Here is a 141391-nt window from a genome sequence, read left to right as displayed (position 1 = left end):
AATTCTCTGTTCACAGTCGATGTTGCCTCTGCACCAGACACAGTACTTGTCCCAGGACTCCCCTTTATTTGACATGGATGCTGTCATCATCTCCTCTTGATCTCCCCGTAGGTTGGTCAGATGAGGATGAGAAAGAACCAATTTCTTGTAGGATTGTGGATATATCTGATTAAAGAAAGCCCTCAGGCAGAGAAGATAAGTGTGACCTTTAACGCCACATAAGTTACAGAAAATGCCTTTGCCACACGAAATGTACAGATGACCCCTCTTCCTCATAGTTTGAACATAGAGGAGATGTACAGGCTTGCCTGTCATGGCCATAAGCCCCACATTGAAAACAGGCCTGAGGCTGAAAACAGGCCTGAGGCTGACCACTGTATCTAGTAACCCCACGGTCTGCTCCCATAAAGAAATATTTAGGCAGGTGCGGAAGTCTACTACGGTCATCCCTCTGTAGGGCTATAATGGCTTTAAACTCAACCCCCCCCCCCAGCTTCTTAGTTGGAGACATTAAAGCTTTACATCAATTGCTTAACCATAATTCTATATCCTCAGTCAGGATGGTAGTCGTTCTGAAGGCAATCCTAAGTACTCTAGCCTCTCCCCTGAACAAGGAAATTATATCAAAGTCTTTCAAAGGGCCCATGGATACCTTAGTCACCTGCCTGACCCTACTCCAAAACTTCTGAAAGGCCAATTCAGGTACTACACATACCTCAGTCTCTGTTATCCCAGGAGGGTGATAACAGTCAAAATATACTCTTTGGGTATTTGCAAGAAGCCAAAAAGAACTTCCCTTATCATATATTCTGGTGTCGCACCCCGGGCACCCCTCCTGGTCTCCCGGTGCTGCCGTCACCCCTCCTGGGCATTCTGGGGCGTTCCCTGGAGGTCTCAGAAATAGGGGTGGGAGCCAGGTTACTTCACCGCAGGCCCCCGTTCCCCTCCTGGCTGTGCCGCGGCTCCTGTCACTCTCTCTCATGAGGCAGCCTCAATAAGCACCGGCCAGCTTCCTCCCTGACCTCCTGCCGTCCTTCCTTTTATACTCCCATCCCAGTCCTCCCCTCTTCTGTATTCTGCCCCTCTCTGGCTCCCCCCCCTTCAAAGCCCCAGACGCCCAGGAGAGGCATGCCGGGGCTGGGCTGCCTGGGCGTGCCTCGGGCGTCCTGGACCTCTGCAGCATGCTGGGGTGCAGCGTCAGGCGGCTCTCCTCCTCTCTGCCCAGTGCTGGGCTTAGCTTCTCCCTCCTGCTCCCCGACGTCTCGCTCCAGCCAGGCTCCTCGGACCCGGAGACGGGCTCGTTGGCTGTGAGGCGTTGCTCGGGTGGTTGTCGGCGGCCCGTCAGCCCAGGTGAGGGGTGGGGCCGCCGCAGGGGCTTGGGAAGGTGTGGGAGGCTCTCAGGGTGGCGACGGGGGGCGGGAACGGCTGGCAGGCGCCAGGGGGTCCCCCTCGCGCAGTCCTCGCCCGGGCTGGGCGGGACATCTGGTCTTAATTTATCTCGGTCCTTACCACAGTATCTAAGCCTGGTGACAAATCTCTGCCTGGATCAAAATCAAAACTTTCCCCATGTTCTTCAAAAAACTCTTCCAGTATATGGTCATCCAATCTTTTATCAAATTCATAGTCCTCCACAGTACCTCCCCCATCCCTTCCCTCCCTGTCTTAAGTTTTGTAGCACTGGCAAAACCCTCTTGATTCCCATCCTCCCGAAAGTTTCCCTTGACCATGTTTGCATAGGATAAAGGAGAAGGTCGAGAATGAGCTATATTCTTTTGGATATTAACACCAGCTATAGTATTGGGAGCATCTCTGTCATAATCCTTCAAGTACTCCAAAGGGGAACCCTATGCATTTCTCCACTTATAGATTGAGATCTCTGAGATACCTCTGAAGCAGGACCCTTTATAGATTTTTCTATGGGATCTAAAAAAGCATGTAACATAAAGGCATACTCTTTCTCAATACCTTTCTTCCCTTTTTTATCCTCTCCGTGTACTACTGCTGCACTCTTTATCTTTCCATCAGTGTCTATAAAACACTGTATAGTAGTAGCAGGTGGTTCTATCTGATTATCTGTAAGCACCACAGTTTCTGTCATACTAATCCATAGAGATTCATTTCTTGTTTCTTCTGTCTCTAGGAGATCAGTCGCATGGTGGCAGAGCCGCTCCCACCTTAGGGTGGTCAGGAAGTGTTGGGAAAACAGGCAAAAGTTCCAAGTCCGTGTCCATAGTCTTTTTCAGTCTGCTGAGAAGAGTCCTGTCCAATCGCTCCTTCTTCCCAGTCCCCGTTAATGTCACAGCATGAAGATGGAATGTTTCCCCTCAAAATGTAGGAGTATCACAAAGAACTTTCAGACAGTGAGGTGTTCCAGAAGTTTCTAACAAACCCACGCCTGCAAACCCTCCCCCATGCCCCTCCCTCCCCTTCTCTTGACCCTGACTACTATCCACACCCTTGCCACCCTCCTCTCCCTTTCCCTCCTCCTCCAAATCTAAACTTTCAGCTCCAGAGATATCTCCTCCACTATTTTCCTCAGTCATTAATTCCAATTCTCCCCCTCCAAACTCACTGCCCTTGTTCCCTCCTTTTCAAAATGTGGAGGAGGCTTAAAGTCCTGAGAAAGTTCACAAGTTTTAACCTCTAATGTTTCACTAACACTCAATGATCTAGTATTCGAATCCTGAGCATTAAACTTCTCAATTAGGGCCTGTTGACAATTCCCAGAACTTGCAAAGTCTGTAACACCTTCAGTTACTTTAACTGCCCTCAAAGAAATATTAATAGGATTAGTATTGGGATCCTCACCGGTTTTGGGGGGGGGAACATGAGAGACAGGCTCCCCCTGCCGCTGTGGTTCAAAGGCCCATCTCAATCCCATGACAGCGTCTCCATCACCTGAAGCCGCCATCGCCTCCACCATCATATTTTGAATTCTGGTCTTCATGGCGTGCACTGCGCCTTGGCACACCATCAGATCCACTCAGTTTTTGAAACAGGTGTCTTAGGAGAATCTACAGTAGCTTGGTCCCATGAAAAGTATTCTCCTGCAGTATCCTTCTCAGCTGCCACATAAGTTGCTTTTAAAAGACTCAGAAAACGAGTGTTAGTCAGCCATAAAGGATACATCTCTGATGACATACGAGGTTTCCTACCGATAAGTCTTATCAATATTCTTTAAAGACAGGGACCTCGCATAAAGCACCCTATCCATATAATCTTCAGTAAAAAATTCAGAGAGTGTCCCTTTAGAGCAGGGGTGGGGAACAGTGGCTCTCCAGATGTTTTTTGCCTACAACTCCCATCAGCCCCAGCCATTGGCCATGCTGGCTGAGGCTAATGGGAGTCACAGGCAAAAAAACATCTGGAGAACCACTGTTCCCCACCCCTGCTTTAGAGTTATTCAACATTTCAATAATGGCATCCTGACTCCTTTTGTCCAGTGCAACCGTATGCACATCAGGTGAACTAGGATGGAACAGTAAAAAGCTCTAGAATTTTGGCAAGTCCAGTTTATGAAAAACAGAAAGGTTCAATATTTGCAAACCATCTTTCAATGAAGCATTCTTAAGAACATCCAATTCCTCTAATACTCTGACTTCTTCCCTCCCCGAGAACCTTCTTGGGGTACCCAACATGGAAGGACCTGGTTCCACGAAAGAAGGTATTATGAATCTATGGACTTAAATGGAACAACTTCCATTTCCTGCTTATTACTAGAACAAGCTGAATCAGGACGTTTAATAGGAGCCCCCCCCTCTCTCAGAACATGTCGGCGGATCAGGAGCCCCCCCCTCAGAACATGGCGGCGGATCAGGAGCCCCCCCTCAGAACATGGCGGCAGATTAGGAGCCCCCCCTCTCAGAACATGGCGGCGGATCAGGAGCCCCCCCTCTCTCAGAACATGGCGGCGGATCAGGAGCCCCCCATCTCTCAGAACATGGCGGCGGATCAGGAACCCCCCATCTCTCAGAACATGGTGGCGGATCAGGAGCCCCCCCTCTCAGAACATGGTGGCGGATCAGGAGACTCCTCTCTCAGCACTAAAGCATCCATAACAAATTGCCTCTGTGCAGTAACAGCATCTATATCTGACTTATCAGGTGCTAACATTTGCATTTGTTGGCCAGTGTCCTGTGTTGAAGAATTGTCATCACTCACCTTCACTAACTGGCCTTGATTAGTCACAGCTCCAGCCATAGAATCATAGAGTTGGAAGGGACCCCCAGGGTCATCTAGTCCAACCCCCTGCATAATGCAGGGAAATCACAAATACCTCACCCTAAATACACAGGAACCTCATTGCTGTCAGATGGCTATCTAGCTTCTGTTCAAAAACCTCCAAGGAAGGAGAGCCCACCACCTCCCGAGGAGGAAGCCTGTTCCACTGGGGAACCGCTCTAACAGTCAGGAAGTTCTTCCTCATGTTGAGCCAGAAACTCTTTTGATTTAATTTCAACCCACTGGTTCTGATCCTACCTTCTTGGGCCAGAGAACAGAAATGTCAATAGGTCCCTCCTGCATGGTCTTCCTAGTCAGGGCTTTTTGAATGTGGTCTAACATATGAATCCTCTCCTGCACTTATATACTGCACTTATATTCTCCAATATCTTTTTTTGGTTCATTAAGGAATCATGAATACACCTGTGCTGTTTAACAGTAAACTTTGTATTTCTACCAACTTTTGCTGTACTTGTAAACTTTCCTTCAACTCCTTATCAAACTGTTATGTGTAAAAAAATTACATCAGACTAAGAGAAACTCTCCTTTTGCAGCCCGGTAAAGGCTTGAGAAGAAAACGTCTGACAAGCCACTCCTGTGGAAAACAATTCACTTTGGATTTCTTTCTGTGACACCAAGTCCAACTGCTTTTTCCAAACTTCCATTGGCAAGAACTGGAGGAGCCCCATCCATTTCTTGAAGAACCTCTCACCCTTCTCTTCCTTTATGTGATGCACCTAAACCCTGAGCACCATTATTTAAACCAGCAATCTGAAAATGCTGACTTTCATCAGTTGCTTTTAAAGAACATGAAGTCTCAAACTGTAATGACATGGATTGAGAAGGCAGAGTTTGCAAAGGTCCAAGTTGTGGAGGATCAGGCTGTCCCAACACAGGTTGCAAGGAAATTGGTTTCTCTAGCATGGTCTGTAAAGAAGACAATGATGATATTGGATTTATATCCCGCCCTCCACTTGCACCTGCTAGCATGGCCTTGGGTCAGCCATAGCTCTGGCAGAGGTTGTCCTTGAAAGGGCAGCTGCTGTGAGAGCCCTCTCAGCCCCACCCACCTCACAGGGTGTCTGTTGTGGGGGAGGAAGGGAAAGGAGATTGTGAGCCGCTCTGAGACTCTTCGGAGTGGGGGGCGGGATATAAATCCAACATCTTCATCTACCCTCACAAAGTGTCTGTTGTGGGGGCGGAAGGGAAAGGGGATTGGGAGCCACACTGAGACTCTTTGGAGTGGAAGGCGGGACATAAATCCAATATCTTCTTCATCTTCATCTTCTTCAGAGGCTGTGCCCTCCTCCTCCCAAAGGCTAGTAATGGGAAGCTTTGCCCCTGTGCCTGTATTTCCAGGAAGTTCACAGCCACAGAAAGGCAATGGTCCATGTGGGACAGAGGTTTTGCCCTGGAAACTTGGAGGCATTGGTCGGAAGGGACCCGGTACCCTTCGAGAGCTGGACTGATCATAAGAATTTGGAAGCCCTGCACGCCTGCAGAAAATTGTCTCCCAAACAAGTGCGCTGGGCTGGCTTCTTTTCCCAGTTTGCTTTCACTCTAAAAAACATCGGGGGGGGGGGGGAGAACTTCTTAGCTGACACGTTCTCCCAACTCCCCCAGCACAATAGTAACCGGGAAACTCTAATAAACACTATGTTCACCACCACCCCCGCCCAGTTGGGGGAGGGGGCAGTCCAAGCACGAAGTCAAACCAAGCAGAGTAAAATGCACACTGACCTCCAGGGGAGAATTAAACAGGCAACCACTGATGAGGAAACAACCAACAGACCTCCGCAAGTCATAATCAGCCCGGAAAGGTTGGGATTTAATAATAACAAACTGTACATTCCATGGGGTTTGCGCAAAGAGATCCTACAATGGTGCCACTTTAGATTTATAAAAACGATACACTTAATGCAAAGACAGTTTTGGTGGCCGGGGATGAAAAAAGACTTGTCGGACTATGTCTCCTCATGCCCCACATGCATTATGGCAAAAAAGAGGAGTGGGAAACCCCCGGGGTTATTGCAGCCGCTAGAGGCAGCTATTGTCTCAATGGATTTTATAACCGATCTCCCAGAAAGCAAGGAGAAAACTATAATCTTTGTGGACTTTTTCCAAACAGGCTCATTTCATACCGTGCTTCAAACTTCTGTCTGCCAAGACATTGGCAAAAATATTCTTTAACCATATTGTCAGACTCCATAGTTTTCTAAACAAGGTGATATTGGAGGGGGGGGGGAACAATTCTGTGCCAAATTCTGGTGAGAATTTTGTCAGTTAACAAAAATGGAACAGGGCTTAAGTTCCAGCTACCACCTCCAAACCGATGGGCAGATGGAACGCACCTATGTGGTTCTGGAACAGTATTTACATTGCTTTGTAAATTTCCAACCGTCTAACTGGTGCGAGCTACTCCCTTCCGCAGAATATGCTTACAATAACTCTGTCCACAGCTCAACCAGTTGCTCTCCATTTCAGATTGTACAGGGATTTGAGGGAAAGCCACTTCCCAGCCTCCCCGGTGGGGAAGACTGGTGGGCCAAAGTGGAAGTGATTTGGTAGACTGCCCAAAAGCAAGTAGAGAAAGCAAAAAAAGATTGATAAACAGGCGTATGATAAGAAAAGATAACCTTTCTGGGAACCTAAATCTGGTGAATGGCTATACCTTTCAACCAAAAACTTGCCAACCTCTCAATAGTCTCAGAAACTTGGCCAAAAATATATTGGTCCTTTCCAGGTTAAGAGACTTATTAACAAAGTGACTGTTGAACTAGATTTACCAAAAATATACCGTAATTTACATCCCGTCTTCCATTGCAGCTGGTTGACACGTGCTCCCAGGGACAATACCTGGCACCCCCAGACTCAAGCTCCAACGCCAATGATGACCCAGAATCAACCACATCATGAACTTGAATGCATACTGGACTCTAAGCTTAAGTGCGGGATCTTACATTACTTAATCAAATGACTTTATTTTCCTATCTCACAAAATGAATGGGTGAGAGCTGAACATGTCCAGACCCATAAATTAATTTTTTAAAGTTCCATCGCCAATATCCTGACAAACCAGGGCCCAGAGGGGGGTCTTAAGGGGGGCAGGATGTCAAGGGTCTTGCCACGAAAGGGTTACTATTCTGTTCTACTTCTCTTTACTCATGCTACTCAAATCAAAGGTTTGCTCAGTTTGTTAATTTCACTATTCTGCCATTGTACCATTTTACATTCTAAACCACTGCCTACCAGATAATTTTACTTCACTGTTATTGGCTCTTAAATCTGACCCATGTTGCATTCTGGGTCACCGCCTACCAGCTCTGTATGGCTTTGCTCACTGTGCTGGATTCCTCGTCTGATGAAGTGTGCTTAAGAGCACACGAAAGCTGACCTTCTAAATAAAACTGGGCTGGTCTTAAAGGTGCACTTGACTCCTGCTTTGTTCAAATTCTCTCTGCCTGCGGATTTCCCAGCTGCTGTTATCTGCTGCTTCCCCCCTGCTAGCTGCTTTTGCCCTCCACTTCCTGTGTCCAACCTCCTGGCCTGCCTGTCCTCAATGCCCTGGGAGAGTTCATCTCTCCAGAGACTGAACTGGTTGGCCTGCCCAGCGATCCTGCCCTTTATGCGTCAGTCACCCACGCTCACCAACATGTAGGGCTTGGTGAGAGGCTGAAGGCGGGCCTCAAGGCCATCTTGTAGCCTTCTCACAAGCACACGCACTGCTGGAATAGTGTCTGCATGACCTGCAGCTGACCCCAGAAATGAGGCCAACCCCTCACGAGCACAGTAGATCCCACGATCCCCATGGATTCCAGAACCAGACTCACCGTGTCAGACAAGAGCATCTCTGTGTAGCCGTTAAAGGGCTTAAGGACTTCCACAGTCTGAGGCAGGAGCCTGCTTTCAGCATGAATGACCCTGGTCCCAGAGACTCCTGCTCCAACAAGCGCTCAATTCTGGCACAGGGGGAGTTCCAGCAAGGGCTCACATCGCTCTTCAGGCCTGCCAGCACCTCTTGCTTTCTTTTTTTTTAAAGGTAACTTTTATTGGAATGTTATCATAGATACAAAGAAAGAAAAACTAAATAATTAGATAAATAAATAAAAACCCTAAGCAGAAGTTGCCTTACATTCGAGGTAAACTGTATACAACGTAGGCTGTTATCCAATATACCTTTCCACAGTACATTGATATAATTCAAAATCAGCATATTTGAGTGGTATTTTACAGTCTTCTGGACAAATAGGATTAACATATTCAAAGAATACAAAGTGTTTCTCAACAAAATTATTATCCATTTCAGGATTTTCCATCAGTAATATCTGAGTAGCCAGCTTCTTTTATCACTAAGTCCCATACCTTGGAGTTGTTGTTGTTCAGTCGCACAGTCGAGTCCAACTCTTTGCGATCCCATGGACAAAGTCACTCCAGGTCCTCCTATCTTCCACCATCCTCCGAAGTCTGCTCAAATTTGTGTTTGTTACATTAGTAATGCTGTCCAGCCATCTTCTCCAGTGAGTGCTCCCTTCTCATTTGGTGGCCGAAATATTTGAGCTTCAGCTCAGCATCTGACTTTCCAGGGAACAGTCTGGGTTGATTTCCCAGACTGACTGATTTGATCTTCTTGCAGTCCAAGGGGGTCTCAAGATTCTTCTCCAGCACCACAGCTCAAAAGCATCTATGCTTCTGTGCTCGGCCTTCCTTATGGTCCAGCTCTCTCAGTCATACATTACATTACTACTGGGAATACCATCACTTTGAGTACCAAGTTTTAATACTAGGTGTTTTATTAGAATTCCAAACCTGAGACAGCACCATTTTCCCAGCAAGCAACACTAAAGAAATAAGTTCAGTTTGAAGAGGACGAATTGAATGACCTGGCATATGATTCAATAAAATTGAAGCAGGAGTAAAAGGAATAATAATTCTCTGTAATTTTAGCAACAAGTAATGACCAAAAGATCAGGTCTTTAGGGCATTCCCACCAAAGATTAATAAAGGTTCCAATGTGTCCACAACCCTTCCAACAATCTGGTTTTTGGAGCATTTTACTTTTTAATAGTTGAACAATGGAATAACAAACTCCATAAAATTTGCTTTGATTCCATTAAAAGGCCAAATACCAAAGGAGGACTAGCACTTCCTGACCTCCACCTCTATTATAAAACTTCTGTACTTGCATCTATGGTCAAACTGCTTTATCTTCATCCAAGCCCAACCTGGGTACACATAGAAGAGGCACATATTACTCCACTAAAGTATTATGAATGTATTTGGCTAAAGAAGAAAGACAGGCCATGTTGGCAAATTGTAAACTCATTTATGCAGGCCATACTTATGGTATGGGATCAAGCCCGTTTAGTACTGGCTCCGGATCTGTCTCCCCTTTCTTCTTTTACAGAACAGCCATGGTTCCCTCTGGCTCAACAGTCCCCGTCATTCTCGAATTGGAAGAAGACCTCGTTGGTCTATATTTTTCAACTCTTTTCTAAAAATAAACTCCTAACTAAGGCTCAATTAGAAGAAAAAACAGTCTCAAAAAATACCTTGGTTTGAATATCTACAGATAAGCCTTTTTTGAACTGTTCCCAAAATCGTAAGTCCTTATCTTGTCCTCTAAAAGATTTTGAGCATCTTTTTTCCAAATCTTGTCCCGAGTCTAAAGGTCTTATTTCTAGAATTTACAATATATTGATAGCTAAAGTCTGCAACACTCTTGCCTCTTACTGCACTATGGGAAGCTATTTGGGAAACGGAGGCCTTTCGCACTAATTCTATTAATACTTTCCAACAAAATTACAAGGTGGTACCGTAGTCCTCAACACTTTGCCCACATAGATCCGCTCTGCTCCCCCCTCTGCTCGCGGCAATGTGGTGTTGTCACTTCCCCCATCCATTGCTGGTGGGATTGCCCAGTAATTCAAAGGTTCTGGAGCAAGATTCTGCCCCAAATTGAGCAAATTTCTGGGATATCAATATCCAGGCAAATTGACATAATTCTTCTAAATAACTGGCAAAGAGTTGATTGCTTCACCATCCAAACTCTCGCTACTTATCTCCCTCATAACAGCGGCGAAAACTACTATTGCACACCACTGGAAATCGCCTCAGGTTCTGAGTATGGAATGTTGGCTGCTCAAAGTATGGGAGTACATTGCACTGGAGAAAATTACTGCAGATTTAGATTCTCATGATCCTGTAAAGGCAGCGCAAAAGTTTTACGCAAAATGGCACTCAGTTTTAGAAAGAATTGATGTGGACACTCTGTACCATGAGGCAATAAACAAACATGTAATACATAAGACAATTATACTTTCCTGATCTGTATGGAACAGCGTCTTCATATTATATGCCCAATGGTTATATCATCTGTACTAGAGAATATGTTGCCTACTCTGGTAATAATGTGTAATTATTGTTCTTTTGTTTTTATATGTTTTAAAATAAATAATTTTTTAAAAAGGAATATAGTATAGTCCTTTGGCCAACTACTGAGGACTGATGAAGATTGTGACCAAGTTTTGTGTTCTAGAAGACAATAAATTTCTGAAATCATCCCTCTGGAGATTTTATTTTTAGTCATAGTTTTTCAAAATGATTTAACTGATCAATTTTGAGCAATAAAGGAATAATTTTCTGGAAAGCACTGTGAATTTGATAATATTGCAGCCAAGGGATTTCAGTTTTGTGTTTTCTCTGAAGTTGTTCTCTTGTACCCAACTTCCCTTTAATAATGTCATTAAGTTGGTATAAATGATTTTCTCTCCAAATCCTATAGCTTGAGAGCAATCTTCCTGGGGAAAACCAAGATTGCCCCAGAAATGGCATTACAAGGGAAGTCACAGCCAATGAGGAGTTCACCTCTCTGGACTCCTCTATATTTATCCCATGTTGAAGGTATGTTCTAGGAAAGGACTTTTAACATTGTTCCATTGCCGTCTTTTTTATCATTCCAGAAAGCTTCGTGTATATTTGAATTTTTCAAGGAGGCTTGTTAAACCGTCAGGCAAGAATAGCATAATATGTATTTTAGCTGTGCTGTGATATAATAAGAATACAAATTAGGAAAACCCAATCTGCCTTTATCAACAGGTTTTGATAAGAGGTGTGAGGATATTCCGGCCCTCTTCCCCGCCCCCCCACCTCCTAAAAGAGATGTGCTTAGAATGCCTAGCAATCATAATAGGCAAGTTCTGGAATAGAAACAAACATTTTGGATATAGAAAAGATTTAATTAAGTCGATTTTCTCAATTTTTTTTTTAAAGGAATGCTTTGACCAGTCCCTTAAGAGAATATTCATCTCAAACCAATAAGTCTTTAGGAGATGAACTGACTTTTTCTCATGAGTCTCTTGTAAGCATGCAATGTTGGGTCGTTCTTTGATTATTAGGTTTTAAATTCTTCTATGTTTAATGGGATTTTTAAAACCTCTACAATTCCATGAGAGTACTGTATATCTTTGGGACATGGTTCAAAGATCTTCAAGTAGTTATAAAAAGGAAGAACAAGCAGAATGTATCAGATTATGACACGCTACCAAATAACCAAAAAACACTAATATAACCTTAATATGCAAAATAAAAACAAAAAAATCCCTACAACAACTATAACTTTATAGAACCAAACACTGGGATGAACCCCAGAATAAGCTTCTGAACCTCTGACACTGCAGAGAGAAATAGGGACCCACCCTTTCACTCCAAGTCCCTATGCAGAAACTACTAACAAAAAACAAGAGGCGACTGACTGTATTATACTGAACAGATTAGAAAATTCGTATCTTCTCCCCCCCCACCCCCCATGCATTAAAATCTCTATTTTTAATTTATTTTCCCTAAAAAGAATCAGGCCTTAATACATGAATTAAACAAATATAATAATACACTAAAGGGATTTAAAGGGATTAATATCATCAGGAAGGAATGCCGTCCATCCTATTAAAGGAAAAAAATAAAACCCTTTACTATATTCCTCACAAGCCTTACAACCAATTGACAAACAATAAAAGCTAGTTATTACCCAAAAAGAATTCATACTTTCTTATATGAGTTCAAGTAATTAAAGGAAGGAGATGATCTTGCCACTGTGAATAAGACCATGTCTTCACTGAGGAATGGGAGGCAAAGCTTTAAAAATATACCATCAGACTGTTATCGACCATAAGGAAATGAGACCTAAGTGCTCACCTACTTACAAATATATATATATATATAAACACTCATCCACCCATTCAAACTTCCCTGTGCATATACACACACTTGCATACCTCCGTAACTACTTACAACACTGCCTTTGTAAATCATCCTGCTCTCCTAAAAACCTTTCATACCTATATTCATATATTTACTCCCATACAGACCCACACCTCTACATCACTAACAGTCTACTCATGCACCCTCACACCTGTTAAAACATAAAATGAATTAACCTAAGGCCTCCATATGTTACCATTCTTATTTAAGACTAATTATTCTTATTAATTCAGTTTTATCAAAAAGAGAATTTAAGAGCTATTCCATTGTAGAAAATCATTAAACTGATCAATTGGCACATACTCTATAAAAAATTCATTAACAGTAATAATACTAATATAAAGGCAAAGGAAAGGTCCCATGTGCAAAGCACCAGTCGTTTCTGACTCTGGGGTGACGTTGCTTTCACAGTGTTTTCATGGCAGACTTTTTACAGGGTGGTTTGCTAATATACCAAAGTTTATATAATATAGGACCCACTCCCAATGGAAGTGAACAGAACTCTAAAAAGCTCTATGCATTTATGATGGGAAGACTCCCTCTATCTGAAGAAAATGTATCAAACAGTCAACTTTAACTCTAGTAAAATATAACCTATATGCCTAAAGAAATGAATCTAAATGAAATCTCTTAAGCATTAGTGGTGTGAGGGGGCCCTCTACTGGACAAAAAATATACATAACATATCAACATAGCCCTTACAAAACTTGGCTAAATTTTAAAATAACTATATCTGAGTAAATTTTCTTAACTCTGTTATCTGTAAAGACTTCTGCTTGAAGGAAACAGAAATAATACAAGAACAATCCTCCCAGAAGCTCCAAGCAAAAAGAGTCATTGGTGAGAGATTAACAATAAGAAATGCAGTCTTAAGCCTGTTAGGCTGATTGTGAGGAATACTTGAGAACACTGAAATTAAAACGAAACTCTTAAGTCTCTGTAGGAGATGGCAGATTATCAATACCCATTTGTGCCAGACGCTTCAAAGACTCTTCTTCTTCAGCAGATAACTGAATGTTTAGCTGAGCAAGCAGGGCCTTGCCAGTGGTGATGTCATCTGCTTTAAGCATGGCTCCCTTACAGTAGATCACAATGTCAGAATTATTACTCCATTTAAAATGTATGTTCGTGTTGAAAAGTTTAGTTGCAAATAGTTTTAGTCTCCCTTTTATCCAGGTCTTCTGCAGAAAGGTCTAATAAAAATAGGACTTTGCAGCTTTGGTAGATGCCCTTTATTCCTGGCTTCTTTTAAAATTTTGTCCCTAGTTCTGGGATACACAAATTGTACTAGAATGTCCCGCAGTATACCAGAGCGCACTCTTATTAATGGACCCAGCCTCACAGCTTTTGCAATGGCTGGTGTTGTGCCTTCTTCCAGAGAGAGAGCTTTGGCCAATCAGGAGGACATAAAATTGGCTAGATCAGTGTGCTCCTCCACCCCCTCCTCAATGCCACGAAATTTCAAATTCAGAGACCTCCATCTCTGCTCTAGCACAATTCTGGGCTCCATTTGTTTATCACAGGTTTGAATCTGCTTAACGTCCTTTTGGAGGGACCAACTAAGTTCCGCGGTCTGTTCCACCATTTTAGACGTTATAGCTAAGTCCTCCATGACTTCGTTACGCTTATCATTTATAGGATTTATGTATTTATTCATAGAAGCAAGGAAATCAGCATTAATGTCTTGCCTGAGTTGGAGGAGGTCATTCTTGCAGATCGGAGTTGTCGTCTTGAGGGGGAAGATCAGTCGGTTGGCACTCCCGACTCCGTTGTTTTGATCGCCTGCAGGGGTGGAGGCATCTGAGGCAGGGGTGCTGGAGGAAAACAGTCTTTAACAGTCGATGACTCACTCCTGTTTCACTGCTGTTTTCTTTTCGAGGGATTTCCCATCTAGTAGAATTGATCTAGTGCGTGGCAGTTGTGCCTTCACATAATCCATGCCAGCCCTGTACAAACAGCACCACACTCCTGCTCAGCTGGGTGCGAGCAGGAGGTGTGTATCAGGGTATGATATACTGGAGCAACCTGCAGAAGGAAGCCAGCTCCTTTGAAAGGGGGAGGCTGTCTGTGGCGATCATCTCAGCAATGAGCAGAGAGACCACCTTGCTAGCCTGCTGTCCCCTCCCCCCCCCCCCGGCACCCTAGTGCCACCCACATGAAATCTCTGGCAGAGATGCTTGGCGTTACTTCACCGCCATGGAATGCTGTGGGAGAGCACTGGAGGTGGGCAGAGGACAACTCAGCCCCTGGCTGGCTGGCAGTGTCCCCTTGGGCATCCCGGCGGCAGCCTCTCTCCGCCCCTGAAGAAGCACCATGTGGTGGTGCTTCTTTCAAGCGGTTCCACATCCTCACAGGTGTGAAATGATTCACACCTCTCCCACGGCTGACATGGTCCCTGCGCAGCTGGCAGTGGGCATAACAGGGATCCTCTCTCACCTGGAAGAGCTTCCAGAGGTGAAGGAGCACCCACGCTTCCTTGGGACTGGAGCGGCCTCCTGTGAGGCCCTTGGGGCAGACCCACTGTGTCTTGGGCGGGGGGGGAGGAGGGGGGAGGGGACACCTCAGGGTGCACTGCCACCTCCGCGTCTCCCAACTTCTCCACCATCCCCTCCTCAGGAAGCCTGCTGGAATGGCGGGCTGGTCACCCAGCTGCTCCTCCAGCTCCTCAAAAAGGCACGGAGTCTGTGCTGTGAGGTCCTGAGACAGAAAACTGTCCCCAAAGCTCACATCCAGCAGAGACAGCTCAGGCTGCCCTTCCTCCTCCTCCTCCTCCTGCTGAGCCTCAGCAACAACTGCAGGTTGGACTGCCCAGGGCCAGCAGCACCTCCAGGCCCCTTTGGAGGGGGGGGGGGTCCCAGCAGCAGCCTTAATGAGGGTGCGTGGGGCAGGCCTCTTCATTGTGCCACTTGGCCAGAGGTCACAGTGGGGCGAGGCAGCCACAGAGCTCTCCCCCCTCCCCTTCCCCTTTGCCTTTCCACACAGCCCACACTCTGTGCTTTTCTGCCTCCTGCTCATTGCACCCTGGGCCAAACTCTACCTTGGGAAGAAACTTTAGCACACCTCATTACCTGCACTAGCAGAGTCTGACAACATTTTATAGGCCAACCCACCTAAACACTAGGGTTTTGTTTTTCAAGAGACCATAACTTATGCTCCCTAGAGGGTTCTTTTAAAAAAAAAGAAAGAAAAGACTAGTGAATCCTAGCGCCCCCGGCTATGTTGAAGAGACTAACCCTCTTAAAAGTTATGGGGTTTTTAAGAAAATTCTCCTTCAGCGAGATTCTTTGGAATACACCTGATTTCCTGTAGAAAAAGCAGATGCTCCATCCAGTCCAACACTCTGCATCACACAGTGGCCAAAAAACCCAGGTGCCATCAGGAGGTCCACCAGTGGGGCCAGGACACTAGAAGCCCTCCCACGGTTGCCCCAAGCACCAAGAACACAGAGCATCCCTGCCCCAGACATAAGAACATAAGAGAAGCCATGTTGCATCAGGCCAATGGCCCAACTAGTCCAACACTGTGACACACAGTGGCTGAAAAAAACAGGTGCCATCAGGAGGTCCATCAGTGGGGCCAGGACTACTAGAAGCCCTCCCTCTGCCCCCCGAAGCACCAAGAATACAGAGCATCACTTCCCCAGACATAAGAACATAAGAGAAGCCATCTTGGATCAGGCCAATGGTCCATCCAGTCCAACACTCCGTGTCACACAGTGGCCAAAAAACCCAAGTGCCATCAAGAGATCCACCAGTGGGGCTAGAAAATTCCACTGTGCCCCCTCCCGCCACAAGCACAAGAATACAGAGCATCACTGCCCCAGACAGAAAATTCCAACAATAAGCTGTGGCTAATAGCCACTGATGGACCTCTGCTCCATATGCTTATCCATTCCCCTCTAGAAGCTGTCTATGCTTGTAGCAGTCACCACCTCCTGTGGCAGTAAATTCCACATGTTAATCACCCTTTGGGTGAAGAAGTACTTCCTTTTATCAGTTCTAATCCAACTGCTGAGCAATTTCACTGAATGCCCACAAATTCTTGTATTGCGAGGAAGGGAGAAAAGTAATTTTTTTCTTTACCTTCTCTATCCCACGCATAATCTTGTAAACCTCTATCATGTCACCCCACAGTCAACATTTCTCCAAGCTAAAGAGCCCCAAGCGTTGCCCTTTCCTGCACTTTTTCCGATGACATCTCTTTTTTGAGGAGCGATGACCAAAACTGTACACAGTACCCCAAATAAGGCTGCACCATTGATTTATACAAGGGCGTTATGATAATGGCTGATTTGTTTTCAGTTCCCTTCCTAATAATTCCCAGCATGGCATTGGCCCTTTTTATTGCAATCTTACACTTTCTCGATTTTATCACAATCACACACTCATTTTCAGTTAGTTATCTACCATGACCCCAAGATCTCTCTCTTGGTCAGACTCTGCCAGTTCACACCCCATCAACTTGTATTTATAGCTAGGATTTTTGGCCCCAATGTACATTACTTTGCACTTGGTCACACTGAACCTCATCTGCAATGTCGACGCCCACTCAGCCAGCCTCAACAGATCCCTTTGGAGTGCCTCACAATCCTCTCTGGTTCTCACCACCCTGAACAATTTAGTGTCATCTGCAAACTTGGCCACTTCACTGCTCACTCCCAACTCCAAACCATTACCGAATACAGTTAAAGAGCATGGGATACAGTACAGAGCCCTGCAGCACCCCACTGCTTACCATCTTCCACTGTGAAAATAGCCCATTTATATTCACTCTTTGTTTCCTATTAATACTTATACAAACACACACCCTGCCTATTTCTTCCAAAAAAATACAGCAAGAGATGCGCTCCTCAGCATGGTGGGATCCATCAATTAAGCCCGGCATCTTGGCTTGTAGACCAAAGTATAGAAAAACTATTCCATCTATACCAGGGATGGCCATACTTGCTTAACATAAGGGCAACACAGAACAAACATCAGATGTTTAAGAACTGCAAGACATATATGTCAGAAGTTTGGGGGAAGGAAGGACGGACGGAAGGAAGGAAGGGCAGACGGGCAGTATGGGGCAGAGGAGGCATCCCAAATCAGGCTGAATCTGTCTCAGGAGATAATTGGCTATTCCTGAATATATGGCCCCATTACACCCTATGGGCCATTGAAATCAATGGCAAATAGGGTATAATGAAAGGCAGCTGGAGGGGAGCGGGTTTGAGGTAGAGGCTCCAACATTTCAGGACTGCTGCAGGACCCACTCCCCTACAGAACTCCGAAGTCCCAAAAAGATTGGACTAGGGGATCCAATTCTGTGGGCACCCAAAGAGGGTATCCCCATCTCTCTATTATATCCTAAGCGCCATTGAAGTCAATGGTGAAATGGGGTATAATGAAAGGCAGCTAGAGGGGAGGGGGGTTGAGCTAGTGGCCCCACATTTGCAGGACACCTGCTAGGGCCTCTCCTCTACAGAACCCCCAAGTTCCAAAAATATTGGGCCAAGGATTCCCATTCTAGGGGCACACACGGAGGGCCATTTCTCCCAATGGTGAGCGCAAAGCAAGCAGTCAGTGTTCCCACTGTGATAACAGTGGAGAAACTGATTCTGGGGAGCAGAGCGTTTGAGCGGGAGAGCCCCCAAATTTGCAGGGCCCTCTCCCCCACGGGCAGTGCCATGTCCCCAAGCAGACCATGCTACAGCCATTGGCACAAATGCTACAATAGATCAAATTAGAGAATCCCTCTCATTCAAAAATTGGGGTGGTGGCTCTCTGCAAAGACTGCTGCCCAGAACCAGTGCATTGCTACCCAAACGCTGGCTTGAGAGGAACTGAAGCGAGCACCTACCTGTGCCTGCATCCTCTCTCGGTCCCTGCTTGGAAGGCGGTTTGAAATCGCTCTACCAAAAGTTAAATATGGAGCCCAAAGATGGAGCCACAACCCATTAACTCATCATTTGAATTATTGGCAGACCCCCCCACACCCCTCATCCCACCCCAAACCAAAACTGAATGCGGATTTCAAAATTTACCAAACAAATCAAGATCTCCCACATCAACACGTAGGTAATGAAAAGGGCATGGCTGCAGCCCCAGTGAAACCGACAGCACCCACAGGAGTCCCAGGAGAATATATGGCTCACCTCTTGTGGTGCATCCTGGGTAACACCAAAGAGCTAGAGCGACCAGCCGTCCATCTTTAGGTAACTCTAAATGTGTCTTCTTTGTGCACTACTCAGTGCCAGAGAAAGATGTGGATCTGTCCACTGATGTAGCTAGGTGCGGCCCACTGCTTATGTTTTGGGGGACTTGTTTGTGGCAGGGCAGGTGAGTTGGCATCTGGGTGTGTGCCTAGCTGTTGCCAACAAACCAGGCCTGGAGTCATGGAAGTTTGCTGCTTACCAAGTCTGTTGTGTGGCATCTGAGCTTCCATGTAGTCTCTTATCTGGGGCTGGGTCAGAGTATCAAATGTGGAGATTCTCAGTTGTGAAGTTGGGTGTAGCTGCTGTGTGTGTGGCAAAGTGCCACTACCTGTGGACCCTTGGGTCCCAGTCTCCTGGGGACTTGTGGGTTCTATGGGGGAGAGGCCCCTAAAGCATCCTTCCAGTTTTGGGGGCTCTCCCTTAAACCCTGCGCTCCCAAGAGCCACTTTTCCCACAGCCATTTCAGAGGGGAAAGAGGCTAGTTGTTTTTCTCCCACCATTAGGAGCAATGGACCTCTTGTGGTTCCCAGAGACTGGGACCCCCTTGTCTAATCTTTTTGGCCTTGGGGGTTCCTTGGGAGAGAGTCCCCTGCAGCTTCCCTGAAAATTTGGGGCGGCTTTCCTTGTACCCTATGTTGCCACTGAGTTCAATATTCGGGAACAGCCAGATATCTCCCGTATAATTGGCTATTCCCAATTACCACTGTGGCGGAACCGGCCCGATTCTGCCTTCAGACCCGGTCCCGTCATCAGCTCCCTATTGAGTCGCCAACTCCTGGAGGGAGCTATTTCTCCTCCTGCCCCTTGGGCTCGCTGCCACCACCTGCTCAGTCCCGGGGTTCAGATTGAGAGGAACAGGACTCCCAATCCCCCTTTCCAGCTGTGAGGCTCGGCCTCCAGGTCCTCTGCCACCCTGCACTTGGGTTTCACAGAGACCTCAGCGCTTCTTTGGGGCACCCCTGGAGGATTGGCACCTTATCCAACTGCATGCCTTCCCCCTTCCCCGGGGCCCCCTTCTCAACACAGCGTGGTCTAAAGCGGTTTGGGGATCTATGTGGTACAGAGTTTGACTGCCAGCATTTAAAACAGAAAAACTATTTATTTAAAAGAGAAAAATATAGGGAAAGAAAAACAAAACAAAAACAGTTGCATCTACAAAATTAGCACAGCACCCGTACAGCAACCAGTATAACAAAGAAAAGTTGATTATAAACGCATCCTGCTGGCCCTGGTCTAACCATGCCCTGCCCTTTTGGATGACTGACTTTGTCTTACTGCCTGGAGGCCTCATTCTCTTTTGAATAGGCCGCATGCACAGGCAGGAGCTCTCCCACTGGCAACCTCTCCCTTCGAGCTGCAGCTGAGAACTGAACTCTCTTCCTACCTAACACATGGCAAGAACAAAAGCACTTCCTGCCTCTCTAGGAGATTTTCCCCCTAGCGTTGTTGGTTTGGTTCTGGAAGGGAGGGGGGGGGAGTGAGAGGAAGGCTACAAAGCCTGCTGAGGGATTTACTGATCCCTGCCAATGAAGCACCCACACTCTAAGATGGTGTTTCTCCACAACCACTATTAAGAAATATTCAGAATGCTGAATTTTTTAGCCATGAATATTTCAGAATCCAGATAATACTTTTTTTTGGGGGGGGGCACATCCCTAACAAGTATATGGAAAAAGAGATAAGTTTGGCTAAATCTCCCTGGTATAGCAGGAATTCTTTAACTCAGGTCTCAACCCAGATGCAGACCCAGTCTTCTTACGAGAAAGTTCAACAGGTGGAGAACTTAGCATGCACCTCCCATTAGGAACTGAGACCCCAGATGGAGATTCAACAGGACACCTTTTTACAGATTCAGACAACAACTTCTACCATTACAATGTCATTACATCGTACCCTGGGAGGGGATATGGATGTACAATACCCCCTCCACTAGAGGGCTGCCACTTAGATTTGAATCCTACCAGACAGTCTTTGAGGAAGAAGAAGATATTGGATTTACATCCCGCCCTCCACTCCGAAGAGTCTCAGAGTGGCTCACAATCTCCTTTTCCTTCCTCCCCCACAACAGACACCCTGTGAGGTGGGTGGGGCTAAGAGAGCTCTTACAGCAGCTGTCCTTTCAACGACAACCTCTGCCAGGGCTATGGCTAACCCAAGGCCATTCCAGCAGGTACAAGTGGAGGAGTGGGGAATCAAACCCAGTTCTCCCAGATAAGAGTCCACACACTTAACCACTACACCAAACTGGCTCTCTCTTTAGAAATCAAAGCACATATATAGGAGTTGGACAATCAGGTGGCCTTATTTGCTGACCCTCTACAAATGGAAAAATTAGGAAAAAGAAAAGACACTTTGATAAAAATTGCTAGAAACAATTAAGCAAAGGTAGACACCTTAGCTCATAGAATGTACAAATTGAGATAAAGTATGCCAAGTGTTGACCTAATCGGCCAAATGTCAGTCTCCAGACTTCAACAGGACCTCCTCCAAACCTCATCAGCTGCATCTGAGGGTGAAGAGGGGGCTTACCATCTCCAGTCCCCAGAGATGTCAATTCTTGCGTCTTCCAGGTCAGCTCCACTTCTGGACCCCCTTTCTCCAGAATGTCTTCCGCAGATGAAACAAAAGTTATGACCTGAACCTAGGAAAATACCACCTGACTTGGAGAAAAAAAACAACAGCAACAGAAACAACAGCAAATCCAACAACTGGGAGTGAATGGCAACCCTTCTAGATTAAGGTTTTTCATTTTCCTCCTCTAAGGACATGTCTGATATTTGGAAAGCTATGTTAGGGACAGAGGAACCTCTGGAAGTGGGTCATAGTGGCCCAGTCACCCTTCACAGGTTCACCCATACTCTGTGTCTACTCAGAAAACTCCCAGAGGTTCACAGGAAGGTCAAGAGGTGAAACCAAATTTTGCTTTCTTGTGGCAAGCCTAGATTTCCTGATGCCATGAAACTGTTCCCACCTGGACCTCATGAAATTCTGGGGTTCCCTGCTGGATCACATAATTGTGCCAAAGATCCCTACTATTGCTTTAAACAAACTAAGGAAGGACTCCATGTTAGTGATGCTGAAGAAATCTAAAACCTCGGTAATGTATTTTCTGACAGATTGTGAGGAACGTACATCCCAATTCATTGACAAAGTAATCTATGCCCAGTTCCCATCCCTCCATAGAGTGGAGCAGATTATGTAGGAAAGGCCATCAGAGACCTAACCCCCTTGGCTGTCAGAACGTTGGCTCATAACACTCTTAAGAGACATTTTATGGGACCATGGGGGGAAGGCAGCCCGCCACAGGAGTGGAGTATGGGATAGACTGGGAGATGACGACTCAGATCTGACAGCTGAGACCTGGGCTGAATGGTGCCAACAGGCTATCCATGGAATTAAAATATGCATCCAGTGGCTTAAATCAGAGATGAAATCCCAAACTACAAAGGTGTGAGCGCCTGCTGTATTTCCTTTGACTGATGGAAACTGTTGCCTGGCAACTGTTCCTGTTCCTTCAACTTTGATGGCCCATAATTCTAGTCCAACTAAGGATGCTGCATCAGGACAAGGTGGGCAGAAGGGACAGAAGGGTAGGGAGAGGAAGGGTGTCCCTGACACAGACACGCCACGTGTAGACCCAACTTTTCTTCTGGGCACTTCTACATCAAGCTCTGTACCTAGTTCTAAGGTGGTACCTTTTGTACCCAAACACTTTCCCGGTTCTATATTGACCACAACCTCCAAATTGCAGCCTACCTTACCACGGCCTACATCCTACTCTCAGGTCTTGCAAGGTCCAGTGAGAGGGTCAGATGGCCAAGGGGGCAACAGAGCATGCAACCTATCAGAGAGCTACCTTGGAGGGATTTCGGTTAGGATAGGGTACGTAAAGAAGATGAGAAACTTTTGAAGGATTATCTGATAATATAGGAGACTCCGATTATTGTGACCCATGCAAATTTGTTGTCTGTTTCTGATCTAAGGACTTGGATGCAGTGAACTTGTCAGCAGTATATGACAGAGACCATTCTCTTAGACATTTTCCAGCTCCCTACAGCTAACATTTTGCCTGTAATTGTGCCCCCAAACTTTGGGAAACCATCGTATGTATGGCCTCAGAGAGGGCCTATCAACAGCTTTGGAGCAGGGTATGGGAATCCCTCAGGCTGAATCCAAATCTGTGGGTGGGCTATGACATCATTCCTCTTTTCAGAGGTGAATGGAGAGTGGCTACCCTCTCCTTTTGCACAACAAACATTCCTGAAGCAGATGCCAAGGAATGTTGCAGCAGCACTGTAAAATGTTGCTACCATCCTGGAAACATCTGACTATAGGGGGAGTATGGGATGGAGAATAGAAGCAGTGGTGGCACTCCACAGGGCTAACAGAAGTTACATAAAGCACCTCTCCTAATATTTACTCCTTGGGAGCGATCACAGCATCACACAGTATGGTGGACAACCTGCCGCATGTTCCCAATACGGTGATGGCAGCCATTTTCATCAACACTATCTCACTCCCTTCTGTGCAGCTTGTGGGAAAAGAGGACACACCTCTGATAAATGTAAAGTGGGCATCCTATGTAATCTTTGTGACACGGAAAGCCACACATACCTTCTTTGTCCTCAGGCTTATTACAACCAAACTTACCCTAGAGCCTATGAGAAATTTAAAGCCTCACACCCGCACCTATTTGACACCAACACCACTCCCCAAGAGTGCTCCACCCAGCCCTGCGACAGCAAGATGGATGGGACCTGAGTAATGCTCCCAAGGAGGACAGCAGGTAGGGTCCTTTAAATAGGGTGGCCATAATGTCTGAAGGCCAGCCAGGGACACCTTGGGGGGGGAAGGCAGGAGTGCGCGCGCGCTTCGCGCGCGCGCCGCCGGAAACAGGAAGTGACGTCACTTCCGGCGACGTCATACCACCGCCGGAAACAGGAAGTGACATCACTTCCTGTGACATCATTTCCCCCGCGCCACCTGCCGGAAACGGGAAGTGACATCACTTCCTGTGACATCATTTCCCCCGCGCCACCTGCCGGAAGCAGGAAGTGACATCACTTCCTGTGACATCATTTCCCCCAAATGGCATCATTTCCCCCAAATGCCACTGCCGGAAACAGGAAGTGACTTCACAGCACTTCCTGTGACGTCCCCAAAAATCCCCCAAATATCACCGCCGGAAACAATTTTGTTCTCAAATCCTGTATATACTTCATCAGTATATGGGATAAGGCACTTTCTCAACTGTGCTGCATAATGCAGCCTATTTATTTTGTCCTGTTGGCTCTGTTGGCTCTATCTGCGCCACCTTCATCACTTTCGGGGTGTGGATCCCCCAGTGGGGTGGGCTCCCGACTCCCTCCGCCGGCTGTTTCTGATAGCCCTGCGCCCCCTCTTTCATTTGATATGTGTCCCGTGCGGGTGCCACCCTCCTGCCGGGAGATGCCGCAAAATGAGCCCCCTTGAGGCTTATGGCGGCAGGGCTCGGGGGAAGCAAGCTAGACTGCTGTTCTTTTGAGGGGTTATAGAGTGTTTCGAGCCCCTCCCTGTGGCATTGGTCCCATCGTCGTGGGACCCAGGGGGCCGGCGCAGCAGCCTGCCGAAGCAGCCTGTCACTAATAACACAGGTCGAGATGCGGAAGTGACTGACAGGCTGCTTCAGCGGGCCGCTGCGCCGGCCCCCTGGGTCCCACAACGATGGGACCGATGCCACAGGGAGGGGCTCGAAACACTCTATAACCCCTCAAAAGAACAGCAGTCTAGCTTGCTTCCCCCGAGCCCTGCCGCCATAAGCCTCAAGGGGGCTCATTTTGCGGCATCTCCCGGCAGGAGGGTGGCACCCGCACTGGACACATATCAAATGAAAGAGGGGGCGCAGGGCTATCAGAAACAGCCGGCAGAGGGAGTCGGGAGCCCACCCCACTGGGGGATCCACACCCCGAAAGTGATGAAGGTGGCGCAGATAGAGCCAACAGAGCCAACAGGACAAAATAAATAGGCTGCATTATGCAGCACAGTTGAGAAAGTGCCTTATCCCATATACTGATGAAGTAAATACAGGATCTGAGAACAAAATTGCACCAGAAGACACAAACACAAAGCTCCCTTACACTGAATCAGTGCTTGGGTCCACCAAAGTCAGTATTGTCCACTCCAGTCACAAACACAAAGCTCCCTTACACTGAATCAGTGCTTGGGTCCACCAAAGTCAGTATTGTCACATAAGAACATAAGAGAAGCCCTGTTGGATCAGGCCAGTGGCCCATCCAGTCCAACACTCTGCGTCACATAAGAACATAAGAGAAGCCCTGTTGGATCAGGCCAGTGGCCCATCCAGTCCAACACTCTGCGTCACATAAGAACATAAGAGAAGCCCTGTTGGATCAGGCCAGTGGCCCATCCAGTCCAACACTCTGCGTCACATAAGAACATAACAGAAGCCCTGTTGGATCAGGCCAGTGGCCCATCCAGTCCAACACTCTGCGTCACATAAGAACATAACAGAAGCCCTGTTGGATCAGGCCAGTGGCCCATCCAGTCCAACACTCTGTGTCACATAAGAGAAGCCCTGTTGCATCAGGCCAGTGGCCCCTCCAGTCCAACACTCTGCGCCACATAAGAACATAAGGAGGGAAGGAAGGGAGGAGGGAATGGAAGGGAAGGGAAGGGAAGGGAAGGGAAGGGAAGGGAAGGGAAGGGAAGGGAAGGGAAGGGAGGAAGGAAGGGGAGGAAGGAAGGAAGGAAGGAAGGAAGGAAGGAAGGAAGGAAGGAAGGAAGGGAAGGAAGGAAGAAAGAAAGGAAGGGAGGGAGGAGGGAGGGGAGGAGGGAGGGAAGGAAGGGAGGAGGGAAGGGAGGAGGGAAGGGAAGGGAAGGGAGGAGGGAAGGGAAGGGAAGGGAGGAAGGAAGGAAGGAAGGAAGGAAGGAAGGAAGGAAGGAAGGAAGGAAGGAAGGGAGGGAGGGAAGGAAGAAAGAAAGAAAGGAAGGAAGGGGGGAGGGAGGGAGGGAAGGAAGGAAGGGAAGGGAGGGAGGGAAGGAAGGGAGGGAAGGAAGGGAGGAAGAAAGGAAAGAAGGGAAGAGGGAGGGAAGAAAGGAAGGCCGCCCCCCCCCGCTTTCGGCCCCCTTACCTGCGGTGGCGGTCGGCGGCGAGTCGGGCGGCGGCGGCGGGTCGGGCGGCGGCGGGTCGGGCGGCGGCGGCGAGTCCAGCGGCGGGGGCGGCGGCGAGGCCAGGGAGGCGTCGGAGAGGCCTTCCTTGGCCGGCGCTGGCCCGGGAAGGCCTTCCAGAGGCTCTGGAAGGCCTTCCCGGACCAGCGCCGGGTGCTCCGCGGCCTCCCCGCGGCCTCCGCTGGTCGCTGGGGGCCTTCCAGACACTCTGGAAGGCCCCCAGCGACCAGCGGAGGCCGCGGGGAGGCCTTCGCTGGCCGGCGCTGGCCCGGGAAGGCCTTCCAGAGGCTCTGGAAGGCCTTCCCGGACCAGCGCCGGGTGCTCCGCGGCCTCCCCGCGGCCTCCGCTGGTCGCTGGGGGCCTTCCAGACACTCTGGAAGGCCCCCAGCGACCAGCGGAGGCCGCGGGGAGGCCTTCGCTGGCCGGCGCTGGTCCGGGAAGGCCTTCCAGAGGCTCTGGAAGGCCTTCCCGGACCAGCGCCGGGTGCTCCGCGGCCTCCCCGCGGCCTCCGCTGGTCGCTGGGGGCCTTCCAGACACTCTGGAAGGCCCCCAGCGACCAGCGGAGGCCGCGGGGAGGCCTTCGCTGGCTGGCGCTGGCCCGGGAAGGCCTTCCAGAGGCTCTGGAAGGCCTTCCCGGACCAGCGCCGGGTGCTCCGCGGCCTCCCCGCGGCCTCCGCTGGTCGCTGGGGGCCTTCCAGACACTCTGGAAGGCCCCCAGCGACCAGCGGAGGCCGCGGGGAGGCCTTCGCTGGCCGGCGCTGGTCCGGGAAGGCCTTCCAGAGGCTCTGGAAGGCCTTCCCGGACCAGCACCGGGTGCTCCGCGGCCTCCCCGCGGCCTCCGCTGGTCGCTGGGGGCCTTCCAGACACTCTGGAAGGCCCCCAGCAACCAGCGGAGGCCGCGGGGAGGCCTTCGCTGGCCGGCGCTGGCCCGGGAAGGCCTTCCAGAGGCTCTGGAAGGCCTTCCCGGACCAGCGCCGGGTGCTCCGCGGCCTCCCCGCGGCCTCCGCTGGTCGCTGGGGGCCTTCCAGACACTCTGGAAGGCCCCCAGCGACCAGCGGAGGCCGCGGGGAGGCCTTCGCTGGCCGGCGCTGGCCCGGGAAGGCCTTCCAGAGGCTCTGGAAGGCCTTCCCGGACCAGCGCCGGGTGCTCCGCGGCCTCCCCGCGGCCTCCGCTGGTCGCTGGGGGCCTTCCAGACACTCTGGAAGGCCCCCAGCGACCAGCGGAGGCCGCGGGGAGGCCTTCGCTGGCCGGCGCTGGCCCGGGAAGGCCTTCCAGAGGCTCTGGAAGGCCTTCCCGGACCAGCGCCGGGTGCTCCGCGGCCTCCCCGCGGCCTCCGCTGGTCGCTGGGGGCCTTCCAGACACTCTGGAAGGCCCCCAGCGACCAGCGGAGGCCGCGGGGAGGCCTTCGCTGGCCGGCGCTGGCCCGGGAAGGCCTTCCAGAGGCTCTGGAAGGCCTTCCCGGACCAGCGCCGGGTGCTCCGCGGCCTCCCCGCGGCCTCCGCTGGTCGCTGGGGGCCTTCCAGACACTCTGGAAGGCCCCCAGCGACCAGCGGAGGCCGCGGAGAGGCCTCCCCCACCGCTGCCGGCCCCGCGCGCGGGCGGGGAAGGCGGGGAGTGAGGGAGGGAGCGTCCCTGCGCGTGCGCAGGGGCCCTGCGCAGGCGCAGGGACGCTCCCTCCCTCACTCCCCGCCTTCCCCGCCCGCGCCCGCGGCCCACCGGCTCCTGGGCTGCCTAAACCGGGACCTTTAATGGTCCCGGTATAGGCAGCCCGGGATCCGGGATTGGGTGGCCAGATCCGGGAATGTCCCGGGAGACCGGGACGGTCTGGCCACCCTACCTTTAAATGAAAGGTGCCTCAGGAGTGATCAAACAACATCTTTCTTGCCCCTCAGACATCAGAGTGATCAACAGGTTCAACCTTCTAGGCACCAGGCAAGGAGGAGGCAATGACCCATGGAAGTGCAGAGCAGGAAATATTGGGAACCATTCCATTAAAGGGTACTGACATTTCTTCCCTACGGTCGTCTCATCAAGAGAATGTTGTGTCGCACAGAAAACTATAGACGTGGGAGAAATGGAGTGAAACTTGAAGAAAACTAAAAGGTATGGTAAAGGGACAGAACAGACGATAGCAGAAGGGCAGTTTGGGGCACAGGAGGCATCCCAAATCAGGCCGAATCTGACTCGAGAGATATTTGGCTATTCCTGAATATATGGCCCCATTACACTCCATGGACCATTGAAATCAATGGCAAATAGGGTGTAATGAAAACAGCTGGAGGGGAGCGGGTGTGGGGTAGAGGCTCCAACTTTTCAGGACTGCTACAGGACTCACTCCCCTACAGAACTCCGAAGTCCCAAAAAGATTGGACTAGGGGATCCAATTCTGTGGGCACCCAAAGAGGGTATCCCCATCTCTCTATTATATCCTAAGGGCCATTGAAGTCAATGGCGAAACAGTGTATAATGAAAGGCAGCTAGAGGGGAGGGTGTTTGAGCTAGAAGCCCCACATTTGCAGGGCACCTGCAAGGACCTCTACCCTACAGAACCCCCAAGTTCCAAAAATATTGGACCAGAGGTCCCCATTCTAGGGGCACCCAAGGAGGGCCATTTCTCCCGATGGTGGGGGCAAAGCAAGCAGTCAGTGTTCCCACTGTGATAACAGTGGAGAAACTGACTCTGGGGAGCAGAGGGTTTGAGAGGGAGAGCCCCCAAATTCGCACAGCCCTCTCCCCCACGGGCAGTGCCATGTCCCCAAGCAGAACCAGTGCCACCATGCTACTGCCATTGGCACAAAAGCTACAACAGATCAAACTAGAGAATCCCTCTCATTCAAAAATCGGGGTGGTGGCTCTCTGCAAAGACTGCTGCCCAGAACCAGTGCATTGCTTGCACTACTGCCATGCAGCAGAGATGGGGCATGGACTTCTGCATGTCAAACATCTGTCCACTGAACCACAGCCCCACAGAAGTAATACATCTGTGGAATCTCTTAACACTCCACTTGTTTTTTTTTCACTGAAAGAAAATCTTACAAACTAGAGCTCTTGGGTTTTGAAAGAAGCTGATGAAACATCAAGGCTGTTCAAGGGGAACCTTGACTGACATGCCAAGTGGCATGCAAATAATATCTCTGCTCCTCTTTTAAAAGCAAGCATCTTGGGAACCAGTCATTGCACCGTAATTATCCTACCTCTTGGTTCTGGCATGGCACATTTCCAAAGATAGCATTTGTTTTTCCTATTACAACAAAGTTGAGACACCAGTCATCATGAAAACAGTCAACACAGTGGAACCCCCAGGACATGACAGAGATATTGGCTTCCCATCTCAGACCAAAAAAAAATTAATACCTAAGCTGTTTAGGTCTCAGCTTTTCATAGAAAACAGATTATGTTGGTCTTAAAGGTATCACAGCAGTCAAACTTAGTTCTCAGGCATGTTATTAACCCTATCAGTACCTGCTCTGAATCCAAAATTGCAGTTTTGCTCGTTTAATATGTTTATACACTTCTAACTGCAGTTACCACTGATCTAGATTCTAATGCTGCTTCCTGGAAGCAAATCTCACCCCCACCCCATATGAAATATGAGGGGACGCCCTTTTCATTCAGTCTCACAGAGCTCTGGTGCTGCTTATATCACCTAGCATTGGCCTTTGCTTGTCTGGAGGCGCCACTGGCACACTTCTAATTGTCATTCTCGCAAATTTAGGTGTTCAGGTTTGCAGCTGTATGATGCCATATTATTCCCTTGGTCCATTATTAGTTATACGCTGTGAACACCAAGGTCTTATTATGAGTCTTAAACAGGCCCGTAGCCAGAAAATTTTAGGTGGAGGGGGAAGGGAATAAAATTCTAGGTGGAGGGGCACTGGGGCCCAAAATGACATCACACACTTTAAAAATAAATTAAAAAGGAGAGTGGCGGAGGCAGCAAGCGTGGCGAGAGCAACGGAGAGAGCAGGAGGCAGCGAAAACTGGGTGGCGAGCGGGGGGGGGGGCGCAGTGAATACTAGATGGAGTCAAAAGCGGAGATCGGCAAATACGAGGCGGCAGGGAGAGCAGGGGCAGTGAATACAAGGCGGTGTGAAGAGCGGGGGGCAGCAAATACGATCTGACCGGGAGAGCAGGGGCGGCGAATACGAGGCAGTGTTGAGAGGGGGGCAGCAAATACAATGCAGTGGTGAGAGCGGGGGGGCAGTGAATACGAGGCGGTATTGAGAGCAGGGGGGCAGCGAATATGAGGCAGAGTGGAGAGCGGGGGGCAGCGAATATGAGGCAGAGTGGAGAGCGGGGGGCAGCGAATATGAGGCAGAGTGGAGAGCGGGGGGGGAGCGAATATGAGGCAGAGTGGAGAGCGGGGGGGGAGCAAATATGAGGCAGAGTGGAGAGCGGGGGGAGGAGCGAATATGAGGCGGAGTGGAGAGCGGGGGGAGCGAATATGAGGCAGAGTGGAGAGCTGGGGGGAGCAAATATGAGGCGGAGTGGAGAGCTGGGGGGGCAGCGAATATGAGGCAGAGTGGAGAGCGGGGGGGCAGCGAATATGAGGGAGTGGAGAGCGGGGGGGCAGCGAATATGAGGCGGAGTGGAGAGCAGGGGGGCAGCGAATATGAGGCAGAGTGGAGAGCGGGGGGAGCGAATATGAGGTGGAGTGGAGAGCGGGGGGGCAGCGAATATGAGGCGGAGTGGAGAGCGGGGGGGAGCGAATATGAGGCGGAGTGGAGAGCGGGGGGGCAGCGAATATGAGGCAGAGTGGAGAGCGGGGGGGCAGCGAATATGAGGCAGAGTGGAGAGCGGGGGGGAGCGAATATGAGGCGGAGTGGAGAGCGGGGGTGCAGCGAATACAAGGTGGCAGGAAGAGCAGGGGGCGGCGAATACAAGTCAGCGGGAAGGGGGGTGGAGAAAACGAGGTGGCAGCCCCCAGTAGCTGCAGCCTGATCTTAACTCTAACTGGTTCTTTCTGACCATCAACCAACCCAGCAACAATAACACCCCCCCCCAAAAAAAAACAAGGCCAGAATCAACTGAACCTGATTTCAAAATCCAACCAAGACAGAAAGAGTAGTCAGGCAACCAGAGGAAGCAAGTCACAAAGAGTAACACAAGACTGTATCAGTAATACAAGCTGCAAGGTCCACCCAGGGGAAAGGGGCCAAAACGCAAATCTGTAAAAGACAAAACAGCACACAGAAGCACAGCAACCCACCGACACCCACCACCAGTTCCCTCCCCAGCAACCAGAATGGAGGAAGAAGGAAGTTTAAAAAACCAATCTTGAGTTCACAAATCACACTGTGGAGCAAAAAAAACCCACGACACACACACACAAACAAAAATACAACAACCGTATCCAGGACAGCCAAACAAGACAAAACCACACAACAGCAGCCAGTAAGCTCTTTAAAAAATATCTCTCAACATTCACAAAAAAGTAATGATTACGTCTACAAACCACCTTTAACACAACTTGTGATCAGAACCAAACAATTAACAACACTGTACAAAACACCCTGCTCCCCATCCAACAACAAAATGATAACAGTAGTAATACAGTAATATTTTGAATTAAAGTATTTAAATATTTCTACAACAAGTTTTTAAACCCTGCACATTTTTTTTAACTTTTAAAGACTTGACCAACCACCCCCACCCCAAAAGAAAACCCTAACCCATCCCAAGCTGGCACTCACGCTGAACAGGGACACTGTATAAAAGAGATCAGTTGCTTTTCTAAAACCAACAGAGTCTGGATTCTGGGGAAAATTAAAAGCTGAGCAAGTTATTCTGTCCCCTGAGATAGGAAGCCAATATCTCTATGAAGTCCTGGGGGTTCCTGGGTCTTGAGTATTTTTGCAGTGACTGGTCTCTCAACTTTGTTATCATAGATAAAAATGCTTCTTTCTTCAGATGCTGCCATGCTAGAACCAAGAACTAGAATAAGTACAGGGCAGTGACAGTTTTCTAAGTTACTTCCTTTTAAAAGACGACAAGAGGTGTTATATCCATGCAATTTATTGCCACATACGTTAACATTCTCCTTGAGCAGCCTTGACTTCCCTGAAGCTTCTTTTAAAATCCAAGTGTCCTGTTCCAGTTTCCAAAATATTCTATCTTACAGTGCAGTGTTACAGGGTTCCCCGCAGGTATTTCTTATGTAGGGCTGTGGTTCAGTCTGCAACTCCTTTGCATGTGGAAACCCTGTGCCCCATCTCTGCTGCTTGACACTTGTGTGCTCAATGCACTGGTTCTGTGCTGCAGTCCCTACAGAAAGCCCCCCTCCCAATTTCTAAAATCTGAGAGATACTCTCATTTGAACTATGGTCCTCTGCATTGCGCTACCATTGCCATAGTCTCACTTGTTCTACTGGGCAACTATGTTCCTTGCAAGCTAGCACCCTCAGCACACTTGCTTGACTGCAGAGATTCTCTAGGAGAATCTGACTTCTGCCTGGGGTAGGTTTTCCCATCATGGTGCCTCTACAGTTAAACCCCCCTGTTAGCCTAGATGCCCCCAAAACGAGATTGGGGAATTAGTCAGGTGGGCACCTGGCTCAAACAGGGATCTTTTACCAATGTATACCAGGCTCAACCATCCAGAGAGTGAATGCTCAATAAAAGGACTCTAATTTAGTAAAAACCAGTTGTGTTTTATTTGGAATAATATAGCTCTTTCACACAAGGTAAAATGCAATTCAATCACACATTCACACAGGTCTACGAAACATAGGTAGATCGATAGGGGAACATAAACGGATACACAGACAGGGCGATATTTACCATCGCAGTCTTCCAGGAAGGCTCCAGTGGCGATAGTTGAGGGGATGGGGGAGGACCCGAAACTGATCAGGAATCGGGGGTGGATCTATACAGCTGGATGCGGGATACTGACAGAAGCACACACGTGCGGAGCGGGGTCAGAGGTTATAAGGGCTCCTTCGACCCCTTAGGGGATGGGTGGTGACGGGGCGGAGAGATGGGCAAGTTCTGTGATGACTAAGAGGGCTGGGCACCATCAGAACCAACGGTGTATTCCGCGATGATACCTGGTTGGGTGTTTGCTCTGACCAATGAGCTTTACCTGTCCTGGGGATCCTGGAAACTTCCAGGTGGCGCCCCCCCCCCCCCCGGTGTGGATCAAAGGACTCGGATGTGTCAGGAAGTGTTCTCCCTCTTGTTCTTTGATCTCTCGGGAAGGGGGCCTCTGCCTAGTGTTTTGCTAGACAAAGAGCATCAACAGTTGAGCGGTTATTCCATTCATGGGCTAAACAGGTTGCTTGGGGGCTGCGGGTAACTTGAGGTGTGTACGTGATCTTTATACCACGAAGGAATGGATTCCAGCCTGCTGGGAAGATGGCTGCGCGTGATGCTGGCTTAACATGGTGGGTTCTTTGTCTAGTACTACAAAACAATATTGCCCGGATAGCTCCGTGGCGGTGCAGGTCTCTTCCACTCCCTGGCTGGCCCGTGCAGCGACGGGGGAAACATCCATTGTTGGGCAAATGCTCTATACCAGGTTGAAATGCCCGTACAACATGTATCTAGATACACACACAAGTCCCGTTATGCCTCTGGGTGGCTTTGCCCGCACTCTCTGGCCAGACAGGAGCAAGACCACTTCTCCAGGCGCCCTGGCAACCTTGCTTGTGACTTCTGTTTGGGGAAAAAGGGGCCTTTTCCTCACACCCCGGCCCAATCCTTTTGGAAGTTGGGGGTTCAGAAGCAGCCCTGTAGATTTGGTGCCTCTCACCCAAATCCCCTCCCACCAGAGGCACTTTTCCCAATGTAATGACTGATTTTCCCACCCTCCTGTCAGAACTTGTATCTTTACTGCTGGTTCCCTATAATGTGACCAATGCTGCAATGTATTTTTACTATGACTTAGAGCTGCTTTGTTACTGAACCAAACTGACTCCATGTTGTAACCCTTGCTTGACCCAAAGTGCTTGAATAGTAATTAACCTTGCCCCACTGGTATCCAAAATATTTGGGGTTGTAGAATGAGTTATGTTATGTCTCTGCACATTCTCACACTGGGAACCTTTGAAGCCGAGCAGCATGGCCTTCGGAGTAGGGAGGCATCCTCTCTACTGATAGTGATGGTGAGAAGACAGATGTGCCTGTAACGGTGTGAATTGTGGCTTTGTGAGATGTTTGTTTTACGTGTATAAAATTGTGCTGGTGCTGGCTCTCGCCATCACTGTTATCTTGCCTCTTCCAGTGCTTAGTTCTCTTCAATAAAATCCTAACTTTGTAACCAAGTATGGGATCCGTTTGAAGTTCTTAAGTTCTGACATTATAACAGTGATCCCATTGTTCGTGGCTTATCTGTACTGGAGGCTTGGCCCGATGGCGGCAAAAGTGCCAGACGACGGAGAGCCCACCACCCCTATAGAGGACCCGCCGCTCGACCCAAATGTGACGGGGGTCTGGCGCAAGATTAAGGTCCCGGCGCCTTTCTCGGTCGACGCCGCGTTCCCAGCCCCGCGAACCTGGAGCCCACGGAAGTCCACGGCAGCAATCGACGCCGCGGAGCAGCGGTACCGAAGCATGCTGGGCGAAGGGGGAGCCGGAGACGGCGACCAAGAGGAGGGCCCGGAGCCCCGAGGGGGAGACGACCAGATCCGGACCCTCCGCAACGACTTGTTCGACTGGGTTCGGGAGATACACGACGACGTGCATCGATCCCGCGTGACGATGGCCGAGGAGTTGCAGCAGAACCTGGGCGCGATCTACGACCAGCTCCGCACCTTGCAAACTGCGGTCCTGGGAGTCCCGATTGGAGGGCTACCGCTGGGGCAACTGCCCGTAGCCCCGCCGGCTCCAGCTCCGCCAGCTCCGGCCGCCCCGGCCCCGCCGACTCCGGCCGCCCCGGCCCCGCCGGCTCCGGCCGCCCCGGCCCCGCCGGCTCCGGCCCCGCCGGCTCCGGCCGCCCCGGCCCCGCCGGCTCCGGCCGCCCCGGCCCCGCCGGCTCCGGCCGCCCCGGCCCCGCCGGCTCCGGCCGCCCCGGCCCCGCCGGCTCCACCTGCCCCGGCACCACCAGCCCCGCTGGCCCCGGCTGCCCCGGCGCTGCCGGCCCTGCCCGCTCCAGGGGCCCCAGCGCCCCCCGCCCCGATCCTGCCGGCTCTACCGGGCCCCGCGCCGCCGCCGGGGGCGCCGCGAGCCCCAGGGGGGGTTGAGGGTCGAGGAAGAGAATTGAAGATTACTTTCGATGGGAATCCGGAGGACGTGGAGTATTTTACCATACAGTGCGACACGTTCTTCACCCACTGGGGTGCGGATTACCCGACCGAAGCCAGCCGAGTATACCACATCGCGTCCCGACTGAGAGGCGCGGCCCGCAAGTGGTACGTCGGGCTTTTTATGGGAAGAAAACCCGAGCTGGCTACGGTGGCGGGGTTCCTGCACGCGATGCTCCGCCAGTATGGCGATCCCCTGCGGGAGGAGAAGGCGGTCGCCGCCCTTCAGCGCATAGAGCAAGGCAACCGCTCCACCCGCGAGTATGCCACCGAGTTCCTGGGGTACTGCGCGGCGGCGAGGGGATGGAACGAGGTCATGAAATATACCGCGTTCCTCAATGGTTTGAACCCGACAATCCTCGACCGCTGCTACAGTCAAGGGAGGCCCGACACGTTGGTCGGATGGATCCAGCTGGCCGGAGAGGTGGAGACCAACCTCCAACATGTGGGGATGCGACGGCAGCAGCTGGCGAAGAAGGCGGCGAAGCTCACACCGACTAAATCCGAAGGGAGGAAGGCACCGGCGGCCTCCACCCCGTCTCCTGCTCGCAAGTGCTTCAAATGCGGAGACCCAAATCATCTCGCTGCCAACTGCCCAGTGAAAGTGGGTTCCACCCCCCCCCCCACGGCGAAGACAACTACCCCAGGGCCGAAGAAGAAGAAGGGCGGCCGCTCGAAGGAGCCCAGCCGGGGCTCCGTCGCCACTTCCTTGGCGACTGACGAGGATTTTACCACCGACTTGGCTACAGTGGAAGAATCGACCGAAGAATCGGACGACACCGAGTCGGCGGGAAACGACAGCGACCTGCTTTAATGGGTGCCGCAAAGCAGGTCCAACAACAGCCGGCACTCCTCACGGTGAGAGCAACAGGGGGTTTACTATTTATGGCCGTTACCCTCCTCAACCCTACCCTAAAGAGATTCATGCACGCCCGAGCGCTGATCGACTCCGGGTGTAACAGGGAACTGATCACCCCCCGCCTAGTTGAGGCGTTGGGATTAGCCACCTCCCCCCTACCACAGCCGATGCAGTTCCAGCAGATGGACGGGGGGCCCATGAGAGGGGAACCATGTGCGTTAGAGACTCAGGCAGTCCCGGTGGGAACCGAGGAGCATTGGGGGATTGAAACTTTCGTAATTGCCCCCTCTTGCTCTTTTGACGTGGTGGTGGGCTCGTCTTGGCTCGCCCGCCACCAACCAGACATAAGGTGGGAGGAACAAATCGTCCGGTTCCCGGATTGGAGGTGTGAGCATCACCACTGGCGCCCCGAATGGGGACCGCACGCTCCCCCCCAAAACATGCGGGCTTGCCTCACTCTCGAGGAAGTCGCCTCTATCCCCAAGGAATACCAGGATCTAAGATTAGCGTTTAGCGAGAAGGAAGCGGACGAGCTACCGCCCCACCGCCCTACGGACTGTGCCATCGAGCTGATCCCAGGGCAACAGCTTCCCAAGGCGAAACTGTACTCCATGGGTTGGGCGGAAAAAGCTGAACTCCGAAAGTTTCTGGACAAGAACCTTAAGCGCGGCTTCATACGGCCGGCCACTGCCCCCCATGCAGCCCCCGTCCTCTTCCGAAAGAAAAAGGACGGGTCTCTTAGGCTCTGCACAGATTTTCGTGCTATAAACGGGATTTCCATGTCCAACGCCTACCCGATCCCGTTGATAAAGGATTTGTTGAACACCGTAGCAAAGGGCAAAGTATTTACAAAGCTTGATCTCCGAGACGCGTACTTCCGCGTCCGCATCAAAGAGGGGGACGAGTGGAAGACAGCATTCAACACCCCCCTGGGACAATTTGAGTACCTAGTCATGCCCTTCGGACTGCAGGGAGCCCCTGGTGTTTTCATGAACTTTATCAATGAAGTGCTACGGGAATTCCTGTTTAAGGGGGTGGTGGTGTACCTTGATGACATCATTATCTATTCACAAGATCTAAAGTCTCATGTGCCCCTGGTCCGAAAAGTGTTACGCACCCTTTGCAAACACAAACTGTACGCCAAATTGTCAAAATGCGAGTTCCACAAGACCGAATTGGACTATTTGGGTTTCCGAGTGTCGGGGGAGGGACTGGCCATGGACCCCGCAAAGGTCCAAGCAGTACTAGACTGGGAACCCCCTCGAACCCGCAAACAGTTACAAAGTTTTATCGGGTTCGCTAACTTTTACCGCGACTTCATTAAGGGGTTTGCCACAGTCATGCTCCCCCCTCACGGAACTCCTCAAAACCAAAGGGAAGGGTGAAGAGGCGAAAAAGCCAGGCGCACGCCTAACGTGGACGCCTGAATGCCAAAAAGCTTTCAATGAACTAAAACGCCTCTTCACCTCCGAACCCGTGTTAGCTCATCCCGACGAGCGGAAACCCTTCGTGGTCCAATGCGACGCCTCCGACGCCGCAGTGGGAGCCATACTGATGCAGAGGGGGGAAAATGGGGTGCTCCGTCCATGTGCCTATATCTCTAGGAAATTTTCCAACGAACAAAGAAATTGGTCGGTTTGGGACAAAGAGGCGTTTGCAGTCATGTTTGCCCTGAAAACCTGGCGCTCCTGGCTCGAGGGAGCGAGAGTGCCCTTTGAAATCTGGACCGATCATAAAAACCTTGAAGCCCTCACCGGGCGCCGCAAAATGACTGCAAAACAAATCCGGTGGGCAGGTTTCTTTGCTAAATTTGACTTTGTGCTGAAACACATCCCAGGCTCAAAGAATTTCTTGGCCGACGCCCTCTCTCGCATGCCACAACACGACAGTCTCCGGGAGGAGGTAGTGGACTCATTAATTTCCCCCTCAGCCATCTCGGGGGGAGTCACTACCCGCTCAGGCAGGCAGACCAGCCCTCCGGATTCAGATCTGCTGCCTCGATTCCTCTCAGAATACAACCAGGAGACCGACCGCCCACCTAATTTGGTAAAAGCCGAAAACGGGCTCTGGCTGCACAATGAAAAAATCTATGTGCCCGACCCCCTCAGAAAAGAGGTCTTGGAGCGCTGTCACTCAAGTCGCCTGGCCGGCCACTTTGGCTATGTCAAAACCCTCAACCTACTCACCCGCCAGTTCTGGTGGCCGAAAATTAAGAAAGATGTATCTGAATTTGTTCTTTCATGCCCCACCTGCCTCATGGCAAAAAGAAGGGGGGGTAAACCCCCGGGCCACCTGGTTCCCCTCCCTACAGCCACCAGACCCTGGTCGGTAGTCTCCATGGATTTCATTGTCGAACTCCCACCCTCACAGGGCAAAACAGTCATCCTGGTCGTGGTCGACACATTTTCTAAGCAAGCCCATTTCATCCCGTGCAAGAAACTACCCACGGCCAAAAAACTCGCCCAGCTCTTTTTCACCCACATTGTACGCCTACACTCATTCCCAGACAAGGTCATTAGCGACCGCGGGACACAGTTCGTTGCCAACTTCTGGCGGGAGTTCTGCAAACTCGCTGGCATCGAGCAGGGGCTAAGCTCTGCCTACCACCCCCAGTCGGACGGACAGACGGAGAGGGTTAATGGTCTTCTGGAACAGTACCTCCGCTGCTTCATTAATTTCCAACAGTCCAACTGGGTGGACCTCCTCCCTTTTGCAGAATATGGCTACAACAATAGCCTCCATAGCTCAACCAAAACCTCCCCTTTTCAAATTATCAATGGTTACGAGGGCAAGCCGTTTCCCACTCTCGCCCTCCCCGCCAGCCCGGCCGAACCCACATCCTGCCAACAATGGTGGGAGGGCCTCCGTGAAGGCTGGAAGGGTATTCAGGAAAACCTGGAGGAAGCGAAAAAGGCCTACAAAAAGCAGTTTGACAAAAAGCACTCCCAAGAGTGGGACCTGAAGGTGGGGGATACAGTTTTCCTGTCCACAAAAAACCTTCCCCTTCCCCAGCCCTGTCGCAAACTCGCACTGAAGTTCCTTGGCCCATTCAAAATAAAAAGGGTAATAAACAAAGTGACCGTGGAACTCGAACTGCCCAAATCTCTAAGTAAGATCCATCCTGTTTTTCATTGCAGCTTGCTTCGGAAAGACCCTGGTGCTACGTCCTTCCATCCCAGGGCCCCACCGCCCCCTCCGACGACAGTGAGGGGTCAGAGTCACCATGAGGTCCAGGAGATCCTGGACTCCAGAGTCAAAAGGGGGAAACTGTATTATTTGATCAGGTGGAAACACTTCCCCCCGAGCTGTGACGAGTGGGTCGAAGCTCAGAACGTAGCCGCTCCGCAACTGCTGAAAAAGTTTCACCTACTGTACCCGCACAAGCCCAAGGCTGGCCCCGTGGGAGGGGGCGCTTAGGGGGGGCAGTATGTCAGAACTTGTATCTTTACTGCTGGTTCCCTATAATGTGACCAATGCTGCAATGTATTTTTACTATGACTTAGAGCTGCTTTGTTACTGAACCAAACTGACTCCATGTTGTAACCCTTGCTTGACCCAAAGTGCTTGAATAGTAATTAACCTTGCCCCACTGGTATCCAAAATATTTGGGGTTGTAGAATGAGTTATGTTATGTCTCTGCACATTCTCACACTGGGACCCTTTGAAGCCGAGCAGCATGGCCTTCGGAGTAGGGAGGCATCCTCTCTACTGATAGTGATGGTGAGAAGACAGATGTGCCTGTAACGGTGTGAATTGTGGCTTTGTGAGATGTTTGTTTTACGTGTATAAAATTGTGCTGGTGCTGGCTCTAACAAACATCTCACAAAGCCACAATTCACACCGTTACAGGCACATCTGCTCTTCTCACCATCACTTATCAGTAGAGCAGGATGCCTCCCTACTCCGAAGGCCATGCTGCTCAGGCTTCAAAGGGTCCCTATTGTGTGCTCCTGTCATTGGACCCCCTGGGTCCAATCTTTTGAAAACCTGGAGGTTCTGAGGGGCAGAGGCTCCTGCAGCAGCCTGAGAATTTTGGAGTCTCTAACCCAACCACCTGCCCCCCCCCCCCAGCTGCACTTCATTATTTCCTATTTTGCCATTGACTTCAATGGTCCATAGGGTATAATGGAGGGATAGGGGCAATTTCTTTGGAGACCGATAGAATTGAACTTCTTGGTCCAATCTTTTTGAATCCTGGGAGTTCTGTGGGTGAGGGGCTTCTTCAGCAGCCTGGCAAATTTGGAGCCCCTACTTCAACCCACCTGCCCTCCAGCTGCATTTCATTATACCCTATTTTGCCATCGACTTCAATGGCCCAGAGGGTACAATGAAGCAGAATCTGAGAATCTGATTCGGCTCTATACAACCTGAATACAGCCAAATCAGCTGTTTTTAAAGGCTGTATTTGGTTCGGAGGACAGATTCTCTTTATGGCTGACCCAACTTCTAGAGCGAGGGGTAATGTTAGCAGTGAATATTAGGCACATTTCAACTCTTTCTGATTGGTGTTTAATAGCAAATGAAAGAGGAAAACATTTGTACACGTGCCGGAAAATTCACTTCAGTTTAGTGATCAGCAATATCAGAATGTTAAACTAAAATTAATGGTTAAAACTCACACACACACACCCCAACAACAACAACAAAAGCTTAGTATCTCTGAACCAGTGTCTTGCAAGGATGCAGTGATAGTTCCTTTGGCAATAATCATAAGCAGGTTTACTCAAATGTAAAATTCATTTTATTCCATGTGGCTTAGTCTCAATCAGGGGTCATTTAGTAGAAAAAGCTTTCCAGGAACTCATTAGCATAACTTACTTGAATAAGTTATCTGCATATGCCACACACCCTGACATCACCGGAAGTGTCAGAAGCCAACGCCCACCGCTCAGCCTCCGCCCCACGATCTCCAGGTATTCCAGAGCTGGCAATCTGGAGAAAAATTACTTCAAAAGCACAAAGGAAACAATCAAGATGTTCAATTATTTCAGTATCACAAACATTCCTCAGAGAGCATGCGTGGCCTGTCAAGTTACTCTTGGGGGAAAGGAAGATGGGGGACAGATGGCAGGGAGAGCTAGAGAAAGGAAGCAGAGGGGAGGGGGTGAAAGAGCAAGGAGGGGAGAGAGGCTTCTCATTTTCAGGGTAGTTTTTTTTAATAGTGACTGGGACTTGCCACTTCTTTCTGGCTTACACCATTTTTCTTTCATGGTTAATTTTATTTTGCACTAATTTGAGTGGTCCAGTACATGGACCTACATTGATTTTATTCTTGTTTCTGTAATTTTATTTTTCCATTAAAAAGACTGGGCTTTTTTAGTCTGTCTTTTTCTCATACTGATCATCACAGTGTTCCCCCACCCCACCCCATCCCACCCCACCTTTTATTGTTTCTGCTTTACCATTTCACATTGTTTCAACAGCTGTCTTGTAAGCTCTGGGTACTCTATGCAGAAGGGCACTATATGCGGAAGGCCACTATATGCCCTTTCCGTCCTATCTCTTTAAGAGACAGGGCAGCCCACTTCCTCCATAAAGGAGGGGGGGAAGCCGTCCATCCTTTCTCCTGGGGAACTGAACCTGGTTTGTGAGAAAATCTGCAGGAAAGTCCTGGAGACTGCCTCCTAGGGTGCAGGGGAAAGAATCACACAGAACAAACATCAGATGTTAAGACTTGAAATACATGAATGTCAGAAGTTTGGGGGAAGGGAAGGAAGAGAGGGAGGAAGAGAGAGGGAGGAAGAGAGAGAGAGGGAGGGAGGGAGGGATAGGTTTGAAGTATTCCAGGAATGCCCAAACATGCTCAACATAACAATACAACAACTCGTGGGCATTAAATGAAATTGCTGAGAGAAAGGAAGAGAGAGAGAGGAAGAGAAAGAAAGAAGAAAGAAAAAGAAAGGAAAGAAAGGGTTTAATCTATTACAGAGATGCTCAAACTTGTTTAACGTAAGAGCCACACAGAACAAGCACCCGATGTCTGAGACCCGCAAGACGTGAATGTCAGAAGTTTGGGGGAAGGGAAGGAAAGGGAGAAAGGAAAAGAGAGAGAAAGAAAAAGAGATAAAGAAAGAAAAAGAGAAAGAGAGAGGAAAAATAGGAAAGAAAGGGTTTCATCTATTCCAGGGATTGCCAAACTTGCTTAACCTAAAAGCCACTCAGAACAAACATCAGATGTTTGAGAGTTGCAGGACAGGAGTATCAGAAGTTTGGAGGAAGGGCAGGGAAGGGAGAGAGATGGAGAATGAAGAGAAAAGGTTTCATATATTCCAGGGATGCCCAAACTTGCTTAACATAAGCGCCACAAAGAACAAACATCAGATGTTTGAGAGCTGCAAGATACGAATGTCAGAAGTTTGGGGGAAAGAAAGAGACAGACACACACACAGACAGCGAGAGCCACACACAGACACAGACACACAGAGAAGGAAGGAAGGAAGGAAGGAAGGAAGAAAGGAAGGAAGGAAGGAAGGAAGGAAGGAAGGAAGGAAGGAAGGAAGGAAGGAAGGAAGGAAGGAAGGGTATGAAGTAGTACAGGAAAGAAAAAGAAAGAAAGAGAAAGGAAGAACAAAAAAGAAAGAGAGAGAAAGAGAAAAAGAAAAAGAAAACGAGAGAGAAAGGAAAAAGAAAAAGGAAGGAAGGGATAGGTTTGAAGTATTCCATGAATGGCCAAACATGCTCAACATAATACAACAACTCATGGGCATTCAATGAAATTGCTGAGAGAAAGAAAGAGAGGAAGAAAAAGAAAGGAGAGAAAGAAAAAGAGAGCGAGAAAAAGAAAGTAAAGAAAGGGTTTAATCTATTCCAGAGACGCTCAAACTTGTTTAATATAAGAGCCACACAGAACAAACGCAACTTATCTGCCACTGCTGTTCATCCCCAATGCCTCCCACTCATCAGCGTTCCCCACAAGGTTCACACCACAAAGAGGGCCGAGAGACAGTCACAGGGTGATTATTGGCCCCTGTGGGAGTGGTAGACCCTAAGAGTGGAGACGGGTGATGTGATGCTGAGGGACTACCTTTCAGAGCCCTACAAGTTGCAGGACACGTGTCCTTTAAACTACTGGGCCATGAAGGAGGCAGTCTGGCCAAACGTCAGTCTCCAGACTTCAACAGGACCTCCTCCAAACCTCATCAGCTGCATCTGAGGGTGAAGAAGGGGCTTACCATCTTCAGTCACCTGAGATGTCACTTCTTGTGTCTCCCAGGTCAGCTCCACTTCTGGACCCCCTTTCTCCAGAATCTTTTCCGCAGATGAAACAAAAGTTATTACCTGAACCTAGAAAAATACCGCCTGACTTGGAGAAAAAAACAGCAACAACAACTGGGAGTGAATGGCAACCCTTCTAGATTAAGGTTTTTCATTTTCCTCCTCTAAGGACATGTCTGATATTTGGAAAGCTATGTTAGGGACAGAGGAACCTCTGGAAGTGGGTCATAGTGGCCCAGTCACCCTTCACAGGTTCACCCATACTCTGTGTCTACTCAGAAAACTCCCAGAGGTTCACAGGAAGGTCAAGAGGTGAAACCAAATTTTGCTTTCTTGTGGAAGGCTAGATTTCCTGATGCCATGAAACTGTTCCCACCTGGACCTGATGAAATTCTGGGGTTCTCTGCTGGATCACATAATTGTGCCAAAGATCCCTACTATTGCTTTAAACAAACTAAGGAAGGACTCCATGTTAGTGATGTTGAACAAATTTAAAACCCTGTTAATGGATTTTCTGACATTGTGAGGAACGTACATCCCAATTCATTGACAAAGTAATCTATGCTCAGTTCCCATCCCTCCATATAGTGGAGCAGATTATCATATGTAGGAAAGGCCATCAGAGACGTAACCCCCTCGGCTGTCAGAACGTGGACTCATAACACACTTAAGAGACATTCTATGGAACGATGAGGGGAAGGACGCGACCCATAGGAGTGAAGTATGGGATCAACCGCAAGATGACGACTCAGATCTGACAGTGTAGACCTGGGCTGGATTGGGCCAACAGGCTATCCATGCAATTAAAATATGCATCCAGTGGCTTAAATCAGAGACGAAATCCCAAACTACAAAGGTGTGAGCTCCTGCTGTATTTCCTTTGACCAATGGAAACTGTTGCCTGGCAACTGTTCCTGGTCCTTCAACTTTGATGGCCCATAATTCTAGTCCAACTAAGGATTCTGCATCAGGACAAGGTGGGCGGAAGGGACAGAAGGGTAGGGAGAGGAAGGGTGTCCCTGACACAGACACGCCACGTGTAGACCCAACTTTTCTTCTGGGCACTTCTACATCAAGCTCTGTACCTAGTTCTAAGGTGGTACCTTTTGTACCCAAACACTTTCCCCGTTCTATATTGACCACAACCTCCAAATTGCAGCCTACCTTACCACGGCCTACATCCTACTCTCAGGTCTTGCAAGGTCCAGTGAGAGGGTCAGATGGCCAAGGGGGCAACAGAGCATGCAACCTATCAGAGAGCTACCTTGGAGGGATTTCGGTTAGGATAGGGTACGTAAAGAAGATGAGAAACTTTTGAAGGATTATCTGATAATATAGGAGACTCCGATTATTGTGACCCATGCAAATTTGTTGTCTGTTTCTGATCTAAGGACTTGGATGCAGTGAACTTGTCAGCAGTATATGACAGAGACAATTCTCTTAGACATGTTCCACATCCCTACAGCTGACATTTTGCCTGTAATTGTGCCCCCAAACGTTTTGAAACCATGGTATGTATGGCCTCAGAGAGGGCCTATCAACAGCTTTGGAGCAGGGTATCCAAATCTGTGGGTGGGCTATGACATCATTGCTCTTTTCAGAGGTGAATGGAGAGCGGCTACCCTCTCCCTTTGCACAACAAACATTCCTGAAGCAGATGCCAAGGAATGTTGCAGTGGCACTGTAAAATGTTGCTACCATCCTGGAAACATCTGACTATAGGGGGAGTAGGTTCAACCTACTAGACACCAGACAAGAAGGAGGCAATGACCCATGGAAGTGCAGAGCAGGAAATATTGGAAACCATTCCATTAAAGGGTACTGAAATTTCTTCCCTACGGTCATCTCATCAAGAGAATGTTGTGTCGCATGGAAAACTATAGACGTGGGAGAAATGGATTGAAACTTGAAGCAAACGAAAAAGTATGGTGAAGGGACACTACAGGGGATAGCAGACGGGCAGTTTGGGGCAGAGGAGGTGGCCCAAATCAGGCCGAATCTGACTCGGGAGATGTTTGGCTGTTCCTGAATATATGGCCCCATTATACCCTATGGGCCATTGAAATCAATGGCAAAATAGGGTATAATGAAAACAGCTGGAGGGGAGCAGGTTTGAGGTAGAGGCTCCAACTTTTCAGGACTGCTGCAGGACCCACTCCCCTACAGAACTCCAAAGTCCCAAAAAGATTGGACTAGGGGATCCAATTCTGTGGGCATCCCCATCTCTCTATTATATCCTAAGCGCCATTGAAGTCACTGGCAAAATGGGGTATAATGAAAGGCAGCTAGAGGGGAGGGTGTTTGAGCTAGAAGCCCCACATTTGCAGGACACCTGCTAGGGCCTCTCCCCTACAGAACCCCCAAGTTCCAAAAATATTGGGCCAGAGGTTCCCATTCTAGGGGCACCCAAGGAGAGGCCCCACATTTGCAGGGCACCTGCAAGGACATCTCCCCTACAGAACCCCCAAGTTCCAAAAATATTGGGCCAAGGGTTCCGATTCTAGGGGCACCCAAGGAGGGCCATTTCTCTCAATGGTGGGGACAAAGCAAGCAGTCAGTATTCCCACTGTGATTCTGGGGAGCAGAGCGTTTGAGAGGGAGCCCCCAAATTTGCAGGGCCCTCTCCCCCACGGGCAGTGCCATGTCCCCAAGCAGAACCAGTGCCACCATGCTACTGCCATTGGCACAAATGCTACAATAGATCAAACTAAAGAATCCCTCTCATTTGAAAATCGGGGGGGGGGGGCTGTCTGCAAAGACTGCTGCCCAGAACCAGTGCATTGCTTGCACTACTGCCATGCAGCAGAGATGGGGCATGGACTTCTGCATGTCAAGTATCTGTCCACTGAACCACAGCCCCACAGAAGTAATTCATCTGTGGAATCCCTCAACACTCCACTTGTTTTTTGTTACTGAAAGAATATCTTACAAACTAGAGCTCTTGGGTTTTGAAAGAAGCTGATGAAAGATCAAGGCTGTTCAAGGGGAACATTGACTGACATGCCAAGTGGCATAAAAATATTATCTCTGCTCTTCTTTTAAAAGCAAGTATCTTGGGAACCTGTCATTGCACCATAATTATCCTACCTCTTGGTTCTGGCAAGGCATATTCCCAAAGATAGCATTTTCCCCCTATTACAACAAAGCTGAGACACCAGTCATCATGAAAACAGTCAACACCTTGGAACCCCCAGGACATGACAGAGATATCAGCTTCCTATCTCAGACAAAAAAAATCATTAACTAAGCTGTTTAGGCCTCAGCTTTTCATAGAAAACAGATGACGGTCTTAAAGCTATCCCTGCAGTCAAACTTAGTTCTCAGGCATGTTATTAACCCTATCAGTACCTGCTCTGAATCCAAAATTGCAGTTTTGCTTGTTTAATATGTTTATACACTTCTAACAGCAGTTACCACTGTCGCTTTGGCATCTAGATTCTAATGCTGCTTCCTGGCAACAAATCTCACCCCCACCCCATATGAAATAGGCGGGGACGCCCTTTTCATTCAGTCTCACAGAGCTCTGGTGCTGCTTATATCACCTAGCATTGGCCTTTGCTTGTCTGGAGGCGCCACTGGCACACTTCTTCTTCTTTTTTTTAATACAATTTTGACATTTTATTATAACATTACACAACAAAAAAGAAAACAACAACAATAAACAACCAAAGAAATAACAAATAAACAACAATTCAACAATCACAACAATAACAACAAAAAATGTTATTCATAATCCTACATACATTTTATCTTCTGGAGCGAATATACAAGAAACTAAATATTTGTAATATTAATATCTCTGTTCAAGTCCATTCAAAACCCAATTTTTTTGCCCATTCATACATTGGATACCAAGTTTTCTCACACTCTTCCATGTTCCCATCATTCAATCTACATGTTAACATATCCATTTCTGCAGCATTTAAAAGATTTATCATAAACTCTCTTTTGGAAGGTATCTGAGACGTTTTCCAATATTTAGCAAATAAGGTCCTCGCTATTGTAATAATATAAAATAATAACTTTTTCACTGTTTTGGATATAGGGATTTTACATATATTCAATAGGTACAGTTCTGGCACATGAGGAATATTAATCTTTAACATCTTTTTACACCAGAGCGAAACTTGCACCCAGTATCTTTTGGCAAGGTCACATTTCCACCATATATGGAACAAAGAACCTTTTACTTTACCACACTTCCAGCATTTATCCGATACGTTTGGGAAAGCTTTGGAAAGTCTTTCTGGGGTAAAATACCATCGATGAGCCATCTTATATAGATTTTCTTTTAACTGGGCGGATTTTGTCAATCTCAAATTCTCTTTCCATATTTTCTCCCATTTGCTTAGTTCGATGGTATAACCAAAATCCTGTAGCCATTTAATCCAATTTTCTTTCACATTTTCATCTTGCATTTTCAAATCGAGTAGCCAGTTATATATTTTGGAAATAAGCTTCCGGTCAGTTCCTAGTATGATACAATCAAATTCATTTAGCTTTTTGGAAAATCCTACTTCCTTATCCTTTTTATATCTTGATTTAACTTGCATTTTAAGCCACCAATCCATATCAACATTTTCCTCAATTTTCAATTCGTATTTGGGATCCAGTAGTGATTCATAAGTAAGGTGGTTTCCCCAACAAAAAAGGTTGGGGTGCACTGAAGCTTCCACTGGGGAGAGCCATCTGGGAGTATATCTGTATACTTGTTTTTTAATTTCAGCCCAAATCTTGAACAAGGATTTTCTTATTTCGTGTCTAAAAAAGATGCTCCCTTTTTTTGGGTCTTCGTACCATATATACGAGTGCCAACCTTTCACAAGGTCTGCACCTTCCAGAGTTAAAAGTCTTTTATTTTCTAGTAACAGCCAGTCTTTGATCCAAGTCAAGATGCACGCTTTGTGGTAAATCTGCCATTCTGGTAGAGCAAACCCACCTCTTTCCTTCTTATCTTGTAGGACTTTCAGTTTAATCCTAGGTTTTTTGTTTTGCCAAACAAATTTTGCCACTATTTTGTTAAGTTGTTTAAAAAAGGATTTTGGGAGGATGATAGGGATCATCTGAAATAAAAACAACACTCTCGGTAGTATATTCATTTTGACCGTTGCAATCCTTCCCAGTAAAGAGATTTGCAGTTCATTCCATTTTTCTAAGTCAGTTTTAATCTTTTAATATTTTTTCATAATTGTCTCTTACTAGAGTTTTCAATTCTGCTGTTAGGTTTATACCTAAATATTTGATTTTTTTTTCATGATTTTTTTTTTTTTCATTCAGTCTCACAGAGCTCTGGTGCTGCTTATATCACCCTGCATTGGCCTTTGCTTGTCTGGAGGCGCCACTGGCACACTTCTAATTGTCGTTCTTGCACATTTAGGTGTTCAGGTTTGCAGTTGTATGCTGCCGTATTCTTCCCTTGGTCCATTATTAGTTATACGCTGTGAACACCAAGGTCTTATTATGCGTCTTAAACAGGCCGGTAGCCAGAGAATTTTAGGTGGAGGGGGCAGGGAATAAAATTCTAGGTGGAGGGGCCCAAAATGACATCACACACTTTAAAAGTGGATTAAAAAGGAGAGCGGTGGCAGCAAGGGTGACAAGAGCAACGGAGAGAGCAGGAGGCAGCGAAAACAGTGTGGCGAGAGCAGCAGAGGCAAAAACGGGGGCAGGGGAGAGTGGCAGGGATAGCAGGGGGCGGCGGCGAAAACGCGGCAGCGGGGGGCAGCCGGGGGCTGGCAAAAACGCGGCAGCGCGGGGCGGCGGCGAAAACGCGGCAGCGGGGGGCGGCGGCGAAAACGCGGCAGTGGGGGGTGGCGAAAATGCGGCAGCGGCAAAAACAAGACAGTGGTGAGAGCAGGAGAGTCGAAAACAGGGAAATAAGAGCTTGGGGAGAGGCGAAAACAGGGAAACAAGAGCATAGGGAGAGCAGCAAGAGCAGTGGGGAAAGAAGGGGCCATACAAGTGGAAGGGCTGTGTGGGTGGACTGGCCGGGCCGTCACCCCCAGCCACTACAGCCTGATCTTAACTCTAACTGGTTCTTTCTGACCATCAACAAACAAAGCAACAACCCCCCCCCCACACACCCAAAAAAGGCCACAATCAACTGAACCTGATTTCAAAATGCAACAAAGATAGAAAGAGTAATCAGGCAACCAGAGGAAGCAAGTCACAAAGAGTAACACAAGACTGTATCAGTAATACAAGCTGCACATAGGAGCAAAGGGCCAAAACACAAATGTGTATAAGACAAAACAGCACACAGAAGCACAGCAACCCACCGACACCCACCACCAGCCCCCTCCACAGCAATCAGAAGGGGGGAAGAAGGAACTTTAAAAAACCAACCTTAAGTTCACAACAGATCAAAATGTGCAGCAAAACAAAAAACAAAACCACCACACACACAAAAAAATACAACAGTATCCAGGAGTGTCAAACCACAAGACAAAACTCCACAATAGCAGCCAGTAAACTCTTTAAAAACATTTGTCAACATTTACAAAACAGTAATGATTAAGTCTACAAACAACCACTAACACAACTTGCGATCAGAAATATAACCAAACAACAACAGTATACAAAACATTCTGCCCCCCATCCAACAACAAAATAATAACAGTAGTAACACAGTAATATCTTGAAGTATTGACATATTTCTACAACAAGTTTTTAAACCCTGCACAATTTTTTTAACCCACCCCAAAAGAAAACCCTAACCCATCCCAAGTTGGCACTCACGCTGAACAGGGAAACTGCATAAAAGGGACCAGTTGCTTTTTTAAAACCAACAGAGTCTGGATTCTGGGGGAAATTAAAAGCTGAGCAAGTTATTCTGTCCCCTGAGATAGGAAGCCAATATCTCTATGAAGTCCTGGGGGTTCCTGGGTCTTGAGTATTTTTGCAGTGACTGGTCTCTCAACTTTGTTATCATAGATAAAAATGCTTCTTTCTTCAGATGGTGCCATGCTAGAACCAAGAACTAGAATAAGTACAGGGCTGTGACAGTTTTCTAAGTTACTTCCTTTTAAAAGACGACAAGAGGTGTTATATCCATGCAATTTATTGCCACATACGTTAACGTTCTCCTTGAGCAGCCTTGACTTCCCTGAAGCTTCTTTTAAAATCCAAGCGTCCTGTTCCAGTTTCCAAAATATTCTATCTTACAGTGCAGTATTACAGGGTTCCCTGCAGGTATTTCTTATGTAGGGCTGTGGTTCAGTCTGCAACTCCTTTGCATGTGGAAACCCTGTGCCCCATCTCTGCTGCTTGACACTTGTGTGCTCGATGCACTGGTTCTGTGCTGCAGTCCCTACAGAAAGCCCCCCTCCCAATTTCTAAAATCTGAGAGATACTCTCATTTGAACTATGGGCCTCTGCATTGCGCTACCATTGCCATAGTCTCACTTGTTCTACTGGGCAACTATGTTCCTTGCAAGCTAGCACCCTCAGCACACTTGCTTGACTGCAGAGATTCTCTAGGAGAATCTGACTTCTGCCTGGGGTAGGTTTTCCCATCATGGTGCCTCTAGAGTTGAACCCCCAGGCCCAATCCTTTTGGAAGTTGGGGGTTCAGAAGCAGCCCAGTAGATTTGGTGCCTCTCACCCAAATCCCCTCCCCCCAGAGGCACTTTTCCCACTGTAATGAAAGTGACTGATTTTCCCACCCTCCATCACAGGTGGAAAGGGCCCTATTTGAGTGCTCCTATCATTGGACCCCCTGGTCCAATCTTTTGGAGACCTGGAGGTTCTGTGCGGGAGAGGCTCCTGCAGCAGCCTGGCTATTTTGGAGTCTCTAACCCAAACCCCCTGCCCCGCAGCTGCACTTCATTATACTCTATTTTGCCATTGACTTCAATGGTTCATAGGGTATAATGGAGGGATAGGGGCAATTTCTTTGGAGACCGATAGAATTGAACTTCTTGGTCCAATCTTTTGGAAACCTGGGGGTTCTGTGGGGGAGAGGCTCCTGCAGCAGCCTGGCTATTTTGGAGTCTCTAACCCAAACCCCCTGCCCCCCAGCTGCACTTCATTATACTCTATTTTGCCGTTGACTTCAATGGTCCATAGGGTATAATGGGGCTGAATCGGAGAATCTGATTCAGCTCAATACAACCTGAATACACCCAAATCAGCTGTTTTTCAAGGGTGTATTCGGTTTCTCTGTGTGGGAGGACAGATTCTCTTTATGGCTGACCCAACCTCTAGAGAGAGGGGTAATGTTAGCAGTGAGTATTATGCACATTTCAACTTTTTCTGATTGGTGTCTAATAGCAAATTAAAGAGGAAAACATTTGTACACGTGCCGGAAAATTCACTTATGTAAGTTTAGTGATCAGCAATATCAGAATGTTAAACTAAAATTAACTGTTAAAACTCCCCCCCCCCTTAGTATCTCTGACCCAGGTCTTGAAAGGATGCAGTGATAGGTGGCAATAATCATGACTGGGCTTTTGCAGTCTGCCTTTTTCTCATACTGATCATTACAGTGTCCCTGCCCCACCACTCCTTTTATTGTTCCTGCTTTACCATTTCACATGGTTTCAACAGCTGTCTTGTAAGCTCTGGGTACTCTATGCTGAAGGCCCGTATGCCCTTCCCATCTTATCTCTTGGACAGACAGGGCAGCCCACTTCCTCCATAAAGGGGGGGAAAGCCCTCCACCCTCTCTCCTGGGGAACTGAGCCAGGTTAGTGAGGAAATCTGCAGGAAAGTCCTGGAGACTGCCTCCTGGGGTGCAGGGGAAAGAAACCTCTCTTGGAGAGATGTGGCAGCCCCCCTCACCCCATCCCTGCCCCCCATAGGGGTCTTTAATGGGGGGGAATGGGGCTGTTTCTGCTGCCTCCTTGCTAGGTGGCCATGTGGCAGAAGGCCAATCTGCCTCCCCCTCCCATTTAAAGACACACACACACACACCCGCATATCAACTGATCAGCCAGGGTCTATAAAGGCGGGTTGCAGCAGCACTGCCTGTTCTGGCAGCCTGGGACCTGAGCGGATGAAAGAGGCAGTGTGGCCTCATTTCAAAGCTGCCTCCCCAGCAATTTTAGATTTTACTGTATTTTTAAAAATGCAGCGCATGGAAGCCAAACATTGCCCCTCCTGGCCCTTCTCTAGCTCCATTCCAGTGCTGCAAGGAGAGCGAGGCCACACAGCCTCTTTGGCCCTCCCAGGTCCCAGGCGGGTGGAAGGGCCTGCAAAGCTGCTCTGTCTTGGAGGGAGGCCACGCTGCCTTTCCCATCCTCCCAGGTCCCAGGCGGGTGGAAGGGCCTGCAAAGCTGCTCTGTCTTGGAGGGAGGCCACGCTGCCGTTTCCATCCTCCCAGGTCCCAGGCGGGTGGAAGGGCCTGCAAAGCTGCTCTGTCTTGGCCAGTGCTGCAAGGAGAGCGAGGCCACACAGCCTCTTTGGCCCTCCCAGGCCTGCAAAGCTGCTCTGTCTTGGAGGGAGGCCACGCTGCCGTTTCCATCCTCCCAGGTGGGTGAAAGGGGCAGCGGGGCTGCTCTGCCTTGCTCCGTGGCCCAGTTGCTAGCAGGGCATGAACCAGTACTGGGCTGTGGCCTGGTGTTGGGGACCCCTGGATTAAAGGGAGGAAGAAAAACAGAAGTAAATAAAAAGCCTGGAAGACAGATATACAGAGAAAGAATGAGAGAAATAAGAGAAGGGCAAGGTAGAAAAAAGAGGGGGTGAAAGGAGTGAGAGAAAGAAAAATGAGAAGGAGAAAGACAAGACGGGGCCCAGAGGAGAGGGAGTAGTGACCAGGAAGCCCCCAACAGAGAACTGTCTCCCTCAGAGGTCAGTGACTTTCTGCTGGGGTCCTTGGCTGACAAGGCCAGCGGTGGGCAGGGGAGAGCAGAATCAGCCAATGGCACGGCAGAGACGGATTGCAAGCCAATCCTAGAAGCGTGTGGGGAAGGCTGCAGTAGGAGGTGACAGAGAGGCCACCCAAGGGCAGCAGGAAGTGGTGACAGAAATCGAGTCAGACCATACTTGGTGCAGTACAGTCCCAGTGGCTGCAACCGATCAGGATGCTGGAAATTGCCACCATGGCTTCAGTTTTATGACTAAAGGATAGCGAATGCTCACATACTCCATAAGAAAGGGCCATTTTAACTTGCTAGAGCAGGAGTGAAGAGTTTAGAGAACCAGAGCAGAGTCTAGAGAACTGGCTTTACATATTTGAGCTATTAAAATCATTGGATGGAGAATTTAGAAGTGGGGGAATGCAGTCCTTAAGCCAGGGGTGGCCAAACTTCCTTAACGTAAGAGCCACACAGAACAAACATCAGATGCCGGGGAGCCTCAAGACAGAGAGGGAGGGACACAGACGGGGATGGCGGAGGGAAGGAGAGATAGAAAGAAAGCAGCTTTAACTTTAAATGCATCTTTTAGGCTGCTGGCTGGCTTGGTGAAGGCATTAAAAGAGAGAAATGCCTTCTTCAAGCCAGCCAACAGGGGGGGGGGGCTGTGGGAGCCTCACAATATATGTGAAAGAACCACATGTGGCTCCCAAGCTGCAGTTTGCCCACCCCTGCCGTAAAGAAAGTCTGTAAATCTGGCGAGGGCTCCTCCTTGAAGCATCAAGCCTGTCAAACTTATCTAATGTCAAGGAAGGCTTTCTGCAACTATTATAATAAGGTTGCCAGGTTGGACAACCCTGGGAACTTTGGGGTGGGGCAAGGGACAGACCTGATGCTACCACAGCAGCTTATGCCCTGGGGACTCTACGGTATTAGCAGCTTCCAGAGCAGGGGTGTCAAACTAATTTGTTATGAGGGCCAGACCCCAAAAAATGAGACCTTGTGGGGCCAGGCCACTTGTATCATAAAATGTCATGCCAGATGGTGGAGATAAAAAAACGTCATTAAGGACACAGACAAACATTACGTGTGTGTAGGTTCTAGGAAAAAAGCCCAAAGAAAAAACCCCACAGACATACTCACACGGAAAAAGCCCCAAGGAAACATGGCCACGTGAAAAAATGCCCACGTGGAAATAAACCCACATGGGGGAAAAACCCACACGGAAAAAAAGCCCATACTGAAAGAAGCCCCCAAGGAAAAATATGTAAAGCACCAGAGATGTTTATAATTGTGAAACAGGGTTGCCATGGAATAGGGTTGCCTTAAATTTGGTGCATCTACCTAAAAAAAACAGCCCTCCCCGAGCCCAAGATACCAGTGGATTAATCCTCCAGTATACCATTTTTAATTAATTCCAACTATGTTTATTGGTTTCTTCCTTCCAGATACTTGCCAGAGTCAGTCCTGCTCAGCTTCTTAGATCTATGAGGCCTTAACTACATCTGCTATTTAAGAAAGAGAAGCTCTCACAGAGCAGACAGTAATTTGCCTAACCCAAAAACCATACATTTTGACATTCCTGAAAAGTAGATGCAACTGATACTTCACGAATCCGGTATGGAAAAATCCAGACAGGATTCTGGTTTCAGGTGATAGAGATCTTATGCTTGAATTAAATAAAGATGGCACCTTTGATAAAGTGCCAAATATGTTTTACCAACCGTATACATGGCATGCCAAGGTGGGCAATTCACATCCACCACATATTTACATTTTACTTCAAAAAAAGAACATGGACACCTATAATAGAATGTTTGAAATAATGAAGCTATTGATTCCAGATAAACTGTTGTGGGGGCACAATGCTCTTAATTCCTTGTTCCATTTCAGTCATCCCAGTGTGTGGTCTCTGTTCGATGGACTGCAGAAGGACCTGGCTTGTCACAAACTAACATTGGCTAATGCATAGGCAGGTCGCCTAGAGGTAGAAAAGAGGAAAAATGAGGTACTACATTACATGGCTGCCACTTCTGTGCAACAAGATGAGCAGGTGGAAGATGAACTTAGTTGCTTAAAGAGATTGGCTAATTTGCAATGAAGAATTATATCTGAATTACTTTTCTGTTGTTAAATAATTGCTGCTTTCACTATTAGGGTCACTAGGTGTACCACAATGTATTAACATAAAAAAGTTTGACAAATTGTAAATAAAGTTAAGTATTTAATTTTATTTAAATATATATTTCTAAATAGAGTTTAATTTCTGTTATTATTGTTTTTCCTTCTTAATAAAGTTAATTGATAACAAAAATGGCCCTTCTTGTTGGAAATATATACCTGTTCTGTATGTCCTTTGCAATGTTCTAAAGTTCCAGTCATTATAGGGTTAACACTGTGCCTGATTCCCTATTGTCTGCATGACCTGGGAAGAAGATACTGACTGCTGTCAAGTCAAGATCTAGAAGCGGGGAAAACCTGTTTTGTCTGTTTGGTCAGTTAGTCAGGTGACTTCCTTTGTTCAGGCAGAGAGGTCAAGGAGGAGGAGGAAGTAGTCTCCATTAAGCACATGTTCTTCTAGTGCAGGGGTGGCCGACAGCAGCTCTCTAGGTTTTTTGCCTACAACTTCCATCAGCCCCAGCCAGCATGGCCAATGGCTGGGGCTGATGGGAGTTGTAGGCAAAAAACATCTGGAGAGCTGCTGTTGGCCACCCCTGTTCTAGTGTAAGCATGTAGTTCTATAGTGTGTTATTTTCACCTTCCAGTACCCTTTCCCTGTAGTAATAAATAGGTTTTTGCTTTTTCGTGTTAAAAACCTCTCCATGCTTATTTGATCCAGTGATCCATCGCACTGTAAGATAAAGAAATAGAATTTCAAACAGAATTCCCTAACACTCGTTGCATGTGAATATGACATATTTTAATCCTAAAATAGCAATATAAAAATAAAAAGGTCACTTTTTGTTGCATGTGAATATGACATTTTAATCCTAAAATAACAAAATATTATTAATGGTTATCCACAATTATAAACATTTATGGTGCTTTACATATTTTTCTACGGTGGCTTTTTCCATGGGGTTTTTTTTCTATGTGTGCTTCTTTCCAGTTACCATGTGTGGGAGTGTGTGTGTATGTTTACACACACACACAGGGCTTTTTTTTAAAGCAGGAACGCACAGGAACGCAGTTCCAGCTGGCTTGGTGTCAGAGGGTGTGACCTAATATGCAAATAAGCTCCTGCTGGGCTTTTCCTACAATAAAAGCCATCTATGTGTGTGTCTTTAAAACATGCTTAAAAGATTCCCACTCTTGCAATATTTTGGTTATTCTCTGATAACTGACACCTAGGGTTGCCAAGTCCAACTCAACAAATATCTGGGGACTTTGGGGGTGGAGCAAGGAGACTTCTGTGATGTCATTTTCTGTGATGTCACTTCCAGGTCAAAGATCAAGTGATGTCACTTCCACTCATTCAATGATGTCACTTCCAGCACACTCCACTAAAACCCCACTTCTTCCTTTGACATCACTTTCTGGGCACTCTCCCAAACCTGCCTTTTCCTCTGAAGAAACTTCTTCCCACCCCCAAATTTCAAACATACTGTCGTATATAACTTCGCACGACCACCTTTTCCCCATTTTACATTACCTCTAGGCCAGGGGTGGTCAAAATTGCTTAATGCTAAGAATCACATAGAATAAACATCAGATGTTTGAGAGCCACAAGACATGAACATCAGCTGTTTGAAATAGGCAAATAGATGGGGACAGGGCTTGAATTTGGTAGGAGCTCACAGGAGCACAGCACCTGAACCTCCAGCCAGGGTCTGTATGCAGTGGGCAGTTCTCTCCCCACTGCACACAGATTCCAGGGCACACACAAATGAGATATGCTACTGAGCTCCCACACCTTTTTTTCTACAAAATAACCCCTGGATGGGGGAGGAGGGAGGGAGAGGTGGAAAGAAAGCAACTTTAAATGCATTCTCCAAGCTGCCAGCTGTCTTGGAAAAATGATTTAGAGAGAGAAATGCCTTCTCCAAGCTGGCCAATGGGGCAGCAGTGGGGGCTTCGGGAGCCACACAGTATGTGTGAAAGAGCTACATGTGGCTCCTGAGCCGCAGTTTGGCCACCCTTGCTCTAGACTTTTAGGCCTCCTGCCTGTGCAAAAATAACAAAAATTTTGCATAAAGCATCAAGGATGTTGTAGATCCTTACTGATGGGGAGAGTTATAGACGAAATAGCAAAACATATTTCCTTGCACCAAAATAAATAACCTAACCAAAGCACTCTGGATTGGTTTGTTTTTAAAGAAGGTCAAATTTCAGCAGAAAACAAAGCAGGCCAAAAGAAGAGAGTTTGACTTCAGCAGCAATAGGGAACTCCAGCAGATACATTTCACTCAGCACACATACCAAGCATAATTCATAGCTTCAAAACAGACCAAAAAAACCCTCACCACCACTAAAATGCAGTGTTAATTTGAAAATTAACAATAAGAAATAATACCAACAGAATACTTTCTGCATATACTCCACAACTAATTTAAGAAGATATATACAACACACAGGTAGAGGCTATCCAACATATCACATTAGTATTGTTATCAGCTTCATTTATAGCCCACCTTCCTCACTGAGACTCAGGACAGAATACAAATAATGAAAAGCAATTCAATCAGACAGCAAGAGCCTTTAATAAACAATGTATTAGGACTACAATTACTGAAGTGGAGAACAATGCAAATGAATTACTTGGTAAAATGTTCAAAGTATAGTGCAGGGGTGGCTAAACTGTGGCTCAGGAGCAACATGTAGCTCTTTCACACATATTGTGTGGCTGTCAAAGCCCACACCACCCTGTCAGCTGACTTGGAGAAGGCATTTCTCTCTTTAAATCAAGCCTAGTCAACCAGTGGCTTGAAGAATGCATTTAAAGTTGCTTTCCTTCCACCTCTCCCTCCCCTCAACTATTTGCCTGCCTGCCTTCTTGCTCTCAAACATCTGACATTCATGTCTTGTGGCTCTCAAACATCTGACATCTATTCTATGTGGCTCTTACATTACACAAGTTTGGCCACCCCTTGTCTAGAGCATGGCATAAAAGTTCTGCCAAAAATGAAGCCCTTTACACTGACTTTAGTAGGAAAGAGACGCATGCAATGTTGATTCTGTTAACTTCTTCGTGAATTTCCTGCATTGTGCAGGGGGTTGGACTAGGTGACCCTGGAGGCCCTTCCAGCTCTAAGGTTCAATGATTCTATGCACTGAACTGCACACTTCACACTATGCAAAATGCACAACAGAAAGCTGTATGAACCTAGGGATGCCAGCCTCCAGGTGGGACCTGGGGAATCCCCTGGAATTACAGCTCATTTTTAGACTACACACTGGAGAAAACTGCTGCTTCAGAGGAAAAACCATATGACATTATACCCTCTCCAGGTTATGTCCCCAAATCTCCACAAGTTTCTCATCTGGATATGGCAATCCAACTCCCCCATTCCCTGCCAGTGGCCAGTAGTTCCTATGTTTCTCTTCTGTGGAAGGTAGCCTTTTGATACTTTTATTCTCCTAGCAGAAACTGCCTGCATCTTAACTATGATATATAACTAAAAGTACTACTGAATTTGTTTACTTTGCAAATTAAGTCTGTCAACTGAAAACTTGAGGGTATAACTGTGTTTCACACATCTCCTTCCCTGAGTCATACATAGGCAGGAGTGGCCAACAGTAGCTCTTGGTTTTTTAGCTCCTTGATTTTCTGCTTCTTTCTATTCTCTACCCCTCCACTGTCCCCCTGGAAAATCCTCTTCTGTGCCATTTTATTTTTAAATTCAAAACTGGCCCTGAAATCCTGTTGCTGGAGCCCTGTTTTGTCCAGGTCCAAACAAACCTCTCCCCCACACCCACCTTTACACTCAGAAAAAAAATTACAACTTACAGTGCAGTTGGGAGAGAAGAAAAGTTTGTTTGGGAGACCACGTGGAAGGAAGCCGAGGAAGGAGGAGGAAAGGCTGAGTCTGGGAGGAGCAAGTGCAGAAGTGAAACTGAGTTGGGAAGGGAGGAGCCGAGGTGGTGGGGGGGGGGGGGGGAGGAAGCTGGGGAACCTGTTTAAAGGAGCAGGGGAAATTTATTGCTCCAAATGCCGCACTAGGCAGGCAAGTCCCAACTCTTCCCGATTGTATTTAGCCACGCACGAGTGAGCACATAGCTCAAAAATAAAAGCTCCCAAGCCTCCCAGCCTCAATGAAGCAACAAGCCTAATAGTATCCTCCAGCCCCAAGCTCCGGCAGCAAAGTGAAGCCTGCCTGGAGAGTGGGTTGCCAAGTCCAATTCAAGAAATATCTGGGGACTTTGGGGGTGGAGCCAGGAGACATTGGGGGTGGAGCCAGGATCAAGGCTGTGACAAGCATAATTGAACTCCAAAGGGAGTTCTGGCCATCACATTTAAAGGGACGGCACACATTTCAATGCCTTCCTTCCATAGGAAATAATGGATAGGGACACCTTCTTTGGGGGCTCATAGAATTGGACCCCCTGGTCCAACCTTTTTGAAACTTGGGGGTTATTTTGGGGAGAGGCACTAGATGCTATACTGAAAATTTGGTGCCTCTACCCCAAAAAACAGCACCCCCAATTATTATTACATCAACATGTGGAGACAATGTCTGTGCTGCAGCAATCTTGAGTATGCTGTGCAGGTGTTACTCAGGTGTGTATCTGTAAGCTGCAAAACTACTTTTGATTTATTGACATTCATTACTGAAATCTCAGGGTCAACGTTTTGAGCCAAAGACCCAGAGAAAAACATGAAACGGGTGGGCATTGTGAGCTTTTATGCATGAGTTGCTTATGGGCTGGTCAGCCAAGAGAGAAAATAAAAGGCTTTGGTCTGTAGTTGGGTTGCCAGTCCCCAGGTTTGGATTCCTCAGTTTGGAGGCCCTCTATCTGCATCAGGTGAGGAGAGAGAAGGGGAATGTCTGTTGGGCACTCCATTATTCTCTATGGCAACTGATTCCCATAGGGTATAATGGAGAATTGACTGCAGATATCTGGGGCTCGGGGGGGGGGGGGTTGTTTTTGAGGTAGGACACCAAATCTGAATAGCATCCAGTACCTCTCCCCAAAATACTCTCATAATTTCTAAAAGATTGGACCAATCCTATGAGCCCTAAAATGAGGTGTCCCTAGCCTTCATCATTTCCAATGGAGGGAAGACATTTAAAAGCTGTGCAATCACTTTAAATGTGATGGCCAGAACTCCCTGTGTTCAATTATGCTTGTTGCAACCTTGTTCCTGGCTCCTCCCCAATGTATCCTAGCTGTACCCCCAAAGTCTCCTGGCTCCACCCCCAAAGTGCCCAGATATTTCTTGAACTGGACTTGGCAACCCTCTCTGTAGCTCCTGTGTGACTGAGCAAGCCCAGCAAAGCAAGAAGGAATTCCGCAAGAGGGAGAAGGAAACACACAACAGGGAGCTGCTCGCAGGCCTGAGAAGAGCCCTCTGGGGGCCTGATTCAGGTCACAGGCCACACATTTGACACCCCTGTAAATGTGCACAGCAGACCCTCTAGCCAGCTCCGTTTCCTGTGAGGAGACCAGTCCAGGAACTTACTACCAGGACACTTTTAGACTGATATCAAGGGGGAGGCAAAGCTCTTCCACCTTCCCCCCAGGTTGCTGCCACCAGACTCGTATTCTAGCAGGGCCCAATCCCCCGTTTCCCCTGAAGGGTCAATGTCCAGATAACCAAAGAGATGCTTATGGCCTTCACACCTTCTTCTGAGTAGGGCCAAAAAGCAGTGGTCCTTTGCAAGCCACTGACACCAAACAAAAGGTTAAACAACAATGTATTCTGACAGGACAGGTCCTCTCCCAACACCATGGAATAAAATAACAAAACACTTTAAAACTGTCTATTTACCTTGACCCTCAGGCCAATTGCAGAGAGCTAAAAGGTCCAGAGTTCCACAGGCGCTCCTTTCTGGGACAGTCCAGCCAAACCCACCAGGCTTCTAAGACTCTTACTGACCCTCTGGCCACCACAGCTCCTGGCCTCAGCAAGCAGCCAGAAGACTGAGACTAGGAGGAGAAACCTCCTCTTTTACAAGCCCCCAGCCTCTAAGTGGCAAACAAGGCCTGAAGCCTTGCAGCTGGGGGCTCCACCCTGGGGCTTGCAACAGAAGGTGAAAGATCCTGCAGAACTTAGTCACGGAAACCTTCACCCTGGCACAACACCCTCCCCCTAAATGGAAACTGAGGGGTGCTAATCCCAAATTCCATTACTTAGTACCTTTAACAATGTTAAAGACATACAGAACAGGACAATTTAAAATGAGCTTTCTTAACACAGTACATTTAGGAGCAGCAGTTGGGGAAAGTCACAGGGTTGGCGGCCACGGGGGGGGGGGGGGGGGGGGGGGGGCTGCAGGCAGCCTTCCCACGGTCCTAGAGCCACCAGTTCCGCTTCCAGTCCCAGCCATTTGCGGGCCAACTCATCTCTGTTGTTTAAAGTTCAGTTGTAATTCTGGGAGATCTTAGGGTTGCCAAATCCAATTCAAGAAATATCTGAGGACTTTGGGGGTGGAGCCAGGAGCAACGGTGTAACAAGCATAATTAAATTACAAAGGGAGTCCTGGCCATCACATTTAAAGGGTCCACGCACCTTTTAAATGCCTTCCCTCCATTGGAAATAATGAAGGATAGGGGCACCTTCTTTTGGGGCTCATAGAATTCGACCTCCTAGTCCAATCCTTTTAAAACTTGGGGATTATTTTGGGGAGAGGCACTGGATGCTATACTTAAAATTTGGTGCCTCTACCACAAAAAAAACAGCCCCCCAGAGACCCACCTATCCAACACATCTTTTAGAAGAAGCCACCCCTCAAAAACAAATTCAGTCTTTACAACTATCTTGCAAGGTCTGTTAACCTGAAAATGTGACAGGCTAAAGAGCATCCAAAGACTTTCCAAACCTACTGTGGATTTGAACCCAGATCCACCAAGCCATAATCCAACACTCTGGCTCTTGAACTTAACTGACCTATACATGAATGGGGGCAAATTGAGAGCCCCCACTGAGAGCCAGTTTTGTGTTAGGGTTATGTGCATGAACTGGGTTTGATTCTTGTTGAAATTCCAGTTGTTTACATTTCAGCCACTATGGGGTTAACACATGTTCTTTTGCTGGTAATCAGGATGTGATGTATTTGTAGTCTAATTAGAAACTGTGTGTAGTAAGCCTGGGAAAATCCAGAAGGAAATGGAGACCTGTAACCTCAAGATGGGTTACTTAGCACCTTGTGTGTAAGAATGTTTTGATCTTGTATGCAAGTTTAACAGCTGATATTCCAATCCCTGTGCTCTCTGCAAACAAGGCGGCCAAGGACTTCACTTAGAAACAGTAGCCATGTAGCTGTAGGGATGTAGTAAGTAATGCAGAATGCATTGCTTTGATTTCTTTCATCCCAGGTACCTTTCCCTAATGTTTTTCCAGTACGTTATTCACTTTGATAAGCATGTCCTATTCCAATATGTATGCACATCACCTCCAAATGTTAAACAAATATCCCAACAACTTCCCACTCCTCCACATGCAACTGCTGGAGTGACCTTGGGTCAGTTATAACTCTCTCAGAGCTGTTCTGCTCAAAAGCAGTTCTTGGAGAGCTCTCTCAGCCCCATCTTGCCTGTTGTGGGCACAGCTGGCCCTTCCACTAAGCAAAATAGGTATTTGCCTAGGTTGCTGGGTGGGGGGCTACAAACTGGGCGTTGCCCCCCCCCTGGGCCCTAGGCAAATGCCCCAGCTTGTGCACCAGCCAGCTGGCTTGACTTTGCCTCCCTTCTGATCCTGGAAGGGAGGTGAAGCGAAGCCACCCAGCTGCTGTGCGCCAGCTGGCTTCGATTTCAGGGTGCAGCTGCTGGGTTCCCTCCACCTCCCTTCTGGCCCTGGTTGTGGGAGGAGGGAAAGGAGATTGTAAGCTGCTCTGAGAGAAGGGTGTGGCATAAATCCAATCTCCTCCTCCTGGGCTGGGTTCATCTATGGGGATCGGTCATGACCCAGGTGTGAGTCTCGTGAAGAGGATTTCTTATTTATAATTGAAAAAAGACATGCCACACTAACCTTTGACACATTTAATGAAGCCCAACTCATTAAAAAACCCACAAAGCACAGGAAAAAACCACAAGTCTGATTTACCTGATACTAATAATAATCTCTTCAATGAGCTAGGACCCTTCCTTAGCCGAGTTTTTCTCTGATTCATGAAGAAACACTTAATCTGTGGTTGCAAACTTCCTGAGGGGGAAAAGTGTTCTCTCCCTTTTAACTGAGGCATTATGGGATGTTACTCATCTCTTCAGATGTCCATTTCCACACACTACATCCCTTTCAGCCCTGCTAACAACCCTAATGCAGGCACCTTTCCAAATTTAAGCAGGGAGATAACACTTCTCAGTCTGCTGCATAAGGGCTAGACACCATCTCCAAGGAGGAAGGAGTCATAGGTGGGAGGGAAGCCTTGGCCCACGGCATGCTCCAGGTCATTTCTGGGGAGAGAACAGGAGGAGGGAATCTTATTTCTCCTTCCTGATTATCTCTGGGGAAATCTGGGGGGGGGGGGGGGGAGAATTGAGATAGTGGAATTTGTGTCCCACAAGGTTCACCTGACAACTCCACAAATACCAATCAATTTCCACAATACTGGATGATACTGGGGAGTCTGACCCTTAGAACTCACTGAATTGCTGGACTGGGGGGACACAAGTTCTTCTGTTCAACCCAAATAAATCCTATTGCCAGAACGCTTTGGGCTTCAAAGGAGTGACATCCAAAAAAACTCACACCAGGCTGGACTGGGGAGAGACTGCTTATGCCTCTCTAGAACTGCTTATGGGGAAGGGCAGGATACAAATCCACAGAAATAAAATAAACTGCTTCTCAGATAAAAATGTTTGTGAATTAGGTATGCCAGCTGGTCACACACTGCTTACGCCAGTAGCAGAGAGGCTGTAGTTAACCTCAACTTGCCTGTTTCCTCACAGGATTTGAGAAAGGAAATGTTTTTGCCAGTTTTGAAGATATCAGAAAGAGTCAGATTGACAGATCTGAAGTAGTGAGTTTCACAGAGGAGGACAATCACTAAAAAGGCCCTCATTTGTGTAACTACTTTCTGAGCCTGTCTGAACCTCCAACACCTGGAGTGCCTGAAGAAGCCCCTCATCAGAACCAGCTATAGGAATGTTTTACCTTGTATGGATTCTCTAACAACATAAAAATCAGATCTGTGCCTCAAGCTGTTGCCACACACTGAACATTTATGAGGCTTCTCCCTTTTGTGGATTCCTTCAGGCTAAAGAAGACAGGAGCTGATCTTGAATCTCCTGCAACCAGCAGAGCCGATCGTCGCTTTCTTCCCTGTGAGATCTATTTAAGGGCTTCAAACATGGCTAAGGCTCCTTCTACAATCCAAGCATGTTCAACATTTCTTCCTTGTTAGGGAAAGATCTTAGGGTAAGAGCCAGTTTGGTGTGGTGGTGAAGTGCGCAGACTCTTATTTGGGAGAACCGGGTTTGATTCCCCCCACTTACAGCTGCTTGAATGACCTTGGGTCAGCCATAGCTATCACAGGAGTTGTCCTTGAAAGGGCAGCTGCTGTGAGAGCCCTCTCAGCCCCACCCACCTCACAGGGTGTCTGTTGTGGGGGGAGAAGATATAGGAGATTGCAAGCCGCTCTGAGTCTCTGATTCAGAGAGAAGGACGGGGTATAAATCTGCAGTCGTCTTCTTCTTTTTCTGTGTAGATTCAAGCTTTCTACAAGTTTATATAATTCCATTGCTTTATGTGGTCTCTGGTTGTCTTTTAGGTGTGAAACAAGAGAAAAGCTCTTTTCATGGGCTAAGCAGATACATGGCTTCTCCTTGTGCAAATTCTTAGATGCTGTAGAAGATTTCTTTGCTGAGTGAAACTCCACATTCTGAGCATTCAAAAGGGTTTTCCTCTTTGTGAGTTCTCTAATGCCATTGAAGACGGCTACTGTTATTCAATTTTGTTTTCACACTCTGAGCACTCAGATTGCTTCTTCCATGTCGGTTCTTAGGTCCTCTTCAAGATGGCAACTCAAACTGAATCTCTTTCCACACATTAAGCATTCAAGGGGTTTCTCTTCTGTATGGGTTGTCAGATGCTTCTGGAGGTTCCTACTCAACCTGAATCTCTTTCTACGCTCTGAGCATTCAAAAAGTTCTTCTCTGTGTGGGTTTTTTGATGCAGTTGAAGAGTGCCACTTCGACTGAATCTCTTTCCACACACTGAGCATTCAAAAGGTTTCTCCCCTGTGTGAGTTCTTTGATGCTGTTGAAGATGGCCACTCAACCTGAATCTCTTTCCACATACTGAGCATTCAAAGAGTTTCTCTGCTGTGTGGGTTCTCTGATGCTGTTGAAGATTGCCGCTCTTACTGAATTTCTTTCCACACTCTGAGCATTCAAAAGGTTTCTCTCCTGTGTGGGTTCTTTGGTGCACCTGAAGAGTGCCACTCTGACTGAATCTCTTTCCACACAACAAGCATTCAAAAGGTTTCTCCCCCGTATGGATTCTTTGGTGCTGCTGAAGAGCACCACTCCAGCTGAATTTCTTTCCACACTCTGAGCATTCAAAAGGTTTCTCTGTTGTGTGGGTTCTCTGGTGCTGTTGAAGATTCCGCCTCTCACCAAATCTCTTTCCACACACTGAACATTCAAAAGGTTTCTCCCCTGTGTGGGTTCTTTGATGCTGTTGAAGACTGCCACTCCTACTAAATTTCTTTCCACACTCTGAGCATTCAAAAGGTTTCTCCCCTGTATGGGTTCTTTGATGCAGTTGAAGAGTGACACTCTGACTGAATCTCTTTCCACACTCTGAGCATTCAAAAGGTTTCTCCCCTGTGTGGGTTCTTTGGTGTTGCTGAAGATTGCAACTCTGACTGAATTTCTTTCCACACTCTGAGCATTCAAAAGGTTTCTCCCCTGTATGGGTTCTCTGATGCTGCTGAAGTTTGCCACTCAACCTGAATCTCTTTCCACACTCTGAGCATTCAAAAGGTTTCTCCCCTGTGTGGGTTGTCAGATGCTGTTGAAGACTGCCACTCAACCTGAATCTCTTTCCACATACTGAGCATTCGAAAGGTTTCTCTCCTGTGTGAGTTCTCTGATGCCCTTGAAGATGGCCACTCAACCTGAATCTCTTTCCACATGCTGAGCATTCAAAAGGTTTCTCCCCTGTGTGAGTTCTTTGATGCTCTTGAAGATGGTAACTCCTACTGAATCTCTTTCCACACTCTGAGCATTCAAAAGGTTTCTCCCCTGTATGGGTTCTTTCATGAAGTTGAAGAGTGACACTCTGACTGAAACTCTTCCCACACACTTCACAATCAAAGGGTTTCTCCGCTCTGTGTATTTTTTGGTGCACAAGGAGCTGTGGCCTACTTCTGAAGTACTTTCCACATTGAAAGGATTTACTTGCCTTCATTATCCTGTTCTTTGGAACATGTACATTACGCTCTCTTCCATCTTGCTTCTTGATCATACAGCCACTTTTCTTTCTCTTAGGTCTGCCTAGATTCCTGACATTTTCTTTCAAGTCTGCATTTTTAACTCTATCTAACATTTGCTGATGGAGTTCAGCCTCCTCATTCCTCTGTCCATCCACTGCTGAAATAAAGAGAGAGGTCCTGTTAGCACTTGGGAGGGCTGGTAAGGTCCAAAGGCATCTCTGTGACTGCAATAGGAAAGGACTGATGGCCCTTTGACCTCGTCCAGGTTAACTGATCTTAACCACTCCTCCATCTTCCCCCAAAATGTCTAGTATTTAAGGATTCCTCACATCCTCAAAAGCCACAGCTGAGCTTTTGCTTTTGCTCAGGAGTTTCTGAGCCTCCAGATTTCAAGCCCCCAGAAGGCCTTCCTCTCTCCTTACCCAGTGGGCTGTATGATTGCACCAAACCAAATATTGCTCAGAAGTGAATCAGAAATCCCCCATGGCTATCCATTGCCTGTTCCCTTGACATAACCGTGAAGGATACTCACTTTCAGTCAGCTCATTTGGGAAGAAAATATGCTCTTGGGATCCTCTTGAGAAACTCTCCAGCCTTTCTTTGGATGCAAAGCTGTTGTCTGTCTCCACCAAAGTCTCTCTTATACTTTTGGCTTCTTTCACAGAGAGAGGGAGAGGGAGAGAGTGATCATTCTTCTTTGTGGAAAGAAATCCAAAAGTAAAAATTCTCTGGAAGGACTGATATTGAATTATGTCTTATTTTACAATCCTTAATAAATCTTATTTATACTTATATTTCAAAGGCACCTGCCTTACTTGTCTGCACTCTGCTTGTGAATCCACTGAACTGGGGGCCCAGGCTTCAGTTCTTGACAGGATCACTTCTAGATCATGGGCAGAGTGGATATTTGAAATCCTACCGGGGGGGGGGGGGGGGGAGGGTGATCACACAGAAATGAGGATCTAACACCTTCCAGAGTCTTTCTGAGGATCTCTCAATCCCTTTGCCTCAAGCCAGGACACCTCTGGCTAGAGTGATGGCCCCAACACTAGCTTCAGTTGCCCCAGGGCAAATACACACACACACAAACACATGTAGCTACCTTCTACTCAATCAGACCCCACCCCCTTGGTCCACTGAAGTCAATCTTGTCTACTAAGTCCAACAATGGCTGTCTTGGGTCTCAGGCAGAGAGGTCTTTCACATTACCACCAGCCTGATCCTTTTAACTGGAGGTGCTGCTGGGGATAGAACCAGGAACCTTCTGCATGCCAAGCAGATGCTCTGCCAGTGAAGCACAGCCCCTCCCCAAGTAGCGGGACAGGCCTCAAAATAGTGTATTGCTATTCAATATTTTGATTCATGTCTCATCACAACGGTAGCAATTCACACCTTTGGCACCTATGAAAAATCCTTACCCAGAAAGGCCACATTCCCATAGTTTTCCAGCATGACCTTCCGGTATAGAGCTCTTTGTCCCAGATCCAGCAGGGCCCACTCTGCCTCAGTGAAATAGACAGACACATCCTCAAAGGAAAAGGGACACTGAAAGAAAAAGCAGATTCCATTTCCAAAGTTCATGCCAGGCAGAGATCACAAACCCTGGAAGGGAGTAGTCTGGGAAGGTACAGGGTGTGGGGCTTGGGGTGGGTGAAGGGAATGGCATCGAGAGGATCTCTCACTCAGACACCTTGTAGCAACTACGGGAGCAAAAGCGCCCCTGGGAAAGGAGGAGAGATTCAAGCTGCCCCCTGCTCATCTCTCCTACCTGGACTGGAGGTACAACAGCCATTTCCGCACTTCTGAAAAGATGGCACAACAGCATCTCTTCACTGCCTGTTACTGAGAGAAAGGAGGAAGGAAAGGTGTCTGCTTCTTTGTTCCCTGATCACACACCCTGCCCTGTGTACACCCCACAAATGTTCATGTTTTCTACTAAATTCCGGGAAAGGCAGAGACTTCTGTGAGACTGGAGTCTGGCCTGGGAAGAGGGGAAGATGGGTCTGGGACATGTCACTGTTACACTTGAGCACATCTGGAGACCCAAGGTAATCAGAATGAGTTTTCAGGGTGTCTCTTGGTGTGCTAACATCACAACCAGGCTTTCAGCCAGACACAACATCAACATGACACCACATCTCCGCCAAGCCCCTCCCCAAAGCTCCCTGTCACCTCCCACCCCTACCCACAGCAGCCCTAGAGGCCCTTATGAGGATGGGCACAGGAGCCAGATTTCTCCATTATTATTGGGCCCTGGTTTCTGGAGCTTTGCGGCCCAGCAGCAGCAGGAGGAGGAGGCTATTCACCAGGCTGAGCAGCTCTGCTGAGGTTTGTCTTCCTTTTCTCCTTTGAGCCACCTTGAGTTCTTCTTATGGAAGACAGATGAGACATGACTATTTAACTTGGGAAGAATTGCCCTCCGTGAATTCCTCCAATTGCCTTTTAGAGGCATCACAGCGAGTGGACATGGACTGCTGCAAATTAACTGTGTTGTGTGAAGAAGTATTTCTTTTCCTGACCTGAACTCTCTACCCATCAAACTCACAGTGTACCCCAATCACAACCAGGCATGCTGAGTCCTTACCACAGGAGAGGGCATCTTGGGCACGCCCTAGGGCCTGTGTCCTCTGCTCTTGCTCCAAGGAAGCTCCTTCTGCCTCAGGGAATGCAGCTCCAGTCTTCAAGGATGATCCCAGCATCTGAAACAGCAGTTAGAGAGAGATGGAATGGGAAAGAGGCCAAGGCATGGCTCCTGCCCCCTCCCAGCCTCTCCACCCTTCCATCAGCAGCCCTGGAGAGTTATCTGGAGGGATAAGAAAATCTCTAGTAGAAGAGACTGCTTAATGAGGGCATTAAATCTCCCATTTGGACGATTAACACTTGGACAAATGTCTGACAGGAAACCTTTAGGATGAAGCCAGATATTGTTGCCTGAATTGGACGTATCTTGAGGGAATCCCCTCACCTGCTCTGCCTGCCTCTTCTCCTCTGCCTGACTCATGAGGAAACCTTCGGCCAGGGCCACCGCCTGGGAGCTGGTCTCTGGCCCACAGCCTCTGACCCAGCTCTGCATTTCCTGGGGTAGGAGAGCCAGGAACTGCTCCAGGATCACCCGGTCCAGAATCTGCTTCTTGGTGCACCTCTCCAGCTTCAGCCAGTGGCTACAAAGTCCATGGAGCTGGCTGCAAACCTCTCGGGGCCCACTGGCGTCATGATAGCAGAACTGCCGGAAGCGTCGGCAATGTGTGTCTGAGATTGCCATGAGCTGATAATGGATATTTGGCACTGGGCTTTTGCAGACTTCAACACCACTCCCAGCTTGGGTGGGGTGGGGGCCTCTCCTTGCTGTCTTGTGAGTTCCTGGTCCTTCTGGGTTCTGCCCCTCCATCTCTTTCCCTTTCTCTTAGGTCACCTCTGACCTAAAGATGCCTTCAGTCACTTGGCTATGGAGAGACTTCTCTCTGGGGGAAAGGAGAGACACAGACAGTCACATGGAAAATAAAAGAGAATGGAGATACACCACTGAACATCACAACCCTTCATATACTCAGGACACATGAAAATTGCCCTGGTGGAGCAGAACAAAAGGGCTTCTTGTGGTTGGTAGACCAAGTTTAATATCATTTTCCTATATTCTAAACCAAGTTATTTTAGACATGCCTCTATGGTACCTTGGGAAAGTTATCTGTCTCTTTTTGACTCTTTAAGGATGTTAACAAGTTTAGCCTATCCTTACAGTGGCTCAGTCTGTCCTAGAGGCTAATTCTTGTGCATTGTGTGCATCTCTTCAACAGGCCTACAGTGTTAAACAAGAGCTCTAACCCTAACCCAGCAGAGAAGAAGGATATGCCCGATTGGAAGAGAAAGAAAGATGAAACAAGATTTGGCTCAAGAATGTTGAGATGCAGAAATGCCCCCCCTGGGCATCTGATGAGGGGCACTGGAGCTGCTACTCTGTGGGGATTCCTCCTCTGGCTTCCTCCACCCATGCTCAGTTCTGCCAGGATATTGGTCACTGAAGCAAATAGAAACAAGACACCGGAAGGCTCCAGGGCTTCCTCCTTCCAAGGAGAACCAACCTTGGAAGAAGCAGGGCAAGGTCACAAGTTTTCTCCTGGCTCCATATTTGAACTCTCCCTCACAGAAGGACCGTTTTCAAGAGTCCAGCCACTTTTGGCAAGAAGACTAAGCCCAGTCCTTGAACAACTTTGGATGGCGACTAAGTGTGCCAAGAGATGTGCCCACCCGAGTGCTGCTGGGCTGAAGGCACAAGGTTACCTGGGAATTTGGGGCTGGAGCCCGGGCAGGCGGGCAGATGAACATATATGAACCTATGAAGCTGCCTTATACTGAATCAGACCCCCCTTGGTCCATCAAAGTCAGTATTGCCTTCTCGGACTGGCAGCGGCTCTCCAGGGTCTCCAGCTGAGGTTTTTAAGCCTACTTGCCTGGACCCTTTTTAGGTGGAGATGCCAGGGATTGAACCTGAGACCTTCTGCTTATCAAGCAGATGCTCTACCACTTAGCCGCAGTCCCTCCCCATATTTGGAGGTTCCAGTGACTGATTAAAACCCTCTGTTCTCAGGTGCACCTGAGAAGGGAGTTTTTTTAAAAAAAAATCTCATCTGGCCCTTTGAAACTAGAGCGAGTGGGTGGCAGGCAGAGCTCTGTGGTTGAAGGCTCCAGGTGAACATATCTCTGTTATGGAAAATGAGTGAGAGAAGCTGTCAGGAGTTTTAATACAAGAGAAGGGAATCTGCCTCCCCACCCCAGCTCCGTAGGGTCACCTGGGAGTCTTCCCAACAATGCAAGGAAGTGTGCAGGTTACACAGCAGCGGTGCATGAGTCACTTTCCTGCAGCTTCTTCCCACAATGTCACTTGTGCATGTTCAAAGGCTCCGCTCTGTGACAGCAGGGCCCATGGCCCCCCAAGTCCTTCCCATGAGATCCTCACCCTTTGCAATGAAAAACAGCTCCCACTTTGCTTGAAAGAACAGCAAGGGTAAAGATCCCCTGGGTTTCTCTCTCTCTCTCTCAGAAGATGATGATATTGGATTTATACCCCACCCTACATTCCGAACCTCAGATTGGGGGATTGCTTGGCATTTGGGCCCCCATTCAGCATGATTGTGTCATCACATCTGATCCCATCTGGGCCTCCTGATCACCAAAAGTGAGCTTGGTAGTCTTGCTGGCACCCACCCCCCTTCGTAAGGCCTGAAGCCACGCATCCTGCAACTGCGCCCTGGAGGAGGGGGGCTGTACCTCCCCCGCCTGGCAAAAGGATGCTGTTCCCCCCAACCCCCACCCCCCAGTGCAGGAAGTAGAACTTGGCGTGGCCTTAGGGCTGCCTCTGCCAAGTGAGCTGTGGCGTGATGGGCAGGGATGGTGTGGCTGGAACGGCGTGTTGTCTCCCTGCGGGGGGGGGGCACTCCAGGGCCCACGTGCCGCTTCTTCCTCTTGCCCTAGGGCCTAAGGGGGCGTGGCCACCCCGCATGCTCCGCCCCTCTGGGCGCCAGGGGTGTCCTTGCGGGCATCGCTCTTCCCTCCGCCCTGCTGGGCAGCCCCACCCCCGGCGCGCCCCTCCTCACTCCTCCAGCCGCGAAGGGCCTCTCCTCTTGCTTCGGGTGCAGACCTCTCCTCGCAGCTGCAGCCACGGCCGGGGGGGGGGGGGGCTGCAGGGCTGAGCGCGCAGCCGGGACTTCAGCAAGAGCCGCCCCCCCCGGGCTCCTCCTCCCGGCCTCGCGGGACAGACAAAGGTGGAGCTTCCGAGCCTGAGCCTTCCCGGCCCTGCAAGACATGCCCCAGCGCCCCTCCCGCTCTCCCGGCATCTCCCCCGCCCGCCCACCGCCCTGATGCTTCCTCCCGGCTGGACACACACACCCCTTTCCCAGAAGGCAGGAGGACACCGAAACGCCCGGGAAGAATTCCCCAGCCGGGAATTGGCAGCCCTGGCGAGAAGGGCCCCCCTCTCCGACCCCCTCAGCCTCCCCCAGATGAGCTGCTTCTCTAATGGGCATCCGGACAGGATAGTCGGGGAAAAGTAGAAATGTTTTCTTCTTTAAAACTGAGTGACATTCTTGCCCCACCTTGGAACCCACAAACGGAGGTTCCAGAAGCACTCCCAGGTTCCGGTGGGTCCCCTCTCCCTGCCAAGGGTCCAGAAGGCGGGTAAGGCCACTTCCCCAGAGATGTGACATGGCAGAGGTGGCAGCCAGAGCCTCCAGTCCAAGCTCCAGCTTCCCACAAGCCCCAACCCACAGCTCTGCCTGTCTGGTCATCTCTGGCACACCTGCAGCCTGCTTGAGTAGGGCTGGCTGGGAAACACCTGGAGATTGGGGGGTGGAGCCCTGGGCACAGGGAGGATGGGGGGGGTTAGAGTCCACCCTCCAAAGGGTTCATTTCCTCCTCCAGGGGATTTGCTCTCTGTCTAGTCTGGTCTGGAGTCCCTTCAGGCTCAAGGGAGGAAGAAACACAAGCAAGAAGAAAACCTCACAGGCTGCACCGTCCAAATGCAAAATGGATCATGCCACAGCTGAGCCTACAAAAAGGCTGAAGTTTTTCTGCCCCCCCCCCACTACTCGGTCTCAGGGAGGGGGCTGCTTTGACTACTGCTCCAGATCCAGTGGCCGGGACCCTTTCAAGAGAAGAGGCCCCCATGCCTCTTGTGGGGGGGGGCAGAGAGTCTCCGGCGGAATGGGTTGGGGCCTAGCAGCTCTGCCCGTGGCCTCAGCAAGCTGCTGCAGACGTCCCCAGAGGTCTCCCAGCCCACTGCACCAGCCAGAGGGCTCTCACTCCACACGGCACGCCCAGGCCACCACCCTCTCCATCTATCCCCCCCCCTTGTCTAGCCTCCCCCCATATGGTGCTAAGCCCTGGCCCTGTGGGAAGGAAGAGAAGCGAGGCTGGGGCCCAGCCAGCTGCAGAATTGGACTGAGAACCCCCCCAACACACACACACACACACCAGCTGGGTGGCAGGATGGGGAATGAGAGGGGTGCGCTCATCTTTTGGGGGGATAGCTGTTTGATGGGCAGAGTGGCGCAGGCCAGCAGAAGCCCTGTACCTCTGGGGCTGCCCTCCAAGGAGGCTTTGGACCCACAGGCCCAGAGGATGAGGCATCCCCCCCCCCCGCCCCTGGATGAAGAGCCCACCAGGCTTCCTGCTCCAGAAAGGCATCCCTCCTCCTCCTCGGCCCTCTCCTCAGTGCTTGAGAGCCGCTCTCCCCAGCTGGGGCAACCACCAGGGTCCCTCGCTGCTGTGGGGAGGGAGGCACAGGGGCTGTAACACCACAATGGATGAGGACTGCCACTTTGTACTTACACGGCTGAGCAACATCTATGGATTACGGAGAATTGGAGCCATCAGAGGAAGAAAGAAAGGTCTGCTGATTGAAGGAAGTTGTGATCCCGCCTATATCAAAAATTTCAGAGCAGCACCATGAATGTTGTTTTAATTAGATCTTATTGTTTTGAATTGTAACCTAAATGTTGTTCTAGATGATTGTTAGCGGCCCTGGGCAGGATAGAAAACTAACTAAATAAATACTAGCTACTGTGGGCGTCCACTGCACAGGGCTGGATCTAGGGGGGCAGAGCAGGCACTAGCCCCAGGCGCTAGTGGAGGGGGTGCCAAATTGGGCACACACACACCCCGGAAGGCAGAACTGGGGAGCACAATTGGCTGCTTTTGCTGTCTCTCTTCAACACCTCTCTGCCAGGGTGCTTAAATGGGGAGAGGGAGGCAGAACACCCCAAGGCAGGAGGCAGCAACGGCAGACCCCTGGCTTCCCTTCCCATTTAAATATCCTGCCCAGGTGTTTAGATGGGGGGGGGGATTGGCTGCCTCTGCCATCTCCCCACCCTGCCCCATTTAAACACCCTGCCGGGGTGTTTAGATGAGGGGAGGGAGGCAGAAGACCTGCCGCCCTTTTTTTGAGTGGGGGCACCATTTGTTCATTTTGCCCCCACTCAAAAACAGGGTCTCACTCAGAGTAACTGAGTGAGACCCTGTCGTTACCTTCCATCCGTCTTTTCACAAGAATGGAGGAAACTAACAACATCCTCTTCTTAGAGGTAGAGCCTGTTGCGGAAAAACTCTTAAGTTGGCCCCTTTGTGAAAGCAACCCTTAAAATTTGCAGCCTATTCATACATTGTTGGAAGCACTTAAAATCACTTGTTGCCTAAGTAAAGTAAGTAAATTTATTTTTATATCCCGCCCTCCCCCGCCAGAGGCAGGCTCAGGGCGGCTCACAGACATGGAATACCATTATTTAAATAAAATACAATCAAGACAAGGCAAATTAAAATACAATTCGGTTACATAAGTTAATTAAAATAGATAAAACAACTATTATGAATTAAAATTGAGTTAAGGTGCTATAGTTCACAAGCCTACAAGCTTGTAGAAAGCTGGCAGAAGAGAATCTAGGTCAGGCAGAGGGTTTATCTGAGAAGAATCTCAGATGAGAAAAAAGCAAATGGACTAGAATGATGTTTTGCTTAACTGAAGATGAGAAACTGCAGATAGTGAGAGATCTCATCAGACATTAGCTGAGCCTAGCCTGAGATCTAAGGAAGATGGACATTAGCCAACATGGGGGTCCATCTGCACTAGCAGATGGTGAGGAAAATGTCAAAGTGACATTAGTAAGCAAGATATTTATCAGATATAAGCATGCGAAAAGAGAGGGGTCTCATAAGAACATAAGAGAAGCCATGTTGGATCAGGCCAACGGCCCATCCAACATTCTGTGTCACAGTGGACAAAAAACCCCAAAAACCCAAGAGCCATCAGGAGGTTCACAAGTGGGGCTAGAAGCCCTTCCACTTTGCCCCCCCCCCAAGCACCAAGAATACAGAGCATCACTGTCCCAGAGAGTTCCAACAATACGCTGTGCCTAAAAGCCACTGATGGACCTCAGCTCCATATGTTTATCCAATCCCCTCTTGAAACTGGCTATGCTTGTAGCCGCCACCACCTCCTGTGGCAGTGACTTCCACGTGTTAATCACCTTTTGGATGAAGTACTTCCTCCTATCCGTTCTAACCTGACTGCTCAGCAATTTCATCGAATGCCCACAAGTTCTTGTATTGTGAGAAAGGGAGAAAAGGACTACTTTCTCCATCCCATGCATAATCTTGTAAATCTCTATCATGTCACCCCGCAGTCGACATTTTTCCAAGCTAAAGAGCCCCAAGCGTTTCAACCTTTCTTCATAGAGAAAGTGTTCCAAACCTTTAATCATTCTAGTTGCCCTTTTCTGGACTTTTTCCAATGCTATAATATCCTTTTTGAGGTGCGGTGACCAGAATTGTACACAGTATTCCAAATAAGACCGCACCATCAGATTTATACCATCGATATATAACATCGATTTATGAGAAAAAAAGAGTTCTCATAAGACAGAAGCTATATAAGCCCTGGGTTGGTTTTTCCCATCTCCTTGCTTTCTCCTTAGAGAGCCAACAAGGCTGCTCAGGGGAGGTCAGCCATTTTGGTTAATGATCTTTAGCAAGCATGGGTTGATAGAACTTAGAGAAATGTTGAGAGCTTAGAAACTTCGCTTCTGACATGCTTAAGCAATCTTAGAATCTAGCAGGTATAAAACTGAATAAGACTTTCTAAGAAAAATAGAATGTGTGAGCCTTGTTATTAAAACTGGAAATTGTTTTTAAGTATAAGAGTGTGAAACACTGGAAAGTGTTTTGCTTCTTGTACAAGTAGCCTGAATACACTGTCTTTAGAGACTGATGAAGTCTTATCAGTTGTGTATGGAACAGTGACTTTGTGTCTCATGTAATAGACACTGGAAGAAAGTTTTGTTTTGAGAATCAGTGGAAAGAGAAAGTGTCTGTGTAATTATAAGAGAGTATAAAAAGCAATTCCCCGACAAGCCTTTTGTTGCACAGTGTTATGTCTCCTCTGTTCCCAAACCAGAGACATGCATTCCAATATGCCATTCTAATATTCACTGTATTACATCATTCCTTGCATCTGCTTTCTCACCAAGGAGGACTATATATTCTCTTTATTTTAGTGTATTTCTTATTCAGAATAGGTTATAATACTTTAATGCAGGGGTGGCCAACGGTAGCTCTCCAGATGTTTTTTGCCTACAACTCCCATCAGCCCCAGCCACTGGCCTCAGGACTGTGGCCAGAATTTTTTTTGGGGGGGCACAATGGGTGCGAATTTTGTTTAATTAACAGATGTCGTTATTTATTATATGTATATCCTGCCCTCCCCTATTGGGCTCAGGGCGGCTAACAACAGTTAAAATACATAATGTTAGAACAGAATACAATACAATCATTAAAAATAATTTCATACACATATAATACATTTACAGCAACAATCCTGAAATCCAAGATGGCGCCAGCATTATTAGTTCGTATTTAGCGCTGCATACAAACAGACCCCAACCTCAGCTGCTTCCCACGGCCTCTGCATCAGCATCTGACTGCCCAGTTTGGTGCAGAGGAGGCAGGCAGAGGTCACATGACACCAGCGACAAACTCCTCCCATGCCACCCTGGTGCAGGTACAGTGAGGTGCTGGGGTGAGCCATTCTTCCCTGCCAGCCTGCCTCCTCTGCACTGAGCTGGGTTCAGAGGCCACAGGAGCTGGCTTTGGTTGGGCCAAGAGATGGCACAGCTCATGCAGGCTAGGGAGCGGAGAGGGGACTGGGAGGCAGGCGGCAGTGCCCTCTAATGCCCTGCAGTGGCTCCTTTCCCCTGTTATGAGCTTCTTCACACCCTTGTTTTGAGACAGCCTACGGAAGCCAGGTCACTCGTCCTATGGCTACCAGATGCCAGGGACTTCCTTGGGGCATGATATACACCCTAAACAACTGGGCTTGAGAACTGCTAGGAGACTTGATCTTCTTCATGCGTGAGCTTCCAATAATCATATGACTAATATTTATCTGTATTTTTTTATCTTGCTGAAAGAATAGGGTTGTGTCTTTTTTCAATAAACACCATTACTTTGATGAAAGCTTCTGTCTGGTTTGATGGTGCAAGGTTGAACAGCACTCACTCATAAATATTGTGCTACTATAGGTAATGGTTAACTGAATTTGTGAATCACCCAGTCCTTGTGTACACAGATCTTATGTGTGTAGATCCTTTTGAAGTCCCTGATACTACCTGGCCAGTTAGTATAACAATATCAGTGGTTCAGACCTTTAGTTAGGATGCAAGATAATTACCTTGTTACGTCATCTGTGTCTGAGGCACTACGGTAGGCAGACTCCACCTCCTCAGATGTTGCTGAGGGCCATGATGGGAGATGGAAGAGAGGCTGGTTGGGGGGTGGAGCATCCTGTACCAGCCTCAGATGCAGCAGCCCCCACTGGGGCTGGGGATGCTTCAGAGGGAGCCACTGCTGGGCCCCTGGTTTTATTCTGTAAGTATTGAGTTTGTTAGCTGCTTTGGTAGCCCTTCTGAAGGCAGAAAGACGGGTATAACTCTTGCAGAATAAATAAAATACATTAAAATGACACAAAAATATGCAAAACCAAAATTTAAAATTACAAGTTGAGAACAGTCAAGGCCAGTCTCTCGTCAGATCTTGGAAGCAAAGCAGAGTTGACTCTGGCAAGTCCTTGGGTGGGAGACCTCCTTGAAATGCCTGCAGTAGGAAGGCTGGGCAGGCTCGATTCAGCCCCCTCCCTGAATATCCTCCAGGCCCCCGAGTTCTCAATGACTTCCAGGTGCATGCGCACATGCACTCGCATGCTCATAAAAATACAAAATACAGGGGAGAAAAGAACATACAAGAAGCCATACTGGATAAGGCCAAGGGCCTATCCAGTCCAACACTCTTACACAGTGGCCTTTAAAACCAGCTGCCATCAGGAGGTCCACCAGGAGGACAAGAACTCCAGAAGCCCCACACACACACTGTTGCTCCCCCAAGCACCAAGAATACAGAGCACCACCGCCGCACCACTTTAATCAAATGCAGTCCTAAATAATGGCACTTCATATTTCTAGGGTGCAGTCTACTGATCTTGATGGTACCTTTGATTTTATTGTGGATTCCAGTAAAAATTAAAGATATCTATCTGTAGCAATACATGCCTTGTATCCATGTTTTTGCTCCATGTTAACATCACAGAATGCAGGAGCCAAGGTACTTTCTGTGGACACTGATGAACTGCGGGAATGTAGTGAATTAATGTCTGTGGAGTCCACATCAAAACCATGAATCTGCTTCTCAGGTCCAATTTTTTATTGCAATGAAGCACAATTATAGTGCTGCATGTGCTCCTAGTATGATTATTATAGTTCAATTTCTGAACCTGGCTTTAACATGTAATTTGATGTTGGATTTGGGGGACTTCCTGAGAGGGGAAAGCAGAGGATCCAGCATTTACTTTTTCCCTGAGGGTTTATAGGATGCTTTAAAAGACTTTGTTTAGATTCTACTCAGACATCCCTTTTTAAAAAAAGTTCTTTTAAAAGAGGTTTACTAGAGTCAAACTTAAAGAATACTTTTTACTGTTTACAACCGAAGAGCCATGTCCTCCTCCTCCTCCAAAACGAGGGGGGCTTCTGGGAAGTAAAGAAGAGAAAGCACACACAAGCAGGCGCCCAAAGGGCTCCCTCCCTCCCTGCAGAGTCTGCCCAGGGAGGAGAGGGGGGCCGGTGGCACCACTGACCGTGGCCGGAGCGGCTGCGCAGACACAGAGAAGGCCGCCCGGCAGCGGGAGGGGGCGGCCAGGATGACCCCGCCTTCAGGGCGCCGGTTTCAAAGGCTGCTCGCCATGACTTCCGCTTCCGTCGCTCCCGCGGCAGCGCTTCCGGGGCGGGGCTTCGCCGCCTTCCTCCAGGGGCGCTTCCATGAGGCGGCGCTTCTCCCGCCGCGCTGTGACGTCAGGCGAGGGGCGGGGCTCGGGGCGGATATCCGGCGTGGGCTGCGGGAGCGATGCGGCTGTCGGCCGCGGCCTGGATCTCCCACGGGCGGGTGCGGCGGAACCTCGGCCAGGGGCCCAAGTCCAGGCTCGACCTCCTGCGCAACCTCGTCACCGCGCTCGTGCGCTACGAGCGCATCGAGACCACCTACGCCCGCGTGGACGAGATGCGCCTCTACGCCGAGAGGGTCAGGCCGGGAGGGGGGCGGTGGGCGGGCGGCGCTGCCTCTGCTGGGCCAGGCCTCCCTTCCCTTCCCTTCCGTGCAGCCTCTACGCCGAGAGGGTCCCGAGGGGGCGGGCGGGGCAGCCTCTGCGGTTCCCCTTGAGGGGGCTCCCCTTCCTCTCCTCCCCAGAGACTGGGCCCTCTCTGACGCCCCCTCCCTTCCCTTCCCTTCCGTGCAGCCTCTACGCCGAGAGGGTCCCGAGGGGGCGGGCGGGGCTGCCTCTGCGGCTCCCCTTGAGGGGGCTCCCCTTCCTCTCCTCCCCAGAGACTGGGCCCTCTCTGACGCCCCCTTCCCTTCCCTTCCGTGCAGCTGATCGACTATGCCAAACGGGGGGACTCCGATCCCAGAGCCATGCGTGTGGCTGACTTCTGGCTGACGGTGAGTCCAGGTCAGGGGCCAAAAGGCTGGGCAGGGAGCCAGGCAGACTGCTCACCATTGAGGGTTTGGGGGGCGGGCGGAATGAAGAGGTTTTGCCTCTGGGTAAGCAGGTGTGAAGGAGGAGCTTACAAGCAAATGGACAGCATTTTTCCTTTTATGTTTTCAGGAGAAAGATCTCATCCACAAACTTTTCAAAGTGCTAGCTCCACGCTACCAGTCATATTCAAGAAACTACACTCGAATGTTGCAGATTCCCAATCGTGATTATGTAGATCGAGCCAAAATGGCAGTAATTGAATACAAGGGGAACCCTTTGCCACCGCTGCCCATTCCGCGTAGAGACAGTGAAAAGACCCTGGTGAACCAGCTCCTGAAAGGTTATAGGGACGACCTGCTCCGGGCGAAGGAAGCCCCCTTTGTAGAGAGACCGCTAGGCACAGCAGTGTAGAGATGCATCCACACTCCTTGTGAGGGAAACAGAACTGCCCACTGCAGCAGAGGCTCAGCCTGCCATGCGGTCTGTTGGCTGCCCTTGTAGTTGGACCAATCCCAGCCCACCCCAGTGTCTCCTGGAGGCCTGTTCCTTTGCTTTGTGAGCTGTGCCAGTCAGCAGGGGCTATCCACATTTCTGTGTGGGCAGTGCTTGACATGTGGAAACTTAGAAGAAAAGTCCCATTTGGTCATCTGTCAATAAATGTAGCCATGGTGCAAATGCGTTATTGTCCACTCGTCTTTCTTAGGCCAGAATGCCACATAACATCAGATTACTTAGTCAAGAAGTTACTGTCAACTCAAATGGGTTATGAATATAAGATGACTTGCATAAAAAAGAGACATCTTTACATGGAAACAGATGGTCATGAGTTTAAGATACTCTCTCCCCACAAAAAGATGAGGGGGCAAGCCAGCCAAAGGCACCCTCTGATCCACCTCTGTCTTCCCAGCCCTCTCCCACCACGACTCTGTGCCTCTCTCTCAGCCAGAGAACACCAATCAGCATGAGACGTTAGTTCCCCCACAACCCTCTGTATGTTCCGGCTGGGCCAGGAAGCAGGAAGAAAGTCCAAAGGCTGCCTCCCACCCCCTCTCCATGCGGTGGAGAAACTGGCCTTTCTGTCCTGTGGTTTTTGGCTGAGCATAAATACACCTAGAACTTGGCACTTACCCTTGTTAAATTCCATCTAGTTTACATCTCCCCACTTTTCCAGCATGTTCAGATCTCATTGAATTCTATATCTTCTGGTGTGTTTGCTGTTCCTCCCAATTTGGTGCCATCCCTCCACACCGTCATCCTGCTCATTGATAAAAATATTGAATAGTACTGGGCCCAGAACCAAGCCCTGTGGCACCCTACTGGACACCTCCCATTCAGATGAAATGCCGTTGACAACTACTTATCGAGGGCATCACACCTGTGGGCACCATGGCACCTGCTGGTGGGCTTCCTGGTGGCCTGTTGGCCAGGTGTGGGTTTCCTCAGCCTCGGGAGCAGGAGAGTCCAGGAACAACCTACTTCATAGTCCAAGCACACTTGGCTTGCAGTACCCTATGGCAGCCACCTTGTGGTGATGCGCAGGCCCTGTTCTCAGCATTCTGAAAGTACCTGCAGGCTCAGCAAGACCCCTCAAGCAGTGCAGTGCAGAATGGAAGCCACAGCTGCAACTGGGAGGTGGTGTGGAAGGGGCAACAACAGCTTGAACAACACACACAGCAGTTGTGGCATTTTGACGGACACGGGCATCTTCACTTCAGATTTTAGACTTTTTAAAACCAATTTTTCTAAAATGGAGACTTCTTAGTTCTTAGCTTCTATAGCAGATGCAAACTGTGTGTGTGCAGGGCTTTTTTTGAGCAGGAACACAGTTCCGGCTGGCTTGGTGTCAAGGGGTGTGGCCTAATATGCAAATGAGCATTCACTGCGCTTTTTTAACACATGCACACACACGTGTGTATATATATAGTGTGTGTATGTGTATATATATATGTATATATATATATACACACACACATACAATGTATGTGTATGTGCATCTCAGGACCCAATCATAAAACTCTGCAATAAAGGCACAGAAGGGCGAATGGTTCCCCTTTAGGTCAGTGGAGCCACACCAGAGAAACAAAGACCAGTCCTTGAGGGGGGGAGAGGGAATGGTGAAGTTGGCCATGTTGGTAGAGATGAGTTGTGAGGGCTCTTCTATGACTACTCGGGTCCCAGTCCAGCCACCAATCTGTCTGCAGAAATTTTATTTAAAACATTTCTATGCCACCTTTCCACCCAGTCAGAGTCCCCAAGGTGGCAAAGATACCAGTTTTAAAACATTTAATTCAAAAGAACATTTAAAATAATAAAAGAATTCGATAAAGTTCCCGAAACCTCAGCAGAACCAGGAGAAGGGCCCAGTAGCCCGTATTGAGGGCATGCCAAAGGGAAGAAGTCTTCACCGGCAGAAGTCACCAGTAGAATGAGACAGACGTCTCCCTGGGGAGGGATTTCCAAAATGTTTGTGCCACAACAGACCGACCTTCCAGAAAAGCCAAAGACCGGCAAGGTCAGGAGTGGGGAGGTCAGAATGCTGGACCACAATCTGGGAGAGCCAGGCTGGGACCCCCATTCGGCCTTGGAAGCTGGCTGTCAGTCTGTCTCAGCCTAGCCTCCTCCACTTGTATTTGCTCTGGAGGAAGAAGTGTTGGCTGGATCCCAATGAGGAGAGAAGGAGAGCACATGTGTCCAAATGAAGGTATTTCTTTCCTCTCCATACAGGGAAGGATTCTCTCCCCTCCCCCAGGTTTGCGTGCTGTGTCCTGGACGGGTTCCCCTGGGGGTTGCTGCTTCCTGTACCTCTTGTTTGTCAAGGAATTAATTAAGAAATTACTTTAGCCAAGACTGATCCCCCCCTCCACTTCAGACATGTTTGTGAACAAGTATACTTTTCTGTTTAAGAAGCAGCAGGAGCATAATTCTACTGAATTTAATATGTGAGTAATTGAACATAAGAGAAGCCATGTTGAATCAGGCCAATGGCCCATCCAGTCCAACACTTTAGGCAGGCTAGTGGCTGTTTGCCTAACAAGCATTAGAAGAGTAGACTTGAGGCTCATAAAAACCAATGCACCTGAAATGTGTGGTCAGCCCCTGAAGAAGCCCAGCCATTGTCTCCTTCCACAGGGAGAAGGGGAAGGGCACCAACCCTCCATCATTACCAGCAGGCAGGGGCAGCAGCTGACAGTCGCACTTGCAGTGGGAATCCCTGACTGGGCCAGGGGCTGGATGCCCTTTTGTCCCAGAAGCACTTGCTTCCTTGAGAGGTTAGAAAGAGGAAGTTCTGACAGACACCGTCCTTCGTTTTGGGGACAGGACTGCTGAGTCCTCTTTGTGCCCCACCCCCCCAACTCAGCTTCTTCTGTCAGCAGAGAAGCCTGACAGAACCAGAGTGGGAGAGCCCTCATGCCACTGAGGGGCAGGCCAGTGGGACCAAGGGGGGCACATGCAAGCTCCTGCAGCCCACAACTGGGAGGGGGGGGGATGTGCATGACAGAAGGAGCCCTGTAGCCGAAGACTCAGGCCTTGCTCTGGTACCTGACAATCAACTTTCTTCTGCCATTTCCCTCACAATTCCATTTTCCTGTCTGTTGGTGAAAGAGAAAGCCTGCTTTTCCATGCATTTATTTTCCATTCTATGCTATAAACCAGGCAGGCCGTGATTAAAGCCTGTTGTGATATCCCACGTTGCTTTGCTGGAATCAGCAGGTCTAAGCCAGAGAGGATCTGAATGTACCATCACACCACTGAAGATGTTCAGCCTCATTAAAATGCAAACTTGTTGCTTAAATGCCTCAGGGGAGCTTAGTTTGATGCCCTCTGCAGCCAGACCTCTATGGATGACAAACACAAACAAGGGAGGGGGGAAACATAAGAAAAATAGCCCCCACCCTCTCACAAACATCGGGGAAGTTAAACAAGGAGCTATTTCTCTGTTCTTTGTATAGGTAGGGTCTACCTGTGGAATAACGTTTCTAGAGAAAGAGAAATAAATGGGAGGAAATGCTATTCTGCATTCTGTGTGCTGTCAATACTCATTTTGGCAGGTACACCTCAAAGAAGAGGAGGGTCGCCTGATCATGTCTGTCATGTGCCCAGAAGTGTTTGTTGCTGAAGAGGCACCCAAGAGCCTTGAAAAACAGGAATGCTCAGTAGATCTTAGCACCAGTAAAACACAACACCACACTTTGGTACTTCTATACAAATTTTCCATTACAGTGCCATAAATTAGAGCAGTGATTAAATAAATGCATATAAAGCATAATTAAATTAAAAGTATACAATATTAAAAAAAATAAGAACACATCTGGTTTTGTACCCTGTTGAACAGACATTGTTAATTTTGTAAAAAAAAGTCTTCCAGCTACAAAAAAACCCCCACCATAAATGTTTTAGCAAAAACTGTGTTATAGCAACATATAGCACAATCCTAAACAGTTATAGCCTCTCAAAGCCCATAAACTGTGCTTGGGATTGTACTGTGAGCTTGTTTAGATCACTGTTGAGCATTTGCAAAACTGGTGAAGGAATAAAAGTCCCAACTTTAGCAGAACAATGAAAAGATCTTTCAAACAAATAAATAAGACATGGGCTTTAAAATAAGCTTTACAATGATCAAATTAGTAACTTCTGCCTTAAGACATAGACTCTTTAAGCAACATATCCGTACTGATTTATTATTTTGAGGTATTTGGAGGAATTGGTGAAAGTCATGCACGGCCTGACTGGGTGAAGAACTCAAACCACTAGCAAGAGGAAAGAGAAGAAATCTTTAGTTGGCCAGCAAGAAACTGGGAATACAAACATTTCCCTTTGGTTTCAAATACAGTTTCATTGCATGGTTGCACGGGGGAAAGCACCATGGTGAAGAATCATGTTTTGTTTTTTTTTAAAAAATCAATGGCCTTTCTATCAGGCTGAGGTATTCAAACAGTACATCTATAAGGTGAGAGATAAAGAGGTCAGGAGCTGTTTAACACTTTGGTTCAAGCAAGGCACTCATCCTAGTTTCATAAAGTATGCAATGTGTCTATCAAAAGCATCACTGATAGCATTGCAGTACCAAAAGTCAGAAACAAGTGTAATTGCAGAGGAAGACGACTGCACGCACTGAGTAAACCTGGGAAATGGAAGGGTTAGCAGAAGGAGTTCCTTTCTCAGGAGCAGGCCGCACATGGGGGGGGAGAATCTTTGGTTTCACCAATGTGATTAAAATCACCAATGGAAATTGAGTGAGGTAGCATCTTTGGTTCACACTGTACTTAGTAGGACTTTATACACTGTTTTCTTTTTTAAAATATGTGGGTGTAACTATTCCTTACGCTCAGCATATTGAGGATATAGCTACAGACTGTAACATACAACTGACACAATAATAAACCATAAGGCCAAAGAAAGTCTCCCAGTTGACTTCTAGGACCACTGAATGCACCCTAAACATACCTTGTTGAGAAAGGGAAAGTGCTTTCTCTTTGTCTGCTAAATGCCTAGTGTTCATCTTGCATCCAAAGGAGGCAGAAATGGAAAACAGATCTGTTCTGTTCCAGTAAGAAATGCATCCTGGGACTCTTAGATACGACAAAACCAGGAAGGGAATAACAATCCTGGGTGTTGGCTGTGATGCTTGGGTGGGCTTGGGCCTCCTCCTGCAGGCTTCCTAGGCCACTTTGAATGGCCCAGAGGGAACCTGCTTAACATCAGGAAGAAATATGGCTGATAATTTTGCAGTGTCTAAGAGAAGCTGTCCTCTTACTGCAGACTGCAGTATAGTATTTTTATTAAGGGATTAGTAACTTTGACTTCAAAACACAGAAGGTTTTGAGTCAACTCTGTGACCGTCACTCAGTTAAACATTTAATATTTTACTCCATTAAAATACTTATATTCTGCCTAGCAACTATTGAACTTTATAGGAATAAAAACAATAAAATCCATTTTATAGTCTAATATAGGACATGGATTTTATTGTATGGCCTCTTTAACAAAATGTCATTTTAGTCCAAGATTTTGTATACTCGAGTCCTCTTCATCAGGCACATGAAGTGAGACATACCAGATTTTCTTGCCCCTGTGGACGTGGGTTGTAATCCAAAAAAAATTTATGCTAGAATACAAAAAGGTGTTAATCCTTGAAATGCCACAAGACTCCTACTTGATTTGACACAACAGACTCACGCAGCTCCTCTCTGGAGGCTTTAAAAATCTCATCCCTTTCTAAATCCTGGTTGTCTCCCTACATTACAAACCAGCTCTCAGCATTGCTAGTCATAACTGCCAGCAAGTGGGTCAACTTCAGGCAGCTGCACTGCTTTTGGCAAGAGGACATCTCCTGCCTGCGCTTCTGCTTGCCTTCTGAAGGCCCTCTGCCCCTTGGGGGTAACAACCAGAGATAGCTGTGCCACTCCAAGGACAAAGTATGCTCAGCCCAGCAGACAGGGAGTGGGAGGGCAGCAGAGACAACCCATCTGACCCTCAAGCCACTGAAGCCACTTGGAGTGAAATGCTGGTTGCAAGTGCGCTTTAGCTAGACTCACTTGATTGGCCTGAAAGCAAGCTGCCATATTTTAAATGGTATTAGCATATTTGCTAATTGGATAGTGAAAGAAATGTACAGCCATGGGTACAATAAATCAGCTGCCGGAAGGCACCACACCCAGCAATCACAGCTTCACCCAAAGAGCCGCATGTCTGGAAGTCTGTCTCTGCAGACAGGAGGGTGGCCCCAGGGAGGCCGAATGTGGCTGTGGGGAGGGCCTGATAGATGACTTGTCAGACATAAAAGTTCATGCCTATGGGACATTTTTTTGTATTTTTTCTTTGTGTGTGTGTCTGCACCTGATAGTCATGTTGACCTCTGGTGACTGACCCTTACTGGGACCCTGGGGGATATTCAGGGAGGTGGCTGAATAAGCCTACCTCTGCCTCCTGAGTGGGTATTTCACAGAGAGTCTCCCATCTAAGTACTAACCACAGTCGACCCTGCTTAGCTTCCAAGATCTGACAAGATCATTGGGCTTGCCTGAGCTTTCCAGGTCAGGGCAGACATTTTCTTGTCTTGTAGAGACAGAATGGCCTGGCAGTTAATACAGGAAACAGACAAGCAGGGATGCAGCCGGGCAGCAGCATTTTCCACTCACTATGGCCATGCAAGGACTGCTGCATCTCTGTCACTTCCCCTCCCAGCCACAGGTTTCCTTTCTGCAGATGGAAAGTGCCCAAGGGCAACCAGTGTGGCCTGCATGGGGGCCAAACCCTTCCTTATGGGATGGAAGATGTTTAATAGTCTGCACCACTAAGAGGCACTGAAACTTCATATTGGGGGAAATTTCTTTGCTAGTATTAATGGTTCTCTTGGTTTCAGCATCTTATGTCAAAAGTATTACAGTGAAATGTTAGATGGTTTTGGTTTCCCTGATTTTTTTAAATTTTTAAATTCTCAGCTTTTGGTAAGATAAGGCTATTTTCTCAAACCAGGGGTCACCAAACTGTGGCTTGGGAGCCACATGTGGCTCTTTCACACATATTGTGTGGCTCTTAAAGCCCCCACCGCCCCATCAGCTGGCTTGGAAAAGGCATTTCTCTCTTTAAATCACTTTGCCAAGCCAAACCAGCCAATTGCTTCCTTCCACCTCTTCCTCTCTCTTCCTTGCTTCCTTCCACCTCTTCCTCTCTCTTCCTTGCTTCCTTCCTTGCGGTTCCCAAACATCTGACATTCATGTCTTATAGCTCTCAAACATCTGGAAACAATTTCTGCCAGCTGCTAGATTTATTTGAAAAATTAATAGTCCTGTCTTAAGTACTGAGCAGCTGTTTACAGGAAGTGTTTCTAGTGGGGAAGTTGTCCAGACTATTCAAGTGTTCCTCCGTCTCCAAAGATAGATCCAAGCGGGCAGCCATATTGGTCTGAAGCAGTTGAACAAAGCAGGAGCCAAGTTGCACCTTTAAGACCAACCAGTCATGCATCACCCACAGCACCTGTTTTTACAATTTGCTTTTGGTGAATGGGGGCCCATCCACCGTCCCCCCACCCATTAAGGACATATGGACCTTCCTTAGACCATCTATTCAGAATTGTCTACTCAGACTGGCAAAGGTTTCTGGGGTCTTAGGCAGATAGAGGTCTTTCCTAGTGTCTGATTCCTGAGTTCACTTTAACTGGAGAAACTGGGAGCAAAGGCTCTGTGGTTGAGCCACAGCTGCTTCCCATAGGCCTGGCCTCCCTCATCCACGGTTGTCCCACTCCAGATAAGGAGATCCCTGCAGAAGTAAGACTCCAAGTGTTAGTCTTTGGCTCAGCATTGCTGCCCTAAACCTACGCCAAGAAGAACATCGTGTTGCATTTACTTGACCCTCCCCCTCACTTGGTGGTGGGTGGGGTTGCCTGTCTTATTATAAAGCAAAGCATCCCCACCATCAGCTCCTCAGACTTCCTCATCACTGGGCTGTGACTCAGACCATCAGGCTTCTCCACAGGGGAAGCAACAGGTGCTGCCTGCCTCATGTGCTTCCAATAGAAGGAGACGGTACCTTTCCAAAGGCACTCACTGCCGTGGGCTTCGGAAGGCGTAACTCTGGGTAGGATCATGCTGCAAGTGTCTTTAAAGTCCCCTGAGTCCCTGAGAGCAGCAGGATCCCACCACTGGCTGCCTGCATTTAAACAGTTTCAGTTTTGTGAGCATGCCTTTAATGCCGGGGAGGGGGAGTGCACACACCGCCCACACAGAGAAAACTGGGATAGTTTGGCCACTAGAATTAGGGAGCATTTCTTGAGAATGTACAGTGCGAGAGAACAGAAGGTCTGAGACTCGCAAAGCCAACTTGGCTGTATCAAGACAGCTATCCGACTATCAACACTGAAGCCCAACCGTGGGCTCCTCCTGCCCTGTCCAAAGCCTCTTGCGGTCCTGCAGTCTGAAGCAGAGTTCCTGGCAGCCTTCCCAGCCCATTTGTGAGAAGAGAGCGACACTGCCCGGCTGCCCAATCCCTCCGGAGAGCCCTGCATCACTAAGGCCAACAATGCCCACCATAAGCATCATGGACTTGATCAGAGGGTGGCATCTTATGCAATAAGGCCAGTTTATGCCATTTCAACAAAATACCTGTTGCACATGTGCTCTTTGGTACCTACTTGATTTTTTTTTGTAGTGGAACGCTGTGGGTTTTGAAAAATGAAATATTCCTTAACAAACAAAGAGAATGCACTGGTTTGGGTAACAGTGAAACCTCCTTTGCTTTCCTTGAGCTTGTATCTAGATATTGCACTGGCAATGCATGGACAATTCCAAGAGCCCAAATTGCACTACTGTTCAAATGAACCCAGATGACTCAAGTCACACTTTCAGGAAACTAGCCCTGGGGAAGTTCTTCAATGCTGGAGTGTACGCAGGAGTGTTAGTGACACACGATCTACCTCCCTGGCATGGCTGTGAAATGAAGAGCCCTGTCTGAAGGTGCGTTCAAGGACTCTGCACATGTAACCACACAGCTCCAAGCCAGGCAACAACCAAGGATGGTCAAGGAAGGTGTGAACACCTGTTGTTGGTTTCTTTCTTCCTTTGCAGTTGTCTTGTTTTGCCAGCTCTGATTCTACTAAAGTGTGTTTCTTAGAACAAAGTCAGAATCAGGAAACATCAGTCTTTGGTTTCTATGGATTTATAAATAACCTTTAAAAACATTTGATAAACCTGTTTTCTTGAGGTCCTGCTCACTGGGTCATTTATTTTAAAGCTTTTCCACCGACTTTTAGTTTGTGGTTGATTCTCTATGCTTTGGTACAAGTGCTTGAGGAAGAGGATGACAATGATGATGATAAGTTGCTGGAACTGGAGCTGCCCTCCTCCTGCCACTTATCGAGGCTTCTCCTTCGGGCATTCATGAAGAAGTTGCTGACCGTGCTCAGCTCCAGCCCCAACTGCTGTGAAATGGTGATTTGCAGCTCTTTGGACGGACGCTTATTCTCCTTGAATATGGCATTGAGAGTTCGACGCTGGACGTCTGTAAAGACCAACCTGGGCTTTTTGGGAGTGTTTCCTCGGTCCTTCCCGTATTCCTGCTCTTTTCGTTTGCAAGCTAAAAGAAACAAAAACACATGGGAATGCATGAGCAGATGGGGATTATGTTTCTACACAAAAGGAGGATGGCTGTCTCTCATATTCACATGTCTAGTGTGACAAATGGCAGCAATTTGCTGAATGTTGACATTTGCAATTGGCTCTTGCTTTGCTTCTTAAGGGGCTAAGAAGAAGAGTAAACAATATTCAAACATTTTACCAGTAACTCTAAAGAACTGACAGCTGTCTTCAACAACACATCTGCTCTTGCCTCCCCTCATTTCCATACTTCATCAACAAAGGCTAACACTTGCCTAAAATAAGGAGTGTGACGCTTCTGCAGTTTACAAGAAAATCTCAGAAACATTCAAGTGCCTCCCACAATGACTCCATGTTACCTTCATTGCTACCATATATCACAAAGGGTTAGTAATATTGTGAGTTATGAAAATGTTAATTATTTTTTCATACTTTTTCTGGTAAAACCCTTTTTCAAAATCATTGTAAGTACTGCAGTGGTTTCCCCACCACAGATTTATTAAAATTACTGGCAGGAAGCATCTTAAATGGCAACTTTTTGGTATTTCTTTCCAACACTGTGTTAAATTGTAATAGAGTCGACTGTCCTGCTCTGATATGTGGAGGTGTCACGCAGCAGGAGACCACGAAGGGCTGTCTACTGGCTGCCACCACTCTGGTAAGGGTCTATATGGGAGAACCCAGAGCACCCACCTGACCCCTCTGTCTTCCTTCTTAACAAAACACCTTCTATCCATGACCAAAGAGACATGAGGACCTAGGCAGTTTAACAACAAGAAGTTTAATGTAAGTGTTCTAGAAGAACAAGTGGGTAGTAAAACAGTAGTGCAACAGTGAAATAAGAAACAGTATAGGTTGGTGCAAACAAATAAGCAGCCTTAACACGACTGCCTTCCTGAAATATTGCAGCAGGGGACTCCATCACCCGGAGGTGACGTCATTGTGCTGGGCCCGTTGCACGATGGTGGAGCTCTTTGGGGGCGGGGATCCACTCCATGCCAGCGGGTTGGGGGGCCCCAAACCAGGGGATCCGCTGCCTCCAGCGGAGGCTTGGCAGTCCTAATTTAACCCCCATAAGGCTGTGGGCTTCAAAAAGTCGCTGCTAGCATCTACCAGAGTGATCCCATTCAGGTAGTTCTGTTGTCTACATGGGTCTCCAGTCTGCTTCCAGGCACAAAACAAAGCACTGGTTTTGACCTTCCCAGCTCTGGTTCCAGCCCAGAGTGCTTGAAGTTCTTTGCCCATATCAGCTGGACTGAGATTGGAAGTTGGTCCAGAGGAGACTTAGCAGAGGTTTGGCGAGAGAGAGAGACTCTGGGGTGGGGGTGGGGGCTTTTCAACTTGCCCCCAGTGACTTTGAACTCCCTCCCAGAGGCTCTATTGCCTGGCATCACCGCTGAACTACAGAGGATGAGAACTGAGCTGGAGGATTTGAGGGCTGGTCTGTACTGCTGCTCTGCGTAGGATCCTCTGACATGTTTTTACACTGCTTAATGTGTCATATTGACACTTGAGCTATGCTTCAGTTCTTTCTGGTTGTTTCTAAACATCCTCGTGCGGTGCAGGGTCTACTGAATCTCCCATTTTGTTGACAGTCTTGACTTACTCAGCACAGCCCCCCTTCCGTCCCTGAGAGAAAAGCAGACTATAAAGAGGCAAATAAAATAGAATAAAAAACTTTAAAAGATGCCCAGGACAGCAGTTCCCAAAGATATTTAAAATAGTATTCTAGTTTTCTGCACTAGTTACTGTTCTCCACTAGATGGCACAGGGGTTCCAGGGAGGGAGGAAGTGCAGAACTGTAGGAACAGAAATGCAGAACTTCTGTATACAGAAGTGCAGAACTGTAGCAACGCCCCCCCCCCCCCGCCCCAGTGCATATAAACACAGAATGTGTACTTGGTTCTGGTATCTTTCATCAAATTGGGCTGATTTCAATACGGGGAGGGGGGAGAAACCCAAGAAAGCGCAGATCTGGGTGTGTCCTCCCAGCAGTGGGCAGCAGAGCAGCCGTGAGACGATTCTGACACCCAGGCTGGGCATCCTGTGCTGAGTGATCCGAAGCCAGTCAAAGTGACTGAAAATGCCGCAAGAGGATTTAGAGGCTGTGCCTAGACCTATATCAGGACAGCTGCCTCTTTGGATTATGAGGCCCTGAGAGGGACATCCATGATACCTTATTGGTGCCTTTCCTGGAGAAGGAATTTCTGATAGAGGTTCTTTTCTCCAAGAAGGTTCAAACTATGCTTCCTTCCCTAAACATTCCTTCCATACCCAGATATTTCTCCTGTTCTTAAGAACTTTCTTTTAGCCTGTTCTGATCAAATGCCAGTTGTTGTGTGGTAGCCGGGGGGGGGGGTGTTATAAGGCACACAGACTGACTGTGGGACCCTGAGCCACACTGGGGGGCTCTTGTTCCTGCTTCTTTGGCAGCACCATGAGGTTGGCCAGATGGCCACATCAAACACCAAACTAGAATAGAACTTTTGGCACATAGCTTAGCTTGTGCACAGGATCAGGAATCTTTTAAAGAGGTTTATTTAGAATATTTATGTGCTACCTTTCCTTTTAAAAATGTTCAGTGAAGAAACATAAGTTGTGTGGATTAAAAATAGAATAATAAACGTTTGTGCTTAAAACCAAGATAAGAACCTAATTTAAAAAGGCCTTTCAAAATTGTAAGCTGTGTATCTAGGGTCAGCAAAGACTTCAGAAGTGCACACGCACACACGCACACGCACGCACACAAGGATGACAAGGCTGCAACCAGCAGGAATCCCTTACTTTCCCCGAGGCTGACTATGAGGCCACTGCTGGCCCTACCTGGTGGAAAAATCTGCCAGAAGTATCTGAAAAACGCTTGGACTTCTCCTTATTTTCCAGCAATGGCTCATTCTAATGCATCCCACACCCAAGCATGGGTTCTGTACCCACAGTGCGGCCAAGTGTAGTTCAGCCAGGATGTGACCCAAAGGCAGCCACTGCCCTGAGTCACCCTGAGGAAACCAGGGGCTCAGAAACTTGATCGATACCCCAAGTTCTGGTTTCCCTCGGGGAGGGGGGAGGGAGGGGGCAGCTGGTGCGCCCACTGCAGAAGGTGAACGAGGTCAGTCCTGACGCAGCCACCAGCCGTCTTGCCATTGCCCAGCAGCACTCATCGCACCGCGTTTTGGAGGGCAGTGCGATGCCACCCAAGAGAGATGCCACCTGTAACCCCTCTGGTTTGGTCTGGGTCAAGTCTCTCTCCAGCCTGTGCTTCGTGGCGTTTCTTGCCAATTAATTTTATCTAACCCTGCTGAGCTGTTCCCAGTTCTGAGCAGCAAACTTTTAATCTCACTTGTAGATAAATATTAACAAAAAGTAAATGAGGCTGAGGGGAGAAAGGTATAAATCAATCAGCCTCAAGGACACTGCCAACAAACAACTGCTGGTTATCTTCCAGATTTCTTTCTCACAATGTTTGTGAATAAAATGTCAAGAGGAACTGGATGTGGTGGAGACATGCTCATGTGTGAGGAAGGGTGGCCCAGAAGCAGAGCTGGGGACACGCCCCCTCCCTGCCCCACCACCTGATCCAAGGGAATCACTAGGCAATTCTAAAATGAGCCTCTTTCAGCCTTCTTCTCCATCCTGGTCAATCTAGGAAACTTTAGACTGTGTGCTCTGGGGATGAAAAGGCAGTTCTTCCATTGGCTTGGAGATCAAAAGGCAAGCAGAAAAAATACCTGGGTGTCCTACAGGTATCCAGGGTCAATCATACCATAGTTACTTGTTAGTGGAGGCATTTATGCCCATTTGTGAGTTCTGCTGCACACAAGGACTACATTAGTTGAGTTGTATTTGATATTTCATAGCCGGTAATCAGCACACAAAGAGTTTGAAACGGTAAGTTTGGTCATCGCATTCTCAAGAGGCACTCCAGTTCTCAGATCCAGCTGCCTTCAACCAGAGCCAGGTGCCAACCTGCTGGTGGAACTCTGCCCATGACACCTGTGCCCTGCAGGACCTCGTGCAGACCGAGGTGACATTCTGCTACTCTGCCAGTTATCACTGAGGTACTACAGGGCTGGTGGCTTTCTTATTATAAGGAAGCTTAATAAATAAACGAACAGATGTAGAAGTGTGTCCATCCATTTCAGGCCGAGCAAGGGAATAAGGAAAAGGGGGAAACACACAGTCCTCTCTCTCTCCCTGCCCTATTCTCCGTTCCTGTCCCAGGGATGATTAAACAAAACAGGCTAACTTTAAGTGGAGCTGCAGTGGTTTAAAGATCAGCGTTAAGAACCGAAGAATATCCCAAGAGCCCTGCTGGATCAGAACAGTAGTCCATCTAACCCAACATCTTCTCTCAGACAGCAGACAGCCAGTTCCTCTGGACAGCCAGCAACAAGGCATAGAGGCCAAGGCCTCCCCCAACATCCTGGCTCTAGGGATACAGCAGCAGTTACCTTTCCAAGAGGCTTACGATACCCAAAAGCAGAAAACCTGAGCATGAGCATCTCGGGGTACAGGAAAGGAGACCAGTGCTGTGCAGTGTGACATCACTACCAGGTCCCTCCCCAAGACATCATTGGGCCTATGAGGTCCTCAGGCTCCAAGCAAGCAGTTTCTGGGTTCTGGACACTGGGGACCTGGCAGCCCTCCCCCCTCCCCACAAAGCTCACTGAACGGAGACCATCACCTGATACCAGTAGAAGAAGAAGAAGGACTGCAGGTTTATACCCCGCCCTTCTCTCTGAATCAAAGACTCAGAGCGGCTCACAATCTCCTATGTCTAAGGGGAGGGACAGTGGCTCAGTGGTAGAGCATCTGCTTGGGAAGCAGAAGGTCCCAGGTTCAATCCCTGGCATCTCCAAAAAAGGGTCCAGGCAAATAGGTGTGAAAAACCTCAGCTTGAGACCCTGGAGAGCCGCTGCCAGTCTGAGAAGACAAGACTGACTTTGATGGACCAAAGGTCTGATTCAGTATAAGGCAGCTTCATATGTTCATATGTTCTCCCCCCACAACAGACACCCTGTGAGGTGGGTGGGGCTGAGAGGGCTCTCACAGCAGCTACCCTTTCAAGGACAACTCCCACAAGAGACTATGGCTGACCCAAGGCTATTCCAGCGGCTGCAAGTGGAGGAGTGGGGAATCAAACCCGATTCTCCCAGATAAGAGTCTGCACACTTAACCACTACACCAAACAGGCTCTCTACGGAAAAGAAAGGAAAATGACTTCCTCCTCCGGCAGACTAAGAGAAGGAGCAGATCTCGCTTCTCCTAAATATGGCCTGAAGGTGGGGTGACTGAATGACACAGGAGGCTGACAGCAAGGAGAACAGAGGTGTGTGGGTGTGTGAATTTATTTAATGATGCAACAGTGTGCTGACCTGGACAGCCCAAGTTAGCCAGACCACATCAGGTCTTGGCAACTAAGCAGGAAGTCCAGGGTGTGAGGTGGAGGCAGGCAATGGCCAGCCACCTCTGTTCTTCTCCTGCCTTCAGAACTCTGTGGGGTTGTCATGAATCAGTGAGGCCATGACAGCACGGGGGGGGGGAGGGGGGAAGGAAGCAGCCAACCGGAATTAAGACCATCTCCTCCTGGGCTGCAAGAGAAACGCTGAGGAGAAGGAACATGATGAGGCCGGTTTCAGTAGGAGCGGTGCACCCCCCTCCCCCACATGCCCCCCCTGCAAGAAGGACTTGAATGGCACTGAAGACAGATACACTTCCCCTTCTCCGCCTCTCCTTTAGCAATTGGGGGGGGGCGGTTTTTGCAGCAAAGGAAAGTTTTTGGGGATCTTCTTTCTTGAGAATTTGTCAGTCACAAGTTCTCTCAGCGCTGTTCTGCACAAGAGCAGTTTCTGTCAGGGCTTTCTCAGCCCCCACCCACCCCACAGGGTGTCTGTTGTGGGGAGGGGAAGGGAAGGGAAAGGAGATTGGAAGCCGCTCTGAGACTCCTTTGGCTAGTGAAGGGCGGGGTATAAATCCAATATTCACCCGCTAACTTTCCACTCGAGTGAAGGGCTGCTGGTGGGTCTGCTCTCAAGGGGCGGGGCGGGGCAGCGAGCGCATCAGGCCGGAGGAGAAGGCAGCTCAGAGGCCATTGGATTGTCTTCCGGAGCGCCCTCTGAGCTGCCTCGCCTTGCGGACGTTTGTGGGCAGATCATGGGAGACACATCGTGCACAAGCCAGGGCTCATTGGTCAGTTTGTGCCCCTCCCTAGATGTCACAATTGATGTCACCATGTTGGGGGGACCATGATGCCCCCCCAAAAAAAACCCACAGCCCCCCAAGGCTGCATTTCGTAGGGCCTGTAAGACCCACCTTTTCAGGATGGCCTTCAACTAGTGACAGAATCAATGACAAAGCTAGGCATGCTGCTGGAAATGTTTTAATGTCCTATTTTTTAGAAGTCTACCAAATCTAATGTTTATAACGCCATATTGTTATGTTATGTTAATTTTAATAATTTATAACTGTTTTAACCATGTTTTATAATGTAAAACCGATGTAATGTTTATTTTATGTTGTGAGCCGCCCTGAGCCTGCTCCGGCGGGGAGGGCGGGATAGAAATAAAAAAATATTATTATTATTATTATTATTATTATTATTATTATTATTATTATTATTATTATTATTATTATTATTATTATTATTATTATTATTATTATTATTTTCTGGATACAGGGCAACTGTCCCAGGGCAAGAGAAGGAAGAGGGGGCACAGAAAAGGCTGGCCACACAGTGTGGGGAAAGAGCTCCCTCCACAGTGCTGCTGGGGCGGGCCCCCAGAAAGAGAGGAGGAGTCTTGGGGAGACACTCCCCCCAGGGAATGGAGAAATTGGCCTCAACATATCATTGATCATTTCCTTCCAGTTAATTTGGTGAGTTTTCCTTAGAGGGTCTACAGAAAAAAATAAAGATTGGGTTTTCCCACAGAAAAACCAAAGTCCAAATGGAAAGCTGCTAAGAAGCCTCACGCAGCACAGTCCTGCGAAGGTTTCCTTGGCAGGACCCGCCGCCGCCCAGGCGATCCTCCTGTAAAGGGCGATGTCCGAAAGAGCCCCGTGGCGCAGAGTGGTAAAGCCGCAGTACTGCCGTCCTAAACTCTGTTCACGACCTGAGTTCGAGTCCGACGGAAGCTGGATTCAGGTAGCCGGCCCAAGGTTGACTCAGCCTTCCATCCTTCCGAGGTCGGTCAAATGAGTCCCCAGCTTGCTGGGGGGGGGAAGTGTAGAGGACTGGGGAAGGCCATGGCAAGCCACCCCGTCAAAAGTCTGCCGTGAAAACGTTGTGAAAGCAGCGTCACCCCAGAGTCGGAAACGGCTGGTGCTTGCACAGGGGACCTTTCCTTTTCCTTCCAAAAGAGCAGAGCCTGGCGTGGAGCCGATGAAGCCGCCAAAGGAAAGCCCAGCGGAGGAAGGGAACTCCGCACAAAGACGGGACTGCGCGGCCTTTCTCTCCTGCTCCGCCCGGGCACCACGTGGACCTGGCTTCCCCTCCCTCCTCTGGGACCTCTTCTTTCTTGCTGCCTTCCAGGCTGCTGTGACTCTTCTGAGGCTCCGGAGACGATTTCAAGCTTTCGTGCCGCTTTCGACAGGGCCTTTCCCCCCTCCAGTGGGCTTCTGCACGTTACTTGAATGTTTTGCTTTATTGGTGATGCGTAGAATGTTTCAGCTCTTAGGTTAGGTTAGCAGAAGGATGGCACGGAAATGTTTAAAATAAATTAATGTGGACGCTGCTTCCATCTCAGCCATTGACCAATGAAGTGTTTCCTAACCTGTTAATTGGTTAACAACCGGTGTCGGGGATGTTTTGCAGGTCGTGCTTCTGTTCTGAGCGAGAAAGGAGCGGCCCTTCTCTCCTTTCTACTGTTCCAGGTTTAGCACTTTTGTTTCCTGCCCGAAGCAACCCTCCTTTACAGCTTTTAGGAAAGCGATTCCCTTTACAGCCAAACAGGGCTCCTGGCTCTGGGCTATTTTGACTCTGCTACCTGCACTGAAAGATCCACCAATCGGGAGAGACCTGAATGTCCACCCACCCAGGGGAGCCTGGAGGAGGCGGGTCGTGTCCATTTCCCTGCCTCTGGAGAAGGGCGCGCGCGGGCCGGCCAAAGCGGATGCCTGCCACAAAACCGGGCTGGGCTGGGCTGGGCTGGTTCGGCTCAGCCTAAGTCTCGCTGCGCTGCTGCTGCTGGGGGCGTCTCGTCTGGGGAAAGGGGGAGAAGAGTCTGCTGCGCTGTTCGACGGAGGGAAAAGACAAAGGGGGAGGCGCGGGTAGGCCAGTTGAATCGTGCGCGGGATGCATCAATAAGGGGCCTTTCCCTCCCTGCTCGGCTCAGGCAGGCAGCAGCAAAGGACTCCTTCTGGCCTCCAGGAGCAGGGAGGGGCAGTGATGACGACCAGCAGCAGCCTAGGTGGCTTGAAAAGGGGGGCTCAGTCCCCGGAGGAGAGGCGGGTCAGCAGCTGCCGGCTCTGGAGAGCGCCCCGGTCCTGGACTAGGGGAACCGAATCCCTCCCGGGCCTGGGCGACTGTCCGGTCGGGTGAGTTTGGTCCTAACCCACCTCGCGGGGCTGCTGTGAAGATGAAATGAAGGGGAAGAGAGCCATGGCAGCTGTTCGGGGTCGGAGGCAGGGGGCATCCACGGAGTCAGGGAACGGCCCTCTGGGGGGACGGTGGCTCAGTGGTAGAGCATCTGCTTGGGAAGCAGAAGGTCCCAGGTTCAATCCCCGGCATCTCCAACTAAAAAGGGTCCAGGCAAGTAGGTGTGAAAAACCTCAGCTTGAGACCCTGGAGAGCCGCTGCCAGTCTGAGAAGACAATACTGACGTTGATGGACCGAGGGGGGTCTGGTTCAGTAGAAGGCAGCTTCATATGTTCATATGTCTGCAGGAGGGAGGGAGGCCTCGGAGCCGCCCCCTGCAGCCGGAGGGGGAGCCCGGCCGGGGGAAGGAGTCCTCAGCCTCAAACACGATGCTGGACTCCACGGACCGCACAGCAGTAAGGAGGTGCGGGCCAGCCAGCGGGGCCTTTCTGGGGGCGGCCCCTCTGTCCTGCTGAAGCGCCAGCCAGGAGCAGGGGCAGAGAGGACCGCCCCCGGCGCCTGGGTTCGGCTCCAGGCAGCCCCCCTCCCGTTGCACGAGAGAAAAGGAGCGACGCCCAAAGGTCCTCCTGCGGAAGCGGGCCTCCCTCCTTGCCCCCCCCCCCCGCCTTGGCGGCCTCGGAATGGAGCGCTGCTGCTGCTGCGAAGTTTGCAAACTGTTGCTGCGCCGAGCGGGTTGCGACCGGCCAGGCCGGGCCGGGCGGGGGCTTGGGGGTCAGGCAGAGGATGGCCAGCGCTGCGGAGGAGGCCGGGTGGGCGCCACGGCGCCTTCCTGTCTAGAGCTGCTTCTGGGGAGGGGGGGGGGGCGGGACTGACTGACTCCCACCTGCAGTAGCCCGGGAGGGGGGGCACAAGCTTTCAGGAGCGTCCCCAGAGGCGAAGCCCCCCAACCCTGCGCCAGGCAGCAGGAAGAGTGGAGCCCCCCCCCCCGCCCAACGCTTTGTTGAGTGCGGCGGGCCCGGAATTCTCGCCCCCCCCCCCTTCAGACGCGCTGCGGGTGGATGTTTTTGGAGGGCGGGAGCTGCCTTCTGCGTGAGACTTTTGTACCCCATTTTGCCCAGGAAGTCCTCGCCTCTTCCTCCCATGCCTGCCTTCTACCTGTGGGGGGGGGGGGGGGCGAGGGGGGGAGGGGTCTTCTTCCTCCTTGAACCGCTGCAGAAAAGCGGCGCCCCGAAGACCTGCAGCCGGGAGACTGGGCGGGGGGGCGGCCGTCGGGGAGGTCGCAGAGAAGTGGCGCGGAGAGGGCAGAGCCTTCGGGGGGGGGGGGCGCGTTGGGAAAGAAGCGCTGTGTGCCCAGACCGGTTTCCCGGGCGGGGATTGTTTGCCCCAGGGAGGGGCATGTGTCTTCCTCAAGACCGGCCGCTTCGCAGTGGGCAGAGGCCCCCAGCCAGACCAGAACCCGAGGTTAACGAGGGGCCAGCCGAGACCCCCCCCCCCCACACGCCGAGAACTCTGGGAGCCAGACCGGCTCCCGCGCCTGCCAGAGAGGCCCAGAAGAGCGCAGGCCCAGCAGGGGGGTGGAAGGGGCACCCTGCAGAGTCCGGCCCCCCTCCCAGAAGAAATGAGCGCCCGCACCTCGCCCCGTGTCCCCCCTGCTCCCGGAGCCGCGCGGGGCCCTTCCTTCCGCCCCTGGCCTCTTGGGGGCCCCCGCGGCTCTGTCTGTCCGTCCCCAGCGCTCGTCGCGCCCCGAGAGAGACTTCCTGTCGCCCACCTTCCCACCGGGTCGCCAGAAAGAACGGGGGCGAGCGGTCCTCCGGGCCAAGACCGTCTCCGCTGCTTTTCCGCTATGTCGGTTCCGGACCCCGAGCCGCCCAGGAGGAGGAGCAGCATGCGGACCGGGGAAAGCCTCCAGCAGCCCCTCTCCCTGCCCCAGAGCCCTCCTGCTGGGCCCCACTGCCCCCGACCTGGGCCGGAGGGAGGCGGGGGGCGAGAAGCCTGCTGTCCCCTCCAGAGGCCTCCCCTCTCGGCCACAGGGAGCGCGCTGCTTTGGCTCCAGGGGCCCGAGTCAGAGCCCCCCTCGCCTCCCTTCCCCTCCCCGCTGACCTGCCAGGCGCAGCGCCGACATGCGCTGGAACTCGGGCTCCTGCAGCCATTTCCACATCCTGCGGAAGGTCTCGCGGCCAGACTTGAGGTTGCTCCAGGGCTTGGGGTTGCGCAGGAGGTCGGAGAGAGTCCCCTGCGAGCGGCAGAGCACCCGCTGGGCGAAGATGGCCTGCGGGATGCTGTAGCGCTTCAGCTCGGTGGTGATGCGCGCCGCCACCTCGCGCGTGTTGATCTCCTCGCCGCCCGCCTCTCGGGGGGCCCCGCGCAGCAGCTGGCTCTGGCCGGGGGGCCCGTGGGGCGGGGGGAGGCCGCCCAGAGGGCCCAGGGGCGGCGGCTGCTCGGCGTGGGGGGCCAGCAGGGCCGGGTGGGGGGCTTCGAAGCCGCTGCAGGGGGTCAGCATCTTCTCGGGCCCGGGGGGGGCGTAGGGCGGCAGCCCCTGCTGGGCCGCGTGGAGGCCCCCCAGGCCGGCTGCGGACAGCGGCGACAGGCTCTGCCCCAGGTCGGCGGCCTCCTTGGGGTAGGGCGTGTAGAGGGGCTGGTGGTGGGGCGCGTGGCTCAGGCTGGAGGCGGCGGCCAGGGCGCGCTGGTCCCGCAGGAGGGCGAAGCCGCCGCCGCTCGCGTTGCCGGCCAGGCGCTGCGGGTGGGGGAACTTGTCGGCCACGGTGGAGATGGGCGGCAGGGCCTGCAGGGGGGTCAGCGTGGCGTAGGTGCTCATGGGGCTGAGCGGCGGCGGGGGCAGCGGGCCGGCGGGGCTCTGGTGCTGCGCGGGGTGCGGGAAGTCCCCGGCGTCCAGGAGGGAGGGCGGCATGGCCAGCGGGCGGGCGGGGTGCGCGGCCAGGGGGGGCCCGCGGTGGAGCGGCTGGTGGCTCAGCCCGTGCAGCTCGCCCAGGGGACCCTCCATCGCCAGGTGCTGCTGCTGCTGCTGCCGCCGCGGGTCCATGGGGCCAGAGCTCGTCGGCCCACCATCGGCCTCAGCCGCCCGCGGACTCAGCGCGGCTCCCGCCTCAGCTGCTGCCGCCGCCTCCACCGCCACCCTGCCCCGCGCCAGCGCGCCTCCCGCCCCATGACCAGCTCTGCCGCCCCGCCGCCCGCCCGGGATGTGGCTGCTGCTGCTGCTGCTGCTGGGGTGCTGCGGGCTGGCTGGCGGGGGCGGGGGGGGGAGAGCGGGCATGCGCGCTATGGCCCTGGTCGCCGGCACCTCCCCCTCCCCTCTCCCCGCCCCCCCCCCGCCCGCCAGCGGCGCGCGCTCACGAAGGAGCACCTGCTCCCAGCACCAGCAGCCCCGCCCAGGAGGAGGGACGGCGGCGCACAGGCGGAGGATCGCGCTTCCAAGGTTGACCCCCGCCCCGCCCCCCCCCCCGCATGGCCTGGCCTCCGCTGCAAGCGGGCACTTTGCCATCGGGCCCCCCTCCGGACCGGCCAGCGGTCCAGCTCAAGCCGTAGCTGCGCCCCGCCCCCGCGCTGCCAGTGTGTGTGTGTGTGGGGGGGGGTCTCAAAGGTTGGCCCGAGATTCGCTTCCGGCGGGCAGGATCCAGCAACCAGGGACCACCTCCGACAGCCCCCACCTCCTCCTCGGGCTAGGCGGCTTTCTCAGCTGGAGGGAGTGGGGTGCCTGCCCCGCCCCGCCACCCCACCCAGCCAGGGCTTCCCAGGCCAGCCGGAGGGCGAGGCGCGCGGGGGGGGGGGCTGAATTCGTTGTGCCCGCCTGCCCGAAGAAGACAGAAGGCGCCACCGCCGAAACTGGAGGGAAGACGGGATGGTCTCCAGGCGGCAGACTCTCTCCTTCCCCCCCCCCCCCAGCCCATCGCGGCCTTTCCAGGCAGCTTTTGAGCGAAGGAGGAGCCCAAGGGGGAGAGGGAGGGGGGCTCTGCTCCCCTAGAAGCGAGGTGGGGCGTTTGCCCGAGGGGGCTCCGGGCTGCAAGGGGGGCTGCAGGAAGAGCAGGGCCTTCCTTGGGTAAGAGGGACCGGGGCAGGAGCGGGGGGGGGGAGCGGGGCTTTCGGAACTTCTCCGGCCTCCTCGTGGCGCCCCCGGGGGAGGGGGAACGTTGCTCACTGGGCCTGCGCTGCTTTGGTTCCCTTTTGTTTCTGCGTTTCCACTCTAGCGGTGGGAGTGCAAGAGATGCCACCTCGGGCCATAAAAGGCCCTCTTCCCTTGATGGAGCCTGCAGGCCCGCCTAGTGTCTCCAGAACCTCCGAGGAAGGGAGCGCTGCTCTCCTCCACCTGCGCCCAGGAAGATCCGGCCGACCCCAGCTGCTGGCCTGGGCAGGATGCCGATTCCCCGCTGGAGGGGCCGCTGAGCCACAGAGGGGGGGAGGGGCGAGGCAGGAGCCCTCAGAGACCACTGCGGGGGGGGGGGGAGAGAAGGCAGAGCCCAACAGCCCCGGATCTCGGAAGCCTCCACGTGCCAGGACTTGGAGGGGAGACGGAGACCTCCCCCCCCCCAAGAAAGACGCTGCAGAGCCAGGCCAGGGGGGGCAGCAGCCGCCTCTGCTCCGCCGCCTGCCTGCCAAGCCCCGGGTGGGGTCGCCTGCTGCTGCTGCTGCTACGCCGCCACCCCCCCCCCTTCCCCAGTCGGTTGCAAGAACCTGAGCGGACCCTTCACACCCCCAGAGAGAGAGAGACGAGAGGCCCTCCCCTTTCTGCTTCACAGATTCTGCCGGAAAGGAGTTCTTGCCGAGGTCGCTCTTGAGCCACCTGACCTGTGGCCACAGCCCTGCTGCTCAGTGGGATCCGTCTGGATTGGAGGGCCCTCGGTCGGTGGGCTTTCGGGTTGCCAGAGTGGAAGGAAGAATGCCACTGGGCCCCCGCCCAGCCCCGCCCCGCCCGAGATCACTTTCCACCTGGCCCTCCTTGGCTAGCGCTTGCCTGGCCCTGCGCGCTCGGCATCCCATTCGTTAGGCGGGGGGGGGGGGGCGGGGGCTATATCGGATCCGGTGCTCAGAGACCCCCGAGTTGCAAGACGGCCCTGGAAGCGCTTGCCGGACGCCTTGATCTAGCAGCTGGATCTCCTTGATCTAGCAGCTGGATCTCCTTGGAGGGATGTTGCTGCGCCAGCCAAGTCCTTCCATCCCGCCACAAAACGTCCGGTGCCAAGAGAAACCTGGCTGGATGTCCCTAACCCTCCTCCTCGGCCTCTTCTCCCCCCAGCCGGAGACCGGGGGGGGGGGGGGCTTGCTGGTTTCAGTGGGAGCCTCAGAGGGCCCCTTCAGCCCCGCGCCGCCTCCTCCTCGCGTCCCAGGGACGCTGCTGGCCATCTCAGGAGGGGGTGGGAATGCCTCCCCTCCCCTCCCCTCCCCAGCGGTGGATTGCCAGCCTCCGGGCTGCAGAGGGAGTGGGCGCCACTTCTGCTGCACGGACCCCCCCCGCCCCCGTCCTGAGCAGCAGCAGCCTCTCCTTCCCCTGAGCGTGGGGCCCGAGCCGGGGGCTGCAGATGCCTTCGCCTGGCCAGCAGGCTGCAGGGCGGAGGCGGGATCTCGCCGCGAGCCGCCCGGTGAGGCTTCCCGGCAGGGGCTTCTTCACAAGCCTCAAGGCCTCTGGGGCTCTGCCTGCCCCGGCTGGAGAGCGGCCCTTGGGAAGAAAGCCTCCGAAGGTTCCCTTCGCCTCCGCTGCGCCCGGGGAAACGCTCCGGCGCCCCAAAACCGGGACTGCGTTTTCTGCCCCGTTTGCCGGGCAGCAGGCGGTTGGCACCCGGCGGCTGGCTCGGGGGTGGGGGTGGGGGGTTGGCACAGGGGACAGGCGGCTGAGCGGCGCTCCTGTTTGCGAGATTAGGAACGGTTTGCTTCTGTTCCCGAGTCCTCCAGCCCTTCCGGGGGTGCCTCCCTTATCCGCAAGGGTCACGCCTTGAAAATAATTCCGTTCCTTTTGCATTCCTTGCACAGTCTGGTGAGCCCGAGCATGGCTAGCGAGAGAAAGTGGAGTTTCTCTGATTCGTCCGTTTGGGGACAGGGCTAAGCCGGCCTGAAAGGCCTCGGGAGAAATTGGTGCTCCGGGTCTCCTCTGCTGCAGCTTTCTCTCGCCCGGGCTTAGAGGAGGGAGTCAGCCTCGGACTTGGGCGGCGTCCTTTCTGTTCTGTGCAGTCTTGTCACTCCCAAGGGAGCTTTTGCAGTAAACATACAACAGAATAAGGAAAATATTCATGAGATTAGAGATAAGTAGCAAAAGGAACCCCCACACGCCACCCCAGGCGGCTGAGTAGCAGCAGAAGGAACAAACCCACCAAGGGCCGCCTTGAAGGTGAAGCGAAGGGGAAACGATTCTGTCCTGATGTTGGGGAAACGGCTTCACCACCCGCCCCTCTCACACGGGCCAGGAGACTCAAGGGAGGGGAGATGGGGCTCCTCCTAGATTTCTAGGCAAAGAAAGACCTTCAGGCGCTGAGTCCATCGGAGACCCGGGATCGCTTCCTTCCTTCCTGGGACTGACGTCCTTTTGTCTGTCAGGTGCCAGGGCTTTTTTCAGCAGGGACGTGCCGGAACGTAGTTCCGCCTGGCATAGCGCCAGGGGTGTGGCTTTATATGCAAATGAGTTCCCGTTGAGCTTTTCCTACAAAAAGAAGCCCTGTGCGAAACAATGGATGATCAGGGGGTGTGGCCTAAATGAGTTCCCGCCGGGTTTTCCCTACAGAAAGAAGCCCTACACCACTGCCCCTGGGGCAGACACAGACTGTTGGTTGATCTGGTGACATAACTAGTCAGGTCTGCCATCGTTAGGTGGGCTCCAGGCGTGGCGGGATGTCAGAGATAGGGCGGCTCACCTTGCCCAGAGCGGTCGGTGAGGACCCTCTCCCAAGCGAGACAGTTCTGGCCACTCTTGCTTGCCCCGGGACATCTCCCCGGGAGCCCCTCATTCACTCCACGGGCAAAGAGCTCAACCGAGAGCAGAAGGGGGGAAACGAAACTCGACTGGCCTCAAGGGGGGAGCAGGTCAGGATCCCGCTTGCGCTTCCCGCCGCGGTTCTTCGGAAACCCGATGGACATTTCCTCCTCAGCAGATGAGGCTTGTGCCAGAGAACGCGAGACCCTTTGCCCGCAGCAGGTCGGGAAGTGCAGCAAATATGTGCAGATGTCGGCATTTAGCAGGATTCCTTTTGCTGCCTTCTGCAAAAAGCGGTAGGGGAAGAAGAGGTCTTCCTCCGAGCCCCCTTCCAAGATCCCACCTGTGACTTCCCGAATCTTCAGCGGCTCCAGCCCAGACTTGGAGAAGCTGCTTTCCACAGGATGCTCCTGCCTCTGCCCCCCCGGAAGCCAACCTTTTCGCTTCCCCCGCCTTGAGGCCGAACTGTCCAGCCACCTTTGACCCAGCAGAAGTCTTCGCTGCTAACCAGATCTGAGCAGACAGGAGGCCCGGCTCTTCTTCCTGGACTGGAGCGAAGCTGAACAGACACGACACGGGGAGACAATTGCCCCCCCCCCCGCCCGAGTTCCTCAAGCGTCCGGGTTGCCCCCCTCAAGTCCTCGGAGCGCTGCTGGATCCTGCCGGCCGCTTTGCTGCTTCTCTTCTCGTCCAGCGGAGGCAGGCAGACCGCTCCGGGGCCGAGGGGCTGAAAGTGAAGGGATGGGAAATACACGCTGGATTCAGAGGCTTGGAGTGGCAATAATCGGAGTCGAGGCTTACGCTTATCAAAAGAAATACAGTTTACTCGAAAACATCCGGGAGGGCACTTGGGATAAAAAAGAAAAACAATGCGGCATTCCAGCTAGTCTATCTATGTCTGTTCTCTACACGGCTACGTTGTGCAGCCCCCTTCTCTCACTGTTCTTCTTCCCAAAGAGCATTTCGCCCTTTGAAGAGCAATTCAGCTTGCATACAAGATCCAAGCATTTCACACCTAGCATCCTTTCGGACCAATGTTGTGTTTACATCTTTCGCGGGTAAAGAAGATTCCGCTCACAAGTGGGTTTAGGTTACAATACATCGTTTCCTCTATCAGGGAAACAAACAGTTAACTCCATAGTGTCTGAAATGTGCATAGCTTGTATTCAGACGAGGCAGAGCCTTCTCCCCTCGCACTCTCCGCTTGCCCTGCGGCCGCTCCAAATGTTAGGACTGAACATATCCCGAGATCAAGTACACCCTTTTCGGGATCCAGTTAGAGAGTCCGCGTCTGCCTACAGGTGTTGTCCCCTGCCCCCACCCTCTTAAGCTGTGTGAAGGACAGCTGACCTCCAGCATGGCCTCCTCTGTTGTGGCCACTTTTGTAATGTTCTCTGGACAGCACCTGTGTTCTTTATGCTGCTTTTTCCCGCAGAGCCAAATTGAGGAGTTCCTTCCCTGTGTCTGTTCCATAACTGACGTGCTGGGAATTGGTATGTTCCGCCAGATCTATGACTGATTTTTATTTGTTTTGATTCTAAATATTTTTGTGTGCCTCCCTTTTTGCATCTGTGCAGTTTTTACAAAACCTAAAATAAACAACAAGCAGCAGGGGCTGAGGAGAAAGGGCTGAAGCGTCCCCTTTTCTTACACTTCTGGAAGTCTTTGCCCTTCCCTTTTCCCCGCCGTTGCTGCTGGGTGGCTCAGCTGTCGTTTCAAAGTCTCCGCCATCAAAGGCACACCTGACTTGACCCTGGCCAGTCGGCTCTTTCTCTCGCCCACCCCAGGGGGCATCAAGATCCCCCACAGGCACACCCACCCCCACCCCCCGGGGCCGCATCTCTCGCGCAAATGCGGGGGGGGGGGCGCTGGGCCAAAGAGGGAGCAGGAGCTGAGCTCTCTCTGATCTGCATGCAGCAGGCAAAGGGAGACCGAGAAGGCCGGGACTTCCTGCACGCCTCTGCCCGCGGGCGGCGGCGCCTTTGTGGTGGCCGCATCCAGACTGCGTGTGTTGGGGGGAGGAGGGGGCCAGGCTCTGCTGCTCCCCTGTAAGTCGCCGCACTTCGACAGAACAGGGCTCGGCATCTAAAAAGGGAAGTCCAGAACTTGCTGGATTCGAATTCATGAGAAATAAAACGTGTTATTCGGTGCTGGCATAATAGCGATTCTTTTACACTCGGGTGAGTCAGAATAGATCCAGGTGGGCAGGTGTGGCTGAAGAAGTGTGCGTGCACACGAAAGCTCATACCTTTGTTGGTGTGGTGGTGAAGTGCGCGGACTCTTATCTGGGAGAACTGGGTTTGATCCCTCCCTCCTCCACTTGCAGCTGCTGGAATGGCCTTGGGGCAGCCCTACCTCTCACAGGGTTGTCCTTGAAAGGGCAGCTTCTGTCAGAGTTCTCTCAGCCCCACCCACCTCACAGGGTGTATGTTGTGGGGGGAGAAGATAAAGGAGATTGTATGCCGCCCTGAGTCTCTGATTCAGAGAGAAGGGCGGGGTATAAATCTGCAATCTTCTTCTTCCAGGTGTCTGACTGGACGGAACCCCGTTCTCCTTGGGGGAGAAATTAACGGCGTTTTGCTCGGGAAACGTACCTTCTTGTTCCTGCTATGGAAGGAAGGCAGTTCCGGTTCCGGAGACAATCCATCTCTTCCAGACCTCCTCTTTGCTGGGTTTACATATACCTTTAGCAGAGTAACGTGGAGATAGCCGCGAATGAAACAGCCAGGCACACGGTTTAGCTTAAGAATCAAAGAAGTTTACTTTACTCATGAGAAAAGGGTTGACTGGGATTTCTAGAAAACAAAGAAGGATTCAATATCCTTTTCTAACTTCTAGGCTACATCTTGACTCTCTGGAGTCCTAACTTCGACTGCATGGAGATCTAAGGGCTTCACACAAAGGGCTATAAAACTGACCAAATGGTTTCCCTCAGACCACCACCCAGATATATGGATTAGCCTATTAGGGCTCTCCCTGAATGGTCACTGTGCATATTGACACCGAGCCTTGGCGGGAAGTACGGTGCGTGCACACATTCTCATTGGCTCTGCCTACTCACTGGCTAAACATCAGCATGCATATACAAACACTTCATTGACTCCTGACAACAGGAAGTGAAATTGCATCAGAAACCCAACAGAGCCACAAAAGGGGAGCTCAGGGGAAGAAGAGAGCCGCTTGGGGGGAAGCACCTCGCATGGTCCCCACCAGGCCGCCGCCGCCGCGCGTTCGCCCTCCTTGGCCAGGTTGCATGGCCGAAATGAGCCCGGCCAGGGGACGGCTGTCTTCGAGAAGCGCGAGGTGCACAGTTCCCTCCGGAGCAGGAAGGGCCCGCCGGGCTGGTGGTGCCGCCAGCCCTCGGGGTAGGGGCCTGGCTATTGGGGGTGCCCTCCCCGCAGATGCCTGCTTCTCCCCCCCCCCCCCAGCACCTCCGGGGGCCAAGCGCAGCCTTTGCTAATGAAGGGGACTGATGGAAGCTGCCAAGGCCCGTGAATAATTCAGGGGGTGGCATTTCAGGGGGAAATCGCGATCTTAAATCACCTCTGCGGGCGGGGCGGGGCGAGGCGGGGGGGCTGCCTTTTGGAAGGAGCCGCATTCGACGGAGACATGGAGGTCGGGATTAATTATTCATGGGCGGCTGCCTTCCTTCGTTCCTAACTTATTATTAATTAGGCGCCTCCAGTCTTTTCGCAGAAAGCCCCGCCGAGTCGGTTGCAGCTTTAAATATGAATTAAAAGCAAATCCAAGTGACTGTAATGCGAAAATTCTTCCGCGTCTTCCTTTGCAGAGATGAAGAGGCGCGCGGATCGATACTGCGGGCCTGGCGGTGATGGAGAGCCCCGATTAAGGACGGAGGCCCGCGCCGCTGCGCAGGGGAACTTGGAAACTTTTGCATTTGCTGGAGCCGCCCGCGTCGCGCAGGGATTGCATCGCAGGCAGCAGCCATCAGGGCATTATTTATGGGCCCCCCAGCGCCCCCTCCCCTCCCCTGCCCTCCAGGCTCTGCTGGCTAAAGGGGGCTCCACCCGCAGCTCATCGGCGCAGAAGGGGGGGCGTCTGGCATCTCAAGAGCGGGCCTTCGAGACCCCGGAGCGCCAGCAAGTCCGGGCGGCACAAGAACCCCACCCCCGACAAGACCAATCCCCCCCCCCCAAGAGATAAGCTCAGGCCTGGGGGCCTCCGGCCCGTCTCCGCCTTCCACCGGCAGCCCTTCTCGGTTGGCGGCTCCTCCAGAGCCTTTCCCGCCCTTTCCCGGTCCCCAGGCTCTCTCTCCCCTCCTGCCGGCTGTCCGGGCCCAACAGGGAGCCCCTTCCTCCCGCAGGCTGCGCCCGGAAAAGCACCTCGGGACCGGGAGGCCCCAGCGCCGGGCCTTGGGGTGGGTCTGCAGCCCCCAACCGGAGAGGCGAGACTTGCCCCGACCTCTGCACTCCGCCCGGGGCAGGAAGGAGGGGCGGCCGGAGCCACAGGCTCGCCGCCTTCCCGCCCCTCGTCTCCCCCGGACCCTGGCGGAGGGGAAGATGGGGATTCTGCCCCCGCTGCAGGTAGCAACCGCCGCCTCCTTCCTGCCTGATTTGGATGAAGGAAAAGAGCGAATGCTTATTACATTTGCAGATGATACGAAATTGGGTGGAGTTGCAAATACAGTAGAAGACAGAAACAAGATACAGGATGACCTTGACAGGCTGGAAAACTGGGCTAAAACCAATAAAACGAATTTCAACAGGGAGAACTGTAAAGTTCTGCATTTAGGTAGGAAAAATCCAATGCATTGTTATAGGGCGGGGGAGATTTGTCTTAGCAGTAGCATGTGCGAAAAGGATCTAGGGGTCTTAGGGGATCATACGCTGAACATGAGTCAACAGTGTGATGCGGTGGCTAAAAAGGCAAATACAATTTTGGGCTGTATCAACAGAAGTCTAGTGTCCAGATCACGTGATGTGATGGTATCGCTTTACTCTGCTCTGGTAAGACCTCACCTGGAGTACTCTGTTCAGTTTTGGGCACCACATTTTAAGAAGGATATAGACAAGCTGGAACGGGTCCAGAGGAGGGCGACAAAGATGGTGAGGGGTCTGGAGACTGGAGACCAAGTCCTATGAGGAAAGATTGAAGGAGCTGGGGATGTTTATCCTGCAGAGGAGGCGGCTGAGAGGTGATAGGATCGCCATCTTCAGGTATTTGAAAGGTTGTCATATAGAGGGTGGTGTGGAATTGTTTTCTGTGGCCCCGGAAGGTAGGACCAGAACCAACGCGTTGAATCATAGAATCATAGAGTTGGAAGGCACCTCCAGTCCAACCCCCTGCACAAGGCAGTAAAACTCACAATCCCCTCCCCCTAACTTCACAGGATCTTGATTGCTGTCAGATGACCATCTAGCCTCCGTTGAAAAAACCTCCAAGGAAGGAGAGCCCACCACCTCCCGAGGAGGAAGCCTGTTACACTGAGGAACCGCTCTAACAGTCAGGAAGTTCTTCCTAATGTTGAGCCGGAAACGCTTTTGATTTAATTTCAATTAGATTCGTTAGAGCGATTCCTCAGTGGAACAGGCTTCCTCCTCGGGAGGTGGTGGGCTCTCCTTCCGTGGAGGTTTTTCAACAGAGGCTGGATGGCCATCTGACAGCAATGCGGATCCTGTGAACTTAGGGGGAGGGGTTTGTGAGTTTCCTGCTTTGTGCAGGGGGTTGGACTAGATGACCCTGGAGATCCCTTCCAACTCTAGGATTCTATGATTCTATTGAGCAAAGCAGGAGTCAAGTCGCACCTTTAAGACCAACCAAGTTTTATTTAGAACTTGACTCCTGCTTTGTTCAGCTGCTTCAGACCTACACGGCTGCCCACCTGGATCTATCTATGATTCCTTACGGGGCGGGCAGGCGAGAGACGGGCAGAAACCCTCTGTGTCCTGGTAGGTAGCAGGGTCTGTGGAGAGGCCCGGCCCAGAAACCGAGAGGGGCCTAGAGGAGGACATCGAAACCTTTACAGGAGGCGGCCCAAAAGAACTCTTCAAAGCCCCGATTGGTCACCATTTAAGGGGGGAGGCTTAGGGTATAAATATATATCCTGGTTATCTGAAGGAGCGAAGGAAAACGCCCTTGGAGAAGAGAGCGAGCGAGAGACAGAAACCGAGAGAGGGAGGGAGGGAGAGCGCCTTCGGTGGGAAATGCCCAGGAGGGCCCCGATCCAGAGAAGGCCGCGTTGCTGAGTCTCTTGTCCCCTCGAGTGGAAGAGGCGCCGCCGGAGCAGCCGGTTTTTCGCGCAACTGGGGGACAAGATCCCCCTTCGAAGGTGCCGAACTTTCCCAACTAAATGATGGGATCGGCAGATGTTTCCTATTCGCTTCAGGCGGCTGGCAAAACTCCCCCCCTTGCCTGAAAAGAGTTCGGCCCGTCTTCGTTTCCGCCCCGTGGGCCGCGGGGGCGGGGGGGGGGGACTCGGTTCCTTTTCTTTCTTTCAAATAAATTAAATAAAATGAGACGTCATGTAAAGTGTCGGATCTTTTGCAATATTGATGACGATCTTATTGGTCTCTCTCTCGCGCGCCCAGGATGCAGCTCCAAGACACGGCGGCGATGCCCGGCGCCCTTGCCGCCACTTCCCGACCCGACTGCACTGCGTGAACTGGCAGCATCCCTTCGGAAGCGCAGGGGGACCGGACTGAAAGCGACTTGCTTAGCAAGTGTGACCGCGGCCAATAACGCCCCCCCCGCCGCCACAGCCCGCCCCCTCCCGCGGATAAGGCGGCCGCCGAAGCGAGAAGAGAGAGGCCCGGGGCGGGGGGGGGGGGCGGGCAGCCGGGAGCGCTGGGCTTCCACAAGACGGGGGCGGAGCTCGCCCTCTTGAAGAGGAAGATCCTTTCTGGGGGGGTTTGCGGGAGGAAGTCCGAAGGGGGGGCGCTGGGCCTGGCAAAGCAGCGGTCTTTCCTGCGGCCCTGCTCCCTGCGCGGGGGACGGGATGCCACCTTCAGCGGGGGACCCGGGAGACCGGCGCTTGCCCTTCCCCAGGCTGGAGAAGCCGGTGTCGCTGCCCGGCCCCCACCCCGCCTGCCGGCTCTGTCCCGAAAGCAGAGGCCGGATCCCCCTCGCCTCCCGCCCCTCCGCCTTTCCAGCAGCCGGAAAGCGGCCCCGACACAGCGGGGGGCGGGGGGGGGCGGGAGTGGAGCCGCCCCCCTGCGGGAAGCCTGCTTGGGGCGGGGAGGAGCGGAGGAGCCTGCTGGGGTCTTTCTGGACGCCCCCCCTCCCCTCCCCTCCCCTCCCCCGGAATAGGTTCAGCGGGACAGAGAGCCCGGGCGGGCGGGCGGGGGTAGAAACGGGCGTTTTTGGAAAGCGGCCCCCGCAGCCCCTCCCCGGGGGTGTCATTGGCCGCCGCTGGAAACGGTTTTCTAAGGGATCGTTTCCGATTTACAGCCACTCGGTTTGCAGGGAATCTTCGCTCGGGGGCCTGGAAGCCCCGCTGCAGCAGACCAGCAAGGCCCCCTTCAGGCCCGGCCCCTCCTCTCCCGCCACAGACCTCCGCCCCCCCCCCGCCTCGGCCTCCCCCCTCCCTCCGGCGAGCTCTACCTGCTGCTGCTGCTGCCGCCGGCGGTGCTGTCCTGGGGGGGGGGGGTCTCGGAAGAAGGCCTCTCTGCCGCCGGAGGGGGGAGGGGGCTCCGGCCGCCTCTTGCAGCCCCCCCCGCCCCAGCCCTCCAAAAGCAAGACCCGCCTTGCACGAGCCGCTCAGCAGCCGGGGGCGGGGGCATCCCGAGGCGAAGCAGAGCCCATCGATCCCTCGATCGCCACCAGCTGCCAGGCGGGAGGGAGGGAGGGGAGGGCCCGGGGTGGGGGTGGGGGGGCTTCTTCGGGGAAGGGCAGGTGCGAGGGGGAGGGGCGCGCGGCGCCTTCGCCCTGCCCAGAAGCCCCCGGCCGCTCAAGCTGCGGGCTGAGCTCTTGCAGCGCTTCGCGCAAGTCCAGCCAGCCCGCCCGCCTCGGGCCAAAGTAGCGCCTCGGCCTCTCAGGAGTGCCCCCGCCGCCGTCGCCTGGCGGGCCTCCTCCGAAGGGCGCACCCTCCCCTCCCCTCCCCTCCCCCCCTCCGCGGCCGGCTCCTCCTGAAGTGAAGCGCTGGCGAGCGGCCAGTCCGGAGCCAACCTCCCGCCGGGAGAAGGGGCGCCCCTCCGCCAGACCGGCCCCGCGGGCTGCTGCCTCTGCTCTGCTCTGGCCCGGCGGGAGGCGGCGACACGGAGCCCCACCCCTCCAAGACGACCCGAGGAGAGGAGAGAAAACTGCCCCTTCGCCCGCCGCAGGGCGCACTGCCAACTCCTGCCGGGGCCCAGTGGCTTCACTTGCCCAGGCCGCGGTGAAAGAGGCCTGCATGCCGGCTGGGCCTGGCCGGGGGAGGAGAAGGAGGTCGGAGAGCGCAGCCCCCTCCCCCAAAGCCCTTCTGCCCCGGTCTCTGCCTCCCCCTCTTTGCAGCGCCCTCACCCGACAGGAGACTTCCGCCCCGCGCCCCCTCCCCTACCCCCTCCCCTGGACTCCCAACCCGGGAGCGGGCTCTTTAACGCGGGGGGGGGGGACTGGTGCAATCCGTCTGAGTCGCCCGTGGGGTAACCGGCCTCTGTGGGGCGTCCGGGCCTGGACCCACCCTTCCACCCTCCCTCCCTCTCTCCCTTCCTCCCCTCCCTTCCCCCTACCTCTCTCCCTCCCGCCCTTTCTCCCTCCCTTCCCCCCACCTCTCTCCCTCCCTCCCTTCCCCCTCCCTCCCTTCCCTTCCCTCCCTCCCTTCCACCTACCTCTCTCCCTCCCTCTCTTCCTCCCTCCCTCCCTTCCTCTCTCCTTTCCTTCCCCCTCCTTCCCCACCCTTCTCCCTCCCTCTCTCCTCCCTTCTTTCCTCCCTCCCTCCCTCCCTCCCTCCCTTTCTCCGTCCCTCCCTCCCATCCTTCCCCCTCCCTCTCTCCCTCCCTCCCTTCCTTTTCACCTCCCTTCCTCCAACCCTCCCTCCCTTCCTTTCTCCCTTCCTTCCTTTCTCCCTTCCTTCCCCCTCCCTCCCTCTCCCCTCCCTCCCTCCCTTCCTCCCTCCCTTTCTCCCTCGCTCTCATCCCTTCCTCTCTCCCTGCCTCCCTTCTTTCTTTTCTTCCTTCCTTCCTTCCTCTCTCCCTATCTCCCTCTCTTCCTTCCTTCCTCCCTCTCTTCCTCCCTTCCTCCCTCCCTCTCTTCTTTCCTTTCTTCCTCTCTCCCTCCCTCCTTACCTCCCTCCCTCCCTTCCTCCCTCTCTTCCTTCCTTCCTCCCTCCCTTCTTTCCTTCCTTCCTCCCTTCCTTCCTCTCTCTCTCCCTCCCTCCCCTCCTTCCCTCCCTCCCTTCTTTCATTCCTTCCTTCCACTCTCCCTCCCTCCCTATCTCCCTCTCTTCCTTCCTTCCTTCCTTCCTTCCTTCCCTCCTTCCTTCCTTCCTCTCTTCCTTCCTCCCTCCCTCTCTTCTTTCCTTTCTTCCTCTCTCCCTCCCTCCTTCCCTCCCTCCCTTCCTCCCTCTCTTCCTCCCTCCCTCCCTTCTTTCCTTCTTTCCTTCTTTCCTTCTTTCCTTCCTTCCTTCCTTCCTCCCTCCCTCCTTCCTTCCTTCCTTCCTTCCTTCCTTTTTTCCTTCCTTCCTCTCTCCCTTCCTCCCTCCCCCTCTCTCCCCCTCTCCCTCCCTCCCTCCCTCCCTCCCTCCCTTCCTTCCTTCCTTCCTTCCTTCCTTCCTTCCTTCCTTCCTTCCTTCCTTCCTTCCTCTCTTCCTTCCTCCCTCCCTCTCTTCTTTCCTTCCTTCCTCTCTCCCTCCTTCCCTCCCTCTCTTCCTCCCTCCCTCCCTCCCTTCTTTCCTTCTTTCCTTCCTCCCTCCCTCCCTCCCTCCCTCCTTCCTTCCTTCCTTTTTTCCTTCCTTCCTCTCTCCCTTCCTCCCTCCCCCTCTCTCCCCCTCTCCCTCCCTCCCTCCCTCCCTCCCTTCCTTCCTTCCTTCCTTCCTTCCTTCCTTCCTTCCCTTTTTTCCTTCCTTCCTCTCTCCCTTCCTCCCTCCCCCTCTCTCCCCCTCTCCCTCTCTCCCTCCCTCCCTCCCTCCCTTCCTTCCTTCCTTCCTTCCTTCCTTCCTTCCTTCCTTCCTGGGCTGAGGACGGGGCTGGGAGGCACAAGGGCCACCTCCGCTGCTCCCTCCAGCTGAGCGACACCCCCCCCCCCCCCGGTCTTCCAGGGACGCCTCGTAGAAGCGGGGGAAGCAGGACAGAGGCCGCCCCTGGCAGGCAAGCGAGGAAGCATAACCCCCACTCAGCCAAGCTGGTCCCTTGGGGGAGGCCGGAACTGCCGCCTCTTGCACAGCCCCCAGAGCCCCCTTTTGGCCCTCTTGTCCACAACAGAAGACTTGGGCTCTTCCTTCCTTTACAATTTTGTCACGTGACTGGAGCAGCGCAGAATTTAAGGTGCTACTGGTTAGATGAGCAAAAGCCACCCTTCTGGTGTTATTCAAAGGTGTGAGGAACCTCAAGAAGGTTGACTTCAAGTGAACGAATATTCCACCCTCCCAGGATGCCCTGTGGTGGACTGAAAAATCATAACTCTTCAGCAACGCAAAGTTTATAGGGAGGTTTCAGTGTGAAAATGCTGAATTGCAGCTCTTCAAGAAGGCCTGTCACATTCCCCACTGGCACCCCTGGGGATTCCGTGTGTGTGTGTGTGTGTGTGTGTGTGTGTGTGTGTGGCATGTTGCCTCCCTGAGTGAGTCCCTGCACCTCAGTGTTCCTGCTTCAACCTGGAGCAGGGAGGTCCTTGCTTGGCTCAAGGGCTGAGCAGTGCAGCCACCCAAGAAGTGAAGACTGGCCGGCCCTCCATCAACCCCTACCTTGACTTGGCACATTTCTGTCCTTTCCTGTTTGTGTTTAGGAACTTCCAATGACTGTTAGACTCACAAAGGGTGCTTTGGGTGGATAGCTCGAGAGGATCAGAAAACTGTTTGGTTTTGCTGCGAAAGACTTCCATGTCTTGGATAACCCCCCCCCCCCCCGCCCGGCAAATCTGACTTTCTTATATGAAGAGAAACAAGCACTTAGAAGCAATTACTAACAGCTCCCTATTCAGGGAAAATATGCAGAAGCTGCTGAGATATTATGTTAATTAGGACACTCCCTGTAAAGAAAGAGTTTGTGTAGTGATAATAATTAAGTACTTCTTATCAATGAAATGCCCTTAAATGCTTATTTGCTCAATGGTCCCCCAGGGCATCTTTGTTCTGAATGGGCTAAACACACCACACACACACAAAACCAAACCTTTGGCTGCAAAATAAGCAGGTTATCCAAATCAATATAGCTAGAGGACTCCATTGATTACCAGACCTCCAATCTTTAATCGTTAACCCTGTGTGCTCTTCACAAGAGCTGGACAGGAAAACTCTGCCATGCCCAGAGTGGGGTCTAATTCACAGGCAGGCAAGGTTGTCACGAGAGCGGTCTCCTGGAGTGGCCAGGTAGGATCCGAGCAAGAGAGGGATAATGTGGCCTAGGCCTTAGAGCAAATCTGCCTGTTTTAAATTCCCTGATATTCTATTGTGACTTTTCCTATTTCCTATGGAGAGCCAGTTTGGTGTAGTGGTTAAGTGCACGGACTCTTATCTGGGAGAACCGGGTTTGATTCCCCACTCCTCCACTTGCACCTGCTGGAATGGCCTTGGGTCAGCCATAGCTCTGGCAGAGGGTGTCCTTGAAAGGGCAGCTGCTGTGAGAGCCCTCTCCAGCCCCACCCACCTCACAGGGTGTCTGTTGTGGGGGAGGAAGGTAAAGGAGATTGTGAGCTGCTCTGAGACTCTTCGGAATGGAGGGCGGGATATAAATCCAATATCATCATCTTCTTCTTCTTCTTCTTCTTCTTCTTCTTCTTCTTCTTCTTCTTCTTCTTCTTCTTCTTCTTCTTCTTCTTCTTCTTCTTCTTCTTCTTCTTCTTCTCCAGTTTGAAGAAGTAGGGAGACTACAGATGAAGAAGACAGTGAGAGTACAGGAGCACCTTAAAGACTAACAAAATTTGAGGGAGGGGAGGAGCTTTCGGGAGTCACTGCAGTCACTTCTTCAGATATCTCTAGAATGTGAGTCCACCTGTGCTATATATTGGGAAGTGGAGCGATTCCAGATGCCAAATGATGTTAGCAGGCAAATGACTATGGAAGATGTGATTGGATTTGATATGCAGAGATAAAGTAGGCGTGGAAAGGCCAGCATTGGTGATGAGATCAGAAACCTAAATCTCTATTCAGTCCAGGAGGATGCCTTGTCTTGAGCTTTGTTATCAGTTGCCATTCAGCGCTCTCTCTTTCTCATCTCCCTCTGAAATTCCTTTGTAAGAGAACTGCTCCTCTTAGCTCAGCATCTGAATGTCTTTGTCAAAGGGACTGGCCTGAGTGCCCAGTGTAGAGGGTGGAAGGGAGGGCCTGAATCCCTTTAGACTAGAGGATGAGCAGGAACTTGCGATGGCCTAGCTGATGCTGCTGGATCCACGGATCATGTTCTCCTGCTAACATAACACGGCTACCCATCTTGATCTCTCTCCAGATGAGGAAGAGGTTCATGGAGGGGGAAGGCTGGAAGGGAAGCAGAGGGTGTCCAAGGACCAGGGTGGAGGAGATGACAAGAGCCAGCAATTAAAGAGGTGGGCAGAGATTTGCCACGCAGTGTTCCACATTTGTGTTGTTTGGACGTGGGGGTTTAGGGATGCAGGGAGTTGCTTGTTGTTGCTGGGAAGGAAAAGCAGAAAGTTGAAGGTGGAGGGATTTCACAGATGTCCGTTATGTGCTTATGGCTTCCTGCTGACCATCAGGGCCCTGTCATCAAAACAGCCCTGGGGGTGTGAACATATGAAGCTGCCTTATACTGAATCAGACCCTTGGTCCATCAAAGTCAGTATTGTCTGCTCAGACTGGCAGCGGCTCTCCAGGGTCTCAAGCTGAGGTTTTTCACACCTTTTTTTTGCCTGGACCCTTTTTTTTTTTTTGAGATGCCGGGGATTGAACCTGGGACCTTCTGCTTACCAAGCAAATGCTCTACCACTGAGCCACCGTCCCTCCATGCAGGGAGCTGCAGGGTGGGGTGCAGCAAGGAAAGGGGGGCCTGATGCCAGCTGAGAGGGAATCTCAGTCTCTCTGCTGCATCCCATCCAGTGTCCTGTCGGCTTCCAGCCTCCAAGGGGCTCGGCTTCATCGTGGCTCTGGAGCAGAGACTGGAGTGTGGTCAGGAACTTGAGGTGACCAACTCCCTTGGAGGTCTGAGGGGGTCACCCATTTCCCCCTGGTATAATGAACCTTGTTACATGTTGTTTGAGTTTGTTTTTATGGCTCTTCATGAATTCCCAGCTGGAAACCCTGCTGAGGTGACAGGCTCAGGATTCCCCCCCCCAATATATATAGTATATATATTAGTATATCTAGAAGACTACCCAGGCAATGCTGCTGTGCCTCCCAAGATACTTGCCAAGTGGGAGAAGGGTGTCTAATAGATTCAGAGTTAGTCAGCTCCATTTCTGCAAAGCCACTCTAGCTGCCAAGTGAACACTGATTGGAAACAGATTGCAGAGTGAAGCTTAGATCTCAGGCTGCTCTTGGTGCTAAAATGGACCACAGCTCTTGGGGTTTTGTCCAGCAGCAGCTCTGCTCTGAAGCAGCAGGAGGGGGTGGCAGAGAGACAGAAAGCGGGAGAGCAAGAAAGCAACACCCACGGCCCCCCACCAAATTTTTCAGCTCCCGGGCCCCTCCACCCAACGTTTTCTGGCTATGGGCCTGAGGTGGGGACTCTGGAATATTGCAAAGTTAGAGAAAATACATAGGAGGGTAACTAAGATGACAAGGGGTAGATTCTGGGGCTTTTCAGACAAGGAAAAAGACAACTGAAGTTTATAAGGTTACTTGTGGGGAGGAGAAAGTTGATAAAGGGATTTCCCCCTCTGTCTCCCATAATTTTACAGTTCAGGCAGGAGCATCTAATGAAAGTGTTGAGAAACCATCCTTACACAATGAGTGATTAAACTGTGGGATTCGCTGCCAGTAGAGGTAGTGGTGGCCACCAGCAGAAATGGGGTAGAGGTCCATCTCCAGCTGTGTTGAATGAAAGGCGCCTCCTTCAACAGAGGTAGAAGATGAAGAAGAAGATATTGGATTTATATCCCGCCCTCCACTCCGAAGAGTCTCAGAGCGGCTCACAATCTCCTTTCCCTTCCTCCCCCACAACAGACACCCTGTGAGGTAGATGAAGATATTGGATTTATATCCCGCCCTCCACTCCGAAGAGTCTCAGAGCGGCTCACAATCTCCTTTCCCTTCCTCCCCCACAACAGACACCCTGTGAGGTAGATGAAGATATTGGATTTATATCCCGCCCTCCGCTCCGAAGAGTCTCAGAGCGGCTCACAATCTCCTTTCCCTTCCTCCCCCACAACAGACACCCTGTGAGGTAGATGAAGATATTGGATTTATATCCCGCCCTCCACTCCGAAGAGTCTCAGAGCGGCTCACAATCTCCTTTCCCTTCCTCCCCCACAACAGACACCCTGTGAGGTAGATGAAGATATTGGATTTATATCCCGCCCTCCACTCCGAAGAGTCTCAGAGCGGCTCACAATCTCCTTTCCCTTCCTCCCCCACAACAGAACCCTGTGAGGTAGATGAAGATATTGGATTTATATCCCGCCCTCCACTCCGAAGAGTCTCAGAGCGGCTCACAATCTCCTTTACCTTCCTCCCCCACAACAGACACCCTGTGAGGTAGATGAAGATATTGGATTTATATCCCGCCCTCCACTCCGAAGAGTCTCAGAGCGGCTCACAATCTCCTTTACCTTCCCCCCCCCCCCACAACAGACACCCTGTGAGGTGGGTGGGGCTGGAGAGGACTCTCACAGCAGCTGCCCTTTCAAGGACAACTCTGCCAGAGCTCTGGCTGACCCAAGGCCATGCTAGCAGGTGCAAGTGGAGGAATGGGGAATCAAACCTGGTTCTCCCAGATAAGAGTCCGCACACTTAACCACTACACCAAACTGGCTCTCCACACCAAACTGGTAGCAGATTTATGTTAGCAGATTTATGTTCAGATACAGGGACCCATAGTGAACAGGAGGTACTTTGGATGTATATTTTTGGACATTCACAGACTAAACAATACACAGTCCCTCTGGTCTGACATGTGGTGAATGTTTTCAAACGTACATGCACTCCATTGGCACCCCATGCCAGAGAACCGCATCAAGGCAAAGCCTTTGCTTCTGTGCCCTTTTTGTTTGGCCTTCCAAAGGAACTGATTGGCTACTTTGTAAGACAGGATGCTGGACCAGTTGGACCACTGGTTGGATCCAGCAGGGCTTTGCTTATGTTCTTATGACCAGCCACATTTATCAATAGAAAATAGATGGCTGTATGGAAAGCAAGCATACATGCGAGTTCAGCGTAGGTGAACTGTCTGCCAACATACCTTTCCCAGTTGCCACTGAGACCTTTAGAGACGGGGGCCACAGAGACCAACCGGCAGATCTGACCTAGGTCCACCTGCAGCTCTCACAGCTAATGGAGACCCCCCACCCCGTTCTCTTTGCACAAGAAAGAGCTGCTTGCAGATGTTTTTAGAAGGTTGTAGTCAGGCACTATCCAGTTACCGCAAAGTAAATGACGGTTCCATTTGTTCTCTCTGTTGGGTTTTTGAGCAGAAAATGTGTGTTTGAGAAAGAGGCGGGCTCTGATTCCATCTGGATCAGATGCAAGGATTTTTGACACCAGCAGATGCAGCCCTTTCTGCATGGGATCCAGGGCTCTGCTGGGATGGGGGTGGGGTGGGGACACCACCATTCCCTCCAATTCTCAGGCAGCCTCTGGTGACTTTGTCTGCATTGTCTGCGGGGAAATGAACCACTCAGCAACGCTCCTCCTAGCAGTGGGCGGAACTGTGGTGTAACACCTGGCTGGCAGTTACAGATGGGATTCAGTACAGGTGAGTCCTTCTGGTGACCTGCAGCTCCTCTCACATGCGGGAGGGGAGAGTTGGGCTGCAGCTGCGGCCCTTTCTTCCCAGGGTGCACTTTGGACACGGGAGGGACACTAAGGACATTCAGTCTGGAGAAGGGAAGGCTGAGGGGGGACTTGGCGGCTCGCTGGAAGTGCTTTGGATGCAAAGCAGAGGCTCTGCTGCCCCTGATCCATGGCAGCCTCTCCCAAAAGTCCTCCTGAGAATGAAGAAAAGGCTCCACCCTCTCCCTCCCTTCCCCTCCCTCCCCAAAGGCTCCTGTGACAACTGCCCTTTGATGAAGACACGGTCAGAGATGTGGTATCTGCTTCCATTTCCTCTCTCCTTCCTTTCCAGGTCTTGGGGAGGGATTTCCCATAATGCCCTGTGGCTTTTTCCCTTGCCAGACGCCCAGAAAGGAGGCTAATGACAGCCCGTCCTCCTTCTCGCATTACCACTCTGAGTGGCTACTTCCAAGGCCAGAGGTTATCCCCAGCCGGTCCCCATGGAGCCCACAGGCAACAACTCCACAACCTTTGCCGCAGTAGCCCTGACTTTGCAGATGTCCCATCTTTTGTTCAGGAGGTCAAAGGGAAGGATGCAGTTCCTGTGATGGCTGCTTCACACATGGTCATCTCCTTGCCCTGACATCACTTCCACGGAGGAATACCTGTGGGCTCTCTATGCACTCCTTCTTGTGCAGTGATGCAGACATGATAAGACAGGGGAAAAGCATCCAAAAGAACCCTTTCTTTGATTGCCATTTAGCCACTGGCCATGGCCCCTGCCCTCCAGCATTCAGGGGCTTCAGTCTGCCTGTCTGGGGTGGCTTCGTGCTCTTCAGGTTCCCCGGCCGCTCCATTTGCCTCTGCCTTCTGCAGACACCAGCAACAGTAGCCCGGCCACCAACGCACCTCAGAGGTCTTCTGGCTTCAGCTGGGTCCACAAGGAAGAGCTGAAGCCCCAAACGAGGATTTTGGAGAAAAATCCTTCCTAACCATGCCTGTATGTGATTCAGCTGGGCTGCTGGTGGTAGTGAGTGAAGGCACCACTTAAATGATCTATTTTTTGAGAAAGTGACTACCTTGCTGGATCAGGGAAAGCTGTAGACATTGTTTATCTTGATTTCAGTAAGGCTTTTGATAAAGTTCCACATACTATCCTTGTAGACAAGTTGGTAAAATGTGGTTTGGATCCTGTTACCGTTAGGTGGATCTGTAACTGGTTGACAGATCACACCCAAAGAGTGCTTGTGAATGGTTCCTCATCCTCGTGGAGAGGAGTGACAAATGGAGTGCCTCAAGGATCTGTCCTGGGACCTGTTTTGTTCAACATCTTTATCGATGATTTGGATGAAGGAATAGAGGGAATGCTTATTAAATTTGCCGATGATACTAAATTGGGAGGGGTTGCAAACACAGAAGAAGAGAGAAACAGGATCCAGGATGACCTTGACAGGCTGGAAAACTGGGCTAAAATCAATAAAATGAAGAAGAAGAAGAAGAAGAAGAAGAAGAAGAAGAAGAAGAAGAAGAAGAAGAAGAAGAAGAAGAAGAAGAAGAAGATATTGGATTTATATCCCGCCCTCCACTCCGAAGAGTCTCAGAGCGGCTCACAATCTCCTTTACCTTCCTCCCCCACAACAGACACCCTGTGAGGTGGGTGGGGCTGGAGAGGGCTCTCACAGCAGCTGCCCTTTCAAGGACAACCTCTGCCAGAGCTATGGCTGACCCAAGGCCATTCCAGCAGGTGCAAGTGGAGGAGTGGGGAATCAAACCCGGTTCTCCCAGATAAGAGTCCGCACACTTAACCACTACACCAAACCGGCTCTGAATTTTAATGGGGATAAATGTAAAGTTCTGCATTTAGGTAGGAAAAATCCAGTGTGTGGTTATAGGATGGGGGAGACTTGTCTTAGCAGTAGTATGTGAGAAAAGGATCTAGGGGCCTTAGTGGATCATACACGGAACATGAGTCAACGGTGTGATGCGGTGGCTAAAAAAGCAAATGCAATTTTGGGCTGTATCAACAGAAGTATAGTGTCCAGACCACGTGATGGTATCGCTTTACTCTGCTCTGGTAAGACCTCACCTTGAGTATTGTGTTCAGTTTTGGGCACATTATAAGGATCTAGACAAGCTGGAACGGGTCCAGAGGAGGGCGATGAAGATGGTGAGGGGTCTGGAGACCAAGTCCTATGAGGAAAGGTTGAAGGAGCTGGGGATGTTTAGCCTAGAGAGGAGGCGGCTGAGAGGTGGTATGATCACCATCTTCAAGTACTTGAAGGGCTGTCATATTGAGGATGGTGTGGATTTTTTTTTCTGTGGCTCAGAAGGTAGGACCAGAACCAATGGGTTGAAATTAAATCAAAAGAGTTTCTAGCTCAACATTAGGAAGAACTTCCTGACAGTTAGAGCAGTTCCTCAGTGGAACAGGCTTCCTCCTCGGGAGGTGGTGGGATCTCCTTCCTTGGAGGTTTTTAAACAGAGGCTAGATGGCCATCTGACAGCAATGCTGAATCTGTGAACTTATGGGGAGGTATTTGTGAATTTTCTACATTGTGCAGGGGGTTGGACTAGATGACCCTGGGGTACATTCCAATTCCTTTCCCTTTGGTTCCACCCCAGAGCCTGCAGCCAGGGGCATCTTCTCTTTCTGCTTCTGGCTGTCTTATCATTTGGACAACTAATTCAGCCAGAAGAAGCCCCCACAAACCTCTCTGACCCATAAATATCCATTCCCCTCCTACCCATGAGCTTGCTTGTTCACTCCTCTAGTAAATGAACAGAACAGTTATAACAGCAGTATATGAGCTAACACGTGCCTTGCAACTAGGTCGGGGGGGGGGATTGGAACCTTAGTTTCAGGTAAAGATACTTCTGATGCGTTGTCTGCAAAAAAAATAAAATAAAATGCAAATATCAAACATGGTTTCTCTCCCCCACTCCCTCCTCCCCTCTCACCAGAAGAGCCGAAGCAACATTTCTTCCTGGTTGGATTTTTGCTTAATTTAATTTCATGGGGGAAACCACAGATGGTCTTACGCAGCAGAGAGAGGTTAAAAGGGGCACTTTGCCAACTGAAAGGCAACTTAAGAAGTTACAATAACTGAAGTACTGGAGCAAATGGGGAGGTTATTTTTACTGTAAATAATGTTGTTCTCTGGGTCTCATTTCCTGTACTCCAAAATACTCGTGTTCAGATTTTCTGCTTTTGGTTATTATAAGCCTTTTGGAAAGGTAAATACCCTTGTATTCCCAAAGCCAGGAGGCAACATCAGAGGAAGATCTCGGCCTCTCTGCCCTGTTGTTGGCCATTCAGAAGAGATGGTTGGCCACTGTGTGAGACGGGAGGCTGCACTGGATGGACCCTCCCTGGTCTGATCCCGCAGGGCTCTTCTGATGTTCTTCTCAGGGGAAGGCCTCGGCCTCTCTGCTCTGTTGTTGGCCCTCCAGAGGAACTGGCTGGCCCCTGTGAGAGACAGGAGGCTGGACTGGATGGACCCTCCCTGGTCTGACCCAGCAGGGCTCTTCTGGTGTTCTTATGAAGGCTTCAGCCCCTGTGCCCTGTTGTTGGCCCTTCAGAGGAACTGGTTAGCCACTGTGTGAGACAGGAGGCTGGACTGGATGGACCCTCCCTGGTCTGATCCCGCAGGGCTCTTCTGATGTTCTTCTCAGGAGAAGGTCTCGGCCTCTCTGCTCTGTTGTTGGCCCTCCAGAGGAACTGGCTGGCTCCTGTGAGAGACAGGAGGCTGGACTGGATGGACCCTCCCTGGTCTGACCCAGCAGGGCTCTTCTGGTGTTCTTATGAAGGCTTCAGCCCCTGTGCCCTGTTGATGGCCCTTCAGAGGAACTGGTTGGCCACTGTGTGAGACAGGAGGCTGGACTAGATGGACTCTCATTGGTCTGATCCAGCAGCGCTCTTCTGAGGTTCTTCTCAAGGGAAGGCCTCGGCCTCTCTGCCCTGTTGTTGTCCCTCCAGAGGAATTGGCTGGCCACTGTGTGAGACAGGAGGCTGGACTAGATGGACCCTCCCTGGTCTGATCCCGCAGGACTCTTCTGATGCTCTTCTCAGGGGAAGGCCTCGGCCTCTGCCCTGTTGTTGGCCCTCCAGAGGAACTGGTTGGCCCCTGTGAGAGACAGGAGGCTGGACTGGATGGACCCTCACTGGTCTGACTCTGCAGGGCTCTTCTGATGTTCCTCTCTGGGGAAGGTCTCAGACTCTCTGCCCTGTTGTTGGCCCTCCAGAGGAACTGGTTGGCCTCTGTGAGAGACAGGATGCTGGACTAGATGGACCCTCACTGGTCTGATCCAGCAGGGCTCTTCTGATGTTCTTATGAAGGCTTCAGCCCCTGTGCCCTGTTGTTGGCCCTCCAGAGGAACTGGTTGTCCTCTGTGAGAGACAGGATGCTGGACTAGATGGACCCTCACTGGTCTGATCCAGCAGGGCTCTTCTGATGTTTTTATGAAGGCTTCAGCCCCTGTATCCTGTTGTTGGCCTTCCAGAGGAACTGGTTGGCCACTGTGTGAGACAGGAGGCTGGACTAGATGGACCCTCACTGGTCTGATCCAGCAGGGCTCTTCTTATGCTCTTCTCAGGGGAGGGCCTTGGCCTCTCTGCCCTGTTGCTGGCCCTTCAGAGGAACTGGTTGGCCACTGTGTGAGACAGGAGGCTGGACTAGATGGACCCTCAGTGGTCTGATCCAGCAGGACTCTTCTGATGTTCTCAGGGGAAGGCCTCGGACTCTCTGCCCTGTTGTTGGCCTTCCAGAGGAACTGGTTGGCCACTGTGTGAGACAGGATGCTGGATTAGATGGACCCTCACCGGTCTGATCCAGCAGGGCTCTTCTTATGCTCTTCTCAGGGGAAGGCCTTGGCCTCTCTGCCCTGTTGTTGACCCTTCAGAGGAATTGGTTGGGCACTGTGTGAGACAGGAGGCTGGGCTAGATGGACCCAACTGGTCAGCCTCAGCCACCAGCCCTAGGAGGACCCACACTGTTTCTACAAGCACTCCTGCTGCAAAGAGAAGAGACAATGTTTATTGCCTTTTAATAGCGTTAAACTTCAGCATTGATTTTCTGCATTGTTTAACATCTGGATGAACTGTTGAGAGTTCAACGTGCAACTCTTTCTCTCTGTTCTTACATAATTCATAACGTGCTGTAACGTGATGCTCTTTGCCCAACGCCTTAAGGCATGCTCATTAAGGTTAGCAGAAATGGCTGTGACTACAGGATGATTACAGTTGAAGGCACAGTGTGCCAGAGAGAGATGCCTCATGGCATCCGGACCGCCCTTTCCAGTCATGTGCCAGATGCAGAAGGGGGCTCGGCCAGCCAGAGGCCCCACCCCCACCCCAGCCATGGCACTGCTGAGCATCCTGGATGGTTCAAAGGCAAGGAGGAAGATGTATCCCTGAAGGGCCACCTCCTGGCCTGCCCCCTTTGGTGCTGGGACTTCTCCAGGACCAACATCAAGTTTAACGCCCAGACAAGATGGAGACAATGAGGACCAGAGAGGCCCTGTCCAAGCTGGATGTGGAGCTGCCAGCACTGATGGCTCCGCAGCAGACCCTGAACCCAGCTTTGCTTCTTGAACAGCAGGTTGGAGTCCTTGATTCAAAAGCCTCCTCCCACTTTCATACACATGGAAACTTCTTAAAATGGTGTGCTGCCTTTGGTGATGGATGAGGGATAAAAGGTGAGGAGAGTTTCATTACACAGAAAGCTTTCTGCTGGATGACACCCAATAAGTCAGCGGAGTGCAGACATGAGGAATGACAGTGGGGGGAGGTTGGCTTCTTTGCGTCTTCTGTGCTGAAGCAAGCGGCGGGGGAGAGGGGGAAGGGGCTCAGTGTCGTGTGAAGCAGGCCCCATGGTGTGGACAGTTCTGCCCTACTGTGACATTGCAACCCTCAGATTTGTAAGCACTGCTGTGTCCTGAGGACGGAGCACACCCGTGTGGCCCTCTCCCTTCATGGCTCCATTCAGTGAGACCACCCCTAAGAGTAGCCTCCCCCAGCCAGCTGTGTTGCCCAAGCAACTGCTCCCCCAAGCCCATGATGAGTCACTGGGGGGTCCTGCAAGCACAGAAAGGGAGGAGCCTGGCCCAGCTTCTCTGACAGTGGGGGCCCCGGGAGGGAGAACTGCCGAGGGGGGGGGGAGATCTGGACACCAGCAGCCCAGCCAGTCCCACGCAGGAGGGGGCCAGTTCCTGTTCCAGACCAGATTGGCTTCTGCTGCAAGTCCCAAGACTCCAGCAAGGGATTAGAGTCAGGGAAGGAAGGATCCAACCACCAGGGAGCGATTCTCCCGCTCAATCCTTGCAGAATTCCTCTGCCCCCCCCCATTGCCCCTTGGTTTCTGGATGGGGAAGTGTTTGTGGCATCTAGACACAGGTGGGAGGGGAAGCAGCCACCTTCCATTGAGAAGGGGTGAAGTGAAAGGGACCCCCGTCCTCCCGGAGGAGTGCCAGGTTAGTGCAGAGTGGATTAAGAGGCAGATCCAGGGCCCGAAAGACAGTGACAGATTTCTCAAATCCATCACTGGCAGCTGGACTGGATGTCATGTTGGGGGAAAGGGGAGTTCTCCTGTTTGCATGTTGATGTGAAGACGAATCCTGCCCTCTGTCTGAGGAAGGACAACCCCACCATTCTCCCCCTCCCCTTCCTTATGTTCCAGACCGTGAGAAGAACACGGCTGGATTCTGATCCAAAGAGGAAAATATTCTGATTGCATTGGCTGAGCAGCAAAGGTATCATGGCCAAAAACAGAGTCTACAGTGGGTCACGTTTTGTTTGAGGGCTGCCTCGACCTTCTAGAGCAACATCACAGTCCCACAGAAGACACGCGGCAGCAGTCAAAGAGAGCAGCCATCAGTCTTCAACCAGGATGGGAAAGGGCCGGGATATAGGACTTCCAGCCGTGTCTCTCCTGACTCTGTTGCCCTTGCTGGCTGGCCATGTTCCAAGGTGACTGGGGCCACAGCCAGGCAGACCACCAATGGGAAGGGCTCCTGAAGAGGCAGGGAGGGGAGAGTCAGTTAACAGAAAGGGGCGAGGAGAATTGGGAGGGGAGTGAGGCAAGTGGATCCAAATGGTTTCCTCCCCTCTGGTCCTCCTGGTCCCCTGGCCTGCCCCTCTGTTGCTGGCTGGCCTGCCCTTCTTGACTTCCCCGGCCGTCCTCATTCCCAAGGATGACAGGCGGCCTTGCAGGCCCAGCATCCCGGATGGAGGGAGGGTGAGAAGAAGGAGGCTTCTGCTAGCCAGAGCAGCCACAAGGGTTGGTTTGTGTTTGACTCACCTGAGCAGCAGCAGCCTCTGCCCTCGCTGAGCTTCTCTGGCTCCAGGGGATCCTGACCAGTGATTTGCGGGTTGCCCCTAAATATTGTCCCAGAAGTGCTTCCTGTTGAAAACAATGATCAAAACACTGCTTAGGCAGGAGGGATGGCAAATGAAACCAGTCTCCACTCACTGGCAGAAGACGGCAACAGAAGTGGACAGACAGCTTCCCCACCCCCACCCCCAGGGAGAGGATGCTGGAGCTTTGGAGCCATCACCAAGAAGTGCCCCCTTGCCCAGGTGTTCCTCGACCTCATCCCAGAGGCATGCCAAGGAGGGCCTCTGAAGATAACTCTTGAAGCCCGTCAGGTTCTTGGGAGCTCTGGGTTAGGAATCCGGCCAGAAGGGAGCTGTCCAGGGTGAGCTTCCTCCTTTCTCCTGGCAAAGGGAACTGTGTGACTGACTGGGGGCACCTGGTTCTCGTGGCACAGATGGGCTTCAGAGAGTCAGGACGCCAGGCAGTGGGTGGAGGAATGGGGAGGGTGGTCTGTTTCAAGGCTTCCTGACAGGTTAACCCCCCCCCCCCATATTCTAGGACAATTAGGAGCAAAAGCCCAGAAGAGTTCACTGCTGCCTCCTCCCTTTCTCTGAACTCAGCTCACACACGTGTTTGGCAAAGGCTACATTTCAGAAGAGGACCTTGTGCTGCAGATTTGTCCTTTCAGTGTGGGGTGTGTGTGTGTGTGCGTGTGTGTGTGTGTGTGCCGAGGAGGAGAAGGCCCAGCATTCCCATCTGGTGTGTTAATTGTGATGGGGGGCCCCACAGGGACTTCGGTGCTGAGTTTCTCCACCTGCTTTCTTCTGCCCCCCTTTCTGGCATGATTTATGACAGGAAGCCAGTGGAGTCATTAACCCCTCCCCCAATGTTGTGAAATGGCTCCTAAAGTAGGGTGACACTTTCCAATAATTAGATAATCATTATTAATTCATTTGTGTTCGTTTTAGCAGGGGGAGTGCAGGGTGCTTGTGTGACATGAGTCAGGAGCTGAAATGGTCCAGAGGAATTCAGAAGGTCGAGAAAGCTCCTGAGACAGGAAGGCCAGGAGGACCAGGAGAATGCAGACTCCTCTCCTCCCCTCACCCCACCCGCAATGGGACCTTTCAGGACTCCGGCCCTGCTGAGGCTCCAGGAGACAGTCGAGATGCTAAGACACAAACAGCGGGCACCAGTGATCAGCACAGCCTAATAATGGGAAAATCTTACAATAACCATGAAGTGTATTGTATCTGTCTGATGCTCCCTGGTCCACATTTTTGTAATCTTAGTCCTAGTCCATTGCTTGTTAGATGTCCCCCCTCCCCCGCCCTTCTGATTGCTGTGGAATTGACTTTGACTCTCAGGAAGGTTATAAGCGTCATGTCAATAAATACACTGATTGCCTGGCAGACAGTTACATCCCAGCTTGCACCAAACACACCCACACCCTTCCTGGGGACAAAGAGCAGGATGCTGACCCCTCACCCAGGACAGAACTACACACTGCTGTGCAGCGGACTTTCTCCCTTTCCCCTCCGTCGTCTTCCAGTGGGGAGCCCCCAGCCTATAAAGACCTCTCCTCCTCCTCGTTGGAGAAGCAAGCAGCATTAACTCATTAAGTCAATAATTCATGGATTCTTTTATCTAAAGTGGCAACATCACACCATCAATTCGCAAAACAGCCACTTCCCCAAAGTGTGTGATGATCATAATGGATTTTCTAACAAGAGGCTCTCAGAACAAGGTCACCGCACCCAGATGCCACTGCGGCCAGAGCAATCTGACCCGGGAAGGCAAAACAAGCTTTATTATTGAACCTAATTATGAACTATCAAGATAATGGCCCTCACTAAACTCTTTCCTGGGGGATTATTGAGAAATGCGTCAGCCATTGTGGGTTTAAACCTGTAGCAAGATGGGATTGTGGCGCATGGAAGGAACACAGTGTGGTTCAGGGAAGCGAATGGTGAGCTATGAGGCAACATGACAGGCGCTATTCCAGAGAGTCATGTCAGAGTGACCAGGCCAGACTGGGAAGCAGATGAGGAGAGAGCAGCAGAAGTCCACGCTCTTCTCTTCCAAGGAAGCCACTGAGCCACGTGGCTGTGCCACCTCAGCCTGTGAGAACGCCCTCCTGTGGCTCAGCTGGGGACTGAGGCAGACGGTGAGCAGGGGGGCAGGGGGCAGGAAGGGCTGAGCCAATGCACAGTTCTCGTGGCCCTTTCTGATATGCCCAGGGGAATGGGGTGTCCAGGATCAGGAATAAATTTCCCTCTAGGGCAGATTCCTCCACAGGAATTCTAAAGGTGGGGGGGGGGTCCTGCCTTCCTCTGGGCTTAGAGCAGGGGGTCACTGGGGAAGGGTGAGGAGTTGCAGGGGGCTTGACTAGATCCCTTCCAGCTCTATGTGCAGAAGCCAGCTGGATGCTGACAGGTCTTTCTGCTGTCCCCCATGGCACAGGTGGGAGGAGAGATGGGCCATGTGGCTTGGGCCCATTCCTGTTCTTCCTTAACAAGGAGGTGCCATAGAATGGCCACAAAGGAAGTGGGCAGGCCTGCCCTCAAGGGAGGCATCTTCCATCCAGGCCAGGCCAGGCCAGGTGAGGGGTTCGCCAGTCTGCCACACAGAACGGCTGGCACAAGAGAGCACAACTTAAGGGCCGGGGAGAAGAAGGGCTGCACTGTTGGGGCTTGGAAGGACATCCTCTTGCAAAAAGTGGGGGTTTTCTCACTCCTTGAGCCTTCCTCTCTGGCAAGGCCTGTGGGCAGAAGCTTCCCTACAACTGTTGTACTGCGCAGTATTTTCCTTTGAAAGCCCTCTGGAAATAACAAACATCATCACATCTGGTATGAGTGACGTGCAACCAATCAGAATGGGAGTTGTGATGTCCCCTTGGGGGCAAAGCAAGGCAGAGCCCCCCATCAGTGGGGAGCAGGCCTGCCCTGCCCTGCCATGTGGGGAGCTGGGGGAGAAGGCTGCATCAGATGTGACGGATGATTTTAGCAGTGCTGCTGCGTGATTTGACTCCTTCTTATACAGCAACACCTAGAAAGGTGAAAGCCAGCCTTGCTGCTGCACCCCTTCAACGAGGCTGCCTGCATCCGTCCCTGGGTGGAGCCCGAGCTCTCGGTGGAGCAAAGGCCACCAGGGTTTCAAGGAGCACCCACACACCCGCACATGTCTCCATTTCCAAGGGCCAGGCAGCCCTTCCAGCAGCAGGCCACAGTAGCCCAAGGGCTTGGTGTCTTCTGCCCCTTCTCCACCAGTCCTGTGGAGCTCTCAGAAGCCGTCTGCCAAAATACTGGCAAGGCAAGAGAGGCCTCCTCGCTTTCCAGTGCTTGGACAGGATTCAAGCCACTTGGCTCCTCAAGGGGAAGGTGGTGGGGAGGGAAGGGCCTGCGGAGCCTGGGGGGGTGTTGGGAGGGGGGTGCTTGCCCTGAGAGCAGCTGCCCTGGAGTGGGAAGGATGGTGTGGCTTTGGGGTGGAGGAAGCCATGGGGCCTTTCAGGCCCTTCACAAAATACTGTCATGCTTGGAAGGAGAAGTGTTTCCTGTTACACTTGATGCCCCTATCTGACATTATCCCGATACAGAGATGGCAACTGCAAGGAGTGTGACCTCCACCTTATCCCAATCCACCATTCAAGGGGGGGGGGGCAAGGGTCTCCCAGGGGGAGGGGCATGTTTCTTGTGTAGTACAGGTCCCCCTCCCCATAGACACCAGCCTGTGAGGAATTCTGCACACTCAATGCACATGGGACAAATTGGGATTCCCAGTTAGTCACAGATGTTTAATTGAATTACAATTAATGAATTACAGTTTCCCCTCAGGGAACATGGGCTTTCCTTGCCAAAGAGGTGTTTAGTGAAGAGCACTGCCATGCATGACCTGGCTCGCTCTCCCTCCCTCCCGTGCCGAACAGACGGCCCATTAAGAATGCATGAGTCCTTGGAAAGGGGGCCCTTTTAAGCGCTTCTTGCTAGGCCTCCCAGAAAACCCTCCAATGGCAAAATGCTTCAACATGCCAGGCAAATGGGTGGGCACCTCGGTCAGGACAAGGATCTTGAGAAGGGCTGGCAGATCTGAGCCAAATGGATATGAAATGCAAACAGGTTGCACCCAAGGGATGTTATTCAAATTGTGCTCGGCAGTAATTAAATTTGAAATAAACTTTGCAGTCCAGGCAGATTCCATTGTGGAAAGTGCTTTTTATGTACAATTTTGGAAAAAAAAAATTGTAAACATCTCTGAATTGTCCTGGGTAGTTTTCCAACCCTAATCTTCCTCCTCCTTTTGGTTGCTTTATGATTCCCTCTGCCCGTGGTGTGTTTTGGGCGACTGCTGACTGAGTCGCTGGTGGCCTGTAAAAATTGTGCTTGGTTATCCTACCTGGTCTGGCTAGCGTTGGTGTTTTTGTCGATTGGTTGGCTCTGGCTTTGCTGTGGGTGGCCTCCAGCCCTGGTAGTGGAGAGGCAGGTGACAGATTGCGGCACACTCAGCAGAGCAATGAAGGCAGCCAGACATGTATAGTCGCTTCAGGAAAAGGCTTTACTATGTAAAGGGAGAAGAAGGGTTGCATTTGGAAGTGAAATATCTAACTAGGTCCATGTTTGCTGCTGGGAAGCTAAACCTGGTGTGTGTTATTAGAGCACAAAGGGGATAAAGTTTCCCAGCAGTTCCCTGCTTTCTCCGAGTAAAACTTGATCAGCCAGTAGATACTCTACTGCTCTCTTCATTAGGCATACCACCACCTTTTCAGAGCTAATTTGTGCCTAAACTCAAAAGCTAACATCCGCATGCATACATAAACAAGTCGGCTCTCTTGTGATAGAAGGATGAACTTGCAAACGCCAACCAAGAGCAGAAATGTGCCATGAGCAGAAATGTGCCATGCAGGATTACAGCTGAATTTCAAGGAGATGGATGTGATGACTACTGAGAAATTACACAACTTGAAGCCTGATGGTGAATCCTAGAATTGGGAGGGATCCCCCAGGGTCAGTGCAGGAACTTCACAAATACCTCCCCCTTAAATTCACAGGATCTGCCTTGCGGTCAGATGGCCATCCAGCCTCTGTCAAAAAACCTCCAAGGAAGGAGAGCCCAGCACCTCCAAAGGAGGAAGCCTGTTTCACTGAGGAGAGAGGACAAGAGAGGAGGTCCTACTACTGATTGACGAATTAAAAACTAATAAGTCACCAGGTCTGGATGGCTTACAGAACTTTCAGAACTCAAAGTTGAACTTGTGGATCTCCTGACAAAAACACGTAATCTTTCATTGAAATCTGCCTCTGTTCCTGAAGACTGGAATGTAGCAAATGTCACCCCCATCTTTAAAAAGGGTTCCAGAGGAGATCCGGGAAATTACAGGCCAGTCAGTCTGACTTCAATACTGGGAAAGTTGGTAGAAACCATTATCAAGGACAGAATGAGTAGGCACATTGATGAACACGAGTTATTGCGGAAGACTCAGCATGGGTTCTATAAGGGAAGATCTTGCCTCACTAACCTGTTACATTTCTTTGAGGGGGTGAACAAACATGTGGACAAAGGAGACCCAATAGATGTTGTTTACCTTGACTTCCAGAAAGCTTTTGATAAAGTTCCTCATCAAAGGCTCCTTAGTAAGCTCAAGAGTCATGGAGTAAAAGGATAGGTCCTCTTGTGGATCAAAAACTAGCTAGTTAATAGGAAGCAGGGAGTGAGTATAAATGGGCAGTCTTCGCAGTGGAGGACGGTAAGCAGTGGGGTGCCGCAGGGCTCAGTACTGGGTCCCATGCTCTTTAACTTGTTCATGAATGATCTGGAGTTGGGAGTGAGCAGTGAAGTGGCCAAGTTTGCAGATGACACTAAATTGTTCAGGGTGGTGAGAACCAGAGAGGATTGTGAGGAACTCCAAAGGGATCTGTTGATGCTGGGTGAGTGGGCGTCAACGTGGCAGATGCGGTTCAATGTGGCCAAGTGCAAAGTAATGCACATTGGGGCCAAGAATCCCAGCTACAAATACAAGTTGATGGGGTGTGAACTGGCAGAGACTGACCAAGAAAGAGATCTTGGGATCATGGTAGATAACTCACTGAAAATGTCAAGACAGTGTGCGATTGCAATAAAAAAGGCCATGCCATGCTGGGAATTGTTAGGAAGGGAAGTGAAAACAAATCAGCCAGTATCATAATGCCCCTGTATAAATCGATAGTGAGGTCTCATTTGGAATACTGTGTACAATTCTGGCCACCACACTACAAAAAGGATATTATAGCATTGGAGAAAGTCCAGAAAAGGGCAACTAGAATGATTAAAGGGCTGGAACACTTTCCCTATGAAGAAAGGTTGAAGCGCTTGGGGCTCTTTAGCTTGGAGAATCGTCGACTGTGGAGTGACATGGTAGAGGTTTACAAGATAATGCATGGGATGGAGAAAGTAGAGAAAGAAGTACTTTTCTCCCTTTCTCACAATACAAGAACTTGTCGGCATTCAATGAAATTGCTGAGCAGCCAGGTTAAAACGGATAAAAGTAAGTACTTCACCCAAAGGGTGATTAACATGTGGAATTCACTGCCACAGGATGTGGTGGCAGCTACAAGCATAGCCAGCTTCAAGAGGGGATTGGATAAAAATATGGAGCAGAGATCCATCAGCGGCTATTAGCCACAGTGTGTGTGTATGAGGAAACTGGAATGGTTGAAGGTGTCCTCTTCCTCGGCTCCATCATCTGCCTAGAGGGGGTTTGCCCGCAAGAGCTCAGAAGGAATGGGAATTGGACTGGACTGGGGAGGGCAGCTGGGAAGGGGCTGGGAAAGGCCCTTCAGGGCAGGGAGGGGATGCTGCTGGCAACGGAGGAAGTATTGCCCATTATTACTAGGTATGCATGTGGAAGGGGACAGGAGAAAAGCTGACTCCTTTGAAATGTGGTGTTGTGTTGGAGGAGTGTTTTACTGATACAAACTGGGGGGTGGGCAGGGGGTGGAGGGTGGTTCTGGATCATATCCAGCCTGAACTCTCCCCAGAAGCTAAACTGACTAAACGGAGGCCCTTGGACTTTGGGCACCTCAGGAGAAGACAAGAGTCCCTGGAAAAGACTGTCTGGCTCCAGAAACTGGAAGGCAGCCAGAAAAGAGGAGGACTGGTTCTCTTGGGGAAGAAGCCACAAAGGCCCCTCAGTTTGCCGGACCGTCTGGAGCACGGCTGTGAAGAAGGAGAGGGTGTCGTGGAGTCCTCAGTCTAGGAAGTTGGAAGGGATCTGGCAGCACTTCACCACCCCGCATCTCCTCTTCACTGGGGACGTAACAAGTTGAAGGCCCTGAGAATATAATGGAAGCAAAGAGCTCAGCAATCGCACCCAAGCGCCCCGCCATCTCCTGGGCTGCTCCTCAGGGCCTTCTCTGCGGGGGGGGGGGGGGGGGCGGCTTCTGCTGTCAGCTCTTGCCCAAAGGCTCCACAGGTTCTCAGCAGCCTTTCTGCCAGCAGGGAACAAAGAACCAGAAGCTGGGGGAGCTGGCTGGGGGGTGACCTTGGGCCAACTGCACCCTCTCAGCCTGCCCTGCCCACCTCACAGGCCTGTTGTGAGAGGGGACAATGATGCCAGCTGCTTTGGGCATCCACTCCGGGGAGAAAGGCAGGGGCATCAGCAGAAGGCACTGAGCAGGGCAGGTCTGCTGCCCCTGACAGCGATGTCCCTCCTGCCACTCCCAGAGAGGTGGAGGCAGAGTCCAGATGAAGAGACTGCCAGGTCGGAGGGGATGCTGCCCACCTCCTCCTCTGTGCCTGTTTGCAGGGCTGGCCCTGCCACCAGGCAAACTAGGGAATTGCCTACGGTGCTCCCCCCACATGGGCCAGGGACTTCATCAGTGCAGGGAGGGCACCAGAGGTTATCCTTGCCCAGAGAGTCTGGGGTCGGCCCTGCCTGCTTGCTGCCTTCAGCCCTGCTGGACTGATCTGACCTGGAGGAGGCAGAGATGGGATCAGCCTCAAGGCAAGGCCATGCTGCAGAGTTGCCACACAGCTGGGAGAGTTCCTCGGACATCCACTTGGCAGCTTCTTCCACGGAGCTCACAACTACGGTTGCCAAGTCCAATTCAAGAAATATCTGGGGACTTTGGGGGTGGAGCCAGGAGACATTAGGGGTGGAGCCAAGATCAAGGCTGTGACAGGCATAATTGAACTCCAAAGGGAGTTCTGGCCATCACATTTAAAGGGACGGCACACCTTTTCAATTCCTTCCTTCCATAGGAAATAATGGATAGGGGCACCTTCTTTTGAGGCTCATAGAATTGGACTCCCTGGTCCAATCTATTTGAAACTTGGGGGTATTTTGGGGAGAGGCACTAGATGCTATACTGAAAATTTGGTGTCTCTATCCCAAAAAACAGCCCCCCCAGAGCCCCAGGTACCCGTGGATCAATTCTCCATGATTTTCTACGGGAATAAATCTCCATAGGGAATAACAGAGTTCCCAGCAGACATTTCCCTCCCCTCCCCCCGCTTTCTGATGACCCTGAAGTGGGGGGAGGGCCTCCAAACCGGGGGATCCCCTGCCCCCACCTGGGGATTGGCAACCCTATTCACAACCAAGCCTTTTGGGGAGGGGCACAATGTTCTCCCCCCCCCCCAGCCTTATGCTAAACCAGCTGCTAGTCTGACCTGGAAAGGGCGCAGTCTGCTCCCCCAGCTGTACTCCAGTGGTCTGTGGAAAGCAGAGGGGTCTTGAGTGTCATCTGGGGAAATGGAACGTGCAGAAGAAGTGTGCCCAGATGAGAAGTGTTGGGGTGGGGGGGGCAATTAGGGCATGCCCAGCTGGGCTGCATTCCACTGGTCTGGCTTGCCCCGGTCACTGAAAAACAGCCGGATGGGACCAGAGCAGTGAGAGATGAGGGTGACTTGCTGGTTTGGAAAGAAGAAGAAGAAACAATGGTGCAGTGAGAGGACAATTTTAATGGGGTTATTAGCATATTGGAATGAAACTGTCTTCCCCATAAATCATTGTTTTCCCTTCATCTCTTTACACTAGACTGCCAATCCCCAGGTAGGTAAGAAAACGTCAAAACGCTGTGTAAATTACACACTTCAAATAAATGCTTTACATTCTTTACTCATGCATCACTTATTATGGCTCACATCAAATGAGAGAACCATTCGTGCAAATTAAGAAATACTAAGCAAGTTGATGTGAGCAGGTGCCTTATCACAGGTTCCTGATTCAAGAATATGCGGCCAGTGGAAGTGGCAAGTGAAACACAAATTAAAACTGGGACTCGTGTTGACTAGAGGACTGCTACCTCAGCCTTGATCCCAGGTATATAGCACCATCTGCGTCTACCAGCAAGAGGGATATAAAGGCAGCAGGATTTGGTACCTATTATTTGCAGCATCCAGTTTGGATCTTATTTACAACAGAGTCTTTGTTTGAGGACTGTGGACTCCTTAAGTTATAGTTATTGGGTTAAGAACATTTGATGTGAGCCATAATAAGTGATGCATGAGTAAAGAATGTAAAACATTTATTTGAAGCGTGTAATTTACACAGTGTTTTATTGTTTTCTTATCAATCTGTACCCTGTGGTTTCCGGTTTGCTTAATCCCCAGGTGGGGGCAGGGGATCCTCCAGTTTGGGGGCCCTCCCCCCACTTCAGGGTCATCAGAAAGCAGGGTGGGGGAGGGAAATGTCTGCTGGGCATTATTCCCTATGGAGACTGATTCCCATAGGGTATAATGGAATTTGGGGCTCTAACTTAAGGGGGCTGTTTTTTGAGGTAGAGGCACCAAATTTGCAGCATACCATCCAGTGCCTCTCCCCAAACTACCTGCCAAGTTTCAAAAGGATTGGACCAGGGGGTCCAATTCCATGATCTCCCAAACAAGGTGCCCCATCCTCCATTATTTCCTATGGAGCAAAGGCGTGTGGTTCCTTTAAATGTGATGGCCAGAACTCCCTTTAGAGTTCAAATATGCTTGCCACACCCTTGCTCCTGGCTCCATCCCCAATGTCAACTGACTCCACCCCAAAGTCTCCTGGCTCCACCACCAAAATCCCCAGATATCTCTTGAATTGGACCTAGCAACCCTGCTTTGCCCCAATTGGTGTGGCCTTTCTTGTTTGTTTCAAGGACTTGGTGCCCTTCTTGGCGCCTCCTAAAGAGATTCCCTAAAAGTTTCCAGTCTGACGAGAGAGGTGGCAGGCCAGTGCAGAGTGGTTGTGCAACTCAAGGCAGGGGCTCACGTCCACGCGTGTGGGGCCACTGGGCCACTGCTGAGGACCTCTCTTCCTGCTGCTCGCTTTCTCTGAGCCTGACAGATGTGAACATCAGGAATTGACCGGGACATCCTGAATAGACCTGGCTCCTTTCAGAATCAAAAGGTCCTTGTTTTATTCACAAACCAGGTAGGCCCAACGCTTCTGAAAAAAACAGGTTGCTTACCTGTAACTGGTGATCTTCAAGTGGTCATCTGTGCAGTCACACACATGGGTCTTGCCGCAGGCAACGGATCCATACCTCGGAGTCTCCAATAGCTTGCCTAGAGCATTTTTTGGCGCGCTTTCCACTTGCCCTGGGGAGCAGGCATCGACTGCACATGCCTGGAGCGAGCGGGAGGTGCCATTCCCACTCAGTTTCTTCCAGCCACAACTGACAGTCTACAAAGGTAAAAACCAGAGCAGAAACAGCCAGCAGAGGGGGAAGCTGGGTGGGCGTGTGTGACTGCACAGATGACCACTCGAAGATCATCAGTTACAGGTAAGCAACCTGTTTATCTTCATTGTGGTCTCTGTGCAGTCCCACACATGGGTGACTAGCAAGCTGAAAGTCAAAAGGAAGGTGGGTGCTGGCAAGAAAAAAACATTTCCATACTTACAACGTATGCATGCACTCACCTGGGGTGATTTCAGTGGAAGATGGAGCTGAGGACCGCTTGGCTGAAGGAGGCATCCCATCTGGCACGAACATCCAAGGCATAGTGCGAGACGAACGTGGAAGGCGAGGACCATGATGCAGCAGCACAGACGTCCTCTAAGGAGACACCCTCCAGGAAGGCCGAAGAGGTCGAGACTGCTCTACTCGAGTGAGCCTTAAGGCCTTCAGGTAAAGGTTGCTTAGCAACTTCGTAACACAACTGCATTGCAATGGATACCCACTTAGAGAGTCTCTGGGTAGAAATTTTGTGTGCTCTTTGAGGATTGCCGTAGGCCACAAATAAGTTAGGGTCCTTACGGAATGGCCGTGTACAAGAGAGGTAAAAGGACAAAGCTCTTCTGACATTGAGAGTGTGTAGAGCTCTTTGTCCAGAGTCTTTAGGATTAGGAAAAAACGTGGGCAACGAAGTAGAAGTTGAAAGATGAAATTTCGATACAACCTTGGGTAAGAAAGCAGGATCCGCTCTCAGGACCACTTTGTTCCTATGAAAAACTGTATAAGGTAGGTCATAAGAACATAAGAGAAGCCATGTTGGATCAGGCCAATGGCCCATCCAGTCCAACACTCTGTGTCACACAGTGGCAAAAATTTATATATATAAATTTTTCCTGTGGCAGTGAATTCCACATGTTAATCACCCTTTGGGTGAAGAAGTACCTCCTTTTATCCATTCTAACCCGACTGCTCAGCAATTTCATCGAATGCCCACGAGTTCTTGTATTGTGAGAAAGGGAGAAAAGGACTTTTTTCTCTACTTTCTCCATAATCTTGTAAACCTCTATCACGTCACCCCTCAGTCAACGTTTCTCCAAGCTAAAGGGCCCCAAGCATTTTAACGTTTCTTCATAGGGAAAGTGCTCCAGCCCTTTAATCATTCTAGTTGCCCTTCTCTGGACTTTCTCCAATGCTATAATATCCTTTTTGAGGTGCGGCGACCAGAACTGCACACAGTATTCCAAATGAGACCGCACCATCGATTTATACAGGAGCATTATGATACTGGCTGATTTGTTTTCAATTCCCTTCCTAATAATTCCCAGCATGGCATTGCCCTTTTTTTATTGCAATCACACACTGTCTTGACATTTTCAGTGAGTTATCTACCACGACCCCAAGATCCCTCTCTTGGTCACACCCCAGAACGGTCAGAACAGAAGGCACACAAGTCACTGGCCGCTTGCCAGAAGTGAGAGCAACCAACAGGGCAGTCTTCCAAGAGAGAAGATTAAGGTCCACAGTGGCCAAGGGTTCAAACGGGGGTTTTATAAGTTGTGTAAGAACTAACGACAAACTCCAAACTGGCACAATCGGTTTGATAGGAGGGTGAAGGTGCAACATGCCCTTGAGGAATGATTTGGACAGTCTATGGGAGAAAACAGTCTGCCCGTCAATAGGCTCGTGGAAAGCAGAAATGGCTGAAAGGTGAATCTTTAAAGAAGAATAGCTGAGCCCCGACACTTGTAGAGACAGCAGGTATTCTAAGATCAAAGGGAGAGGTACAGACTCTGGATCAAGTTGTTGAGAGGATGCAAAGGAGCAGAAGCGCTTCCACTTACACTGGTATGAGCGCCTGATAGAAGGTTTTCTAGCATTCAGGATAACTTCCACTACTCTCGGTGGTAAAGAT

General features: G+C 50.8%; 4 protein-coding genes across 4 annotated transcripts; 1 reads left to right on the top strand and 3 right to left on the bottom strand.

Moving 5' to 3' along the window:
- Nucleotides 1-65155: 65155 nt before the first annotated feature.
- Nucleotides 65156-68289, bottom strand: LOC132587689 (zinc finger protein 436-like). The gene is made up of 4 exons (XM_060260006.1): nt 68254-68289; nt 67904-68030; nt 67018-67140; nt 65156-66639 (listed from the first exon to the last, which is right to left on the bottom strand). Exons 1-4 carry the CDS (start codon nt 68275-68277, stop codon nt 65156-65158), a joined length of 1758 nt encoding a protein of 585 aa, XP_060115989.1. The 5' UTR covers nt 68278-68289.
- Nucleotides 68290-69013: 724 nt separating this feature from the next.
- On the bottom strand, nt 69014-69889 carry LOC132587688 (zinc finger and SCAN domain-containing protein 21-like). The gene is made up of 2 exons (XM_060260005.1): nt 69451-69889; nt 69014-69184 (listed from the first exon to the last, which is right to left on the bottom strand). The coding sequence occupies exons 1-2, from the start codon at nt 69871-69873 to the stop codon at nt 69014-69016; spliced, it is 594 nt and encodes a 197-aa protein (XP_060115988.1). The 5' UTR covers nt 69874-69889.
- Nucleotides 69890-79308: 9419 nt separating this feature from the next.
- MRPL17 (mitochondrial ribosomal protein L17) lies at nt 79309-80718 on the top strand. Its single transcript, XM_060259877.1, has 3 exons — nt 79309-79592; nt 79938-80006; nt 80173-80718. The coding sequence occupies exons 1-3, from the start codon at nt 79419-79421 to the stop codon at nt 80452-80454; spliced, it is 525 nt and encodes a 174-aa protein (XP_060115860.1). The 5' UTR covers nt 79309-79418; the 3' UTR covers nt 80455-80718.
- Nucleotides 80719-89681: 8963 nt separating this feature from the next.
- Nucleotides 89682-101704, bottom strand: ONECUT1 (one cut homeobox 1). The gene is made up of 2 exons (XM_060260004.1): nt 100765-101704; nt 89682-90114 (listed from the first exon to the last, which is right to left on the bottom strand). The coding sequence occupies exons 1-2, from the start codon at nt 101702-101704 to the stop codon at nt 89807-89809; spliced, it is 1248 nt and encodes a 415-aa protein (XP_060115987.1). The 3' UTR covers nt 89682-89806.
- Nucleotides 101705-141391: the final 39687 nt, after the last annotated feature.

This window comes from Heteronotia binoei, chromosome 19 (genome assembly GCF_032191835.1).
Source record: "Heteronotia binoei isolate CCM8104 ecotype False Entrance Well chromosome 19, APGP_CSIRO_Hbin_v1, whole genome shotgun sequence".
In the NCBI taxonomy this organism is placed as follows: domain Eukaryota; kingdom Metazoa; phylum Chordata; class Lepidosauria; order Squamata; family Gekkonidae; genus Heteronotia; species Heteronotia binoei.
This window is presented reverse-complemented; position numbering and strand designations above follow the sequence as displayed.

Excerpts from the sequence above, each read along its gene's own strand:
- LOC132587688 (XM_060260005.1), bottom strand. The coding sequence starts at position 69,873 with ATGGAGGGGCAGAACCCAGAAGGACCAGGAACTCACAAGACAGCAAGG. Across the intron at positions 69,185-69,450 it reads AGAAGAGGCAGGCAGAGCAG|ATGCTGGGATCATCCTTGAA; the intron begins GTGAGGGGATTC and ends CTGCTGTTTCAG.
- MRPL17 (XM_060259877.1), top strand. The coding sequence starts at position 79,419 with ATGCGGCTGTCGGCCGCGGCCTGGATCTCCCACGGGCGGGTGCGGCGG. Across the intron at positions 79,593-79,937 it reads TGCGCCTCTACGCCGAGAGG|CTGATCGACTATGCCAAACG; the intron begins GTCAGGCCGGGA and ends CCTTCCGTGCAG. Across the intron at positions 80,007-80,172 it reads TGGCTGACTTCTGGCTGACG|GAGAAAGATCTCATCCACAA; the intron begins GTGAGTCCAGGT and ends TTATGTTTTCAG.
- LOC132587689 (XM_060260006.1), bottom strand. The coding sequence starts at position 68,277 with ATGGCTGTTGTACCTCCAGTCCAG. Across the intron at positions 68,031-68,253 it reads CTGTTGTACCTCCAGTCCAG|TGTCCCTTTTCCTTTGAGGA; the intron begins GTAGGAGAGATG and ends TTTTTCTTTCAG. Across the intron at positions 67,141-67,903 it reads TGGGAATGTGGCCTTTCTGG|AAGCCAAAAGTATAAGAGAG; the intron begins GTAAGGATTTTT and ends TCTCTGTGAAAG.
- ONECUT1 (XM_060260004.1), bottom strand. The coding sequence starts at position 101,704 with ATGGACCCGCGGCGGCAGCAGCAGCAGCAGCACCTGGCGATGGAGGGT. Across the intron at positions 90,115-100,764 it reads GTCGGCGCTGCGCCTGGCAG|CTTGCAAACGAAAAGAGCAG; the intron begins GTCAGCGGGGAG and ends TGTTTCTTTTAG.